Raw genomic sequence first — 135,817 nt, forward strand, 5'->3', positions numbered from 1 at the left:
CATTCGTCGTTCCACCGTCCATTCAAACCAAACCCCTGGGGAAAGGTGGCCTTTTTTGGGCAAACGTAGGTTTTTCGCTTGCACGATCACCACCATATCATTCTTCTCTCTCTCCATTCCTGGGGATGTTAAATTTGACGCCCTAAGGCCAAGGACCGCTGTCTTGAAGACCACGTCGAGGAAAAAAAGGATCGACGATCCTACGATCGTCACCATTCCTGCGTCAACCGTTCAACAAAACACAGCGGCACAAACAACCGATCTTTCTTATCAATCTTCCTGCCGTCCTGTCAGGCATGTTGACCCCGAAACAAAACTGCGACCGACATTAATCATCGCCCTAAGGGTGCGTATAATGCCTCGGAGCTGAGTCACTGCAGTACGATAGCGCAAAACCCTTCGAAAAAAGAGGGTGCCGGTGGGTTTTATCAGGAGGAAAAAACGCGACATTTCTTAATCGGGTCACAGGCCCTGTTGAAACATCCACCAAAATCACAGTAGTTTCAGCCTCCACAACCGCCGATTCTTGATGATCTCGTTTCGCCAACTCGCGATCACTTCCACGCGCGCGCGCGACGTGACGTCACCCGTTAGTGGACCAACCGAGCTCCATCCGGCAAGTTCATTATGCTGACGTCAGGGTGTCCGCGGTCGCGTCTTGCACCCCCCCCCCTCCCCACCCAACCACTCACCCAGCCCTCGTGGACACGAGGCCAAGGCGTGCAAAGCGCGCAACAACACCATCAACCGATCGACCGACGACGACGACGACTACTACACCACGGTAGCGCATAGCGTACAGAGAGCTTTGAATTTATGTGTGTGTTTTTTTTTCTCTTCCTTTAACTTCTTCCTATATCGCAGTTGTTCTTCTTGGCGTGTGATACGAAACCTCGACTTTTTGGGCGGGGGGTAAAAAAAAAATAGAAACACAAGCCAACCAACAACCTGCACATCACGCAACAAAATGCGCATCGTCAGTCTCACACACAACCGTACACCTACAGGGGGTGGGGGTTCTGGTTTGGGCGAGAACGGGACGAGGTCATTGACTTGTCGGTGTGTCCGCAAATTCCAATCGCATTCCAAGCACGGGGCGAACGAGGCAGGTGAAAATGGAGCTCCGTCGATCCGTCGCCGCCTTATCGTCGTGTGTGGGGTGAGTGGTTTGGGGTGAAGAGAGAGAAAAAAAACCACCCTCCGCCCACAGATAAGTAGGGGTGGGGGGGGGGTGTGGCGTCACCACCCCACATCGGTGGGCTCTCTTTTCGCATGTGAAATCGTACAAATACAGCCGCCGTCAGTGAAGGGTCCCCCCTTGCTGTTGTTGCTGTTTTGTGTGGGTTTTTGGACGAATAACTGTTCCAGAATTGGGGTGGAAAAGCTTGCTGAAGTAAAAAGCCACCGACGTCAGGATAAAGTGTTCCTGGTTCATGTGCACATTGAGCCTGATTTACGCGTCAAGTCGATGTGGACATTGGAACCTAATCAGAAGCAAGTACGCAGTGTTTTTGCTGTCGAAGATCGAGCATCGATTAGGAATTTCCACCCCTAAAGTGGCTTTCATTCTCGTGAGCAATTTTCATGGTAAAAACAGCGCCCAGTGAACAAATCGATGCGATCAAATTATGCTACAAAGTGAGACACCAAAAACTAAGGAACCGGTTGCATTTAGCCTCCCCCCAGAATGCATTTCTTATCAGCACCCAGTCACGCACACCACTGTGTAGAGATTACTCAGGGTGACGGTTGGAAGCTGCGACTCTCTTCTCCTCCTCTCTCTCGCTCTCTCTCTCTTCACCCATTCTACGGACCTCCGGAACTCGAAGAAAGAAACCAAGAAGACGTTTTCGCTTCCTTCACCCAAGCGATGTGTCCAACGCGAGGCCCACCCACGGGAAATCCGGGTTTCGCGAATTGGATTTGCACCAACTCACCCGCCCCCCCCCCCCCCCCCCCCCGAAAGCCAACGAGAGCAAATTCTCGAGATCGCTCGAACGATCGAGTGCGCGGTTGGGAAGCACGGAGAAGCAAAGAACATCGAAACCCGGGGCCAGCCAGCCGTACACAGCTGGTTAGCAAAACGCGCCAGCAACAGCAACTCTCTGACACGAGGATGTGTACCACGCGCGCGATTTTATGTTGCCAAGGCAACGCATCTCGCTCTGGCACCGTACTGACCCCCCGGGGGGGGGGGGGGGAAACCGTCGTCGTCGTTCTCGCTCTCTCTCTCTCTCTCTCTCTCTCGAGCGCACCAACCAATCGAGGACACACACAATGTGACGGGTTTTCTTCGAGCGATCGTCGTCGTATCAAAAAAACCCGCGAGACACCCGCGGCGGCCCGGGGAGTTTATTTAGTTTTATTTATTTTCTTTTCTTCAAGCGCTTGTTCTTTTCGCTTGGCCGCGAATACGCGCGTCAATGTGTGTGTGTGTGTTTGTGTGTGTGGTTTGCACGATCCACCATCAACGCAGCATGCCATGGGAAGTGAATTTTCGCAAGAGACCACCGCACCAGAGCGAATGGTTAAAAGTATGGGCGCTAAACGGATTTCCCGCTTTGCTCCACTTCCGCAAAGCGCGCACTTCCGGTTTTGGGTTTCACCCGCCACCAACTGTTTGAGTCCCTTCCGGTCCTTTTGGGTTGATTTTATTTTTCCTCTCTCAAGAAAGAACCGAAGATAAGCGAACATGGGTTGCATTTTTTACGGGCGACGTGTACGAGATGGGATGGGAAGAAAGAAAAACCCAAACACACACACACACACAAACAGACACCCTGCCCTTCAGAAGAAGGATAAAGATGGCAAGCGGGTGCACCCAGACGCGATCGCTCGCCGAGTTAATGGCTTAACAACTTAATTGTTTATTGAAAAAGGAAGCTAAATGTGCGTTTATGATCGAGTGCCCTTTTTTGGGGCGCAAAAGCGGCCTGTACAGCAGACGGCAATCAGCAGAAAGATTTCGAGTGTCTGAGCCGACCATCCGAGGGTTAGAGGACTCGTCGTCCTTGAGCCATATGCACTGCCGAGAGATTTATGAGCCGTTTGCTGAAACAACACCATCGCAGAGGAAGAGATCCTTTTGCGCTTCTGCAGAAAGGACGCAACCATAAAAGCTGTCTACTGTCTGGGGGTTGCAATTTGATCCCGACAGGACACTCCGGCTGGACCACCAAAAAACGGCTCTGACGTTGAAAGCGAAACCTGTTGCAAGGATTCCCTATACAAACAGGCATCAGCAGCACTCTTCGCATTATTATCCTGCCACAGATGATCGCCCTTCACGCGAGCCAACTCCGAGTAGGCGTCGAGCGTCATAAAACGCCTACAACCACCCCCTTTTGGCCGGCTCGCTCCTACCCCCGGCCACCTTTTTCCCCTACCACTTGTTAGCTCCGCGAAAACAGCGCTGCCCCGTCTGTTCGAGAATGTGCTTCGCTTATCCACGCGTACGTGTCGCCCGCCTCTCGTAGCTTCGTTGCTGCTGCTGACGCGCGCACGTTAAATGTGACCCATTTTGCCAGACCTCGGACCCTTCTCGCATCCCCCGTTCGCGGAGGGGCGCGATAATCACCAGCCGCCAGCGACGCCAAGCAACAGGCGGCTGCTTCGGGATGGTTCCACATTCCCAACACTCCCAAATTCCATACCGACACACACCGACACACACACGTTAGTGGGCACATTCCTCGCCGTATCGAGGACCGACGAGAACGATAAGCGCGCGCAGGACATGACGTAACACGGAGTGCTCTTATCGGAAAAGGAGGAGAAGAAGGAAAGCGAACCATATTAGAGGTCTTCCCAGCGTATACCGTGGTATTAGACGGCGTGTGTGTGTGTGTGTGTGTGCGGGTCTTTTTTTTTTTGCTCAACGATCTCAATTATCGTCTGGCCCCCCTTTGGCCCCAGCCTCTGTGACGATCTCCTCCCAGGAGAGTTCTCTGCTGTTCGAGAGAGAGAGAGAGAGAGAGAGAGAGAGAGAGATGGGTGGGAATGGGTAAAAATAGAAAAAAAGGGCCGCTGGTTGGCGCGATGGCCGCGGATGTTTCGTACGCAACCATCTCCCCCCCAGGCCGTTTGCCGATCTCATCCGTGCGCGCAAGCACGCACGCGTTCGCTTATCTTTAACCCTTGTTGCGTACTTGCGTGCGTCGATAAAGAGTGAGAGAGAGCGAACAAGCGAGAGAGAGAGAGTGCCAACCCTCGACGGTGGTTTTATCGACACAACCGGGGACAACAGCGACAAGCTGTGACGGAAAAAGGGGGTCCAACAAACAAAAAAAAAAAAAACCACCCCACAAAGTGATGCGCGAAAGTGTGCGCTACGATCGCGCAGCAACGCATGCGAAAGGGTGTGTGCGCAAGGCCCGGGGGGTTGGCTCCTTTTCACCGAAACAGCTCGAAAGCCTCGAAACACAACCACCCAAAAGGGACACGCAAGAAAAACGCTTCCGCATCGGCTGAAGGTGACCGATGACGCGCCCCGAAAAGGCGCAAGTCCCAGCACCAGCAAACTTGCGCGCACTTTATCAATTCACGCAAGAACCTCCACCGCAGAGCTTGGTCACGCAAATACGCACCAACCCAGCAGACGTTGCGCACACACACACACGCGCGCGCGAGGGTTGGGGCGTTGGCACAAGCGCGCGCAAAACCTCGGGTGAGCGAACAAAAAAAAAAAAAAAGCGCGAACAACCCCAACACCCAGACGTGGTGTGGATTAAGTTATGCTTGCTTATGGGGGGGGTTGATTTTTTTTTTTGCGCTTCTTTCGTCGCCCTGTGCCCGATGGGTGGGTTTATTTTTGGGTCCTGTCCGAACCCTCGAGAGTTGGGTGGATGTGGATATAAAATGTGTAAATGTCTGGTTAAATAATGGTAACGGGCAAAGAAAAGTGAGAGAGAAACAGCACTTACGCCGGTGAGGGGTGAAAGAGTTGGTTGGGAGGTAAAAAAAGGGCTCTGTTGAGGGGGGCGTCAAAGAATGTGAGACCCCAAAGGGACCTAAAGATCACGGTGGATCACCGGTGGCTGGTTTACTTTTCCCATCATACTTAAACGTGTCGCTTTGCGTGTCGAAAAATTGCCACGACGCGTTAACCTAATTAACCTTTTTGTTGGAGTGTACTTTTTTTTTTTTTTTGATCATCATGCCGCCCTCAACGACACCATTTGCAGGTGGGCCTGTATTGCGCCGGTCCTGATTTCTCTATCACTCTCTCGCTCGCTTTTATCGCACACCATTCACCTGTTGCTAATGCGCACTAAAATGTCGCGATTTTTTGCACCCCGTCTCGATGTTGCGATGATGATGATGCTGTTGCTGTTGCTGCTGATGATGATGATGATGTCGTCGCCGTGGGTCGCGGATCTCCGATGGCGTTGGAACCGAACAACGCGCGCTACTTCAGGTACCTGACTGTTAGCGAATGTACATCAAGTCCCGGTTCCTGCTTAGCGCGTGTCATTTGACGGCTCAGAAACAATCGCACGACCGCGGCGACGATCCTCGCGGGTCTCACTCTCTCTCTCTCTCTCTATCTCTCGCTGTTGCTTGGTGTTGTCACTTGGCTGCCACGTACTTACCTGTGGTAATCGCGAGCGCGTGCCTGCCAATACGCGACGAAAAACCCTCATGGCAACAACATGTGTGTGTGTGTGTGTGCGCGCAAATAAGGGAACCATCTCGAACTCTAACCGCCGATTTGTTATCCGCCTCAATTAGCCCCCAACAAACCCCTCTTCTGGTGGTGACAAAAAAAAACGCTTAAAAAGCTGAACAATACGCCGGCAGTGGGGTTGAACACAGAAAATAGATTAATCCCACAAGGATACCCCGAACCCCGGGCAGCCGTCGAAGGATGACGGGGCGCCTGTTGATGCTCTGTTGCTGCTGATGATGATGGCGATCATCATCATCATCATCATCATCATTAGTGAGACGGGCGAGATCGCGTCGGATGTTTCCGAGAATCGCGCACCCGTGGGCAGTGGGGATTTTGATAATGCACAACACCCTCACCCCCCAACGTACACACACACACACACGTACACCCACACACGCGCACACAAAGGGAGTGAAATGGCATCAGCAACAGCGGGCGGCACCATTATAATCTCTGGCTTCCTGTTAACAATGCGCGCATATTTAAATGTACCAAAATAGCTCTCACCGTTGACCGGAAAGAATGGACGGTGCAAGGGGGGACAGGGGGAGGATGGGGGTGGGATCCCGGGGAACTGCCCCCATCTCTCTCATCGTTTTTTTTTTTTTTGCTCGGCATTTTATTCGTTAGCACCCGACAACCCAGACGGCAACAACACAACGGGGGCGCCAACAAAACGATGAAAGATCACGTCCCGATCATGTTCGTGTGTGTGTGTGTGTTTGCAACCCACCCCCTGGTTTAACCCCTGTTTCGGGGAGAAAAAGGAAGCACACGAAAGGAAACATCGCTTTCCACAGCCATTTGGGGAGATGTTTCCATGTTCCAACGCGAGAAGATCCCGACCGCCGGTACGATCGATCGCGTCAAAGCAACGAGAAGCCGACGGGAGAAACAACAACCCCTGCAAAACCGGAAGCAAACCGCACTTCCATCCTGACGTGATCGCTTACGTGATCGTGTGTGCCGGGTCGACGATCCCTTTTCCCTCTTTTGCGGACCCTCCATGGATGCCCTTTCCCCAAAAAAAGAGAGAAAAAAAAACCGCAACAACCCTCAACCCCGACGCACACTTAAACTTCCGCTCCGGGGGAGCAACGACACTTGGCGGAAGCACTTGAAAGCGGATCACTAAACACACGAACGCTTGCACACGCACAAAGGGGTTGCACTATGGGGGGGTTCGAGACATTCGCCCGTGGACGAGGATGTGCAAATTTTTTTGTTTTCCACGAGTTTCGAGTTTTTCTCGCCGGTTCTGAAGCCGCTCGGTTCGTGTCCTTTTCCGGCCACCAGATGGGCCAGTCGTTGGTCCTTACTAAGCCCGTGAAAACCTGCCAACTTCGATAGATCATTTTCACCCGGCTCGTGTGCCTTGAGAAAGGGATTGTTCGGAACGCGCGACACTGAAAAGACCGCGCACTTCGTATGCCATTTGGTGCACTTGCGATTTGGTCCCGGGAAAACACACACGCGTGCACTTAAACACACACACACACACACTCTCGAGGAACGTCCAAAGTCCGGCGAAAGACTGCTATCTCTCCAAACGTCGGTTGTCACCGGATCGAAAGCTCCTGCTTTCCAACGAAGGATCGATGAACGATCGAAACCGTGAAAAGCGCGGAAAACTCTTCTCGCGAACCAGCTGTGTGTGTGTGTCTGTGTGTGTGGTGGTTGTTGGCTGACCAAACCTGAACGCTGAACGGACGGACGTGATCCAGCCGCCGGAGACGAGTGTACGAACCGGTGCGCTCTGGTCGGCGCTTGCGACAAGACTGATGAACGGGCGCCGCGTCGATCCGCGGTTGTGTGTTTCGCCGCGTTTTCTTCCGTGGCCTCGTCGGGTGGTGGCGTTGTGTGTGCGCTTGTGCGATGTCCCATCTCGCTCGCACTCACCGACGACGACGGGATGGTGCGTGTACATACGGCTCGAGGACGTATGCTAGCCCTTTTTTTTCTTTCTTTCTTCCTTTCTTTCGTTCTTTCGTTCTTTTGCGTCCAACACCGCCGGGTGACCCCGACGATCGGGGTCGTACAACACGGTTGCGCCCGCCGGAATCGGTCATTTAAATGAGACGTACCACGGTAATTCGACCGCCCGCGTGGGGTGGCCATTTTCCGAGCTCCGGTTGTGTGTGTGTGTGTGCCTTTTTTTTAATCAAACAAATGCATTTCGGTGCATTTGCAGAGTGCAAGTGACTCGACGCGTTGGTGACCATTTTCACGATATTTCCGCAACATTTCCGCAACATTCGCAACGCACTGTGGCAGACCGTGCTGTCGTTCACCCTCTCTCTCTCTCGTTTGCTCACTCTCTCTCTCTCGCTCACTCGCTCGCGCCATTCGCCAATCGTCGTCATGCATCCAAGGACTCATCGCCTTTCGGTTGCTGGCTGTATTCCGGTGTGTGTGTGTGTATGTGTTCGTTCGTGTACCCGTGTGTGTTGTCGCCGGTCACCGCCCTACCTACCCCCCCCCCCCTCCACCTAACTTCACCCCTTCCACCCATCCCTCACTCCCTCCCCCCGCCCCACTCCACCCTTTTGCTCTGTCTGCGCCCTGTCTCGCCGTCGCCGCACGCATCCCGCTTATGTGTCTGCGAACCCCCTCCACTGTGCTCTACCACCGTCGTCCTTGTCATCACGGACATGTCCTTCCACTGCGCTCATTTGCGGTCAACATTAGCATCGTGTTCTCTCTTTCGCTCTCTCTCTCTCTCATGTTCTTTCAACCCCACTACAAAAGGAGTTGAACCTGCTGTGTACGTGCGTGTGTGTGTGTGTATGTACGTCGCACTGTTGGTCCTTTCGCGAGTCGCGCAAAAAAGCATGGCCTCCTCTGCTCGTTCACTCTCGCTGCAGCAACGGACGATGCACCAGGGCGGCGTATTCTGTCCTCACGCGCGCGCACACACCACCCATAGTGCGTTGGCACCGGGGTGTTGGTAAATGGCTCCGTCGAATCATCATTACCCACCCGACCGGTGGACCGGCGCCCAACCCCCCATTCAACGGGTCGGGGTTTTTGGGGTGGAAAAACCGGCGGAGGGGGTTGCCACTTTTTTTTATTTCTATTTAATATACGGCCAGCAACCCCGAGTGCGAGAGCGTTTGGTTATGTACCACGGGGTTGGTTCTCTCTCTCTCTCGCTCTCTCTTTCTGGATGGTGCGCTGTCTCGCTCGCACACGATCAACCGCGTGAGTGGGGAGCCCACAGCCCTACTGAGTGAGAGAGAGAGAGAGCGATAGAAATGCACCCGCGGAATGAGAGAGAGAGAGAGAGCTAAAAAGGGCTGTACGATTTCGCGACAGGGCTACAGCACACCAACACAGACGTGTACGCGTGCGCCTTCGCTCCGACGGTCAGCCGGTGCCGTCCGACGGCAGTACATAATGTGGTTCGAGGTCGTCGGCGTCGCAGAGGGCCATATATTTTTTTTGTTTTTGGGCAAAAATAAGCCAGACAGATGGAGACGCACACACCAACACCGTCGGTACACCGTGGGACGCGCGTTTCGCGAATACATGACCTCCGTGGTGGGACGCGTTTCGCACGCACCAACCACACACACACTCACACGCACACACGCACGCATGAAGGGCTGGCTGGCGGCAGCAGAGTGCATCAACAACGGCCCACCACTACCACTGCAAGTGTTGCGCGGGGAGCATTGGCCGTCATCGAGACTGACACAAACGCACACACACGCACACACGACAACCCCTAGGGGCGTCAATGTGTAGCCGTCTCACTCGCGCGCATCCTTGCCAACCCAACCACCCCCCCCCCCTGGAGGATGGGGTGGCCGTTGACGCACGACAAAGAGATGCAGATGGGTGGGAAAGGAACGAAAAAGAAGAAAAGAGTCTCCGAGAACGCAGACGACACTCCGTTCACTGTGTGTTTGCCTTCGGAACGACTCCAACCACCCTTCCTGTGGCATTCCATCCGGTTCGTTCATCTTCCCCTAAAAGGGGGTGGGGGGGGGAGGTATGTTCGCATTCGCCCACACACACACCCTCCCTCCCACCCCCTGGGGAAGCTGAGCAGGGCGCGTGTGGAGCGAAAACCGGCGCGACGTCCTTGACGCGATGCTGCCGTTACCGTCGGAGTCGCGCTCGATTGTTCGCCCACCGTCGGGATGTATTGGGGGGGAGGTTGGGTGGGGGTGGTGGGTGTTGAGTGGAAAAACTTGTCTCCATCCCGGGTTTCGATCGTGGTGCATCGGGTGGAGTGCATTGGGCGATAAGTTAGCACTCAGTTTGAAGCGAAAAAAAAACGAGCACGCGAACGTCCTGTTTGGAAGGACTCGCGCTCTAATCGCAACCGGTTTTTGGGGGTGGGTGTCCCTTGAGGCCGACGTCTGGGAACTCGGTGTTTGGAAGGTGTTGACAATGGCAGGTGTTGGCGATTTCGCGCCTCCAAAAAAATATAGAGCCCCCTTGAGGGTCGAGTATTTTCGTTTGTTTTTTTTTTGTCCTGTTCCGGGAAGGAATCGAACAGCCCAAAAAAGGACACCAAGTGTTCGAAAGCCGCTCGTCCAAAATCAACCTACACAAGTGCCGAATGGGAGACCCATTCGATCGCTAATAAATCACTGGCTGGCTGTGTGTTTGATCGCGAGTTTCGACACCCTGCGAAGATCGAAGATCGCGAATCAGAAGAATCCGGTTCCCCCCGGCACGCACCGTCTTCGCTCCTCCCGGCCTCGGGGATCCCCCCGCCCCTTGATTGGGCTTCCAACGGGAGGGCTTTCAATCCGCGGCACACGGGGCCGATCGTCACGATCATCATCTTGATCAGGTGAAAAATTGATTGCAAATTTACGCCCAGCGGATCCAGGAGGCAGGAAGGCGCAAAGAAAGGCTCCTGATGGGCTGCCTTTTGGGGGGGGGGGGGGGGGTGGCGGGAGAGGATCGAGGAGAACCCCCTTTTGGGGGAGGCCCACCGAAGGGAGCCTTCGATCGCCCGTAAAGCATACAAATGCGCCCCAACCCCGTGCCCAAGGGGAGGATGATCGTACGGTTGTGTTGGTGCGCCGCTGGTCCGTGATTCACATGAAGAAGGTTGCGTGCGCCCACCACCCCTTTTGGTGGCGTGTTCTTCCCCACTTTGGGGGCATCACGAGTCACGTCCACCAAACATGAAATGCAGCATAGGTGCACATGAGAGAATGAGAGAGACAGAGAGAGAGAGAGATAATGTGCGAAAGGCGCCGCGAAACGGAGCAGGAAACAATAGGAAAACGCAAGGATCGGAAGGGATGTGTGGCCGAGCGACGCGCAGGTGTGTGAGCGAAACAACAAGAGAGAGAGAGAGAAACATGCGAACAAGATTCTTAGATGGATTCGCAAAATCCCTATGATGAGCAGGCCTTGGCTTTCGTGCGCAAATTCGCTTGCGCTTTTTAGCATTCGCGCGTCATCTCATGTGCTTTTTATCTCTCTTTCTCTCTCTCTCTCTCTTCTCTTCATTCGTTTTTCCTGCGACCCCTCTACGACGAAGGAAGCGCTTTAAATCTCTTACCATGCGTCTTCGTTGCCACTTCGCAATTGGCAGCAGCATATACACACACACACACACACGCGAAAGAACAAAACAGGGAAGAACGAAATGTTAAAACCATATAAAATCACTTCACCTTGAATCATTCATTCGTTCAATACACTCGTCGCTCCGCGCCCGAATACTGTCCTCACTGGGACACCCTCTCCCACCCTTCGCTGCCAAATCCATCCTTTTTCCTTCCTCCCCCGTTTTCTTTGCCATCGACGAGCCGCGTTTCGCAATCCATTTTCCTGGCCAGAGCATATGCGTTTGATTGGGCGAAGAGGGAGGGTTCCCTTCATCGGGGGGGGGGAGGGGGGGAGCTACCCCACTACACTCCACCCGTTGCTTCTATTACAACGCCGGAGAAGAAGCAAAAAAGCTTCGCTTGAGCTGCAATCGACACGCCGCGCAGCGTGTGCACACGAAATTGGCAACATAAACCCCCCTTCCAGGCGGCCATGGGGGAGGGGGGAGGGAGGGGGGTTGAACATGAGACCACGCGGTCGGGGGAAGGGGGGTGGATGAAGTGGGAAGAAAAAGAAAAGAAAGATCGAAACGTTTCGCGTGCGCGTGAGCAAAAAAAAAAAGAGGGAGAACCGGCAGGGAATTGGGGAAGAATAATTCGAGACACGCGAAAGGTGGTGCTAAAAGGAAGGTGGGAGGGGGTGGGGGGGGGGGGTGGTAGAATGGAAGGGAATCGGGTCAATGATTGGTCAATTCCCGGGAGCGGCTGGAGCTGCGAAGCGAAACGATGCGAAAGATGTTGAAAGCAGCGCGCAGCAAACGACGAAACGCGCAAAATCGCGAGCGAACGATCGCGTGGATGCACGTGGGAAGCGGAAAGGCACTCGTGCTTCCAGGGGAAGGTTCGGGGCGGGGGGGGGGGGTGGTGAGAAGGTTGAATGAGGATGGCCGTTGGCGTCATTCTTGGCGTGATGGAGGATGATGAAAGCCGCCGGGGATAAGACCGCGATCGACGAGCGTTTAGGATCAGGCGTTTGTGGAACCGCACGAAACCAGGCACGATCGGTACACGAATTGGTTGGGCTTTGAAGTACAAAGCCTGCTAGCAATAATAAGCACTGCAAATGAGATTTAACATCAATCAGAAAAAAAGGGGGTGGTTTATACTGTACGCTTCGCTTCTAGGCTAAGCGATATGCTGCAATTGTTTCATCTGACGGTGTCAAGATTGAGCGATTTGTACATACAATAGTTCTTAGCACACAAACGGCGTGGTTTTAATACATTGAAACATCAAAAGACTTGGTAACACGACACCTGCATATAGTCCTTCTAATAGGAACTAGAACAATGGAGGCGCCCAGTCGCGCCTTAAACCTTGATCACGTCCTCAGTGAAACGAGCGTAGATCAAGATTGTACGCGAACGGATGGTACAATATGGGGGGCAAAAACACACATTACACGCCATAAGGCATACTTGAAATAGCTTTAGAACGATGGGGCCACCAGGAAATGCCACCCAAAGCGGCCGGTGTTCGCAGCAAACGAACTAAAATACCTCCCGGCGGGCTCGGGGAATTTGTTTGACTTAATTTTGGCATCATCGCGACCCGGATAGCTGGCCGTGAAGAGGTTACGAACTGAGATTATACTTTGGGTAGCCGCTGCTAGCACATCTTGCTCGAGCCGCGATTAAATAAATCGTGGTTAAACGTGACACCTCTTTTTTTGTTGTTGCTATAAATAAAATTAACGCGAAGTAATAAATTAGCCAAAATGATTTGACATGTATGAGGTGGAATGAAACAAGTAGCCGGAAGCGTGAGGGATCAATGCATCTAGTAGCCACAGGAATTTGCAAATGGCCTACTAATACCGTGATGTATGAGTGAAACAAAACAAAAACTTCCGGCATGAGTGTGATCGTACAAACTAATTGTTGAACCATCTAAACGATCATTGCAAACCATCTATGCAAATATGCAACTTTAATGCTGCTGCCACCCAAAAACATTCGGGAACAATGTTGTGTTTCGATGGGAAAATAAATGTGACGCGAGCTAGCGCAGCTGCTGGCACAATTAACGCACCAATTTATCTGTACGGCTTTCAAAGCCACGCAGCAGCCGGTGGAAGCCAAGTAAAGTGGGAAGCAAATGCTTCCACGCCGAACCAGACCCATTCGCACCAGACCTACCAGAGAGAGAGAGAGAGGGAGAAAGAGCGAGTTCCAAATCAAACGAGAGCGAGTGTGACGGAGCGATAAAAGAATTTCGAAAGAAAAAAAAACAGCGTGTCAGCTAAGACCGTGAAGCTAAAATTAAATGCAAACGTAAGACCAACGCCACACAATACGCATACTGTACCGGTGGGGCAAAGTTATGCGTTCGATCATCCTGGATCGCGTTTGGTGGGGCTGGTTGGGTCGATTTATTACTTTAGTACCACAATAATGTAAACCTTTATTATGTTGTTTTGATAACAAACGTAAATCAAAGACACATGGCAAGGTCTGCGATGGAACGCTGAAGGGACTTGGACAGGGACGTTTAGAAAGGTATTTTTGCTTTCCGAATAGTGCTACTAAAATTGCATAAAATATGCTTTTTCTCTCCATATGTCGATAAATTGTTCGCGGTTATTTTTTCAGGTGCTTTCATATTCATCAAAACTTTGCCTACTCGTGATGGCATTGGATCTGTCTCTCGTTCTTAACTGGCATTGTTTGCTACTAAATACTCCCAAGGAATGTACAAAATAAAATTCCTTGTATAAAAACAAAAAAAGGTTTGCCCAAACGTTTTCCTCGCAAAACAAAAAAATGCAAAACAAAAACAAACCCGCAAAGCGCGAGCAAGCAGATGCACTAGAATCGGTCGGTGCGTGGAGGAAAGAAAAAACGGTATTAAAATCGACGAGAAGATCGCGCGCGCGCGCGCGAACGCGTGCGTGCGCGAGCCGAACCGTTGCGTGTGTTCTTGCGTATCGTAACTGTACCGAACGCGTAGACGCAGTCGGTTTGTTTCCCGGGGCGGCGCAACTGACAGGCGCAACTGTGTCTGAAACGCACCGACCCAGTCCAGACCGGCTTCCGTCTAATTTTCTTCATCTCTTTCGCGGCTTCACACGCACCGCGTCTGCCGGCGGTTGCGTCTTGCGTAGTCGCCGGTGCGTAGGCACGCGTGTACGCGAGCGCATCTTGCGCGATCGATGGAAGGAAAAATGATGCACGCATCGTCGGACAGCACTGCTAGTGTTCCTTTTTCGTTCCTTCTGCTTCCGGAGATGTACGTTTGGGTGCGTGCGTGCGTGCGTGTGTGTGTGTGTCTGTGTGATTGGGTGGTTGGTGTGGAGCTTGCGTAAAGTCTATAGGCGCGCAACGGCTACACGATCGGTTGATGCGATCGATCATGTAGTTTAATTTTTTCCTACTACACTGCTGCTCCAGAAGGCAACCGGGAGATGAAGATGGAGACCCGTAACATTCAACACCGCGCCCATAGCGTACACCTTTTCGTGCCGTGTCCGGGTCGCTCTCGGGAAAGCAATCGAAGGGCCCATTTCCCGGCGATGCGCGATATGTTTGAACGCTACAGCGTTCATCACAACCGATGGACCACGTAAACGATCGGTAAATCGATTTCTTTGTTTTTTTTCCCTCTTCGCTGTGTTTTCCTTCCGACTGTTTTAATTTCATTTCATCGATTTTTGCATCGTCTCGCGAGTTTTTACTCCCTTCGTTAGTCCCATTTCGTAGTTAGATCATCAAGTTTTAACCGTTTTTTATTTTCGTTCCGCTCAAGCGAAAGCTGATTCCAACGCGGCCCATAATGACTATCAAATGCGGCTAGAGATGTCGGCCGGTAGATTAGAATGGATTGTGAATCAACATTTAATCAAACGCAACCCTTTAACGTGTTTGGTCATCGGGTGTTGATGTGAGCCGTGTGATTCACGGTACTAAAGTGCGAGTAAGGGCAACTTGTTGGCAACTTTGACGAACACGTGACGGAGGGCACGTGAAACAGCGTTATTCCGATTAAGTGTGCCAGCTCGGAGTGACTTCATTACCGGGAAAGTGTCGTTCATGCACGCGTCACATCACATGACTCACGGTAGGCGCGGAAGTTCTAACGGGATGTCGCGACAACACCGGAACTCAGCCAATCAACTCGAAACCGGCCGGGTTTCGCTCGAATGAAACACTAACCGTTTAGCTGGAAAATTAGTCAACATTAGTCACATCGATCGGTCACCGTTCGTGACCGTTGTGTCTGAAGTGGGCCGGTTGCCGTAGCAGGGCTAGGAGAAAAAAAAATCCAAACAAAAAAACACCAGGGTACACGACAAAAATCGATAAATTTGCACAAACATCCTTGTGTTTGCGCGTGCGGGACATTTCGCAATAAAACCAAGCCTGACTAATGTTCGTGGGTTCATGGGAAGTTGCTCCACGCTGCACGTTGGTTTCGTGTTGCGACGATTCAAGCGAATCTCGCTGGGAGCCGTGGAAAAATGATCAAAATTCAAGTACCACACCGTTGAGTGTTCAAGTGTGCTTTAAGGGCACTGGAGAAAGAGCAATAAGCTAATCGAAACGGAAGTAGCATGGTTTCACGATAGCACTTAAGCTCGGTTACTCGCAGGCGGAAAAAAAGAGCTGTCAGCTCGAAGAGGTCCCAAACAGCGTTGAAAATGTACGGCTTAGTTGAAATAAAACAAACGAATGGTATTTTTCAAAAATAATGTAGACAATTACGGGCAAAAAACAAACCCCACCTTACGAGATGCAACTTTCTGCATCCAACCATCAACACGGTAATAAATGAAAAAGAAAAACCCAAAACCTTACCCCTTTTAGCTTAGCTCAGGATCGCTTTCTTCGAAGTAACAGCAAATATAAAGCATGCCCGCATTCGGCAGCACCATGGCGATCTGCAAATAGACATAAAAGTATTATATAGCATTATTATTGGTCCGACGCGTTTGGGTCGAATTTATCATTGAAGCGTTTCGCCACTTTCGTCCGTGCGTCGGAATTTAAGATCATTGAATTTAATGTAAGTGCGTAACGAACCGGAACGCTTTTCTGGCCAGCTTTTGCCCGAGCACGGGACGGATTGCTTTTTCTCTCGAGCACACACACACACGCGCGTACTGGCCGTTGGTGTTTGGTGTTTAGTTATCGTTGTTGTTTTTGTCCCGGTCCACCTCCTGCTAACCAGTTCCCGCGCGCCATCGCGTGCCTTGCCCTTTATTTTCCCTCCGGCGGGAAACAAATTATAGCGATCGTTTTCCAACACTTCCTATTATCTCGGCAGCGTCGAGGTTCACCGGGGGAGTTGGGTGGAAAATTTTCGTCTTCCGTTTCCACAGTTGCCCCCGTCCATCACCCAATATCCACCACAGAGTTTGCTCCAATTAATGTCTCTCCTCCAGCGGACCGCATTATTCGATGAAACGCACAGTAAACCTCATCCGACAGAAGCGAAAAAAAAACTCCCCATCCTATGCCATAAACGGTTAATAAACTACCACCGTACCGGTGCCGGGCGAATGGAGCCGTTCGGTATCATAAAATGCGAAACTTTATAGACGAACGTATCGTTTTTAATGCCCAAAGACGCCAACCAGCGCGGTCACCTGCCGACCCCGTGGTACACATGGGTAATTCGAACCGTAAGCGTATTGCGTTGGTGCGTGATTTCTGATCGCGCAAAGGCGCATGGTGCTGGCGTGATCGTACGCCCGAATTTTATTTCTATTAATTAACTGTTTAGCGCGTACGTCGATACATACGTCGGTCGGTGGACACGAGAAGGTTTTCCATAGGGAGAGAGAGAGAGACAGTGAGTGAAAAATCATTGGAAAAAACTTCACCAAGAACCTTAGCGGCCTGGGAATCGGAATCTCAATCAAGGACACCAGCATGAAAATCGCCACCCCCAAATCACGTCCTAGCAATCGTTGGCAAGCTAACAATTTTCCGGTTACCTTGGCCTGATCGACGGTAGAGGTGATCTTGACCGGTTGCATTCACACGTCACCTAGCACGCAGGGTCCGCATTCCTTCAACACGTCTCCGAACGCGCGCCAAATGGGTCAACCCCAGATCAGTTCCGGATAAATTGGCACGAAGGCCACCAATTTGCAAAAAACCCCCTCGGGGTGAATTCACGAAGACCACCCTCGTTTCGATGCAACGCTCTCATTCATAAAACACACCGGCGATCGATTCGCGGGAAGGGTTTTTCCCTTGATCACACCCCTTTTTTGCGGTCGCCTTGGCCGGGGGTGAATTGGGATCAATCGCGTGTTCGTATGTGTGTGTGTGTGTGTGCGGGAGGGAGACTGGGTGTTTGAGAAAACCAGGCCAACCAGGGTCAGAGACCGGACCGCAACCAGATGCCGACCGACCGATCTCTCCTGGCCAGGGTTCGATGTGGCGTTGAATTTATGAATGAATGGTTTAAAAATAGTACGCCAGAAACCGTCAGGTCGCACACCACCCTGGACGGGATTGGGACGAGATCGATCGTGAACACGCGCCACCCACATGTGGGTGGGAGGTTTTCAACCGCTGGTCGGTTTCGCCAGACCGTAATGAGCCGCCACCAGAAGCTGACGCGCCTGTGGTGCATGTCGGATCATTCGTCGCGATTGTCGACAACCCGCGCAGAAGTGAAAGGCCCTGCTGCAACGGGGAAAATCGTGAAAGATGCCAGAGAATGAGAGAGAGAGAGAGCGAGAGCCAGCAAAAGAAAAGTGAAGGGAAAAGAAACGTGTCGTTCTCGATCGCATGATCGACGATCCATTTTCGGCTGCCAACCAGCACCGCAACCGACGATGACGGGTTTGGGAAGGAAGAAATAAATTCTGTCACGACTCGCCGCTGTCCGGAACGTGCGCGGGAATGCAGCTTCTGCACCTTTTCTGGGTGGTGCACTGGGCGAGACTGGGCGTGAGCCAGGGTGCAACATAAATAAAACAAATAAATCACAGCTTCTTGGAAGCCGATGGCGTGGGATCTTGTTATCGGGGGGTTATTTTTTGTGTGTGTCAGTAACCGGATGACTAACTGCCAAACGAACGAAGGGAGGTTGTGTTTTTGTTTTCTTCAAACACCTACGCAGAACAACCGAATGCGCTCCGCATCTAAACCCCGGTGAGTGGACGGAAGCACGTGCTTTAAAGCAAATTTTGAGCTACACATAAAAGGAGACTTAAGAAATAGTTGCTTGAGTTTCCTTCAAAAAAAGCGTGAGGTTTTCAATGTTACCACAAAAAATTTGGGGGGAAAAAAAAGCAGTTCCGTCCAGCAAACCCCAACGGCCACAGGGTCAACTGGCCTGAACGCGGACCGAGACCGTTTATGGTGAGATGGCGACCGAGAAACCGACCACCATTGGCAACCGAAATCCCCTACACACATCCGGTGCACGGCATGACACGCGGATGACGCATCGACACCGTTCCGATTTCAAATGACGTAAGTGCCGCCAAAGCACCAACCAAGCGCCTACGTAACCGAACGGGAGCGGCAAGGCAGAAGGACTTAGCCGGACGGTGGTTTGCCCCGATTCACGCAATGGGACCTGCCATCACCCCGTTTGGAACGCCACGAGCCCGTACGCCTTCATACGCGACTCGCGTTTGCTTGCGCCAAACCTGTGTCACGATTCACTTGCGCGTACTGCTCGACTGGCTCGAAAGGTAAGGATAAGAACGGTGAGATAACGCACGCCATTGGGCCCGGTTAGTGAGTGAGTGAGTGAGAGAGGTTTCAATCGGCAAGGGAGAAGAAAATAAAAACACCCACCAGCAAAGAGTTGGGCTGGCGCCTCTTATCGGCAGGATGACGCCGCCATCATAATCCGGACCCCCTTTGGGCGGCTTGGTGGCGTCAACATCACAACGCCAACCGCACGCTTCCACCTTCGTCGGTTGTCGCCAGCTGAGACGGATGAGCTAGTCTGTGGAGCCGCAAATGGAGCGGAACGGAGTGAAATCGATACGGTGCCGGGTGTTTCTGGGCCGGCGTGAAAGAGAGAGAGCTCGGGTTCCACTTACGTCAGGGTCCGAGCTGAAGCCCTGAAGCTTCTGTCGTTCGTCGGGCAGTGTGTGGGAAAGTTCAGCCCGGGTGATGATACAGGCGAAGGTGTTACCTGTATCTGGAGGTGGACCTTACAAACGCACCCGTTCGATTTTCATCGATCGCGGAGACGATTTCCAAGGCAACATACATCTGTGAGTCTTATAGCCTTTCCATGGGGTTGGTATGAGTTTAAGCACAACTCAGGAAGGCTTAGAACTTCCAAAAAGCACCCCATTAGTACACCAGGAACTAGTCGGAATCTAAACACGGCAGGCGAACTTCCGGGGGGTGTGCTTTTGGACCTTGAAAAGTCACGCAAAGCCGGAACGCCTGGCGGCATGAGATCGGCCATCGATTGCGCATCGAAACGCGGCCCCGTAGTATATGAGCTGTTGCTAATTTTTGCGCAAAATTTTGCTCCACCGATTCGGCGCTAATTTGAGGGCGGAGCGGTTGGCAGGAAAAACGTCGAAACCACCCCATGGAGAAAAAAAAATGGCGGCAACACCGGGCTGCGGAAGATGCACGACGCCTTGCGGTAGGACAGGAGTGCGAAATGCTGAAAACAAGCAAAGACCATCAGTCATATAAATAATCATCAGATGCGCTTTCTAACGCATGGAAACGGCATCCACGGTTGAATGGTGTGCCCACGGGGCCGGGTTTTTCGAGCGTACAGATGAAAATCCAATCGAATCGGGCAATCCACCTGGTGAGCCTTCGCGGCTGTCGTCACGGGTGAGCAAACGGTATCTTTGCCGGAATTCATTAGATAAATGAAGGTAATTAGGCGTTCGTGGCCACGCCGTTAGGTTAGGCGTTTTTTTTCCTTCTTCCAACCGGCCAGCGTTGACGTAAACCGCCCGATCAAAGCCAGCGAGAGGTTGTGCTATGGAATTGAATCTAAAACGTGCGTCCTAGGCGTCCGCTTTTTGGGAAAGAAGAGTAGGCCGCCTCTAAAAGATCTTTATTGACACTGCAATTAACATATGTTCGAGGAGGTGATGATACGTTTCGTTGGGAAGACGATGTGCGTATCGTTGTTGGTGTGCGCGCTGGTAAGAGCAAAGCTTTTGTTTAGATATCGTACTGTGTTCTGGGTGCAAAAGTGCCGCCGAAAATGATTTTAATTGCTTGCACTTGTTCTTTGCAGCATTCGGATAAGTGTGTATCGAATGAGTAGCAATCGTACAGGTTGATGTTAAAAATTGATAAAATTTCAAAAAGCTGCGACACTTTAAGTTACAATTAACTAGCTACGAAACTCTGTACTGCGAAGAGCGCTGTGGTAATACTTACGTGGCATGGTTCAATGCTTCCGACGCTCGTGCAATCGCTCGTACAATCTGAAAAACAAAAAAGGAAAAGGTATTTTATTACCTTCCGGTTTGCCTTCAAGCGCTATGACAGCTACAGGGTGACATGATAGACGACGTGCTGGTAAGCATATTGTTTGATGCCAAAGAACACAGATTGATACAGCCATGAGATAGCTGTCGGCTTACCCATCATCGACCGATATAGCTATGATGTAATGCCTGGATATTACAACGCTTTATCGGTTAGCAAAAAAAAAATCTAAGCCACGCGAAGGCACGCTAAAGAAAAAAAGCTCAAGCAGTTGCTCATGCCCGTCTCCTCATGGCTGAGATTATCGGGCTCATCTATTCCGCACCCGTGCCGGGTATTGTTTCATCAGCTCACACGAGGCAAATGTCAGCCACATTCCAGCAGCCCGAGCTGTATGCATTCCACCGCAATGGCCGCACGCAAACATGGCCGCCAGGGAATACCGTTGCAAAAGCTCCGTACCAGCGCCCACGGTCACAGCGTTTGCAAATATCTGCCTCACCACCATCCGGCGGCAGGCTCAGTAAACCACAAGGGCCTACGTGACGAGAAACCCTCAGAAACCACCTCACACATCGATCAACCTGCCGGGGTATGTAGTGATCTGCTTGATCTAGCTTCTTTTTACGCTAGCGTTCTGAGCACTTTCTGGGCACTCACATGAAACACACCAAGCATCTTGCTGGCGAGGCATTCGTGCGCTAGCTTTTGGCTTGGGTTGGGAATTTCCGGGCGAAAATTGGCGAAAAGTTTACTGACCACTTGGCTTGGGAGTTGTGCGAATTTTCGCGAGCTTCGTTTGCTTGGCACACGCGAACCGCGCGGGGGAAATGTGAAATGTAGGGGGCCCGGGGGGTTTTGCGAATCCGGCTAACGGGATGACAGATTCGGTTCGGGGCCGGCGTTCCAACCGAGGCCATTGAACCCGGTGCTCAAACCCCTGAGAAAGATCATCCTTCCGCTCCGGAGCACTGCAGCGGAGCTGTGCTGGAGATGAATGGCTTAACGTTGCGATCGGTGCGGAAGAAAAGCGTTAAGAAGATCTCGCCCGGATCTCGGGAGGTGGATAAATAAAATACCGACCGGGTATGTGTGTGTGTGTGGTTGGGGGGGGAGGGATTAGGGCTTCTAACCGGTAATATCGGTTTGCAGAGAGTGACGGCGTAAGGGCTCGCGAAGGGCTATGTTCCCGCTCTGTAAAGGGGACTCCGATCGAGCGCGTTGTACCCACGACACTTTGCTGTTTCGTGAAACCAACGACAAAACCACCGGTACCACATGCTGGAGGGGGGTAAGATTGGGTTTTTCCACCCAATGTGGTGGAATTTCAGTTATGCATTACAGTTACTCACATGCAACGATGGGTTTTGGATTTTTTTGTTGTTGCTGAGTGATCCATAAAATTCCCGCGATCATGCACGGGATTGGGGCCATGATCGCACATCGATCGGTATGCGATCGTGTAGCCTTTTTTTCGTCCATTTTAGTACACGTTCAAGTGGGCGTCATCTTTCAAGATGGCGTTCGTGAAGCAAGCCATCCAACATCCTATAAAAGGATACATTTGATGATCGCATTTCGCACGGTTTTGTCGGTTTTTCGTGACAGACATCTTCAAAATAAAAAAAGCGCGTGATCGCGAGGTAAGAGGGCGCTTTCCAAACCCCCCCCCCCTGATGCTCCATTGCGTGCTCGCGTCAAGAAACGAACTCGGGCTCATACACGCCCCAAACCGATCGAACGGATCGAACGCTTGGCTTAGGTTGGAGCATGTTAGGTTAGGTTAGGCGCGTTTGGCGGTCCCACACCACCGACGGGCGGGCGGTGCAGCGGGCGGGACAGTGGCGGGGCAGCCAGCGCAAAAATCGCAAACGTTGCCCCACCGTCAGAATTTTAATTGACTCACTTTGCGCGTTCCGTCTTATCCTGTTTCCTCCCGTGTGCTCACGAAACAAATTGCGCGAGCCGCCATCTCGCTTTCGCACTCCATTAAACGCTTGCGCTCGGTTTACGCCTCGGTTCCGTGCCGGTCGGTGATCAGCATTTGGCGATGGCCCCGGGACCGGGTAGCTTCGAGGCTTCGAGGCTTGCGCGCTGCGCATTTGTTGCGCAAATTCGCAAAAAGCGCTAAAACGGGGAGCTGTGTGCTGTGGGGAAGGGGGGAAGGGGGGAGGGAGGAGAGGAGAGCAAAAAGCACACACACACACACACACACAATTGCCGACTCATACGTGCACATCAAATAAAACGCACCGAGAACACCGACCGACCTGAATCGAATGTGAACCGAGAGGAGCTGAACCGGCGCAGAATCAAACCATGGGGAAGCAACCAGTGGGCGGGCAAGAGGACATAAGGAGGAGAGAGGGAGAGCGATGGCAACCTGTTTCCGAGGCCCCGGAATCCGGCAGCGCGCATTTTCGGCAGCAAAAGGGCGTCCTGGGCGGACCGCAGCAATAAGTGCTGACCTTCACCTCGCGCTTGAAATGGGCAGAGAATTGCACGCGAATCGCGCGCCACCGTTCGGTCTGGTTTGCGTGGTCTTGGCCTATGGAGTGGGGGTGAACAGAAGAAGAAGAAGAGAGGGAGGAGAAGAAGAAGACGACGGAAGAGAAAAAAACGCCGAAACCCCCGAAAGGTAACGGCCAATCAGAACCGTCAAATTGTTTTGCGAAATGGGCTCGCAAAGCTTCCGAACGGCTTGGGCCGCTGGGGCGCTGGGAAACTTTCGCTAGGATGGAGTCGCTTTGGAGGGGGAGGGGAGGGAGACGCCTCGAAGGGGGGAGGGGGGGGGGGGAAGCCGCGGCACTCGGCGGAAGTCGTTGGCCGGGGCTAGCCTTGAACATTGGCGAATTTTACTACCCAGTGATTCATGTCGGTCATCAGTGATGGTGGAAGCGTGACGAGATAAAGGAAAATTGAAAACCCCCAAGGGTGCAAAAGGAAACCCGGGTTGGTGGGTGGTGGGTGGGAGCCACGTTGGCATGTTACCGCGTGGTGTTGCCTGGTCTTGCCGAAAAGGGGCTGCAAGTGGGTTGCGGTTTTTTGGTTTTTCGAAAGTCTCCAACGCCACGGAGCGTGCTCTAATTTAATTCAATAATCCAACAGCGAAAAATGCTACATTACGAAACAAAATTGTGACGGGATGCGATGCTCCAACTCCAAACGATTAATTGGTGACGGAAAGCTTTCGAGTCAAGATCGCGGCGTAGCAGGGCGACAGTGAATGAAGAAACTGGTCGTTTTTTTTTCATCTCCTTCTTTGGAACATGTAATGCGCTCGGTGGCTCATAAGGGCCTTTGACTCAACAGTGTTTAAACGAGCGTCACAAGAGTATATCGAGGAGAACAACCGTGTTCAAGAATTCCTCTTCCAAATCTACTTCCATAGCCTTTAAAAATGAAGACTTGGCTTAGGTCTGAAAACAAGCTTAAATTTGGCAAAAGCAAGCTTTTACTTCCGGGTTGAGCATTCACAAAAAAGCTCACATTTTCACCTCCAAAGACGCATAGACTAGTTTTCTCTCACTATCTCATATTACCAATTCTACGCTTCTTGATTTACTTTACGTAAATTTTCGTACAAAAATCTGGCAGTAAATAGTACAAATTGTAAAAGGCTTAAAGACGCCACATCTCCACAAAATGCTCGAACGCCGGCAAGCATATGCTCACGTTCGCCAACCACTTCTGCGCGTAGTAGCATCGGCTTGCAATAATCAATAGATCATAACTATAATTTGGGCAGCAACAGCCACTTGGTGCTTGCCCGTCTATAAATAGCTCTTACGATAAATAAGTGCGCATCGCTCGAAGGTCGCAAAATTGCAAAAATGGCACGTTGGGACGTGGCGGCGAATTGCGCAGCCTGCAGTTTCCCAGCGAGTCAAAATAAATAAACGAAAGAAGAAAAAAGAAAGAAAACGTACGCTTAACGCAGAAAACCACGCAGCCGTGGCAGCGGTTCGAAATTGGCGAACGGACGGCTAGACCTTGATCACAATGATTTCACCATTGGCAAATAGATCCGCTACCGATCCAATCCGCAGCCATCTCTGCACCAGCGCCACTTCCAGCGCACTCGGAAGGAATCGGCACAACCCCCTAAAAGCGAAGATCGGCGAAGATCGAGCCCAAGCGAAGATCGTTCACCCTGGGGGCCATCAAGCGCTCGGGGGTTTTTTTTTTTGGGCAAGCTTGGTGTGAGTCGGCGTTAGCCACCGCCCGAGCCACCGCGTGCAAACCGCGAGTGTTGCTTAAGTATAGTAATTAGATGTTGCTGATTTTTTTCTTCTTCTTCTTCTGGCGTTCACTCTGGTGTTCCCCATTGCCGCTGCTTTTAGCTCGTTCGCTTCGGATGTGCTTTTGGACGGTTTTTGCTGTTGCTGCTGCTGCTGCTGCTGCGCCAAACTGTTTCGCGATGGAGCTACCCACACGCGTACACACGCGAACAGCAACGCCACCGAGAGGCTGCTGTTGCGCGTGTGCCGATTTACCGGCAGCCTGGCGGGTTTTATGGCTCGCTAGGCTATCTGCCGTGCGCTTGTCTCGATCGCAACCTTACGTGGCGCGGATAAGCGCAGAAGATGAGATGCCAGCGCTCTCAGGCCTCGAAAGCTGCCTCCCAAGTCGCCAAATGGCGGCGCTTTTTTAGGCTTCGCTCTTCTTGCATTTTGGTTTTGTTTAATTGTCCTCAAGATTTATTTTTAGCTCGACCCGCTTTCAGCGCATTTTTGGAGAGCCTACCATATGAGGCAGCCGGTTTGTTGGCTTCATGGGCAAGGGTTCAAGCGTTGCCGGATGATATTGATTTGACTGATTTCGATAAACGGTTGCGGCACAGCGACAACTGTTCCTTGTGAAGCCCGAGAGTGCTCTTTGCGAGTGTAAATAGCACCGGAAACCACATTCAACCGCCGGTGGAACGAATAGAGTACCGAATTAGACCCTTATTGCGTCGTTGACGTCATGTACCCGGATGGACGCAGCCTGAGCTTGAGCTTTTCCGGAGCTTTTTCTCCGGTGGCTGTGTGTGCAAGCGACAGCAATCGCTCGATCACCCCACGCTACAAAGTAATCCGTTCGTCAGTTTGTCAGCGACGAGGACACTGACAAATGGGGCCACCCGAAAAGGGGGCGCAAAAGGACACATCACGGATAGCTTCGCTCGCCGGTGGCGCCATTAAACGTATTGATCTTCTGGCGCAGTCGGCCATGGTCAGCGGCCAGTTCGCAATGGTAGTGTGATGCCATTTACAGCACGCTGCATCGTACCGAGCACCGGCCACAGTGCAGTGCCATTGCTGCAACATCACAACGAAGGTGCAAACAAAAAAAAAGAACCACAACTAAACGACCACATATGGTAGCCGTGGGTCGTTGGGTGCGCTTGCAAGCTTACCGCTCCGGAGACTCGAATTGAGTTCAATAGGTCAGCCAGCTGTCGGGGTGCTGCACGGTGTTGCAATGACACAGCAATTGTTGCTGTGCATTGCGAAGGTACTTTTTAAGCGCAAAAGGCCCCCAAACCTCCCCAAAAATAAAAAAAAAAGAAGCCAGCCAGTGTGTAAGCTCACTCGACGCCGAAGGAACGGCACGGTGACTCCCACATGCGCCTTATAAGACCCGACGGCAGTGCCATTTTAGGGCGCGACATGTGCTGGTATGTGCTTAATCTTTCGATTTTTTTTTTGGGACCCATTTATGCACGGCCAAAAAGGAAAGCCACAGCCAATGATCTCACAATTTTGAGGCGGAATTCCCAGAATTTGCAGCATTGGTATTCCCTGTTGTGGGAGCCGGCGATGATCGACTAGCGATCGATGCATATCGAATATCATCTGGTAAGCAACAGGTAAGCCTCTTCAAACTAATCAACACACAAAGCGGAAGCACTGGCAGTGGCTGGTTGGGCATCACAGCCACAAAGAGAAAACGGCAGGAAATTGACGGTACCCTACCATGCACAGCAACATCCGTGCCACCTGCAGGTCGGCCTAGCTGCGCTTGGTTGCAGCTTGTTTCCCTTTCGCCACGTTTCCCAGATGCGCACGTACAGATTGTCGTGAGGGCCGTGTGCTGTAGCGGCACCGTTATGTAGTTGTGCCGTAACAAAGAGGCAATTACGGGTTATGATGCTGCTCTTGACACTATTCTCGGCTCGGCTCATATCCGCAGCTCATTTGGGCGCTCTGCTAGAGTTATTGGATATTGTGTACTATTTTTTTTTTACTGCTAGCGCACGGTTTCGTCACAAGAGCGTTCGGAGGCAAAACGAGTGCTTATTTATAGTGTTTTGCTCTCAGGCTTTTGTGGGCTTTGCTGCATGGTTTCGTCTTGTGCAACGAAGGCTGTTTTACTTCGTTGTCGAGGGATGATTCTATTAAATTCGTACGATTAAAACTCATGCTTTATTCTAGAGCAAGCTGAACAGGACATATGCGAGCTACAAACGAACCACGATAGTCGGCTCAAGGGATGTGCAATGGAAACAGCGCAGGTGTGAATTAATATTCAAGTTTATGCGATCGATGTCGATCGTAAACGTAGCACTTCTCGAGGCTCCTCACTTTTGGGGGAACCGATAGAAGAGCTTGAGCCGGTACCGGTACCATTCAAGCGCCCATGTTAGACAACTAGACACCGATCGTTCGAGCCACAAACAGGTTCGATCGAAAGAAAAAAAAAAAAAACGCCGCTGAAATATCGGGCACAAATAAATGGACGCGCGATGTGTTGCCTCCGGTCGGTTTGAACAAGTGTTAAGTTATAAACATGCCGGTAACAAATATTTCGACCAAACCCGACAGCCCGAACCCGCGTCGGCGAGGAACTGAACCCGGCGCACAGGAACTCGTTGGCGGTGGTACACAATGAAGAAAAAAGAAAAAAACAAAAGCAACCGAAACATCAAACTGACGCGTGCACTTCGAAACCGGTTCCACGGGCACCGGTGTGTAAGGTGTGTTATTTTCTTCTCCAATTCATGCAGATTGGAACGAAATCAGCGCCGAAAAAAAAGGGATAAAACAACAAACACAAACCGGGGCGCGATTGCTACTGGCACACGTTACTCTCGGGTTGGGTTGGGATTTTTTGTGCGTTGAGTTTCTTTTTTTTTTTGCTCCCGAGCCAACTCCCTTTCGAGCAGGTTCTGAAAAAGCCCTTCATTTTGGGATGGATGGGATGCAGCGTGTGGCCGCGAGAACAGGTGCGTTTTTCGTGGCGGGCTGATGGAATCGACGAGAATCGTGCGTCATTAGCATTCGGGCCATGTGCCAAGCGTAATCGATCGTGCTACGTTTTCGGACACTTTCATCGGCGCGAAAATGATCTCTCTTTTACATCTCGATCCGGTCACGCCATCTCGATCGGTTGGGCTTTAGCGCCGCGTTGGGCGCATTGTCCTTTACATGCCTGTTCCAAGTGACAGCGCAATCTTTTTAAATCTTAATTTATACTGCGTTAGTCACATCGGCAATGTGCCCATCATCCCGGTAGATCCGGAAACCGAAAACGATGGAAGGTGTTTGCGTTTGCCTCAGCAAGAACGGGGTGTGGTCCCGTTTTTATTACTTTCGGTAACAATTACCGGTGCGTTCGATTTTAAATGGAAATCAATTTGCGCCAGCTGCATCGCGGAGCTGGAAAAAAAAACAACACCAGCAAAAAACTCAAACACACCTTTTCATCCTGGACACCCTTCGGTGGATCGGATGCGACGAAGAGAGCGAGAACACGTTCGCCTGCCACTTCTTTGGAGCTGGCTTTTTTTCCCTTTAGAGTTCGCGAATGGGACGTGACGCGTTGGCAGCACGGTGGTGGTGGAATGCTTCGAGGCTAGCGCCCCACCTTGGAGATGTTGGTGGGCTCGTGGGTTGGCCACGTGACATGACCCACAGGCGTGCGGCCTCCCGGAGGCTGACAATCGATATTCAGCTGCCAGCGTTTCCGGTGGCCGCGTGACTTTCTAGGGTGCGCTTTTCGTCCACGTCCCGGGGATGACCATGAAACGTGTTCGCTTCCCTTTCTCGAAGCGGGTCTTTCTCTTCGGTGCGGCATGTGCTTCTTCGATCATTTTGCCGCCCATCACCGGTGACAGTCACGGTCAGGATAGGTCAGGGACTCTGCGCAAACCGGAGGCGGAGGCGCATAACAACGAGCTGACCTTTTCGCCGTGCGGACGAGCGAACGAACAAACAACTTGGGGAAAGTTCTTCGGCGGATTTCTTGGAACGCTGCTTGGGTGAATAGTTTGAGGCCGGAGAAACAAATGCCGCTGTTTAACGCACGGTTAGCTGCGGTGTGCTTTATAACGGTGGAATAATGCCATGCAGTTATCAAAGAAAAAATATCCTTCGCTCCGGCGCAGTTCTGGTAGTTGCTTTTCTTTTTCGTGCATCCATCGTGAGCGAAAGGACGGCTGGATGGATCGTGTGGTCAACACCAATCCGATGCTGTCGTCACCAGAAACCGCACAAAACGTCAACTGGGCAGAAGTAGTAGGCTGTGGAATTTAGGTTCGTGTCTCGGGCATTCCTTCATTCCAGCGATTTTCTCACAAAACACGGGTGGAAGGGTTTTTGCTCGTTCCAGATTGCAGACAAACGATGGAATGTTCAACCAGCAACAAACAAAAATTAACTAAAAAGAAAAAAATGCACCGCTAAATGCATCATTGATGCACGGCATTCAAGAAACGCATGCTGTCAAAAGAAACGCGAAACCAACGTGAAGGGAGTTGATTTCTTTGAATTTGTTCAATTTTGAATGTGCCAGGCTGATATCCTTCCCTAACTGTTCGATTTTCATTTGATCTTGGTTTTCGTGTTATTTTTGGATATTGCAGATTTACTTACATAGCGAAAATGGAATGAAAGTGAATAATTTGTGCAATGTTACCCATCAAAAAGGCGGTAGAAAACAAATTAACATTTGGGCTCGAATGGCTACGGACAAAAAAAAACAATCTGTTTTTGCCTTTTTGGCCACTCACGCTGAATGGATGGAAATTTAATTATCACTTACTTTCCAGCGGCACAACGGCACATACATGTGCGTTTCCCATCAGCCATTTAGGGGTGACCCAATTCGGGCAGGGTAGTTTACATCTTTCCCCAGAAACACAAACACACGGGCCCCAATCCATCATGTGCGTCATCTGTCGCCATCAAAGGGCCGACTCAATTTCCAGATGAACATTTCCTTTCAACGATATGAGGGAGGGGTCGCGCATATTTAGGGGTAATTTTATCTGATGATGATTTTTTAAAAGACTAAAACCGACCCAGCTGGTGTCGTAGTCGTTCATTAGTAATTTTTTTGAACTATTGAAGTTTTGATATCATTTTATATAAAAGCTCTTACACGATATCTTCCTCATTGTTCATTGGACTCAGCGCACTTGTATAGATAGTAATAAAAGAGATTTTGCGTATAACGTAAGAACTGTTAGATTTCCTGCGCAACAAATTAAGATGGTGCGAGTGTAAAGTTTGGAAATGGTGCCAAACGCAAATCAGGCAAACAAAATCGTCTGGAGTCGCGCAAAAGACGACAAAGTGGAGGTCGCGCAGTTTTGGCTACGTCCACGCGTTTGCTCCAATGCGCAAGGGACCCGCGGGTTTTGCGTACGCGGGCTCAACCGAAAGTCGTGTGATAATAAATTAACCTTATTTATGCATGCCAGTTGCAGCGCCTAAAGTCAAGGGCATTGACTGTCTGGCTGCGTGTTTGCTGAAGTCACCAAGCGCGCACGGCTTGTCTAGGCTTGGTGTGAAACTGTCGAAACCGCGACGTTCTCCTGCACTTGCACCGGGCGTCGTCTCGATTTAATTCGCTGGAACCATTTCGGAACACGGTTCTATTGACCGTTGGCAGACGGCGGCCGAACATGAGACAGGTAGAAGCGTTAGCGAACCAAACGGCTGCATGAAATGGGCGATCGTGCCCGGGACGTTGATGGAAGGTTAATATCTGGCGTTTATCATTTTAATGGCGGGAATTAGCGTTGGATGGGTTTTGCGGCCAAACAGTTTCGCTCATCATGTGTTTGTTTGGGGCTAATTGTAATTCATTGCGAGTTTTTGCATAAGCGAATGCAAGCCCGTTAAAAAGGTTTTTAGGATTTTTTGGCACAATTTTATTACTTCTTCATTCACTGTTAATTGAGATAAACTTATCGAGCTTTTTTAACATGGGTGTAAGCATTGCACGCATTAATCTTATATAATAAAACAAAGCATGAACAAGCAATGATAAGTCTCTTTGAAGAGTGTTTGAAGTGTTTCAATCGCTCCAAGCGAAACGAAAAAAGAGGAAAAACAATGTAGAGAAGCGTCCGAAATTAATCGAGATTTTGCAAACTTCGCACGATGCAACCGTCTGCACGGTGCACGGTCATTTGACGCCAGCTAGTTAGCGTAACCAGCGGGAAGTTGGGTTAAGCAGTGAAATTTAATCAAAGCAAATAAAACTCCGATTAAGGGTTAAACATTCACGCGGTCGTGGAACGGAGCGCGCAAGAGGTAAACGAGCTAGATGGGCGACAGAAAAAGATCAGCGAATGAGGGAATCACCGAACGATTAAAACAGCCACAAATGGAATTAATTGAAGGTGAAACAATAAACCACTAAGTTGGAGTGGAAAGCAAACGCCGAATAAGAACACCAAGGGCTAGCATACTAACTGCAAATTAGCGTTCTTCGGTTTAAATTGCAAAATACGAAACATGGTGCTGAATTTCGTCCACTTCTGCTTCTGGAAGATGAAAGTTAAAATAGCAAAGAAACGTAATAACTGTGAATGTTTAAATTGATTTTAGTAGGTGTAATATAAAAATTCCAGTAGAAAACCGAAAAAAGGAAAAACCACCGATATAATAAATCATTGCACACGCATCGAATTAAACTTGGATAAAACTCTAACTTTTGAACTTTTTTCCAAGTAGAATTAAAAAAAAACCAAGTCCCCTGGCAAAATGCAACAAGCGTAAATGGATGTGATTCTTCAACAGAACAGCGCATCGAAACGGCGCATAAATCATCACCGTTGCATAGCGAACAGTGACACGGTCAAGATTTTTTGCTTCTCCTTTTGCTGACTTTTACCACATTGGACTTAATTTATTTCGCTCTCTCGTCGCGGATTTAAAAGCTTCTCGGACGCGCGTTTCGCCCCGATACTGTCCCATGCTACGAAGCAGCGGCATACGAGAAATCATATAAAAATTAACGGAATGCATCGCGATACATACGTGGGATGTTCGTTTCCAAAAGGCAGCGCGAAACTTCTTCGCTCCATTTTTGGTGGTTTTTGGTTTTCTGCACGTATTGGGACAGACTTATGTGACAGTGGCGGGCGGTTCATTGTGCCGAAACTGAGCAACAAGATACGCCATAGAACCATTGTATCTGTTTCAGGAGCATATATCATGCGGCTCTGGAAACAGGTTATTTTTTTTTTAGTTCATAAAGACTCCGTGGCCTCCGCCCATAGTGGCGCCATATTAGTTCGTTGCGGATCTGGCAATTAGTTTGCTATGAATTATATTCGAAAGAACTCAGCGCATGAGCAACGGAAGTGGAGCACATTTCAAAGAAAATGTAAGCTTCCAAGAAGGCACTGTATTACAAAAGGTGCAATAATTCATTCAATTTATCGCAATTATCTGCGCGTGAAGTAGGATTGCGAAAGCCTTCGCAGCTAATAAGATGATGCATTGGTGTACTAACCTTGTTATGCGTAGACGCGTTCGTCTTGGGTGGAACATGTTATCTGAAATTAAAGAAATTGATATTAATAAATGAATTAAGTTTTAAAAAACGGTTTTTGGACCGTTGGTTTTTGTTCAAAACCAACAGGGATGCAACAGGGATAAACCTGCCAAGAAAAGTCTATTAAACTATACCATTTGCGAAATTATCTTCGTGAAAAGAAAATTGAAGTAAGAGAGCCGCGTATTTTTTAATCGAAAAGTGCCTAGTTATTGGTCCACGATGTTTAGCAATAATGGCAAAAATAACGAAACCAAACGATCGTTGAGGGAAAGAAACCTAATACAGCAGCGAAACGGATTATGAGGAGAACTTCAGACGTCAATTTCAAAATTGAGTTAATGCCACCAAGCTGTTGTGCTGCCGTTTGGCAATTTCTACACATCGCTTTTATGCATAGTTCTCCCCGGATTAAACCCAAACGATGCGCTACGCTGCATTCTCACAGCCAAATTGCAAGGCATTATCGCAATTTAATGAGTTCCAAGCAAAAGCCACATGTTGAGCGTAATGGAGTGGTTTTCCGTCCCTCGGTAACATATGCTACATGTTATGTGCCCTTTTTTTGTTGGCGACCGTTTGTCAGATGTTAACAATTGCGCACCTTTGCGAGAGAGATATTGCCCCGTGTCAGTTCCCTGCAAGGTGACCGCAATGCTCGACGCTCGAACAGACTCTGCCATTCCGCCAGCAAGCAATTGCAATTTCCAGCAGCAGATCTCTGACGTGCGCAGTGGAGAATCTGTGCCAAAATGCAAATAAAACACCGCAGCTCTCAAGTACGCGCTAACGGTGTGAGTAGGGCACACAAAATCAGGCAAACACCATATCACCATCATTATCCTTTCGTCTCGCACGAAGCTCAAGGTATTCTGCGCCGCTCGTAAACGGTTCCTAGCAACGCATTTCTTCCACCCAAAAAGGTTAAAAGTGACGGTAAGGGTTCATTTTCCTTCCCTCGAACAACTGTCTGACGAAATGCGCCCCATTTTCTCTATTGATCGAACGTAGCCGCGTCTGGTTGAAATTGCGCATCAACACTTCGGGTCGGGTGAAATGCAAGTTCGGTTCGGTGCATCGAAACAGCTCGACCAGGGCAACCAACGCTGAAGGACGTCTGCTTTCGTCCTCTGTTTGGCTCTGCTGCATCCCCATTTTCAGCCGAGTGGGACGCTATGGCGCCGTGCGCGAAGGAAAGCACCACATCTTCTACCTGTTTGCCGGCAGCACACCAGCGCAAAAATCGTATCACCGGAGCGTGATGACGAAATTCACCGCCGGCGCCGCCATCGGATGACGTCCGTGCGTGGGTGGCAGAGAAGCACTCGGGACGATTGGAGGGTGTCCTAGACAGCTCCACCTTCATGCACCACCCACCCACCCACCCGGTAATGGTGGCCGTCTGAGCCAGGCGAGAGAAAGAGTTGCCCAAAATGACCGTAACGGGTAAGCGAAAGAGAGAGAAAGAGAGAGAGAGAGTAAGAGCGAACCTTGTGCATCGAAGCCATTCGGTTCGATCTGTTCGGAAGCTCTCCTTTTTTTTTTCTTTCGTTGCTTTATTTTTTGCACGAGCGACTGATGACGGTGCGGTGCTTTTGTTGCAGCGTTATTACCCAAGATGGCGGTGTCTGCGATTGGAGCACTCGCTATTGGGGGTGGCGTGTGATTAACGGCGAAACGTTCGAGAACCTGTACCGAGCGGGCTGCGTTCTCTCCTATTTTCCGATACGTTCGATAAAATGGCGCCGATCGATGGCAGAATGTGGCCGTGTCAATGGAATGCCGTACGGGTGAGGTTAACAAAATCGAATTAGAGAGCGGTTCATAAGGGGATTTTCCCCCAAAAGAAAACCACTAAAAAAACCAGCCACAGCGCAACGGAAGTCCTGCTCTCATTCCTCCAGTCGCATGAGAGCGAAACGACATTGTCGTAGGTCATGTAATCGCTTGGCGTGACACTTGGACGGCAATTCGAGATGCGCAATATCGCGTTTTCGGGGCAAAAGGAGCTTTCTCGTGGGCGAAACCCGGGAAGAAATGGGCCCACCAGGGATTGTAGGCTTAACACACACACACTTCACAATAAGAAGGAATTGAATAGAAAATCTTACTCCACATCCCGACGTTGCGTAATCACTCACAAACGGATGGTACGGAAATGGCCGCCGCAAAAAGGACGAAAGCACGAAAGGATAGAATTCACTGAGAGCACATTGCAAGTACAGTTAGCCATAGCCAACAACTGTGATGCTTCTCTCACAGACCGCAGAAGGACACTAGCAGCCATCACGAAGCACCGAAGCCACTGGTCCAGCGATGGCACATCACTATCAAAACACTGCCGTCACCGGAATGGCCACGCTAGTGCATCCTTTTTCCTTATTTATACTCCAGAGCCCGCCGCACGCCGCAGCTTCCGACATCCGCCGAGCAGTTCCGGCGCCCTTTGCTGTCCCCGGGGGGGGCGGAAGTCCTCCCACGTCCCCGGCCGGTGGCTGAGTTCGCGCGATTCGACGCTGCTGGGCGCGCTGGGCTGGTCGGAAAATCCCGATCGCAAGGTCGATGACGTTTTCGCCGACGCCACGACGCAGAAACGCCATCCTTCCCGAGGATACGTGTGGCGTGTTTGTCCCAGCAGCCCACACCGGGACAAAGAACGACTGGCTAGATGAGGAAAAACTATCGAACTGCCGCCCGTTCGGTGGGTGGAAACTCGCCCGCTTGCGGCTCGGTCCTCTCGTTTCCTCATCACCACGAGGTTGTCGTAGGTTTCGTCGGGGTTCGTCCTTGTTTGGTTGGATTCGAAGGCGCGTGCACCGTCTGGTCGGGATGCATGCGTACTAGCGGCACTCGATGCACCCGAAAATGCACGAAAGCTTTCTGCCCGCCCGCCCGGGCCCCGCGTCGATCTCCGGTGCCCACGCTGGGAAGCTTCAGGAAAGCTAGCTGGACCTATGGCAACGGTTACACACACCCAGCCTCCTTTGTCTCGTGCTCGTGCACCATGGCTACTAACGTCGTTAGGACTGTTTCGCGTTACCGGGGCGACGGCACGGGGCAGACAGACAAATGCATTACGCCGTTGTTCTATGGAGTTTTCCAGAAAAGGCGTCTTTTTAGGAAGCTGGTTGAAATGCATGAGAAACTCAGGCTCAAATGCGCAATTTCTTGTCGTGTATTCTAAAGATGGTGCTTAGCTCTAAAGTCGTTCTAAGAATTACATTCCCTGATACACAATTTCACCGAAGGCGAGTTGCCTACTAATTTGCTTTGCTTCTGCTTTCAACAATGCAAATGCAACTACTTTCCTCTAAGGATTTGCATCAGATGGCCTCCACAAAATAAGCCCGCCACGTGTCTCTGCCTCACAAGGACACTCGAGCAGGACATTCTCGAAGAACCTATTACATCACCATCCCGGGTGCCTTCAAAAGGGCGAAAGAAACTGCGACATAGACTGCCCCATTTCTTGCTGCAACTCGTACTTTGTCGCCATCTCTCGCCTGCACCGAAGCGACGGTGCAACAACAACAACAGCATCAGCAGCAGCAGAAGAAAGAAAATCCATACAAATGAATGTCGGCGTCTGGTCTTTGTTTTTGTGACCCAGAAAGTAAAACACCAGCCCCCTTTCCTGGTCGTACCTGCGCTCACTCCCAGCATCCTCCTCCCAGCATCCGGTCCGATCCAGTCGGTGAAAAATCCACCGTCTGGCGCATGTGGCGCTCTTGTGTAAGGTCGCAAATTGCTTCCCTTCTTCCCAGAAATAGCACGCTTTTCTCCTACCACCGGACCAAAAATTGCATCGTAGAACACCACATCAACCACGGTCCGATGTGGGTGCATGGGGATGACTGAATGCAACCGAGTCCCGCGCATGTTTGCGGCCCTGTTCCGCGAAACGTCTCCAGCGCGCACATTAGCATCCGGATCCGGCCACCATGGCCACCCGGGCTGGCCATCAGTATGCCCCACCCGAGCGGTGATGCCAGAGGTGGCCTCATTTTTGCGTGCAACGCTAAAAGATTGTGAAATGTTTGGTGCATCATCTTCAAACACGCACACGAGCCGAGATGTGATGTTTGTTTATCGTCCGGGTTTTGCCGACGTTTGCCACCGAAAGCGATGCGAACGGAGGATGGAGATGGTGCACTCTTCGTCTTCGACGTGCTTTGTCCACGGTGTGCCCTTCGCGAATCGTCAAGATGAGACGAGTGTCTTTCCTTGAGGACCTGGGAGTGTGTCTGTTGCCTCGATCGGTGGGATTACGATGCTTGCTGCCGAGCTGCAAGTGCCCGGCTTTGGTATGTCTGGGCGTTGGTGCGAGCGAGACCGGCGCCATCTGACTCAAACCATCAAGAATGCAACACCCTTGGGCGGTGCTGAGTAATGCTGCACCTCGAATGAGCTAAAATCAATTGCAATAATACGGGTTTGCTGCGCGAATAGAACGCAACCGATGCATCGAACGGATATGGCGATGAATTTGTTAGCGGACGAGCGAATACAAGGATTTACAAATTGCATGATAACGAGCGCCAGTCTAGGTTGTAAATTGGGTTGAGTGAAAAACACGCGAAAAAAAAAAGGAAACCGCGATCCGTCTGATGCTGGATGGGAACCCTCCTTTCTCTTGCACTTGCAGCAAATGCAGCCGGCGCAAGCGCATCGTAGACGTTACCATTTTTGGAGATTTCTCAAGAACCATGTTTCGCGCTAGATCTCTGACACAAAGTCACCCCGAGTGGGGGTTGCTTTCTGCAGAAAGATTCCATGCTGGTATTGCCGGGAACGCGAGAAGAAGCCGCTAAAACCGGGCAACAAAGAGCAGATCTTCGCTAGACAACCAGACCGTTTCCTTTTCCATTGACTGGAGATGGAGTTTGTCTCGAGGAAAAAATAGAGGAAAAACGATTAGTCCACGAGTGAAGAAAATGCATTTTTTGTTGGCGTTGATTCTCATTGGATGAGTTTAATTGTTGGCACTCAAGGGAGGCTACCATTCAACCCATTCAAGATGTGGAAGGATATACTTCAAATCGGAATAAAATTTGATTCTTTGTTATCTTTCTAGGATTTATTTTCCTCTATGATCATCAAATGAGGCCATTTTTTAATAAGCTTACAAATTATTTTAAACAGTTCAACCTCTCAATGAAAACGGTTCTTTGTCTGAATCATTTGAAACAAAAAACCAGCAGACTGTAAGGAGATGTGCCGGTTCCTTGTCTTGAGCGAGAAATCAACAACGATTGCGCAGCAGTTTCGCGTGGTCTTTGTTTGGCTCGGAAATGAGGACAAGCGATCTCTTTGTGTGATAGCGATTGGTTTGGGTTGACATCATTGCACATTTGGTGGTGAAGAAATTTGAGGAACACCACGCCAGTGGCTGAGGTAAATTGCACCGGATGTGAAACCAATTAAAATGCAGTAAAATCCCGAAACACCGAAACGTGTTCCGCCTATTACAGGTACCCAAAAAAATGTATTTCAAAAGCACTAAAATTATAACCGATGCTCAACGAAAATGCGCTTTCGATGATAATGCCAAACTCATAACGACGGTCTCAAGGTGGAGTGCATAATTGTTGCAATGCGTTTAAATGCAAATAAATGCATCCTGTGCGGTGCCATAAATGTTTACAGTCGGAAGCAATGCGTTCACTCCCATTAACAGCCCTGTAGTCCGTGCCGGTAGAACGAAGACACGCAACCCAGTCACATATTCGAAAACGGGCCCCAAAGATGGCCCATAAATCTTGTCCCCTCTCGAGCTGTGTGAGGCGGATGCTTCTTTGTCCCTTTTTCCCGGGGAATTCCCTTCAAGAGCTCGCGGAAAGGCAAGCGACATTCCGCCACATCTTCTCGCTATTCGTCACTATCCGGTTGCTTGAAAGCGCTCAAGATCAAACCAGGATCTCGGACCGGTAGATCGTACCCCCGGGGGCTGGTCAAAACGAAGGATCTGCCCTGCCATGTTCCACACCGCGGCGAGAGCACACAAAAATGCGACCGCTTCTCGAGAACATGTTGATGGCACTTGAACCTGCATCTCATAACACGATCGTCTATCGTGGCCATAGCGATGAAGCATTTCACGGGCATCATGTTTTGCATCTGCGTTCGTTGGCGGAGGCATTTTAAGCGGCCGGGAACCAACGAATTGGTCGCCATATATTTTATTCTCCCCTCGAGCAAAGCTCGACACTTTTTACTTCATACATGATGATCTGCTCTCCAGCGGCTCTGGGCGGGCTCGGATAGTCCGGCTGAGTGTGAAGCTTCTTCTCCTTCCGAACGTCCCTGAAACAGTCGATCTTTCCAGACGAGCCGCAGCATCTCGAAGATGGTTAACAATTTTATTGCACACCGTAAAGACATTAAAAAAGCGAAACACGTCATTTTCCAACCAGCAAAAATCCGGACCGATCTCGCCGGAGGTCCAGACTGCCGGTAACATATTTTTATTCTTACGTGTGTCGGTGTCGAAGAGGAACCGATGTTTAAATCCGAAACCGTTTTATGTCTCCGCTCGGTTGCAGCTTCAGCATTATGCTGTTCGTACAAAACAACCATCGCCTGGAGATGTACAAGACCAGATTATCGTACCCCCTTCGTAGGGAGGTTGTAGATCATAACAGCAACAACAAGAAGAAGAAGAAAAAACACGCCAAATTAGCCACGAGCAATTCCAGGAGATCTACAGGAAGCGCTGCGAACAGAAAAATGCAATGCATTTGATACAGGTTCGTCAGGTCAGGTCAGGCAAAAGGTCTGCGATCATCCCTTAGCGTTAGAGTGCAATTGGATGCAAGCATACCCCACGGAGCACGGAATGGAATGCACTGGTGCATCGATTCAAACCCACCATAAACCCTTGCGTTGCATACAGACGAACCTAACCTACCCCACGGTCGCGACTCGCGGGCTGCATGTGTTGGTACGGGTTCGCATTTGCAAACCCCCCCCCCCCACCCTGAGATAGTGCACCTCCCTTCCAGTCGAACTCCAACAAGGAAGCCGGTGTCGGTGTCTCTAGCGCTCGAATGCGCATACGCGACTGCACCCGCCCGCTTTGTCTGGGTTCTGGCGTTGCCGCGTAACGACCCAATCCACCCGGTGGCCGGTTCGCTGTTTGGCGTCGGTTTGTTTGTTCATTTGTCTGTCTGCGGCCAGCTCTACTCGCTTTCGTATCCCGCTCCACACCGTCCTCATGGGGCCCTTTTTCCCGGGCGCACCTGCCGTAACGCTTGACGTTCGCCTGTTCGCCCGACGCTGTTGCGTTTGTTTGCGGCGCATCGGACCCTGCTACTGCACCCGGCTGCATGCCCGTTCTCGTTAGACCACCGCACACACACACGCACGCACACACACACATGTGGCCGTGCGCACGCTCGCCAACAGACAGAAACGCCTCACCGAAACCTATGCAATGCCGGGCAAAGGGTTACAAATGGGGTGGCCAGAGCGGATGCACCAGCGGAGTGTTGTGCACTTTCTTCGGCCAATTTCGCCACCACGGAGGATGCGCGCCGGATGCGGTGTGTGGGGGGGGGGGGGAGAAGGGGGGTAGAGAGGGTGGTAACTTACACCTTCATTTCCGTTCCATTTCGTCGCCATTCGAGAGGAACGGTGCCGTGGAAGGTGGAAGGATCGGGAAAAGAGAGCAAGAGAGAGAGAGAGACCGAGAGAGCGAGAAAAAAAGTCTTAATCTCGCACAAAGGAGGAAAAAGTGAAACGAAAAACTCCAAGAGAGAGAGAGAGAGAACGATAGAGCAAAAGTGAGAGAGTGAGATAGCACCGTTCTGCGTGACGTCGGCGTCAGTTAAACCAGCCGCATCCTGTGCATTCGAGCGACCTCCCGCCGGATGCGCATTGGCTTGGTCGGTGGAATTGGCGTACGCCTTCTTCCGAGAGGAAAAACGAGGCAGAACAAAAAAAAAGAGGTAAAACAAAAAAAGGTTGAGAATAATGGAACGAGCCTGGTCAAACCTGACCCAGCCAATACGTCAGGTGCACGTCAGGCGCGCGTTGGGTGTTCAAGGAGCACGCCATGATCGGTGGCGCTGCCGACGATGATGACGGTACTGACGATCATCACGCTTGTAGCCATCCCTCACAGGCCATCATGCGGGGCGTAATGGTATTATACGCTACAGCGCAAGAGAACGCCACAAAAAGGGCCTTCACGCAGGGCCCCCTGCCAGGCTACGGTCGGGCACGCAACAGCGCCATTGCCCGATCCCAGGCCAATCCGGAGCACTTTTGGGTCGGTCCGTGTAGTTCTGCCCTTGGGCGAAGCGGAAGCACCGAAAACCGCCCGTCCGTATCGTGGTGTCGATGCGAATGGCGCTTTCGTAACTCGCACCGCAAATCGTTACTATGGCTTCCCGAAAACCGTCTCAAAACCCCGAGCGTTGGGCGCGTTCGAGAGGCTATTCGAATAATGCATAATGTTTGTCCTTTGTGGCGGCGCTCTTGTGGTTGCAAGGTGCCGTTTTGGGGGTTCGTGACGGGTGTGTGTGTGTGTGTTGGAGCGATGGCCAGAATATTAAAGCAGGGAGTTTCTTTTTTCGTTTTGAGCGAAGCATGTAATCGTGGCTTTCAGTCGCGCAAAAGATCAATAAGCGTTACGGTTTGTGTGAAGGCCCGATAAACGCCACGAACGACGATGGTTCGATTCTCACTGGCATCCAATTACAGGTACATTCATTTTTCGATTGCTTAATTGCTCAATTTTCAACAAACAAAAAAACTTGGTTTAATAAAGCAAACGAAAATGTGAACGTTTCATAAGCTGGGACCGGAATCAAAGAAAGAGAAGCAGCTGGAGCGGAAAATCGATCAACTCACTGGGTTTGCGCATGTGTGCTGTTTTCAACAAATGCCAAAAGTCGACGTAAGTTTGTTTAACATTTTTGTTTCATTATTTAGTGCTTGAGAAAAAAGGTGCACTTATTTTCGACCCTTTTAGCATCTCTCACAAGGTATCCTGGTTTTGATAAAGTTAAACGTTTTCGTAATGGAGACGCCTAGTCTTTATACCCATGCTAATGACAAGTCACGATAATATGCTTTTTAATATTATTATAGCATCAAATAACATTTATTGACGTATCACAAGCTATCCACCGCTTGGTATTATTTTCAAAACCACTCATGTACGCAAGTACGATGGCAAGGAAAACATTGCTCCAAGCCAGTCATACATTCGTCCATAAAGGACCCCGAACAGGGACGGAATGCCTATAAATGGCATAAGGGGTGCTGGCACAACGGCAAGCTCGCGGCTATTTTCGCCGCTATCGAACGCGACAATCGTACTGCAAATTATTCAACGCACGTCTACGCGAGACTAATTCAAAAGTGCGCACCAGCGTCCTGTCTTCCGTCGGTTTAATTTTAGACCAACTGCGTCACGGCGCCCCCGCGAGATTTATGCAAAAGGATACAATCAATAATAAATAACGCAATAACAAACAGTCACCCCTCCTGGCCAGGGGGGTTGAGTGAAAATGGGGGTGGGAGTGGGCGCGTGAGCATGTACAACAATACGCAATATGGCGGCCGTTTGCTTGCTGGAGACAAATTCAATAAAAAAAACCGTTCCTTTCGCATCTTTTCGCGTTTGTTTAGCCAAGGCAGCGTTTCTAAAGGTTGTTTCTGTTTTTTTTTCTTTCTTTCGCAAGGCCTTTCGAAACAACCGGGGCTGGTTCGGTTTTAACGACGGCTTTTTTGAGCCGCACAGCTCGTGGTAATTATGTGGCACGTGTGGGTTCGCGTTCGATAGCAGTAGTTTGGAGCGGGGGTTTGTTTTATTTCGTAGTTTCTATGTCCCATAAAACGCCTCTCTCCCCCGTTCCCGATGGGCGACTTTCATCATGCGATGGGTTTGCTTTCCCGGACAACCTGAACCATTGCCAGGTTCGACCTTCTGCCGATAGTGTGCGATAGTTCGCATGAGGTGGATCGAGTTTGTTTACGCGCCGGTTCGCTGTTGCACTAATAACGAGTGAACAACTAGATCACCGGTGTAACGAATAATTGCCGGCGGAAATTCTACCCCCCGAGCCCCTTTTTTCGTCACCGCGAGAAACGAAGGCCTCGTTTTTCCCGTGCATGCACTTTTGCACTTAATTACCGGCTCGCGCACACCACAATTGTACCACCAGCGCTTTGACACGCTAATTTCCACTTTGATTCCGCTACAAAACGGTCCTCCCTGTGGTATGCAAAAAACCGACAATGACGACGACGACGACGGGAAAAATAACAAACGAAGGGGAGGAAACGTCGCGTAATTGCGTGGTTGCGCCTCTGCGCGTGTGTCTTTTGCGTGGCCTGGACCTTCTTTCCTCAAAAACCCTTGCGCGAGGCCTTTATCCGGGCTGGAGTTGCGCGTACGCACGTCCGGTGAACGCGTGCTTGCCAGCTTGGCGTGTGGAGAAGCGCGTCTGGTGACGCCTTCAACCTGTCGCTCATTTGTACGTTAAGCCTTCGCGCTCGAGATGGAGATGTGTGGCCGGTAATGATTGCTCGTGTTTTTACTATTATCTCTGACCCTATGCAGTACGTGCACGGGATCGCTGGTGGTTTTTTTTATCGCTCACCGTCCCACGATCGGATGTTGGCTTCGTTGTTGTTTTTTCGTTTTCCTCTCTCTCTCTCTCTCTCTCTCTTTTTGCTCACATGAAAATTATCTCCCGTTTTCCTGGCACCGTGGGCGCGGTGTTTGTGTCCCACCCACCCCCACGGTAAAACACGTTGGTCGGGTTCTAATGCATGACTTTTGGCTTAATTTCACGCTTTCCTCCGTTATTGCTATTCCGCTCGGTGCTGGCGTGCGATTACGACGGCATAACACGTGTGCCCGCGATGCGGCAGTTTATCGTTTCGTTAGTTGCTGCGCAATTTTTCGACACATTGCCGTTTTAGTTCATTGAACCTGTACGGGAGGCCGCGTGTGACGCGTGCGTGTCCGCGTGATGATGAGGGATGATGCGAATAACAATCCGTTGACCGGATCCGTAGTCCATGTCGTAGCCGCCCGGTTATAGCCAATGGTTGAAGGCTTACGATCGGTTTGTTGGTTAAAAATGCAAAACCAGCATTTTTAAAGCATCATTAACCGCAGGATTCCAAGCTGAATGGTTAACTCGACGCTCATCCGATCTTGGGGTCATGCTTGCCTTCCGACACCGATGGAAGGTTATTTACATTTTTCCAATAAAAAAAAACACCCCCACGCGTTTATGTCCTCCCGCGTTATTACGGTGGACGAGAAAATCAATAAATCAAACATCTCGCATGCATAAAAATGCGCCCATAAAGCATGCGAGCCGGGAAAATGGAACCGAGCGCATCGGAAAACACACAAAGTGCGTCCGTTTGGTTCCAGCGTGGCCAATGCGGTTGCAAGCGAAACGGTTGCGTCTTATCTTCTGCACCACGTGTGTGTGTGTGTGTGTGTGTGTGTGTCGCCGGAGGCCACGGTTAACCTAAATTACTGTTGCGAAAGCCGACGGGTGCGGGAAGAAAGCGAAAAAAAACCGAGCAATTGTGTTAGCGCTGGCCCTGGAGGGAAGGCCGGTTCGTCAGACGGCAAATGGTCTGCTTCTCGAGAGAGCAATAAATCACTCAAAAACCCGTGAATTCGTTAACCGCGCCGTGGGACCTCGGGACGGTAGTCCTTGGAGAAGACACGGCCAACTGCGACCAACTGCGAGACCAACTGTCAAACGCTCGACCTTGCGCGTTTTCGTTTGAACTGCATGCAGTCGCGTCTGTTGGAACTTTCTGAACGGGTTTTTTTTGGTCATAAAATAAGGTTACCCACGTAGGTGTTACGTGGGCATGTTACAAAATGAACGACCAAACAGAAGCCGCACACGCTTGGAAGGAGTGTGAACAAAATGCTTCCTTTGCAGTCGCTTGCCGTTTGCGCTTCCACCGGATGCCGAATATTGCAGCATTTCATGTGAAAGTAATCATTTTAATTCAATCGATACTTTACATTGCAATGCCGCCTACAAACGAGCGTCAATCGGGACGATATTTTTATCCCAGCTTTCCATGGGATATGCGCATTTTTCTTCAGATCATTACACCCCCGGTTGATGTCATTTCCATCGCACCGCCCACACGCACGTTTTGTGCGCGCCCCAAACCATGATAATAAAACAATCCAACGCGCGAAAGGAAGATCGCAATTTCGCACCCAGGGCCATCGAACACTATCGCTTGCGACAGTTGCCGCGCGTTTACATAACTCGCGTCACCTTCATTTATTACGCCTTCGTTTGACCTACATCGGGGAGCGGATTGACGTGTGTCTCGGAATGGTTGGTCTTCGTTTCTTTTTTTTTTTTTGGCCCCAGCCAATGGCGAATGGCGGTATCATCGGCTGCCGCCACCGTTGTCATGTGGCGAGACTCGCAGACCCATGCCAGCCAAATGTTTGCACTCGACTATGGGCACGATCGAGAGCATATTCGCGACGATATCAGTTCGATGCAGTCCATAGCCGGTACGCAGCCACGTAAACGGTATATGGGTTTATGGAAGGTTTGTAGAGAAGGCATCGCATGTGGTTCTAATATTTCTTCGAACTGCTTACTTGTAAGGTTTCTAACCGTGATTTTCAAATAGTTTAAAATAGTATATACCGTAAAATGTGTTTTTCCAATCAAGCAGTTGTTTGAATCAAGGGTAAATTCCGAGTCTAATTTATCCTACTATCCAAACCGACGATTTTCCCCAAAACCAGATTATTTGGAACGCTACCATTAAAAAACTCGATGCTAACATAACTGCAAAATAAAAACAAACATGAGCGGAGTATTAATTGGTTTGGCGAAGAAAGCGCCTCTTTCGCCCTTTTTCACCCCAAAAACCGCCTCAGCCCCATCACATACACCATCACCCAGCGACCGAATCCCTCTGAACCCTCCCCCTTGGGTGGAGAGGAAAGAAAGTTCTCTCCTTCCCGCACCACCCAAAGGGAAAGCGATTCGACGCGCAACGCGACACCGGCGTCACACCAGACCGGGTTTTTTTTCTTCTCTGATCTGCAATAACGACCATAACAAATTGTCTTGGGGCGTGGCTTCACCGAGGCTCGTGGAAAACCCCCACAACTGGGTGGGGGAGGGAGGGGAGGTCTACCCTGGGATGCAATTGGGGTGGCAGGAGGTATATTCATAACCGCAAAAATCCGAAAAATGGAACACACGGAAATGTGTTCTCCCTTCGTGGGTTCCCGTGCGGTTCCGTCGCGTTGCGATAGTTTGCGAACACCAGCTCGTGTGTATGTGTGTGAGCTGGTGTGCCGGGAAAGCGCCATACGGTGAGCGTGTTGGGTGCCCGAAAAAAAAGCAAACCCCGCCACGGAAGGCAAACCGACCGAGTTTCTGGGACAGACGCAAAAATAAAACAACAGTATACGATACCGAAAGCGAGAAGTCCGAACATCTGGAAGCACCCTGGAATGTAACGGTGCCCCGTTCGTAGGGCGATTGTGTGCTGGAAAGGGTGGATTTGATATTTGAAACCGGCCCCAAGAACCGACCTACGACCACGTTTGCCGGTTGAATCGCGCCGGTGCAGCAGGAACAAGCTTTTGGGTGCGCTAAGCGGAAAAGCTATCCGATGGCGGTGCAACGGACGAGTTGATTGATTTTTCCAATCAAATCTATAAATGGTTGAATCGAGGCATGACGAAATGCTGATCAAAGGATTGGAAGTGGATGCAGTCACATATTCGAATAGACTTGTTAAAAATAAATCACATTAGGGAAGTCTTTGCAGGAGCTTTCAAGTTCAAACTCGAAACGTCACAACGGAGTGCAGAAGTGTCAACATATCCTGCGTTTGAGTGAAGCTTCATGGACTACTTTGTTGCTTCGCACATTAACAAGCAATTGCTGGTTATTTTTATCCAACATTTCTACATTTCTGAATCGTTAGTATGAACAAGAATGCTGCCCAATTGGTAATTGATTGGCTTGCTTTGTGCGTCACGAAGCCAGAAATAGAACAGATGTTAATTTGATAAATCGCTTCACCGACAATCTCGAGGTGCATTGTAACACACACACACACACCCGGTTTTAACCCAGGTAGGATTTGTACACACCAGATTTATGACACAGAACCTGATCCAAACCCCCCACTTGCTTTGAAGCGAAATCGAACGAAATCGTGAATCCATGCTAAGTGCATCAGTTGTTCGAGAAGTGATCAATGACTCCGCTAGAGGCCGTTAAATCGACCCTATCAGAAGACCCCCATCAAAAAACATCCGCACGCGTACACGAACGCCTCCCAGGCGGATGCCCTCATAGAAGGAAACACGTCGCCCTGTCGTTATGGCGCATTTTTATGACGCGCCATCTGCCTGCCGCCAGCCAGCGCAGCTCGAAAGCGGAAGTTTTGATTTCGACCGAGGCCGGTTACAAGCGTCAGCGCGACGCAAAGTACAAGCGGATTAATGGACATTTCCTGTCGCGTACGCAACCAACGCCACACCACCGACGCCAGGCGCGCAAGACGCACAAAACTTGGGGCCTGCAGACAAACGGAGACGGCCCACGTGCGTGACGAGGTTTTTGCAGGCGTTATCAGCCATCGATTTAACGACGGAATCGGGCGTCTCGATGTCTCTCTAGGCGCGCAGCGCAGGCGAAGGAAATCCAAACCGTCGCCCCCATTCCGACGACCCTGGTGGTGAATGACCTTCAACTTTCGGTCGTTTACTGGAATCTTCTCGTGTGGTGGTGGTGCTGCTTCTCTTATGCTAGCCGGGCTTTCTTTTTTTTTTCTTTTCATTTTTGCTCGTTTTTCCACGCCGGTCAATATGGCTGGCACGAGACGCGGGAGCCAGGCAGACCAGCGTGCGAAACCACAAAACTGGCGTCAACCGTATGTTCTGTATCGATTCGAGGTCCTTCTCGTCGCCGTGCTCACTGCCTGCCTTTTTTTTTGTTTTCCATCCCCGAGCTTTCTCCCGGCGGGGAGAAGGCGTTAGGAATAAAATGAACCCACCACTACTCCCGCTCTCGAACCAAAGGCAAGGTTATGCTGGCGTGACGTCTTTATGAGCTGAAAGTTTAATCAACCGAAATGACGCTCGGGGCCCTTTTTTTGTGGGTGTTTGGTGGAAGCAGGCAGAAAGCGTCTCGAAACAACGCTGCTACTTCACGAACAACAGCTTTACATCAGCGGCACCTGCTTTAGACGCCCGTTGGATGATGAGTGCTGATAGGCATCGGGAAAGCGAGAGAGAGAGAGAGAGTGACAGAGAGAAGCCATTTGGGGGTGGGTGTGCAAGCAACAAACACCCACTCGCAAAGAAGGTCACTAAATGTCGGAAGGGGAACACACGCCTTCGACGAAAGTCCTCGAAGGTTCTTAAAGGACGTTTTTTTTTTTCGTTTGCCCTCTCTCGCTTTGATGTAGCAGTTGTGCTGAAGAGTATCAGCAGCAGCAGCAGAAAAAAAGAAGAAAAAAAAAAGCAAACAGCATGACGTATTGCTGGGCCAAAAGAGCCACCGAGGAAGGGAGATATAATGCGTCGAGACATGCTAATGTTGTATTGATTTCTCGTCCTTTTTTTGTTGGGAGGTATGTAATGGGTGGTTGGGTGGCCCACGCTGCGGCAGCATTGTGACGCCCGGTAACAGATCCGACGCTCGATCCTTGGAGCAGGGGAAGAAATTGGATACCACCACCACCACCACCAATGCGGCGGCGCTTGGTCACTCGCCAGACGTGCTTGGTCGTTCGGAGAAGCGCCCTCTCGCGGGCAGGTTTTCGCTAGACATGATGCGCAATCACCGCGGAGGTCATTCAACCCTTTTTGGCGCGCCTCGGGGTCAGAGTAGGAAGGAACCGTGACGCCAGACTGTCGCACTCCGGCAACAACAGCCTGGCTGGCGACAATCGAAACGCCTTGTCGGTGGTAGCTGGCATCTGGAGCCTTTTTTTTTTGGTTGGGCGTGTGGAATTTTGGAGGTGAACCTGGCCCATCGAAAGGAGGTGTCATTGATCGGGTGGTGTCGGTTTACTTGTGTGTTGGCATTATGAATTATTGAGCATTGCGTATCGAAATTTAAGCCTACCCGATTTCGGGAATTCCGAAAAAAAATGATATCGAAAAACATTTTAAAAATGTTTTTCCATTGATTGTCTTTCATTGAACTGCGTGTGTTTGCGATATGCTTATGATTGCACATGAAAATTTCATGGAAATTCATTACACATGTTGATCGGCATTGAACAGTACGAACGGTAATGAAAGGTCAAGAATTGTTTCCTTCGGTGTTAGATGGCGTCATAAGATAACTTTTGTTGTAACAATGTTGACCAAGGGCAGATAAGGTGAAGCGCCTACAAGATAAGATCACTAACAATGTTTCACGGCATGAACAACGCACTCAACCTTCGAGAAGCGCGAAATGACTTATACTTTTCTTCCTGCAGAATACGAGGTTCGGATGCGTTTGTTTGAGGTCGCGAAGTTAGCTAGATATAAATAGCTGTAAATAAAGGAGGGCTATAAATACTACGCATGCATCAGTGATTTACTGCTTAGCAGACAATTGTTTGTCAAAATTCGCTATATCTAATTTTGCGTATAAGCAGTTGAACATGTTTTCTTGCTTATGATCAATCATTGATCCTTCTTTGACCTCCGCTTGACTTCTAAGGAGTGTTTTGAATTTGAAGTTAATCAAAAGTATTTGATATAATGTGTGCACATATTGAATATAATACTGTCGCTTATTTTGGAAACAGTTTTTCTAACTATTTTGCATGTATACAATCGCATCCAAAACCAAGGCTTGCTAATCCTTTTAACCCCAACATAGCAACTTAGTAGACGCCGCTAGAGGCCAGACATGCAAATATGCGAAGAATGCAGCAGCATCTCAGAGAGCTTCTGCACCACAAAAAGAGCGGTAATGATCACCAGCCGTGTCGAGAGAAGGCAGACACTTATACCAGAGTGGTCTTTTGAGTGGTATCCTAATCCTATGGAAGGTATAGCGAATGGGACGTACAAGCTTGTACCGAAGTACAGTTTGATGCATTTGCCAATCCCACGATACATGATCTCATAAAGTAAAATAATTCATAATAATCTAAAACCTTACACTAATTGTTACTGGTTATAAGGGCATTATCTAATTGCACTTACGGTGTTTTGTCTCGCTGCATGGGTGAAAGTATCCTCAAAGGTCGCAGGGGTCACTGAACGCAGGTTCACCGGTCTGGCAGCCGCAGACGCTGGAGCTTGGTTTCGAGTTCTTTAATGTCTTAATGCTACCACACTCCCAACGCGTACAACCACGACAATACACACTGGCTTGTGTTCACACGCTTAATGTCACAGTTGCATTCGCGGGAAATCGCCCGGTCTTTGAGCACTCTAAACACTGGCACCTGTTCGTGTTGCCAACAGGCACTTTCACCCGGTAGTAGACGCTCCGATGTTCACAATGTTCTCTACAAACCACTCTCAACTACTTCACCAAAAGACAGGCTCTACTGTTGGGCTGTTGTGTGTTCTTTAGCTGCTTCGCTGGTCCGTTGCTGGCCGGAGCCCACCGGAATGTGCGACCAAACTTGGCTGTTGTCGGAATTGAAATAAAATTTCTAGCGACCACCAATTCCGACCTAGGACGATTTTTCGGACCATCCGTGCCGGCAACCGCCCTCCCGATGCCGTCCTTGCTTCCTTCCACAACGTACCACCAGCCCATCATCGATTACCGCCTGGCTAAACGAGCATATACTAGCAGCATATCTCAAGCAGCACCACCACTACTACTACTACTACCATCAAACGCAACCGTAGTACATGGGCTCGTGTATCTGTCTCGTAAGGATTGCCGCGACCAAGGACCTAGCTGCCACCGGGACCCACACACAAAACACGCACACATCGAGCGGACCGGAGGTCAGAGCCTTCTCGGGCGGGCGAGTGTAGTATACAAAACAAATTTTCCCACCACCACGGTGAGTGTCCCTTTCGCGACGATCCTCGCAGCCACAGCCACCTCGATAAACTCGAAGCGGGGGCCCTTTTTTGGTTCGGGTCGCCCGAAAGGCGCACACTCGTGCCGGGTTCGGTCGATTTGGGAAGCCCAACTCTCAGCGAGGCTTACGGGTGAGCCATGGATGAGGGACGAGAGAGAAAAAAAAAAAGGAATCCAGCCGTCAGTCGCCACGACGACTACTAGCGTAGTGATAGTAATGGCGGCTGCCGTATCCTTGCCGGTGGCTTATCAACTCGCGGCGGAGATGAATCTCTTTCGGATGGAGCGTGAAGCTTCGCAGTGCCGCAAACAGATGGCGTTGGTGTTTTTTGGAAAAACTCTCACCCCCACACGGTACGCACACAACCACAACCCATGGAGCCTTATTTTCGGCAGACAATAAAGGCAAACTTATCCTTGTTACGCCCGCATCCGGCAGCCGGTTGGTCGGGGTGAGTTCAATGGCTACGCAAAACGGCAGCGTACGCACGGCCGGTTCCGTCGTGTCCCATCCGGTACTGCCCGGGGGGCAACCAACCGTCGGCACAAAGTTTAACAATTCCCGTGCCATTGACGCCTCCAACGCCGGGCGGGTGTGTGTGTGTGTTTTTTTTTCTGTTATATTTCGTTTGTGCTTTATTCTTGATGGTCTTGCGAATCTTTTCTCCCCCGTCGAGCCAAAGTTGACTCAACTCGGCGATTAACGTAGGATTGGAAGTTATGAGGCGAATTATTTCTTTTCATTTTTGAGCACTTCCTAAATTGCATCCGCCAGTCCGGTCATGGGAAGCGGAGGGCTTTCGATCCATATAAGGATGATAGCGCGTGCTACCCGTACCAGGACGAACAGAACGATGGCAAAGTGAGTAAATTAAATGCAATATTTTCTGAGAGTGGCTCAAGTTACGGTGGGCAAAAATTAATATCATCTGTCTAAAGTGCCAAATGCATTCATTTCATTTTTTTTTCTGCAAAATGAACGTCTGAAAAGATGTGAGATAAGATCTGTTCGAACGGCAGGAATAAGGACGATTTGATATTAAAAGATCTCAAACATTTTGCTCTTTTTAGAGTAGCGTATGTCTGCAATTGCACAAATCGTGCAAGCAAAAAAGGTTTTTGAAAAAGCCTTTAAAATAAATCCTTCCGATGTTTGAATGATTTACGCTTAGAATCACAATTGCTAAATTACAGATTCGCTCTCCTAAACCATCTGTGAAAACACTTCATCCAAATACTAATTAAACCCCACTCAGCCCCAAGTTCCTGAGTTCCAAGTTTCTGAGGTTATTTTTTCTGCAACATTCGCACGCTCAACAACCTCAAAATGCACACGATCTGATGGACGGGACCTCCCGGCAAAGCCGATGCACTTTCGCCACGTGCCAACGCGTACACGTTGTGTACCGAGTGGCCATGCCCTCTCTTCACCACCTGTCTGCACCCCACCCACTCGAGGCACCCACCGCCAAGCTGCGGGACGCGTTACTTTTGATGAGATCCGGAATGTTTTTATGTTCATTTGATCGGCGCAATTTATTTCACGTTAATTCTGGTACCACTTCCCATCACCGGCGGCACCGGTATCTCTTCTCTATCTTGCCGCCGATAGCCGCCGTGCGCCCGTGGAAGTGCTTAATTGTTTATTTTTATGTTTCATTCGTTACTTCGCATCCCCGTGCCGGGCGCGGCCACCCAACCGCCCTTTTTCCCGGGGCCTGCTGTCATCTCGAGAGCGGAACGCCGGCGAGCAATCTTAATTTTTCGCCAATTGCCATCCTGCACCGGATGGAAGCTCCCAGCGCGTTCGTTCGTTCACTCTTGTGATCTCACTCCGTGTCTCTCGCTTTTCATGCTTGAAAGAAGCAAGGCAAAAAGGCGAGCTTTTGGCGGGCGGCTGCCGTGCTGATGACCACTGCACCGGAACAGCAGACAATTTCCTGTAGCCTTCGACTACGGGTCTCAAGCCGGCGATCGGCAGGAGTCCCAGGACCAGGAGTGCCCGCAAGCCCGTACATTGTTGCAACGAACGGGTGATGCGCATACCCACCGCCAGAGGGCGTGCCACCAGTTCAAGCGTCAGTGTTCGGGGCCGGGGCTTAATTGATTTTAAATTTACCTTCTTGCCTCGGTGCGTGGCTTTTGTCGGGTTTGGGTTGATGTGCAAACCCTCTCCTCGGTTGCATGTGGCTCGGTTTCAGCAGGGTGACATGTGAGAGCGCCAAAAATTGGCGCAAATCATGCTGAAGCAACTGGAGCATGCCGACGAAGCGTACGGAGTCGATGGCTTCACAGAACGCCCGTTAATGCCTGACCATGGGGAGCCCATTTCGATGAATGGGGCGCCGTGGCTTGGGCTTCTCCGGAACGGTGCTGCTCAATTAGAAGCAACAACCTGTAGGCACGCAGGCGGCTTCACCGGCGGCGCGCCTTTTTGCAGTTTTCGGTTAATGGTAACGATGGCGGGATTAAAGCCGGTAAGCCGCTTAATAGCAACTAAATGGTAATATTTGCGGAATTTAATCAATAAAGCCCCCACTCGTGGGCCGTGGCTCGTGGCCCGCCCGATCGTAAAGGCAGGTTGGTTTTGAGCGTTTTATCTGCGTTTTCTTACCACTTTTCCGGTGGCTTCCTTTTGCTGTACGGACTCTCGACGGAGATCGACCACCCGGGTTCGCGGACGAAAGGTGTTTCGCGGCAGTTGCGAGCGCGATTACGGAACCGTAAAGAAAGGATATTTGTCAGTTTTTGGCAGATTGCGAGCGGAAATGACTGCTCCATCGAGCGTGGATCGTGTTCCATTGGGCGATCGTAAGGACACCTTTTTGGTCCGGTCTTCAGGTTCGTTTCGGGCAGGGGAATAATCGCAACAGCAGAGTAATCGCAGGAGTTCTTTGAACGGAAGCCAATGAATATGTATTTTAAGAGCTGTTGGATACAAAAAAATTACTTTGTAGAACTGGTTCTTCAATCTCAACCATTTTTGCCTTTTATTTCAAAAATTTGATTAATTATGAAAACAAAAAACTTCAAGAGCACTTAACTTTGATCCTTTTGTTAAATAACCCCCATGACTATGTGAACACATTTTACCATCTAAAAAAATCGTTTTGATCATAATACATTGTCACAAAAAAAGGCTGCTTTTCAAACGATCGACGACAAAAACAAGCAAATGCAGCTTGATCGAAAAGTTAACCATTCACAGCGATTAATGTGCGCTTCACACTGATATTGATGATCAGTCGTAAACTCATCCACTAGCTGGTTCCGATTGTAAATTCGTTAATTAATGCCCCATCTCGGTGCGACGCACGAACGAACCAGCTTACAGTTTAATATAATCGTCAAATTAAGCAGTACGAACGAAGGCCAGCTGTCCGCCGATTCCCGCCGCAAAGCCCGGTGCATTTTCTCACCATTTTCCCTCTCCCAAGCAGTTCATGTTCCCTGCGGTTTCGATATCAAACGCAACCGGTTGCGCGAAAGGGTGGCCGCCGTCCTCCCACGGCCGCTCTCTGATTTCTCGTTCGTTCCCAGCCGGCCAGCAAGGGGCTTCTCCTCGGGGGCGGAAGCGAACCCGCCAATCCGATCCAGCTCCACGGCTAGTTCCTCCGTGAGAATGGGAACGCCCGGCGGGAATACTCCTCGGGCGAGATTAAGCAAAGCCCCGACGCAACGCAAAACGCGATACGCAGCCCACGGAACCGTCGCCCATTGCGGTGACGACGACCGACGGTGCATAATTTGCCGGCGCTTTTCTTTTCGTTTTTCCACCCGCCCGGTGCGCCTCGGTGGCCAGCTCGTGTGACTCGTGTGATCACGCTGCAGCAACGTGAGATTGGCCACCTCGGTTCGGGGCGGATGCACCATCGCGATCGGCCACGTGGAAGTAACGCAGACACAGACGCCAACCGGTAGGGCAACGTGTACCGAACACCCGAGCCAGGGATCGGCTCGATTACGCAAAAAAAAAACGGGCCACCTTGGGGAATGGCGAAATTTGGTACCTTCGCGAGCCACGCGTTCCGTGAGTTCAACACGTGAGCTGTTGACTCATCGGACTGGATAACAATACCGAGCGCCATTGGTTTGACCTCGCGGTGGTCCATTTCGTCCTTTTGTGTGCGCTCTGTCCGGCAGATGGAGCGCAGTTGCGTTGACGTTTTGTAATCGAATTATGCGCGTCTCGGAAGGAATTTGGCGCATCGTTCCTGCTTGGGGCTCAATGCAAGACCGCTTCCAGCAGCCTCTGATTCACGCTCGCATCGGCCTAGTAACTTAATTATGCTCGAACTGATCGAACCACCAACGATACGTAGATGAATTTACCCGCACACACAAAAAACAACCCCTGGACACCCCAGCCGAATGTCGTAAAGACGGGTCTTATGTCACCAATGGCGGGAAAAGCCGACGCATAAAATGTACGTGCTAGTTCGCCGTACGGCTCCGGTATCGATTTTCGAATAACCTTGAGCGATTCCCCGGATCGATAATCGAGCATGAAAGTATGCTGCGCGCAGCAAGTGCGGGATATATGAGCTGTGCAATGGCGGACGGTAAGTATGTAATTGATTTTATATGCAATTAACACTAGGTAGCTTTGTGTCCTTTTTTTCAACCACTCATCCGCATGCTGCCAGTTGCTTATCTCTATCCATTGAAGCTACATAAATTGTTCCAGAGTTCACGCAAGGGACAAATGGCGTTCGGTGTGTCATGTTTCAGAAACAACGAGCAAAAACACAAACAGAAAAAAAATAATAATTTTCTGTCTCGCTAAACGAATGTTTGTTTTCCCGAGAAATTAAAATTATTAATCATGCACGTTTTCATTGAAACGCAATCGATATCGCCATCGCGTTAACACGTTATGTTTCATGGGATTGAGTAAATTTCAATTATGCTTTACTACATTCAATTCGTCACCGGGCAATTTTGTTCTTCGTCTAGAAAATAAAAAATAAACATAAACGATCCAACTTAATCGAAGGGATGCAACGGGCACATAACGGGCACCACCACCAGGTGACGATCGCCGGGCCGCGAGCCGTTAATGTGATCCCGATGCACATTCCCGAGGGCACAGGTCCCGTCATCACCTGGCATTATCCTGCAACAGCCGATAATATGATAATTCACCACAATTTCGCATCGTCTGCCAGCCGGTCACTACGGCAAAACACCGAAAGATCCCGAAGCAGCGTCATATTCTCGATTAAGACCGCAGATCCTAACCCTCGCGCGATCGTCCAGAGGCGCGATCACCAGCTCCGAAGGGACACTGCAACGACCAGTGGCGCGGTATCTCGCAAAACCCATTATTAGGCGTACCTCGGCTGCTGCCAAACGCGTGCCGAAGAACCTTAAGTAAGCGCGAACGAACGTGGCCCCGAGCCCCCGAAAGATTCCGATTCGAAGCCCCTGAAATGGAGCATCCTGTTGAGCCGGTGTTTCGATGGGGTGCGCTTTACTTATCGGTCGTTTCAATTAAGCGAAAGCTCTTCGCGCTGCTAGCACCCAAAATGTGTCGCTCGCATACGCTTCTGTTTTGGCTCATGAATGCGAACATTCTTTACATCGCTCCGGGGACAGTTTTGCTGCAGTTTAACATTAACGACATGTAAGTCGATTGCGTATAATGATGGTTATTTGGCGAAATTGTGCCCAAAATGAAACCTGAAAGTCTTTAGTTGAATGATGCGACATGTTTCCGAGCGTTTCGTTCAACGCAGCGGATATGCGACATAAATCCATTAAATGCGTCATAGCTTGTAATAAATACTTAACATTAAACACAACCAGTGATAACATTTCAAACTGTAGCGTGAATCTTGTATGAAATATTTATAAAACATTTCAACATACATGAAAAAATTTTGTCATTATGTTCAACATTTATACCCTAATAGTGTTCATGAATTTCCATTATTTTTGGTTCTAAAACACAAAAAACATTCAATAAACTTCGTTAAGAAGCCAGAGTTTAGCAACGGAAATAACAGAAACGATCCTTAGACGATTATTCATCCCGAAAGGGATGGATGGGACCGTCCGATAAGAAGCTCTAGTGGGAGCCAAGAAAAGAGGCACATTTTTACACGTTCAAAAAAATGCTAAGGATTTCCACCGGGATGATTTTTTGTCCGGCTTTAGCGGAAAGCAGAAAAAAACGATAAGTAGAGATAAAGAAAAAAGAGAAAGAGAAGAGAAACAGCAACAACGAAAAAAAAAATGGCAAGATATAATTTACAATACCCCGTGCCAATCTCGAGCCTTGCATCGGAAATTCCCAACATAATGACGCATCCGGAAATGGATGGAATTTTTTCGCCAGCGGTGATTCATGCTTCGTCATTAAAAGTGCCTCGAATAATGACTGCTCTAACGCATCGAGGTTAGCATGCTTTGTTGAGCAGAAGGAAATGTTCTGGTACTGTGGGTTCTGCAGTTTCACTAAATCAATTTTAACTTCCTATAATTAGTGTTTGAACTCGGAACTAACCAAAGTTTTATGAACAAAATGTAAAACAATAGATTCAAGTTATTCAAAACAAAAAAATTGGTAATAATATATAGCCTGTTTCTTTCTGTATATTTTAACTATGCAAAATACTTTGTTACATACTATTTATTACACAAACGGCGAATGAGAAAGGACACTGAATATAAATTACACATTCATTTAAAACTCCATGAGCATTACTGCTACAGACACTAGTGAGACATTTTCGCTGTTAACTAAATTCTTTGTCACTGTCCGGTTCTGTCTTATTCACTACTATCAACTAATGGATAGACAATGATCTACTTTATGATAAACTTGTCAAATACTAGAATGCATGAGAAGTAAAATGTACTGTACATTTGCTGACGTTGCACATACCTTCACTTGTTTGCTATTTGAACTGAGATGATCGAAATATTTCTTAAATGCACTTGGATGTGGGAAAACAAAAACATTTTATTTATTTTATTGCGTGAATAATGTCAAAACTAAAACAAAACAGGCTTCCCTTTACCGCGAAGCATTTAAAACATTTGAGTCTCGATTCGGATGCTAACGTTCCTATTAAAATTCCTCTCGAAGCGCATACTTACGATCTAAAATACGCTGCGAAAATTGTTCTTCGTCAAACAGTGATTCGTCCCTACCGATCCCGGCTGCCCGGTGTTGTAGTAATGATTATGAACATTATTAGGCTGACGCTAGGATGATGGCGTAGACGGAGTCGGAGCGACAAACGGTGTCCATTTGAGGCACGACTGATCGATCTTCGGCATGTTGCCTCGACGCTTGACGCGCTCCTCGTACTCTTCTAGAACATCCTGAAACAAACGTTGCCAGAGAAATTAATTAGCGCATACCCACGACGGGATGGCGGAATCGAATTGCTACATAAATTTTCCGAAAGTAAAGCTGGAAGCAAGAAATTGCCATTCCTTTACACCCGCCCATGCCCTTTAGGAGGCCTTCAATCATGTGCCAGTGATGCAAAAAAAATCAACACAAGCTGCGCACGTCGGATCGCTAGGAGTCAAACGATCAAAGCGAATTCAGCGCACCTGAAATGCAGTTATCGACGTTTTATGTGCCATTAACAGACACTTTCGCGTGCACGAAATTGCATTCAACTACCAAGATAGCCGCGTTGCATTCGCACTACAAAATAAAACAACTTAAGCTAATTAAAGAGAATGCCATTAGCGCGCGCAAAGACGGCCGCTCGTACGGAGGCCCGGCAACACGTATCATTATTATTCGCTCGAACAAGGCCTGATAAGGATAAAGATTAAACATTTCGTGTTTCATCCAAGCGATTACTCGGCGCTTTAATTTGGCGTGCATGCATGTTGCAGTGTTGTTATCGATTTCATATTAGCCAAATTACGGATCTTCAAATTTATCTTAACAAGATACCACGCGTAACGATTTCCAAACCATAAAACAAAGGTTACTTTATCGGTCTGCAATTCAAGGCCAACAAAACCTATTAATCAAGACTCTCGCCATCTACGCGATTGAACTGTACGAGTAAAGGTGCAAATGGTTCAATTTAAAATGCACTCCAAATAATTGAGCCACGATAAAGAAAACTCGTGTACCTAAAGGGTCTGTAAAGCATTTTGGTAAAGCATTTTTGGAGGATACGACAGGTGAGTTATAATCATCCATCTATGAGAAAATTGAACGAACATCGTCTAAAATATTATACGACCGTAAAGACTAATTTTAAATGTGCCGAGTGTTCGAAAAGATTGCTGCTAATCATCATCGGACGAAAAACCAAACCCAAATATGTTTTAGAGAGCACCCCGAACATACCAAAGTTCATTCGGAGGAAAATAAAATTTCAAGCCAAAAAACACCACCGCAACGGTCCACTTGCACACGACACGACGTTAGCAAAGTGCACCTTGTCGCTTGTTAGTTAGTTCCAGCGTTTTTTTTTTTGTGTGTGTTGCTGTCCTGAAGCTAGCAAGCTTGGAGAAAGCCGAACAAGTGAGCCGCTAGGCACAAGCTCTCGACCAGCCAAATCGGCGAAAATTGTTGGCTGCTTCGCAAAGCCATATTTTTCGCAACAGGCGAAATCCCGGAAACGTCCATCAAAAGGGCAATTACACGCTAATTAGCGAGATACGGCCAAAAAGATCCGGGGCACATAATTTCCTCGCCGGAGTGAGCGAGCAAGGGAAAGAGAAATCGTGATAGAGAGAGAGAGAGAGAGAGAGAGAGAGAAAAAGAAAGACGAGGTTTGGGGGAAAAGCGCAGAAAAAAGAAAAAACGAACAGAGATAAACCAACGAGGTCATCTGCTCGGACTGCTTAAACTGCAGAGGTGGGATCTTCGCAAAAGAAGCCATTCACTTGTGGTTTTAGCCTTTCCAGGCGGTACATTTGGATGTGCTCTAGTGATCGTGATCGAAACTATTTGCTTATTGACAGCCGAGTACACTGGCAGCGCGCATCGGCATTGCGCAAAGGCCTTGTAACGCCCTGGCTCCACGTGCGTGACAGCACCCGGCCAGCTGATTGTTCGAGGATCATTTCATCAAACTGTCAAATTTGTTGAAGCGTGCCAATCAGGTACCGTTAGCTAGTGAGCTGTTCCGGTGCAAAGTAGCTGACGATATCTAACACAGATCGGTCGGGCGCATCGATTGTTCCTACAATTTGTAAACTAAAAGATGGAAAACGATACGGACGACTGGTAGCAGGAATCAGCAATTAATGCTTCCGCACTGGGGAGAAGCCTTGCTAATTTCCGTCATGAACTCTTATCGGGCGGTGGAAAATCTTACGCTGCGCCGCATATCTAAAATCAGGGAGGCAGTGAATTTGAATTTAAGCTAAGCCTCACAGGAACCGGTTTTTTAGGCGTATGATAATTTCATTTGGGATTTTGAGTATATCAATTAAAAAATTAACTTAATTTACTAAGTTATTAACAGTCGAAATGATTATAATTTTAGCTGACCAAAATAATTATATTCCATCCAAAGTCTACATGTGATTACTATTCTTTCGGAATGGGTTAATTTGTAAATTCAAAATGTAATGATATTATAACACATTGACCAATTTTACGTAATGGTTTTGGGGTTCCAAATAATATTAAATTAAACATGTTTAAGGAAAAACTTTATGCCGAATTTATATATATAATCAAGAGATGAGCTTGTGAAATAGTAAATTTTGAAAGAGATTTACTTTTCCATGCATTTAACAATGCGTTAAAGATGTGAAGATATTGTTCATATAAATCCCCACGAGAGCTTTAAACAAATGAAAAAAAAATGCTTTCCGGATGTTGAACACTGAATATAACGTCAGGGAGTTTAAAGTATGGTAATTTGCAATTTTAAAAATATCGCGCTGCTTACACCTGATATGTGTGAGCTGCATATTAAACTTTCACGAGCGATTCTCAAGAAAACAAATTAAACTCATCCCATTTCGCAGATGGGACAAATCTTTTCGTTGTTGATGCTGACGTTGGTAGCTGTTCTCCTTGATCATAAGACAAAACAAAGACTGCAACTGCACCAGCTGCATCGTAATTCCTTCCTGGTGTTGAAAGATAAGCTACCAAATCAAATATAATTTACTTAAAGTGCTCAACAGAGCCAGCTTCCTTTGCTGCTTTCAGCTGAAGACAGCTCATCGCTAAACGTTAGACCACCTTGCGTGTGTGGTACACCTGTGAATTCTTTGGAGGCAGGTCATTCCAGCAAATAAAACGCGGCGGTTAGTCACGAAAGGACTTCAACACTATTTAGCACATCCTGCAGTTGGTGGGCTACAGAGACACTTAAATCGAAATTTTGCGATATAATTGTACCTCTGTTTGACGCCTCTCTACAACGACCAAACATGTGGCCTCTGCGGCAACGAAAAGGCTGCGGAATCGATGGTGGAAAAGTGGGAGGACCATTGGCAACCGAACGGAGCTCGAGTTAATTTGAAATTGAGCTAAAAGCTTAAGGTGCAACACCACCGTCGGGGGGGTTGTTTATTTTTCCAGCTTGATAAGTATCTGCTGCTCATGATTCCCTGCCCGGAGGTTTCGAGATGGAGGATCCTTATCTTACCGAACGGCAGGCAGTGCCATGGTTTAATGCATTTTTTAAGGTTCGTTAGAAAAGAAAACAGATGCAATCGCATGCAATCCGGCCAAACAAGAGAGCCAGCTGCGAATATCATTAGTGTCAATTTATTTGCAATCAGGTAGAGCCTGTAAGCCGTCATGGCTTGCTTTGTCGCGTTCAGCAAACCGGCAGTTTCTCAACATTGCCGCTCAACGATCGCATCTACAGGCATTGTACAGTTGATTAACTACCGCGAAAATTAAGATTTTAAAATAACCACCAACGATACATTCAAAAATTCGTGGTAACTTGTAGTTTTTCATTAACTCATTGCCGATATTCTGAGGGATTTTGGCAAGGTGCTCCACCATACAACAGCCGGCCGAGGAATTGTAATTAACAGCATTAGCATCCCAAATGAATTCAATTTAATCAGCACCCATGTAGAATATTTACTGCAATCTACAGCTCTCTATACATTGTTGCCAATGGCATCCGATCTTTACACCCTGCGACGTCTTCAATCAATTTTCGCGCAAACTGCGCAAAGTGACTGGTTCACGAAATCGCGAGTCAATATGGATGCCTGGTGGCGTTTTTGCGTCATGGACCAGAGTCAACAGGCAAGGGCTGTAATTTGGACACATTGCCAATCGCCTGCCAGCACCAAAGGCTGTTCAAAAACGATGGTACACACAATCAATTCGATAAGGAACAGGACCCGCGGTTAATTTCGAGAGGATGTTTGATCGTCAGCAAACGGCCAAAGAAAAAAGAATAAAAAAAATGCAAAATGATAATAAACGAAATCGAGAACGAATTCTACTCTTGAAGAGTAATTTAAAATTTACAAAAAAAATGGATAAATAAATAAGAATGCTTATTCGAATATAAACAGGACGCTGTGCTTTCGTTACAAAGACATATCACACAAATATGATTGATTATCTCGCTGTAATTAACAATAATTTTGCAGACTAATAAAAAAGGTATTATAACTAACGTCAATAATACCTAAAACATCAATCAGTCTGTACTCAAACAGAGCAGTGTTGTGTAAAAAGTGTAACTCCAGGGAGTTTACTTTTGAAGTCAGTGTGAATATAAATTAAGAGCCATAACAATAAATTATAATGATCTCTAATGATACGATATGGTACGATGAATGCATAATTATTAACTTTCATCCCCTTTTGAAAGCATTGGACGTCCGATTTAAAACAAATATTACGCCAAAGCACAATTCAACTTCTAATTCAAGTTCGAATGTGTTTTAATTTTTTGCTTACAAAAAAACAACGAGAATGCCCGAAAGGCATCATTAATGATCCTATTTGAAATTGAGCGACATCTGTAGTTGATCCTGGCAACGTATGAAAGATTACCAAGCTCATTCGTCAGCTGTGATGATATCACAATCGTATATTGGATAATTACAGTTCATAGTGAAAAAAAAAGATTAGCCACTTACCTGTTTTTTCAGAATGATGTGTTTGCCTTTCCAGTATTTCATCATACCAAGCGCCTGCAGCGTGCTGACTATATCGTAGGAATTAATAGCCATTTCCTGAAATTATTAGTTTAAACATACATCGCAGTTTAGAATATGACAGTGGTCAATTTGTGACTTAACTATTCAAAGAGTTGAATCAGCAGTATTAATTATTCAAGAAATTTTTATATTTTTTCAATCATATGTGCTATTATTGCTTTTTTTAAACAACCGCCTACTTTGGAATCAATTATCGTTGATTTTAGTAAACGGCCATGAAAAACAAATGCAAAAATTGGATTGGTCACGAAAACGCATTCTTTGAATAATTCATGCCGTAAAGCGAAATAATAGCTGATATGTTGAACAATGGTACAAAATTGATTTCAAAGACATGTTGTGTTTCCTGCTCAATGAGATGAGCCACCAATTATTTGTTGAAGCACCGATAAACTTCGGCAGCTGCGTCACGATTTGATGCAATAAGTTTAACGCGCTAACGTGTTTCCCACTTTTGTGCACATTAGTTAATGCAAGCCACTGACCAAACTACTGGTCATTTTACCTGTCAATCATCAGCGCCATAATGCGATGGTAATCAAATTTAAGGTGTGAAACAACGCTTATCGTACCGCAAAGAACACTGATCCAGACGTGCCTGGAGAAAAATTACTTCATCACTTTCTCATCTTGTCGAGTAGAGTAAACTGTTGGGCAACTGCACCAATTACCGGACCGTTTGTCAGGATGATGCTTTCATAGTGCGTTAAAAAATGCAATAAATTCAAACGTGTTTGATTTTATCAGCCGCCTCGGGGATATAATATGTCTCATCAAATATTCAATGACAATTAAAGTCGATCGAGATCATGTGACCTGCGGATGTGGCGAAACACGGTTGAATGTAATTTAAAAATAAAAGGCAATTTTCACATTCATCCTTGATTGATGAGCTCACCAAAATCGCTAATTATACAAAATTGAAGAGTTTTGAAATGATGAGTTATGTAATTACGAAGGATAAAAAAATGTCCCAGAAGGATAATGATATACGAAATCGCTCTGGTAGCTGCACATGCCGTCATTTATCAGTTTATCATTTCATATTATCGGTTTATCATTCTTATATACTTAAAAAAAACATAACATACCTGCGATATATCCTTTATGCTGAGCGTGGTACCTGGCCGCGAGCACAAGTACGCCAGCAACACATCCTTCCAGTACGATCGATACGAAATCAATCCTAGATCGGAGAGGGGTTTTTCTGGTGATCCTATTTTTCCTTCAACTCGCGTCAATAGATAGCCTGTAACGAAATGCAACAAAAAGAAGCGCTTGCATTATAGATGCTGTTTGCATGAAAAATTATTTAATAACTACGAGCACCCCTACATAGTATTTTCCGCCTTAACGCTTTTACATTATTCTGTTACGTGTTTTATGTTTCATGTGCTGCAGTGATTTCCAACGAACTATATCATCACCGACAGCGCGCCGTCAGAGCAACAGTCTGGTAAACGAAATTAAAAAATCAAGAAATGCGACCGAATGCCATCCGGAGACAGAGGTCGTATTCCGATACACGTCGGTCGAAGGCATTCTTACATGCTACCACAACGCTAACCACAAACCGCCCATCCACTGCGTGTTTGCTTAATAGACCCATTAATAAAATTAAAATTATTTATACCGGAGCGACCCAAATGACAGAACAACCCCATGGACGTCTCCAATACACCTTGCTCAGTTCGCGAGTTGGTGCATAACAGTGGAAGACAAAATTTTCGTTCTAGCTTAAACTACTCGTCGGGTCGGATTTAGCAAATAATACATATTAAGTATATTACACATGCAGTGACATAAAAATGCTTGTTCGCTAGTGTTACAGGCTTGTCCGTGCGTGCGTCATGATTTCATAATTTTGCTTGCTCTCTTGGGAATCCAGCGGACCGTTCTATCGCTGGAACATTGCGTGACAGGAGCGAGAACAATTTTTTTTCCCAACAACCATTTTCTTCACCGTACAAACCCTGCAGGCCAAACGTTAGCCGGCCGGTGTTACGTGTCTTGAGAGGGAACAGGAATTAAATTGAACCGCCGCAAACTGAACCAGCTTTCGAGCCCATCGGACACGGGTCTTAAGCCGAATGAATACGATTGGGGCACCTTAAGCCGGTGTTCCGTTCGTGAGTGTTTCTGGGGGACGGCGAGACTGCTACCGATCTAACGGCGCACGAACCGGCCACAGCAGGTGATGTTCAGGATGGCAGAAACTGACAGGACTGCAGACACGGTGTTTGACTTGTTTTGGTCTACCATATTTTAGCGTACATGTCCCGGTAGTTTGCAACCCGCCTGAAACCGCTCCGGGGACTGGTTGCCAGGCGGGTTATCGCCATTTCAAGGTTACCGGCCGTATGGAGATCAATGACCAGCGAAGCGAAATCGTCTTCCACTTTGGACCAACCAAGTGACTTGAAACTTTGAGATTTTAACGACAAACTCTGGATGATGCCTGACGTGCTAACTCAGAGTTACTATTATAGAATTGATTTAAAGGAATCTTAGTTACTCCTTCCACTACTGCGGGGAGCCCGAAGCTCTTAACTTAAATTCGAAACAAAGGCATAAAATCTTTAAATAATTCCATCGAAAGGTGACAACAAAAGAGCTTAAGTTTCAAGCAACCATGAAATGATCATACGATTTTAAACAATCTCTTTCCAGTTTCAGGCCGGGTCAAGTACACCAAGCCCACACTTAAGGGTGTCCCTCCTGAACTCACCTCCGAGAGCAGGAAGAGATCGGCTGCGGGTCCAGTTCGATAGTAATGAGTGTCATAAATCTGATATTCGCACAACCCACGCCAGAATGCCGAGTTCGAGCTGGACGTGGTCGCAGCAGCACAACTGATGTGACCGGCAAGATGTTGCAATCTAGTTCACTCGGGAATCGGTACGAACGAGCAGGAAAGCGAATTCGATTCGAAAGCCGTAGAGATGTGGGCTGCAGCGACCCACGTTGGCGGTGCGGGATTTGCTTTCGGCAAAAGGCAGTTCCAAAACTCATTAATTGCGCTTTTGGATGACCTCTGCGCGTATGCTTCGTTCTGTGCAATATACGTTGCCCGCGTATGGGCAGCTTGTGCAAACGAAACGTATATGGCGACAGCCGATTAAATATCAGCAACAGTTAACGGGGTTCGAAAGAAATTAAACACCAAATGACCCAAAACCATTATCGACAACCACTTAAACCTTCATGCAAATCTACGATGGGAAGTGTTTGCCTTGGATAAATAAGCTTTTTCCCATATGTACACCCGTAGCGAATAATGAGGACTTAAATCTAAAAGTATAACGGTACAAAAGCGATCATTGAACAGATTGATATTATCTGGTAGTTTTTAATCATATTCTAGTAATGAGTTGAACGGCTACAGATTACTTATATGCATTTAATTACATATGCAATTCATGTTTCATCCATTGCGAGCGAAAGCAAAGCGGATGCTCTCTGATTGTGCACAAAGTACGGCGCAAATTTTCCCCATCGATCACACCAATAAAGCAAGGACAAATACATGTCGGGTTCGTGAAGTGCGCGCTTTCCATTGCGAAAGAAACTAAACGTGACGCTACCCACCGACGTCAGCGGAAGTCCCAGGCCGGAGAATGCGAATGCTTCCTTGTATCATATCCGCCCGCTTCCGCTGTGTATTGGTGTTAGGAATGGAAAATTTATTATATCATTTTACACCGAAGGCGTTCATTTTATGTACATCACACCAACAAAGCCAGCATGCGACTGACTTCGTGACGGCGGCCTTCTTTCACCACTCGGTTCTTCTGCTCGTATGTACTACAACTGTAAGCGCCACTGCCACCATCCCGAACGACGGTAAACCTCGAACGTACAGAAAAAAAACCCCTGTCTCCATGGAGGAGCCGAGATGATTCACAAGTTTTTTGAACCCATTCGCCGACAGATCTCCCCGGAGCCTTATCCTCCACTTGCAACGGTCAATTTTCCACCAAAAGGACAATGCCTGAGCCCCAAGAAATCGATCCAATTTCGCTCACAACGACGCCATAAGCGTCCGCGTAAGCCGACTCACGCATGGGAGCATCGAAAAAACCCGGAGATAAAGCACCGTGAACGAGCAGGAGCGACTAACGATGTGCATCTAGCGAGATGCCGAATTTTAGCGAAGCTTTCAATACATTTTACAATATCGCCCAACACACACCAAAACAAAAAAAAACAAAAATATCTGCATCGGATGCGAAATGCAGCGCAGTGGAGGTGAAAGTTCATTATTTCCTGTCGTGGAAATGCTTCCCCATCCCTGTACTGACTCGACGTGAAAACAGGAAACATATGAACCTACCTCACACCGGGTACGCGCAACACATCGTTTATGTACATGTAAGCGGGTTCTCGAACTGTGCGCGAAAACGCGTGGGTTTTTGGGTGGCTCGTTAGGTGCATACTTCCTCGTTCTCTCTCGCTCGTGGAGCCACAGGCCCGGCATATTCCACGAATATAATCGTACTATCCCAAACCTCCCCCCCCCCCACATCAGGGTGGCTCGCAAGGACTCGGGGTCGAATGGTGCACGGGACGTATGTTTGGTGCGGATAGCCAGACGATGTCCCGCACGGGGCTGAGGGTCATTGCCTTGCCAGTGTGTGCGTCTCAATACCAACGTGCCACCGACGAGACACCACCGGGCGCTTCCATATTTGGGGTAGTTCCTGGTTTTCCCTGCAACAAGGATAAATTACGCTCGCGCTCACGAACTGTAGATACGCCGTCACATCCGGAACCGGGTAAGTAACGCTCACCGACACATCCCCAACGGTTGGCTGCAAACGTGTCGGTATTAGTATCCCGTGCCACCGACCACACATTCAAAGAGGCGGCCGCGTAAGGCGCACTCATGTCCCCAAAATTTTCCTCCCATAAACGGAGCGTATATAGCCCCTACCAACACCAGCGCAGGTTGGAATGGAAAAAATAAACGCAACTCCCACGCGCGAATACAACGCCTACGCTGCCGCGCTAACGACGTAGTACGATCGCCTCCGCACGAGTGCAGCAAACACGACCCAAAAGCTCTACTCGCCGACGATTCTCCAGGCGCATGTGGCGTACACTGGATGAAACCCCGAACCGGGAAAAACGAAAATGGAAAGTGAGAGGTTGGGAAAACCAATAACCGCCAGTCAACGCGACAAAGGGCATCGTAGATAAAAAGCGAGCGGCAGATAGCGAGAGACAGAGAGAGAGAGAGATAGAGAGAGCGAGAGTGCGTGTTTGCGGGAGCGAGTGCGCGTGTGAGGAAAACGCGTGGTGGGAAAACCCCTGTGCAGCAGACAGGCAACGTACTAGGGCGCCACACCAAAGTTGCGCACTGTTGACGTAGGTTCGGGTCCGAGACTGTCTGGCCGTTTTTGCGTTTTTCTTCCCATTATCTCTCTCTCTTTCTCTTTCTCTCTTTTTCTCTCTCACTCGCGATTTGTCGCACCCGGTCTTGCGCTTTCCCAACGTTACCGTCTGACGTCGGGGTACCTTTTCTGGCCCTATCTCCTTGTGCTAAGTGAACGGAAGGATGATAGCGGCCATAGAACTGTCGAAGGTTTTACTAGACAGTCGGTAATTTTCTCGCGCTCAGCACACTCCAGCCCCTCTTATCTTGGGCTGCTATACCCTTACGCCTGCAGACGGAATTTTCCCATGCATGCACATCAGAACCAGAGATGCAGTTTTTATTCAACTCCAAAATTCTATAAGCTCATATACTTAACACATGTAGCCTTCCATTCTCCTGAAGACAATATAAATAAAAATAGATTTCAATTACGATAGCTATCATTAACAGACAGCTTCGAGAATGTCAATTGCCTGTTTTTATTGGTGAATGCAGGTCGACCTAAAAGCATTACCACACAACCTACGTCATACGATAAAAATAGGTGTACAGGCGCATTTCAAGGCTCTACCAAGCATCGAATAGTTCGTAGTTTGTGTAATATTTTAAGACTTTCGCAACGAACATACGTTGCGTCTTTACTAAATTGTATTGCTTTTCAAAACATCATCCTCTTGAAATACATCTTGAGAAATACTTGAAGAAACGAAAAAGGGATAATATGAATAAACAAATGAACTTTTTAAATTACAAATAAATAAACACAGCTATGAGTAATGAGTTTTTCGTTGATTTCATTACACGTTCGCTTACATTGAAATGATTTCACCGCCGATGCAATTCCTTGCAAATTATCATAAAACAAATAATCGTGTTATTGCAAAGGATCCTCGCGATGCAAACACTCATCAATTCTTAATGAAAACACGCGTCTTCTCGCGGAACCAGGTGTGCATCACGTTGCAATATGATAACTAAGAGGCACAGCTTGATTACCAGCTGTTGGTGAACGTGCAAAAACTGGAAAAACCTCCAAGCACGATCTTCAGCACAACCATACACGGATGCTTGCCTTCTCAAGCGTGCATTTATTAAAAAATAATTTTTTATTTTGGGATCGTTTACACCGAGAACTCACAGATGCTCCTGCAACATTGTTGTTGCCCTCCCCACCGATCGCAGTTTGGAATTATATGCCTGACTGAACGTAACCACAATCTATCATTGTGCGCTAACGCCACGATGCATCGCTATGCAGGTTTTTTTTTTCTTTTTGGGAACGTAACCTGTTTTCTCCGTTTTTCGTTACTTCAGAGCACCGGTTTTTGGCGCGGCAAAGCTCCCTCAATGCTTTTTTTTTCGTTCAATATTATGCTGATCATTTTTTGCGTTCACTTCACTCGATGCTCTGCACTTTTTTGTTGCATGGAATTAGTTGCCCGGAGATAATTAAATTACAGTTTAAGGTTCCCTTAGCTGCACTTCTGCGCCTGCTCTCCGGGGTCAGTTCAGGGGTGAATGAAAAAACGAAATAAAAAAAAACACGGGTCGAATCGTGAACGCGTTTTTTTTTCTCCCTCTGTTCTCTATCAAACTCCTTCTCCTGGGATGCCGACCGAGGGATCAGCAGGCCGTAATTGAGTAATCAATTAGTGCGATTTCAATCAACTTCTCCGGCAGGCCGTACTTTCTGCTTAACTCGCACACACACACACATACACCATCCGACATGCCCTCTGGCTCGGATCGCACTCCAAACCGCCAGCATTCCATTTGCATAACCGTGCAACCACTTACGGTTATGTGGATCACATTTCTCCTGGGAAACCGGCCCCGGAGCTTCGGGTGGGAGCAGGTTCGAAAAAATAACCGCTCACGGTTCCAATTATGACCTGAAGCTCCGGCCGGCGTGGAACTTCGGTGTCTTCATCGTCGACCATTCCACCGACCGGCCGGTCGTCGTCAGGTCTTCTTTGTCGTCGCGATCGGACGTGGCTTCTTTCTCGTCAGGCAATTCACTTTACACCGGCACCCGAGAGATCTGGGACGCACGGCCACAGATAGGTTTCCCAGAGGTCAGCTTTAAATCCCATAAAGGCTGCGTCTCACGAGAACCACCACTGGTCACAGGTGAGCCCTGATAGCTGACCTGCGCTAGGCAACTGCTTGTGCGTCCTCTGCCACTTTACTTTAACCCCGCCGTCGCTCTCTAGGGAATCTGATCCGATCTTTCGGAAAAAGAAACCCGCACACCTTCCCTCGCGCTTGATTTCCCACAGCCACGCGGGGAGCTTCGGGGTTTGGCTTACGAAGGCGTCCAAAAATTGATTCACATGCACTGTGAACGCTTCCGAGCCACCGGACCAAACCCGGAACTTACTTACATTCTTTCCTTTCTCTTTCGGCACTACCTTCCTGCCTTATGCTGCAGTAGCATTCCCATTCCGTTTTGGCTTTACGCCTCCCCGTTCTTAGCGTTTTACCTGGGAAATAGACACATTCGCAGAATTTATGAATACAATTTACATCCACTTCGCATTCACAGCGCCGGCCGCCGCCTGATCGTCCACGCAGCAGACACTGGACACGGCCGGAAAGCATCACGCTATTATGCGTGCCGGCAAGCCGGCCGGGTGGAGCAATTTGAATATAACAAATTATGTTCAGCGGCCATCTGCATTGACCGGTCGATTGTTTCGATGGCCGGGAGATTTAGGAGTCGTCGCGGCTTCGCGACGCGTTTCCCAACAGGCCGTACGATGGCGGAAACCGGACATCATCGGACCACCGAAAGCGATGCGAACGTTAGAACGAGACAGAGAAGCTCCCAGATCGCGGCCACACGCCCACAGCTGTTGGTTTCTTAAGCTAGCCGCCAAGTCGCAGATATTTCCTTCATTTCCTGTCTGCAACTTTTCACCGCGAGCAGCGCGCGTCTATCGCGGGGTTTCATCGGAAGAGAATTATGTGCAAATTTTTGAGAAAAAAATAAATTTGACAGGTCTTTGCGGTCGTCGTTGTTGTCCGCTTCGCGGTTCTCTGTTGTAGTCACGATCATTTTTTTCCGGCGGTATCATTTCCGGTCCCGGTGCGGTCATTAACATGAAATAAATTAAATGGAATGCACCGCGGAGGAAACGTTGGGCCATTTAGATGCACATTTGTATTAATTAGTGGTGGAGTTTGGAACTTTACCAAAGGAAGTCCGTTGAATTAACCTTTTAGTTACGAAATTATGTTACAGTAATAATCATTTTTAAGTTCAAATTGCTAAGTTAGTTTTTTCACTCATTACCCGTGAAACAGGAGTAAAATTTCAGTACACTAAAACAACTTTTTTAAAAAAAAAAAACAAGGCATAGAAAAAAAACAGACTTTTATCACAAAAAAATCAGACTCTAATGCATCCACCCACTGGTGCATTTTTCTCCGTCAAATAAAGCTTTCCGGTAAACGAATCATTTTCGGTTCGCTTCCATTCTGCAACTCATCGATTAAAATCTTCAACCTTTTTAGAGCACGATTTTTTGGTCGCCCGTGAGTCTACGCTGCCAAATCCCGTGCCCGGCCAAGTCGTACAATTTCTCGTTTTTCACTCGCCTCCAGCATTCTACACGGTGGGTGGATGTGGGAAGAGAAATACCGATCTTGGAATCCTTCGAATTTCATGGAATGGGACGCGCCACGAGAGCGCACGTAACGCAACAGCAAAAGTTCAATGAACGCAGCATACGAGCGCTAGTACGCCAGTCTACCTCTTCCCACTAGACGGGGCTCGTAGTACTACTGCGTCTGTCTGCTGTCTGGTCTAGCCGGGTCTAGACTTACTCATCCCGAGATCCTTTTTCACACTCATCATTTTCAGCGTCCATGCTCTCTCGCGCCAGACTCTGCCACGCGCTCCAGAATTTCTCTCATTTTCTCACTCTCTCTCTCACTATGGGTGAAAAAAAAAATAACCACCAAACTACTGCTCCGTGACGAGTCTGCAGACTGCCGCCGCGATGAGATTCTAGGATCTCCCTCATAAAACATCAGCTGGATACTAGAATGCCCCCTCCCAGGTGTGGTTTGATCCCAGACAATATTTACGCTCGTATTATGCCAGACGACCGGGGAAAGAGATGGACAGTGTGAGTTGCACGGGAAAATCGGCGAAGAGTGAGAGAGTGAGTTATGGTGTGAGACAGTACAGTGGTGCTTTTGCACCAGGCGTCCAGGACGAATGGAAAATGGTACACGCGAACATTAATATGACAAAACGTTACGCTACCGCTACCGAAAGCTGCAGCTCTAGATTTGACAATAAATGGCTCTCAATAATATCACAAAACTATCTTGCTACATTTTTTTTCTGCAAGTAAAAATGTACAGCTTTTGGTGGATGAACTTACCAAAAACTTTTGAGTTGGAAAAAAAAACCCTCAACTACATAGAAAATCAATTTTTTTACAACTCCTTCAAATACAACCTCCCAAGGCTTATGATACACATCTCACCCATCCTCTCCTGCTGGAAACATTCAATTTTCTTGCGAATAAAAGAACGTACAGACGGCGATAGAATATAATAGAATGAAACGAAGAAGGAAAAAAAGCACACCCCCCAAATCCAGACATCTTGATGACCACTTGAATGAGCAATAGTAATCCCATGTAGAGGGTTTATCTTGTTTCAAGATGCTAAAGAAAATTCAAAGCCCAAGCACCCCACCCCAGCAGTTCGGCCCAAATGGACGTCGAAACGACCGCACTACATGCTAACCCGATAATTTGAACACGATGTTAATTAGGCGGACAGCATTATTTATTCCACTCGCCGGTCTAGTCAAGGGTTCCTCCCTCTCCGGTCGCAAAAGAAGAATGGCTGTGAACTATTCTTCCGATGTTAACGAGATATGTTTGATAAATCGAAATCCACCCTTCAGAGACACATAATCTACGTTCCGGTTGGATGGGCCCCCGCGCACATAATTGTGGCGCGGTGGATGAATCCATCCCTCATTAACTTCGAGCCAACGAGCGTCGGCGAGTGTATGTGCGCGCTTTATCACTTAATTTTATTTTATTTTATTATTTTTCGTTTCATAATACAATGCGCACCAAATCTCTTACTTCCTTAATATTTCACTTCCACCCAGCCCGGGAGGGGCTTGGGCGGAATCCCGTGGCATGCAACAGCATAAGCAAAAAGCCTTGTTTTGATTCGGTCAATTAAGTTTGGAGAGCCTACTTATGCCGTGACCTCCGGTTAACCAGGCATGTGGCGGTGGGACGAACGCGACGACCAGCGTGGCCAACGCTTCACCACCCAGCTACTAATTAACGGAATGAATTTGCTCGTCCAAGTAGACAACATTAATTGACCAAAGCCAGGATGAGTCTCGCGTTTGCACTTATGTACGTTATTTAATAACGTTATGACAAATGCATAAATTAGCAACCGGCAAAGTTTAGGAACATGGAAACTCGATTTGACGCGTTCCGTTTCATGCAGAAATCCTCCTCGACACCAACAAGCTTTTGTTGCCTAATTATACGCTGAAAAGACACTTTCGGGCATTTTTTGTGCAGATATTTTGTGTTCTTCACATCGATCAATATACGCTAACATAAGAATCACTAGGGCAAAAACAAAAGCCATTACAATTTTTGCAGTAAAAAAAACCAATTTGTACGATACCACCATTACATTAGCATAACGTGCATTTTTCGAATGACGCATGAAAGAAAACGTCCGAAAAATGAACATAAAAAGTCTCGACATACGTAGATACGAAGAAAAAGTCAAGCAAATGGAATAGGTTAGGTACCAGAGATGGGATTGTTCGTGCCATTGCCTTCAGAAGCATGCGGTCGTAAAACGAACGTCGCCCTTGTAAAAGATATTCCAAATCTTTACTCTCTTTTTTACTGTTCGTTCTTACCACTTACAGCATGTCGATGCAACCATCAGGCAATCGTCTCAACCAAATAAACTGGGCGCTTGCGAAGATGTTGGGGGGAAAAAAAGTTACAAGAGTTATACGCCGCTGTCATACTAACGAGTGTTCTGATCACCTCTTATCGCAAAACCGTAACTCTTAAGGAAAACACAATTGTTGAGGAGTCATAACTCGATGGAATCAAACATATTGTTTTGTATTAACCAGAACGGCTCGCTACATGGAGTAAAATATAGTACGAAAAACTTAATAAGAAATGAAAAATAAATAAGATTAAAGATTAGGATTAAACAATGAAACCAACGATAAATAGAATCAAAACTGATTAGCCGATTGAAGCATGGAGCATAAAATTTAAAACCAATCTAATTTTCGGACTCATCTAGCTTTACTAGAGGTCCTACGATCAGACCGATAACTCGTAAAATTTTTGCAGGATTATTTTTATGAAAATCGTTTACAAAACATTCAAGCCAAACTGGAGAAAGAGAGAGAGCGAGAGACAGAGAGAACCACCAAGTGTACGTCGTACAATTACATGTTGTACCATAAAACTCCCATCAGAAGCATAAAACTTGCCGAAGGCGACAGGTTCGCAGGTTCTGCCATGATCAGACGACCTCATCCTATCGGCCTGTTCGCTAGTCACCCGCTTACATCCTCCCACCGTTAGCATCCCCAAAATTCATCCCATTTTCAACCCATCGCATTCGCTCGTGCGCCGTGGGTCCTTAGTTCGACCAGCGACTCTCTTCAGTTCCGTCGAACATCTGCACCAAACTACCCAAAAATATACTCACACTTGCGCGTCTGAAGCTGTCGAGACTAGATTACAGATCTACTCTGTCTAGACAGTTAAATTTATACCTCCCCCAGCATCGCGTCCAGTCCGCCAGTCGCACCAACCCCCCACCCCCGGGCAGGCTTGCCACACAGACGTCAACCACCAACCGACGGGGACAACCACAAGGGCCCCTTTCCAGGGGTTAAAGTATGCAATCGAATGGGGTTGGTCACCCTTTGCTGTTAGCGAGTTCTCGCGTTTACTGCCACCCGGTGAGGCCGGTGAGCAATTTTTCGGCTATTTTACGGAGACTTCTAAACTCGGCTCAGTGGCCCTCCGTGGGACGTATCGCTTCTTCGTCCTGCGTGATTCGCTCGAGAGGCCGCAGCCATGACACTGATTCAACAACCGATACACCCCTCTACAGCAAATCGAACCAAATGTACGGGGCAACGTTTTCCCTCGCAGCGAGCGGAACATCCTTTCGCCATTTTCGTCACAGTGTCAGCTCCAAAGGGATGCAGGTACATAGCGAAAATCCTCAAGGGACGAAAACCCCGCCAGCACAGGGTGGCTGCTGCATGGCATAAGATCGAATGCGATTAGGATAGATGTTCGCTAAAATAATCTTTTCTCGCTATCGCACATTCAACCCTTTCTAGAGCCGTTTGAATGCGAAAACAATAGCAATCACCCGTGTGGTGTATGCACAATAAGCCATCACTCATCGAAGGTATGCTCGCAAAGCATTACAACCACCGAGGTGAGGCGATGGTCAAATTTGCACAGCACCACCACGTCTCCGTCGGAAAACGTTTGCTCTACTCCTCCTGCCAGATCAGATTTCCGTGCTGCCCTCCACGGACGGAACATCTCTCTGTCATTTCACGTGATGAACGCGAGCGTGCATCGCAAGTACTTGTGTGTTTGTACTGTACTTGCATATCTGCGTTAAATAACATGATTGCTTGCTCTCTCGCCACGGTTCCTCTATCGGGGAAAAATCGGCACAGCTCTCAGCGCGACGCATCTCTCATGTTCCTTTTCTATTACTCTGCCACAGTTTGGACATGCCTCGGGATTGCACGGTGTCCTGTCCTGTGCCCCCTTGGCAGGAGTATACAGCATACGGTCATTGCACTATCGGTGAATTGCAATGGGGTATCGAACGATGCACACAAATACACACGCGTTTTCAATATGCCCTAAAGTCCGGCAGCATACCGCACCAGCAAACCAACAAGGATGCTTGCAAATCCCAGGGACCTTCGCTTTATGCGCCAAAAAGGTAAATAACATCAGCATCGTCGGGAGGCCGAATGTAGAAGGGAGCCGAGCAGTGCAGCCAACTGAATGATAAAGTAAATGCAGACGAAAGTTATGAATTATTATGATTATTAAATTGCACTTTCGGAGGCTCTTTGCCGAATTGCTCGACAAGCCGTAACCCTTTCGCGAAGCGTTTCCTCAATATTTGTATACATCCAAGTGCAGTAAGAACGAATTTCAAAATACGTACGAGCAGCAGTATTTCATTATTTTAGAGGAATTCAAATAACGATTCCAATTACTTAAAAACACGTGAATGAAGTGCATTCCCAATGTAAATTAATTGTGTAACAATGAAAAATGACAGCTTCAGGCAAGTTGTTGTAATATTTAATCCAAACAAATGTTTGAAAATAAATAAATCCCAAATTCTGCAACGAAAACAAGCACAAAAGTACGGATTTTGGCATCTTTGGAGTCACTCCAGCGGCGCTTGTTATATGCCTTCCAGGAAAATAATGCAGTAGATAAACTTATTTCCTTTCCTACATTAGATTACCATAAATTTGCCCCACAACCCGAGTGTGCTGCATCATCGCAAATCGCTCTGCCAGTTTGCGCGAACCACAAGCGCAAAGCACGTAAAACTATATCAATCGACGGGCAACCGTAGACACACTGACGTGCGCCTGTGCCCCAAAACCACGCCGCTAAGAACGCAGCTAAGGCTGCCTAAAGAATGTGCATAAAACCCTCCTCCGTAAACGGACGGAACCGGCCGCCCAGGTACGCGCCGCTCACACTCAAGACGAGCGCCTTGTTTGGCTTCATAAATCAAGCCTACCGTTGACGTCGTTTCCGAACGATTCCGCCACGGCGAGCGAAACGAGAAGAGGCTTCCGTCTTCTTCTGCTTCTTCTTCTTCTTCTTCAACCAGACACAATCAATTACAATAACTATGGAATGCTTTTAAAGTGCAATACACCCGACAAACCAGCCAGCCGGCCACGGTACGGCTGCAACGCGCTGCAACCACCGGGAAACAATAAAAACGGCCAGGCGCAAATGCATTTTCAGGCTTCTCCTTTTAACGAAACCGCGCGAAGGTGTGCAGCAGATAGCAAAAGTTGATGTCTAATTATGTACGATCGCATCATAAACAAGCACCGGTCAAGAGGTGGACGATCGTGCCTAATTAGACAGTTTTCTCAACGCTCGCCACCATGGGTGCTGTAATTAACTGGCGAGGTTTTATTTTTTGAAACGAAACCGACCGCTTTGTTATGCCAGAAATAAAATACTATTGTTACGGGTTAAGCTTTCGGTGAGCGTTACACGCTGGAACGCACTGTACACACAACTTCGATTTAAGATATATTTTTCCAATACAGCATCGTGTTTTGCAAGCATATAACTGCCACTAAAATTTCCAGCCAGTAGGAACATTTCCAACACGATGTGATCGTCGTTAAAACAGGTGCAGTGGCCTCAATGGTGCGGTCCGAAATTATATCATTTTTTACAAGACTCAGAGTGCTCAACCAGCACGGAGAACTTGACCCGCTTGATGAGCTGTTTATGATGTCATAAAATAGATATAATGGAGCTTCCGGTAATTTTTTTTTCGATCATTTCCAATTTTCATCAATTTCGATTATTTTTGTTGCTACTTCGACACCGCACGGGGACATGCTATCAAAGACCCTACCTTATGAATGTAAAAAAAAAACCCCGACCCGTATGAAAGAATTGAGGAAGCAAACTGAGACAATAAACCCTAAAAAACCGTTTCCGAATACAGGCTCGTTGACCATGAGGAAAAATGTTTTAGAAATATATATATATTATGTGTTGGCAATATCCTTTGAATCTTTGGTTTGAATGCTGCACCCCTGAAAGAGTAGCGCTGCCAACGTTGCATAACGCGCGAGAGTGTATCCGGGTCCCAGGATCACGGCTCAACATCACAGGCACCAGCATGATGATGAACGCGCGCGCGAGAAGCTCTATGCAACGAGCAGCCCGGTTAAATCGCAATAATGCAACGCCGGCCGGGACCAGTTTGCACCAAACATCCAACCACCCCAAGCGGGCTGTGTGTTTGTGTGTGTGTGTTTATGCTCATGTTCCAGGAGAGAGCCCACACCTAACCGTGTACGTGTGTGCGGCGGTGGCTGTATAGCAACCCAATAGTTTGCTCGCACCACCACCGGACAGTCTCGTTCCCGCCTGTTGCCCTGCTTGCCATCCATCTCCAGACACTCCAGGGCGCGGCGCTGTTCGCTCGCTTCCGTGGCCTCGGGTCGCAAATCCGAGGTCAACTGAGGTCACAGTCAGGACATCGCCCTCGAAAAGTTCTCGCATATGAGGGCGCGAGCGCGCTGCCAACTAGCCGGTACTACTACTGCCTGGCAGCCGCCCGAAGTGGATGCCCAGTGGATGTGGAGAAATAGGTGGGGTGAGTGAGCAAAAAAAAGTTAGTTCACCGGCGAAATGAGCGAGCGAGGAAAAAAGCACTATTTCCAAACTATGCGACATCCACCCAGACCGCCGCCCGGCGAAAATTCAACCACTTTTCTCCGCCTGCCGACGATCGATAATCGCCGTCTCGAGGCAATCTCCATCGCAAGAGGAGCCGTTTTTTTTTCGTTCGCCTTTTGGTGGTGCAAAAAGTTACGAAACATCAGGGGAGCTATTTATAGCGCAAACAGAAAAAAAAACTCGCTAAACAATATTTTTAAAGAAACAAAAAATAGTTGAGTAACATAATGCGAAATAAATCTGCATAGTTAAACCTGCCACAAAAGCGGACAAAACGCACGGGCCACAGAAAGGATCTTCCTTTGCTGCTCACATTCGTAACAGTGCAATTAAGAACGACTGAGCACCCCCTGGCTATAACCGTTCCCGCGTTCTTATCGATAAAGCCGGGAAAAAATGTACACCCCACCTGTGCTACAATCGCCTCTACACTCAACGCCCTTCTAGCATTAATTATGCTTTCGTTGCATAGCTCCACCATAAATCCCTTTGCCGTTTGCCTCCCATTGCCATTGGCGGTCTTGAAGAGGTCCTTCAGGCCTTCCCAGCAGCGGCAATTATTAGAAATGTGTTTACTTTGTCTAAAAACATTTCAACAGCGGGTGCATTGAAGTACCATTGCCTTTTGCTCTTTGCTCGGACGGGGTAGCTATTGGCGCCAGCAGCAGGAAGCCACCAATACGCGTGCCTCCCTCCCGGCGCTGATTGCTGCTCAGTTGAATGGACGAGACGTCGTAAATCAATGCGAACACTGGTGCATATCGGCACAGACAGGATACGCCAATGCAAACATTTCCCGTTAGCGTCTTCACAAACACATGCATGTGCATTCTATGCGCCGAGAGAAAGGACGAGAGAGCTAGCGAGAAAGAGAGACATCGCGGTCACACACAGGTGAAATTACCCTTTATCTATTTATTTGTATTGTACATATTCTTTGATCCTGCCGTCCGGTGGAAAGCTCGACCCGGGACATCCGTACATGTCGTTGTGTAGGATTCTACACCTGCGGTTCAGCCCGGGCAAATAAAGCAAAAAAAAAACAGGTGCGAAAGGGTAGGTATCGCATCTTCCGGTGCATCCCGATATCATAACGCGATTCAATTGGATTAGGAAACTATTTTAGATTGAGCAAAAGGATGCGTGGATTGCGTAGCGGATTGGGGAAATCAAACTATTGATTGAATCAATTGCAAAAGAAGGCCGCTATGTTGAGCTATCCTTTGTAAGCATTCATTTATCGATGGGTAATTTTATTAAAATTAAAACTATAGGCTTTTCACCGGAGAAAAAAACCTAGCCATAATAATTTCAACAGCATGTGTAAATTAACAGCACAATATAATTGCTTAACATGTGTTTTATTTGCTCAATTTTCTAACGAATCTTGAAAAAAAAAACATCCGATCGGCGATCTTCCGCCATAAAAGCACAACAGGTGGAATTTGCAACATGAAACGGTATAACATGGAATCGATAAGGTATACCGAAAATAGAAAGAAGGAATACGCGAAATTGCTATTTTTAGCTTATCTTTATACATTTAATTTCCAGTAACGGTATGATTCATATAGGAAAACGAGCGCAAGAAAAATAATAAGACGTATGTTCGGTTTGTTTGACTTCGCTTACCGAAGCAGCGAACCCATTGCTGCGGCTAAAAATAGCCATTTTTTAATCAATTAACAACACATTTTCTCACCTTTGCCGACCGTATTCACAAGCATTTTTGCATTGAGCGGAAAAAAGGTGCGATCCGTTACGAAACCGCTAACGGCATGCGGCGGAGGGAAAACGAGTGTTGGCAAGTTTCCTTCGTTTCGGCCCATATTTATACGCCAGAAACCGCAACCGACTACCACAGCAAATCAATTGGCCACATTCGAGGTGCGCTGCCGGCTATGCATTACCAGATAGCACACGAAGAATGTAAACATTAAGGGAGCCCATTTTTATTTTACTTTTCATTTCTCATGGCATTTAGAAGTTCAACGACCCAATTGATGACCATAAAATGCCTTCCTGTTTTTCCACTCGCGAATCAACCTCTGCCGATCGATTTCGATGCCATGTTTGGGGGCAGCGAATGGGAAACGATAAAAGTTGACTTCGTCAATTCATGTTTATGATTGTGCTGCAGAATATTAATTAGCCACGGTAATGATGACCTTCCGAATTTAATTCAAATTGCACCGGGGGACTCGTGTCATTAGTCAAACTCAAAGGGAAATTCATTCATAGCGGACGCAAACGCCTCGGGTTGTAACCGAAGTCAATGGCTTGTTGTGCACCACTTGGCATGCAATTTTTCGGTAAGTAGCTTCACAATCACGCCACTTTTGACCGCAATTGGTAATGTAAATCATAGCTATTTCGAACACGAAGCTGGAACTCGGAAGGGCTTCTCGTACTCCTTTAGCTTACAACGAAACAAACGAAACGTGTCACTAAATAACGACTTCAAGCGAGACTCATAACCACTCTAAACAAATAGATTAAGCTAACGATCTTATTAGTGCATTCTGCATCTCAGAGGCATGTTTCACGGTAGTCGTGAAGTTATGCATATGCAATCAAGCATCATTAACTATCCCTTCACGAAGCCCTGCCCACATGGATGCATTTTATTTCAGTGCATTATTCCGCAACCAGCGACAACAAAAGAGACAACATGGCCAGTGCGAGAGAATCAACTGCGCCTTCACAATGTCAGGCGCGGTTGCAGATGCACCAGCGGTACATTTCAATCTGCACCGCCATGTCGACCGCCACCGGGACGTCGTGAGGAAGCACCGAAGAAGCCAGAAGCGCAACATATTGTTGCTGGCGAACGGCGCGTGAATTGAGATTTCGCCACGGCTCGTCCTTGATCATCAAGGCTGCCGTTAGTCATGCCAGCTCGATAAGGCTGGTCACTCCCTTCATTTCCCATATCATCAATCATCATTTCTTCGTTCCCGAAACTCGCCGTCGCAAGCGAACGGCGGCGGATCGGTACACTCGCGGAAGCTTACAATTAGCAACGTTCTTCAAGTGCTTCGGCGCTGCAGCAACATTATTCTGGCTTTATTTTCGCGTTTCGCTTCCACTCGGGCGGTTTTTTTTTGCAATTATACACTCACTTGTAGGGAAAATTATTACATTGTCAGAAATGAACCGTTCGTCGATTAGCGCCCAACTAGCGCCAAAGGTATCCATCATTCGCACGTTGGGACCTTAGCCATCGGTAAACGCCACGCGAGAAGCGGAAAGAATTTAGCGGATGATAATAAATTATCGCTTCTGACAGCGGTCACTGCAGGGTTCAAAGAACGTACATGTTTTTTTTTTCATGATAAAACAAAGGTTAAGCGAGGATTGATGCAATTAGTCAAAGTCTCTTTAGATAATACTCCGGTGCTTATTGTTCGGATACTCTGCATTCCTTTTTTTACTAGATACATACTAACTCTTGACAGCTGTTTTTTTTTTGTACGACATTTGACCTTAATAGCAATTCCAAAAATGGACTGGATAATTTGACGCAAAAACGAGCAAATTTGGTGGATATCCAGTAATAGCTACACTGGCTTTTCACGTAGCCCATAAAGCGATAATGGTATGACATAAACAATGAATAAAATTAGCTTCATACCAAGAAAATCAGCTCACATAGTTCTCGATAATATCTAAAAGCGGATTATGAGTCCTTATTATAGAGCGGTTTGAAACATATCGTTTACAAACAGACTGGAGTGCTTTAATGTTCTGGAAAATGTTCTCTATTCAAACACAGGCACTCACAAACCTACATTAGCTTTATGAATGAATCAATCATTGAATTGAAATTAGTCATATTCCACTCAGACAGAGCAGAACCTGCCCTAACTCAGATACGATTATACCGAACAAACATCCTCCAAACAGCAACGGCGCTGATCAGTTTGATCTAAATCCAGCGAGCGTCTAACGATAATTATCATTTCTAGGAGCACCGACTCGGACCGTGCACAATCATCATGCTCTCTAACTGCAACAGCAAAGAAACTCCTGCTTGGGATGCATGCCCAGAAGTGCTGTTTTTCTTTACCATTTATGCTTTTCTGCCCGTTGAAGGGACATAACAGCCCATCCAGATGCCGTGCCACTCCTAACACCAACCAGCCCGTGCCATTGGCCAGCATCGGTATCGTGTGCTCAATGCGACATCAAACTGAAACAGGTGGAGAAGGCCCAGTTACCGGGGAACGGTGGAGTTAATGATGCAACAATGATAGTGATGATGGCGAACCGGGCAAAATTATCCTCCACGACAACCACAACGATGACGATGACGATGATGATGATGATGATGATGAGAGTGTAATTATTTCCGTTCCGTACGAGCGTCAGTTCCGCGAGGACGGATGTGTGCCTTCTTACGGCGCGCGACCGTGGCCATAAAACGCTCTGCGGTACTCGGTTTTAAACGCTGCCGTACGACGCCAAAGGCAATGTTTTGAGTGACACATTTTCCAGGGTGGAATTATGTCAACGAAAGTAATTTATCATTTGCTTCGAGAGCTCCGAGAGCTGCATCGGTCATCGAGTCCTGGGGCCATCAGTTGCGTTGCCTTTCGTCTCACCTTGGTGCACATTCGATTTGCAGCCGTTTTTCTGCCTGTCCTTAAAAACTATTTCATTTACACATTTTTAACCCTCCCATCTCTCAACCACCCCGTTCGGTCACCAGTCGCGACAAGCCGGCTAAGCCAGAACCAAGCAGAAGGTGCATGATCTTCTCTCTCTCTCTGATGCCGATCGGGTGTACTTTTGCTCCCGGCCCGTGCATAGTTTGACAGTGTCCTGACCTTCCCCAGGGCAGCCCATCAAACGGGTGGAATGAAGTCGATGTTCGCGCTGATGAGGATGAATGCAGAAGTGCATAATTTGACATTATTATCGCACACTGCATTGATGCACGGGCGCGCGGATCGCGAACGCTCTGGTCGAAGATTGCCCCGCGAAGACGATCGGTGATCATTAGAACAGGCGTTGTGTCAAGAATGAGATAAAATTAATGCAGTAGCATTTTTACGCTCGCACGAAGCAACGCCTGCCCGCGGGTGCTGCTGCACGCTGACCTATATTAGGGTGAAATTACTCGCCGGATTGCAATTGCTGCATTCCGCCGCGTCATGATGATACAATTTTCCACGTAATTACGTACTGATACACTGAAAAACGGCCCAAGTGGAATGTTGATTTGCGTCTCGCAGTCGGTTCTTCTTCTTCGGTTACGGTTGGGGATGCAATTTTTCAATTTTGTTTCAACAGCTAGCTAGGGTAACACTATTTGCAGTTGCAAGGTTGCATCGTTGGATCGAAAGTTAATGTGATAAAGTTAAGAATATAAACAAATACTCTTTACACGTTGCAGAAGCAATTTCAGATTATTTCTACCAACTTATCAGGTTTTAAAAATGTGTATAAACGTACATCAACCCACGATAGAAACACCATTGAACTAGTGTCTCTAGAAATTTCATAATAAAATCATCACTTCATAGTTCGATCATTTTAATTTTGTGGACAGAACAATACATCCTTGCACGCTACTTCAAAGCGTCTCAATAATGATCCCTTTTCACCACACCAAAACAATCCCGATCAAACCAAACGTCACGCATTTGGAGATATTTCCCCCGAGAATCAAACCCACCAACGCACGATATCAGCCAAATTAACCCTAAATAAAGTCAATTATCACATTACCGATGCATTACCGGTTCATGACCTACTCACACCCCGACTAGCGTTTCCGTAGATGCGCCGCAACCAATATCGGTTCCCATCGAACCATCGATCGATCCCATCGCGGTGTGCATCCGAACCGCGTGCTTCTCTTAGGGTAGGGCAGGATTTAATTCAATTTGCACCGCGCGCATGCTGCTAGCTTGCCTCCGGTGTTCATCCGACCAAGGAAACGCCACCCAAAAGGAGGGACACACCACGAACGAAAAGATCCATTTACCATCCACGATTTGAATCCACGGGAAGCACCAGGTGAATAACACCGATCCCAACCCCCACCCACTGGATCGGTCATCATCCCCACCATCTGTTTCTGAGCTTGTCACCGACATCCCAACGGGCAACGTAGCGGTTCTTCTTGGGGTTTGCGACAGGTCCTGCGACTTTACCGACCACACCGATTCGCCAGGGCGTTTCGGTGCATCATAAATGAGACGAAGTAGATAGCGGTGTGACAGCTGAAGACGGCAGACTGGGTGGACGGGTTGGAAGGAGGGTGGTGCACGTCATTGACCGGCACCTTTTCTTTTGTTTGTGGGGTGGGTTCTGTTTGACTTCTGCGGCGAGAAAACGGTGCAAATGCCCGGTTTATGGTTCTGTTTACATACGTCCATTTCGCGGTTATCGAACCTGGGAGCATGAAACGCAGTTCGAAGTCATGGAATCCGTGGAACCGGCATGGGGGGTGGGTTGTCCGCCCGCACCAACACCAACCGAAGAAGCACGCAAGTAGCGTCTTGGGAGACAAGACACTAGACGGGGACAGGATCGTCCTGTCGTTCTGTGCAGTCAGACTGATAAATCGCCAAGCATTTGGGGTACAATTAAGACGCGGCTTGGGAGCTAGGTGTTCAAGAAAAGAACTAAAAAAGTGGCACATTTTAATGCGGCACTCTTAAGGGCATCAACCTCCTGATGAGTTGTCCCCTTTTTTTTTTTGAAGCCACTCACAACCTTTTCGTGGTGACAAAAATGTGTTTATTCTCCACGAATAAGACGCGTTTATCAACATTTCAACAGGCCTGTTGGCCGAGGGTTCGTTGTATGGAAAAAAATCGAATCACTCATTTCCGAAGGCTCATTAGCACCTGGCAGCTAAGCATGAAAAAGAGCAAATTACAACTAAAAGCTCCCCGGTCAATTCCACAGCAGCATTGGCAATCTTCTGCAACGTAGCGGCCAGCATACCACAAAACCCATGAGCCCCCATCCGCTGCTGCCGAGCTGCAGCAAACGAACGGACTGCAATCGAGAGAACCGGCGTTACCGGTGAATCTCGGCGCGGACGGACAAAGAGCGTACACAGCCTATTTAGCTACAGTCTCGATTCAATGAGTTTACAATTATCCTAACTCTCCAAACACGGCAAATCGGTTCGGTTCGTTACTTGCGCCGTGTCCGCGGTGAAGTTGCGTGTAGTCGCTCCCGTGCCTTCTACTTCTTCGGGCCGGGATCTTCTATCCTGCTTCTGGCCCTGCCCCTCAAACGAGCAGATAAACATTCATGACGTCGGGAAAGGGGGCCTTCACCTGGGGGCCCTTTAAGAGCGCCGCCTCTGAAACCGCAGCCACTGATGAACCATTATCATCGGCCCGAACGGATACTGCACGCAATCAGGTGCATGCAAACGTAACTGGCCGCACAAGAGAACCAGCTTCCATCTCGGCACACGCAGAGAGAGGGGGTTCTGAGTCTTTTTTGACTGCTTTTAGAAATTGAACCGCAGGAAACAGGAAGCGAAGGTAACGCAGTTGATTGCGTTTTTCTCATTTCCAGCGGTTCCACATGCCTTAGCCTTTTTCTCGTGGCTGCGCCCGTGCCCTTCACCGCCCCCGGGGACCATGTTTTGCCTCTGGCGAGCAGAAAATGAACATTCAAGATGCAAACATACAGACACACACACACAGATGCGAACGCGCACGCAGGTCAATGGACTTTGTGCAAGGGAAACGATCGGTATCGGGGGTATGGATTTAAAATCGCAATCCGGCGCGTTTGGCGAATTTCGCTAGCTTCTCGCGCGTTTCGTTCACTTTTGCGTGGCTAACGGGGAGGCCTTTAAAAACCATCCATCCTCACCATGCGCTACAGAAAGAGGCGCTTTTCCAGTGCCCAATCCAATGAATGATGCCGTTCCGAAAGCCGAACGGTTCTCGAACGGGATGGAATCGAGCAAGGTGGGTTTCTGGCGGTCGTTTTCGAATCGATGAACTTTGACAGACGGAAGGAATGGTACAGTTGATTAGAGCAAACGTTTTCGTTGGTTGGTAAAACGTACAAAACATCATGCAGGTTAACGTGTACATTCTACCATCCTTTGATCATGAATTAATGCGGTAGGGTTTTTATTATTACAAATACAAAAGTTGAAATGATTTGTGACGGATATACAGAATACAAAAAGCAATAGTTTATGAAGACACGTTATGCATTATGTATCACAAAAGTACGAAGCTAATTATTTAATCAGCCCATCTATATACAACACCGGTATCAACACCGAAAGCCGGCTACCAAAAAGATGACTCACAGGACCTAATTGAGGCATGGGTGGCTTACGTGAGGCACACCGTTCGAAAGAATAGTGTACCGGCAGGAACTCTGCCAAACACATACACAAATACCAAACAATCCTTTTGGGGCCCCCACCCGATGAGGGGAAGAATCAGGAAGCCCATTTGCTAGTCCCTGTTTGGCATACATTTACATTTGCGTGATGTTGAGCGTTTGATAAGCGATATTACATGTGTAGTATGTGTACATTTCCAACCCCTTTTGCAAATAATTTTTGAGGTCATTCAACTCGTGCAAGGGGTACGACGGGCCCTGTTTTATTTTTTTGCGCGCACGTCAAGGGGGTCGATAGTAGTAACGGACGCACGTAAACTAAAAACTCGCACCACCCCCACGCCGTAGCTCCAACTGTTGCCACGCAGATGTATGTAGGACGCCACACAACCTACATCACAGCGCACAGGACAACCGTGATGACGATGTTGGAAAATATTTAATACCCCTCGCCAAGCGCTCGCTCGATCGACGGACGATAGTGCGATAATGTCGGGTTAATAATCATGATTATTTTTCGAAGGGAAAAAGTACACCAAAGACAATAAAACACAATAAATTAAATCGGCAGCGTCGTCATTAATTCTAATTCATCGCAAAAAAAACATTTGCATTGCAACCCTTTCGCGCGAAGGACACACTCGGGGGATATAGGTTGGGGTCGGGTTTTGTGGTTTGGCTTACTTGCGCCGGTAATCCGCACGTCGGTGGATCGTGGGGTGTACGGTTTTGTTTTTGCGGCGTCCCTTACACAAATTTCACCAAGGATATCTGAAATTTATAAGCGACCTGGTCCCCGGAGCAACCCCAAAAACATCATCAAGCCGCCCGTCAAAAAGGGTCAAATTCTGGCCAATTCTGGCCTGCGGTTCAACGGTCGTCCGAGCCTTATCGACCCTCGCTGATCGAAAAGTGTCGGCAAATGACGGCAATCGGTCAGCACCGAAGGACAGTATGGTTTTGCACGGCACCTTCTTCTGCCATAGCCGACCTGCCATGCCGCAAAAACGTACCCCCCACGGTGCGAAGTGTCCGAATTGCAAATGGCAAAAGTATGTAAATTGGCTGATTTCAGCAGGGCACCCGCCATGTGCGTCGCGAGATGGGGCTACACCCTCTCGCCTGGAAGACAACGGTTTCTAACCGAAAAAGGCACCCCCATGTCCTGCGGCCAGCTGGCAGGGTCGACGACCACCCTGAGGGGTGTGTGTGTATGTGCGATAGCAGCAAAAGAAAACTGTACTTACTGAAGTCGATTAGCAGGCGACCATAACCCTTCCTTTGATACGGTGGTAAGGTAAGGATGCACGATACGTTGTAGTTGAGGAACGAGTTTTTCTCCTGCAAAAAAAAAAAGAAATAGAGTTAATTCGAAAACAAAACAATTTAGCGATCGAACATAGAATAAAACCAAAAGCATATGATATTTTAAGAAGCAAATATGCCTTCGGAAAATTCTTCATTTTACAACATATAAATTAAAAATAACATATACTTATAGTGTTTTATCGTCCATTATTTGTTAATGACAAAATACGCTGACAGCTTGTTTGACTGCAAACCTTTCTGTTCATAACTAAAGTCTTGTCAAAAAAGATTTTTTAATAATTTATTAAAGCCTATGAATTGCAACACACACATCCAACTCCAACCCCCAACGTTGTACAATCAACGGTTGCAGAAAAAGACAACTTTATGCTGTAGCACCTCTCACGGGGTGTCAACCGAAACAACTTATGCTATATGCAGGCAGCCATTAATAGAACTCCCTCTTCGCAAGAGGCAAACCACTTCGTCGGGACATTATCGCGTCATAAAAAAAAAGCTGCGTTTTGTGCACCGTTAGCATCAACTGCCGCGACACACAAAAATTCTTCCGTGAGTACGTCAGGATCTAGTGCTTGTTGAATTAAGTACCCTTGTAAAGAAGCTCTTGATATGCGTCGCAAAAAAACACAGCAGCTCCTCTATATTGCCGAGAAGACTTGCTGTAAGTGTAATGTGTATAATTAATTATGCACAATAAACGCTTAAAACGCTGTACAAAGTATTATAAAAGTGAGATGCACTTAAAATTAATGAAAATCGGTCAAGAAAAAACCCTTCTTGTCAGTTATTTCATTGCTTTCAGGTGTGTGACTGTATGTTTCCATAAGTCACGGTGCTTCAGTTTAGCATTAAAATCGGAATCACTCGAACACCACCAAACACGCAAATCACATTAAACTCAACGCTCAACTCATCCTATGCATTCGTGAAAAAGGGAAAACCCTCCACAGCCTTATCTGCGTATCTGACGATCGGACATCCGATAGCTGCACATAATGTCGCACTAATGATATGGAAACACATGTTAAATGCAATTTTAAGCCAACAAAAAATGCATTACAAGCTATTAAATCCTTCTTATTAATGCACATTCGAGCGTTACTCGGATGGGCATGGTTGCAGGCAACACAAAAAGAGCAAAAAAATCCAAATTTTATGTTTAATTTATAAAAAAAAAGAGCACCAATTAATACGCCAAGGCACCGCTGCGGGAATGAAGTGCTTCCTTATCAACGCCATCATCATCGATAGTGATCTTACAAACAAGAGTGTAAACAAATAAACTAGCTGTTATAATTAGCCAAAAACTAAATATAACCAATACGCGCCCTTACCCTCGGTACGCCCGCAGCATAATGCCCTTATTAAAAGAGAGTGAAAAAAAATGAAAAATTCACCCGAGCTTTCAGGCGACTGCAGTGTGACCGGTTGCTTACCGGTGTCTTGTGGCGGATGTCATGCTCCGTCATATATTTCCCAGTGTGCCTCCTTTTTTTTGCAAAAAAAAATATCGTTTCCGAACTACCGCTCGTCGTTGGGTAGCTTGCAGCGACAACACCCTTCAATTTGCATCAAATTATGGTACACGCTGCCACCGTCGATGACGACCGGGTAGATGGCTAGCGGTTGGCACTTTTGCATGATTCGGCATCGAAGCTCCCCGTGTGTTCCCTGTTTTTTCTTTTGTCTCTCTCTCTCTCTCTCTCTCTCTCCTGTCGAGGCGGTTTTTCGTGGTGTCGCCGAGTTTAACCATCACTGGCCGTCCGTCAACAACGACAAAAATGCGACCCGTAAGATGTATTTACGGGCTACCGTGTCGTTTGTCGTTACCTCTCTCGGCAAACCGCGGCCAGAGAGCACAGACACACAAAAATAAAAGCCCACCAGAGCCTTATCTAAGCCATCTTCGCACAGTCCCACCAGCCCATGACCCAAGCAAAAGATCCCTTTACATCGCTGGCAGCGAAGAGATGGAGGATGATACTCATCTTTCCCTCCATCGCAGGCACCACCGTTGGAAATGTTAGCTCGTTGAGCCGAGCTCGGAAGCAGAAAATAAATAAATGTTAAGACAACAACAAAAAAACGAAACATCATCCAGCTTGTAGCGCAAAAAAAAATGCGCCCCACAACCAACCCCTAGCGGGCTGATGTCGCTTTCCAGTGCTTGCCTTTTATTGTCGCTAATATATCTGATTCAATATATTTTGTTAATTGCGTCTCATAAAACTTGCTCAACTGTGTGTGTGTATGTTTCAAAATTCGCCGTTCTTGGTGCGTCCGTTTCCGCTGGTGGAGCATAAATTTAAAAAAAAATGCCACTGCTCTCCTCGACGGACCGATCGTTGGTGCGCTGCATACTGAAGCGCACCGGAGCACAAGCACCTCGGGGTCAGCAATGGTTGCCCTCTACCACGTGAAAGCTGCCCCGGGTGAAGACGACCCGCGTGTCAATACGAGCGGACGAGTCCTAATGGTGTGCCGGATCCGTGCAATCTAGTCCCCACCCACCTACGGCAGCTGTAGGTGCCCCATCATCACCACGAAGCGATGGTGGCTCTGGCCCTGACGGTGATAATGATAATCGTAAGTGGATAGGGTCAATTGCCACCGGGGGTCAAACGTTCGCAACCGCCAACCGCACCCGGCCAATCGGCGGAGGAGTGTGTAAAGTGTGATGGTGTTAAAACAAAATTACCATTTTTTACCATGCTGTAAAACTTGCCAACACCGCTAGCGGTCATTTGGGAGCTGTTCTTTTTTTTGTTTTTTTGGCCTCAGGTCGAGAGAAAACTAACAGAGAGCAATAGAGCGTGTGGCAAGCGGAAAGGCCATAAGTGCTGAAGCTAAAGACGCAGAGAAGCGAGAGCTAACGGAAAACTGTTTCGAGTTTATGAAAGGAACGAAAAGACCAGTCCTCCCAAAGACCAGTAGCTGGCTCTGCCGGGCGAGTGAGTGTTTTTGGGCCAATGCAAGCCCGCCGGAACGAAGTGCAATGGAAATAAAATTAATGCATAAAGTGCGGGGCAAAACTTACGCCACCGAAAATGCTGCTCCGGAGAGCATTACTTGCGTTATCAGGCTGCTTCAGATGGAGCAAGTAGATAAGGCTTACGGCGAGGGATCACGCCAAAATAAACGAAAATAGTACACCGTTAGGTTGCGGAAAAATAAAATACAACCAGCTCACGCCAAGTAGCATAAAGCAGCCGAATGAGTAACACAGTAAATCAGTCGAAATTTGGTTTAACATATAACCCTCATTAGATCTCATTAAAGCAATCGAAAAGTCAAATACAAAAACATTTTTAATTGGAAAATACAGGACTCTGTGCAATGATGCTGAACAACGATTCGACTATCGCCTTGTTAGTGATAAATGATATTATTTGAACACCCATGAATAATAAACCACATGTGCTGGTACAAATCCCACCTCAAATAATCGATATGAATAATGACGAGCTGCAAACGCACAGAGATTAATGGATTATTCAATTCAAATCATACGGTATCGACAACAAAAAATATGGTACGCCCCAATCCACACTGCCAGGTGAATTAATTAATGACGTCACGTTGAACAATTTCTTCGCGCACATCGGAAGAACCACTGACCCTATCCGTGGAATGCCGCCCCAGCACCCAGGGTGGGGTGGAGGGGTTGATTATGAATCAAAACATGCCGGCCGTTTATGGAAACAAAATTGCTACCGAAACTGTGGTCACCATCCTAAATTGGGCCGTCATTAACGATGATGTTTTTTCAAAAACCCAACCTTAATCGAATCGCTTCCATCGGCGGCTGATTAAGTTGCAAGCGAACGGTCCCTAGCGTGTACACAATTTTTTTCCCCTCCCGCTTGTTTTTTTTTTATCGTATACTTTTTCCCATTTGAAAAATGCGTGCACAGGAACGCCACACCGCGTTAAAAACCAATACAGTACGTAGCAAGAAGCGCGAGCGCCATCAAATCATTAGCGCACCGGGGAAGCATCCCGACAACTTTCGGGGGCTTTTGCTTAAATTTTACGCTTCAGAATCGTCTCTCCAGTGCCACGGAACATTAAGTCCGGCAATATCCGGTGATACCGTCTTCCGGTTGTCTGCTTCCCGCGTCCCAGTCGCGCCCAAAGCACCATTCATTAAATGGCCGTAGTTTGACATGGACACACGGCTAGCAGATAAGCAACGCGAGGCTACCGGCCAATCTGGCGGGTGCTAAGTCAAGGTCTACGCCAATCCTCCCTTTGGGCTGCGCATCCGCAGAATGACAATAAACACCTGCACCGTGCTCTGGCGCCCATTTTCCGGCGTTCCCGGCGTTGGCGGGAACAATACACCAAGCGACCGCTGTCCACGAAAGACAAGATCAAAGAAAACAAAGCAGAAAAGAGCGAGAAAGCGAGAGAGGGCTAGCAAGCGAAAGGAAGACATTATGAAATAATGACGGCTAGATCGCTGGAATGGGGTTCTTCTATTATCCGGGACAAAATATGTGCTAATTTATGTACATTCATTTGGAACATTGTGCGGTTCCGAAACCGGCCAGCGATCAACCCGGGGCATCGCATGATAGCACCGGCCGGGTTCATGATCGAACGGATCTGGACACCTCCGCCGAAACATGCAACTTGTGGGCACTCTCTGGTGGAGGGAACAAAAAACTACCCCATGTGAAGCCTACACACGCTTTCCACGACCTAGCGAGTGGAAGAGGCGCGAAGATCGCGCATCGAAGCCATTAAAAAAAAGAAGATCTCCCACCCTTGATCGCTACTCACACACACACATACACAATTGTGCGAGTGCGGGACGAGAGTTTGGCTATTGCGGAGTCTAGCCGTTTTATGAATGAAACGAGCAAGCAGGCCCAAGAGTCTTTCTAGTGGTCTTTCGGAGCTTGCCAAAACAACCGGAAAACGCTAGGCGTTTGGGGAACAAATCGCCAACGGTTCGCGGGCCGGTGAATAATAGCTTTGTTCGCGAAATTTATTCTTCAAGATGCTCATCTACGAAACGGCTACGAAAGGTACGCTCGGTGTTGGGGAATCAACGGAGTAAAGGTACTGTGGTCGAAGCAAATGCGTACTCGGACCAATTTGGTTACTTTTAAAATTAACAAAAAATTTAAATGGCTGCCAAAGTGTGAGCAGTCGCCAAGGTAAGCCATCAACACTGCTACATTAATGTTTCATTATTCTATCAATTTACGAATGCGCATTGCGAGAAGCTTTTCTGGAAATAATACTGACTTCAATGAAAGTATGCATGACCTTTAGAACCATTTAGAGTAGCGTTTAAATCTTTAGAAAGTTAACGTGAACAACATTACATTTTAGTAGCAAAACGAACAAGGATAAATGAGACCCGGTTCACGGTAAAAAAGCAGAAATTTCACGCAACAATACAAAACCCCAATTGCACTCTTCCCGGCCTCGCCACCGTGAACGATAATTTGTATTCAATTCAACGGGATTCAACCACAGACCCGCTGAAAAGCGCCCAGAATTGCATGCATGAAATATGAGTTAAGCAAACAATCTCAAAAGCTGATTACATGCTGCAAATCGGCCCGCTCCAAGACGTTTTAAGCAAACAGTGCCGGAACCCCGTTAAGGGCACGTAAGGTTTCACGCGGGGGAGTGAAAAACCCGCACGAAAGGGTCACCCGTGGTGGCTTCCTCGCACAACGAACCCACGGCACAAAGGCCGAACGAACAACCGGGCCGGAGCTTAGGGCATCGCCTCGATCCCTGGTGGCGAAGGATTCCCTACCCACCACACCGACCAGGAGGTTGTCAGGTTAATTATGAGCTGAAAATTTATTTGCCCTTTTACCAGTGAGGAAGCGGGTTACTTTTGTGCAGCCAATTTTTCATCCTTGCATTTTTTTTTTGGTCCTCGAGCTCTCGAGTTTGGGGCTTAAAATCGCGCCCTCCTGCCTTTGGTGACAGAGAGCGCGATGTCGAGGATGCAATGGTGACCGAAACGACCCAGGTACCAGATTCTCGGAGGTGTAGGGCACGATTTTTATGGGCAGCTTTACTGCAAACAACGGGCGTGAAATTATCCATTAGCCTTCCGGCTCGATTGACCGTGAGTAGGTAGCTGACAAGGGCCAGACTAAGCGACAAATTGTGCGCCATAAATTTGCAAGCCGCGCGTATTTTTAGCACCCCGCGAGATGTTCTTATTATTATCACACGCCGGGAGGGCGCGCGAATGCAGAAGGAACAATATTCATATAAATAAATTTTTTTTGATGCTCAATCCGTTCATCCTGGACAAGCCAGCAAAGGCCCGCACCGTGCGGTCGATAATTTACGAGCGATCTTCGGACGTACCGATCCTCAGAGTGCACGTACAAAAAGGGCACGCCATAAATTATAACCGCAAAGTAAAAGGCACTCCAACGGAAGCTCCCACGCAACGCGTCCAAGCAAGCATTCAGTGGGCGCGTGTGGTTTTTCCTTTCGATCAGTCGCACTCACCGCTGGTGGCACGGGTGTAGGACCCACTGGTAAGGATATTTTTGAACAAATTTTCGCTTTAAGAAATTGCCATCCCTTTTCTAACTACGCGCTTGAACACGTCCAGCGCGTGCTACCGTTACATCGTAACCCGTTACCACACGGTGCGGTTTTGTTTCTCTGTTCAACCGCCGCCGAAAGCGGCTGATATTGGGCGTAGGTGTATTAGACAACTAGTCAAATTACTTCAGCGCTCGTGCACGTGCTCGGTTTGCGAACCAGCGCAGAAGTGTGCTCTAAATACGCCATCGAAACCATTGACGAGTTGGTTCACGGCAAGCCTTCGTCACTAAACACCGTTCAAAACTGCTAAACTCGCTGCAACCTGGTATCATCCGGCGCTGGAATCCGCACCGATTCCGGCGCGAGCCAGAACAAAGGACACCACTGCTTCAAAGGATCATTGCACGGTTGGGACCGAAAGAGAGAGAGAGAGAGCGAGAGAGATGCGACCAAAAATGCAGCCGAGACGCGAGGCTCAAAAACGCCTACCGACGGTGGATTAGGCGAAAAATCTCTTATCGAAATTAAATAGTACATCAGCGACAACCTCGGGGAGAGATGCGTTGGTGTGCGAATCCTGCGAGTCCTAAAATCCTTGCGTCCGATCGAATCGACCCGCAAAAGAGACGAACGACCGACGCGCTTCGTCAACTGGGAAAAGGACTTTCAACCCAGACGGCCGATGATTCCGACCCTCCCCCCGAATCCGCCAGCAAGCAGAAAGGACACAGACGCATCAGGCGTGGAAAAAGGGAAAGAGAACCAACAACAAAAAAACACGAACCACCCCCGCGAAGTACCCGCGAGCGGCGGGCATAAAACCCACAAGCACAATGCGTCCGCGTGTGACGAAAGAATCGGTGCGACATCAAATTTTATTATCCCGCTTCCTATTTGCGACGTTGCCCGCGCGCTCTTCTGCCCTGGCGCTCGCGGAAAGCCTGGCGAGTTCCGGTTTGGTTCCCGAGGAACAAAGGCTAATGCCTTTCAAACGCGCCCCTCATCCGCGTCTGGTGCGCTTATCCATCCACCCACGCGCCGCCGGCGGCATCGAGGGAAATGCTCCCCTCCACGAAAAACCCAACACACCCATCGGAGCATCCATTCGATGCGTTTCCGTTTCGCAATTCCTGCATCCTCGCGAACGCAAGCGCCATTTGTTCTGGCGGAGTGCGGAGTGCGTGTGTATTCCGCACCCGAGGGCCCCGGGTTTGAGTCCTACGCACAGACGAGACGTGGACACACATTCATCTTTTGTCGCATGCCACGGAACAAAGCGCCCTTCCGCCACCCACATCGCTCAGTTTTCCCGTTTCCCTAGCGGCTAGCGACAGCAGCAGCAGCATATTATCAAACCGTTTATTAAATATATACATATTAAACACTCCCCCCCCCTTCGGTCGGGTGGCTTGCTTTAGCCGTCAAAAATTTGTCCCACCCAACCCTCGGCCCGGTTTCTGTCACGGCGAGAACACGCCGGGAAATCTCGCTTTTCAATTCCACGCAAAACTGCATGCAAAACCCACCATCGGAGGTGGGAAGGTGTTTGGTTTCCGGAAAAACGCGTCGCCGCAGTATACTGGGGGTGGGGTGGAAGGGTGGTTTAGGACTGGCACCCTGCTCCCGGAGCCACCCCGGTCTGGTGAACTTCGCCCTCAGTGCCGGGACCCCGTCGCGACACCAGACGAGCCTCGGAGCCAACAACGAAAGGGCAATGACCGAATTTCAGTCCGCCAGCTCCCCCCCCCCCCCCCCCCCCGGGGCCAATGAAGCCCTCCCTGGCTTCCCCGGGCCGTGGGTGTGTGTGTGTGTGTCTGCCAGTCTCGTTGACCTTCCCCATGGTCGTTGGTGTCTTCGCAAAAAGGGAGATTCGCCCGCCACACCCAAGCATCCCGGTCGATCCTGGCAGCGTCGGAGTCTGCAGCGCCAACTCGTGGCGGTGGATGTTTTTTTTTTTTGCTCTCTCGCTCTCGCTCTGGTGGCTTTTCCACCCAACGGCCGGATGTAGTAGTTGTGTAGTAACGATAGACCCCTAGCGCTGTCTGGCGTATTCACACGCACGCGTACACCCAAAAACACGAGCCTGTAGTACTCGATTGTGAATGGAGAATTCTGAACGCTCCGTTGAGAACGCTTTCCACCCAAGAGGGGGGGGGGGAGGTCCTGGAACGGGGTGTCTACAACACCCGTCTGGAGGTACGACCAGTCGTCGATTTCCCACCACCACCAGCACCATTGATAACTACGGTATGGCCCTTAAAAGGGCACACCAATACACCAGTAACAGCGGATACTACGGGAAAATCGCCGGTACCTCCCGACGTGAAAGAGAGAGAGAGAGAGTGTGGCCCTTTCGAGAGCGAACCTGGTAGGGCCGGTTTTTCCAGCTACCAACACAACCACAGCCAGCGGTGGCCGTCAGGAGAAAAGCCGCCCTTATGTACGCCGAAGGACGCGTTTCGTCCTGTCGTAGAGCCGACGAGCGGCCGCTCACCCAGCTGTGCAACCGGATCTCGGAGATGCCCATCATCAGCCTCCCAGGATTTAGTCCGTTCTGGCTGTTGCGCGCTCTTTCACGCGTGCACGCTCCCGTTCAAGCGGCGGACACGCCAGCATAAACACGGCTCGCTCCCAACCGACGGCGAATACCAGCGACGCAGGACTCCGAACAAGCCGACAATATGCTCCCCGGTTGTGCCCGGGCTCTGAACCCGGGGAGCTGTCTGGGTAGCAGGCGAGAAGAGTGGGAGGTGATGGGAGTCCTTTTTTTTCGCAGCCCAACCACCCCAACTCACCCGACCACGTGTCTAGCCCGGCGCAAGCAAAAGAGAGCGCTCGTAGGAACTCGTCCTTCACCTTCACCCAGTCAGGCGGCATCAGACGGTGGGCTGCAAGGATGTGTGGGGAAGAGGAGTCCTTTTTTTTGCGTTTCTTTTATTTTGTATTTGCTCTCGCTCTCTCTCTCTCTCTCTCCCGTCGGGACCTCGTTATAGGTGGCTGTATACGCACAGTTTGCAATATCCTTTCGCATGCTACTGGCGTCTGGCTGTTGGCAGGAAAATAGCAGCAAATCCTTCTCTCTCTCTCGCTCTCTCACTCTCTCGCTATCTCTCTTTCTCTCTTGTTCTCCCTTCAACACGCACAAATCAACCGTGGGAAAGGGTGCCTACTTGAAGGAAGAATGAGGGATGCAAAAAAAAAGTATAAACGAGCGGGAGAAAAAAAATCCCAACAACGCACACAAACACACACACACACACACATACAGGATACGAGCGCGGCGGATAATAACAGACGAGCACGTCGGGAAGATGTGGCAAATCTGGCGGGAATCGGGTACGCAACGGCTATGTATACAATGCCCTCGACACACTTGCGCTCGTCGCTCGACAGCCGCAAGCCCGACCACCCTGGCAAGGATCTGGTGCTGTCTGCTCCCGAGTTCCCTTACCACCTCCCCCCCCTCCCCCCGTGTGACTCCCCTGTGGCCTGTCTACCGGCGATCACCCCAGCAGCACCCCAAAAAGTATTTTCGCATTTCAAACCTCTTCGTTATCCTGCGAGCGCAACACACGCGCGCGCGACTCCCGAGTTCCATCCCAGCCTCATTCATTCTCTCTCTCGCTCACTCTCTAGGACGTGCTTGAACCTTGCGCGTCCTTGCAGTCAAAACACCACACAGCCACACACACACACACACACACATCACACAGGGACAGAACCGGAACCGTAGCAACACGCGCTCCGGGCGAGGGCACGCTTTTCCGCGGCTCGCGTTACAAAACCCGAGCCACCACCCGAGGCGAACCGCCGCGGCCCGCCGTTTGGGGTCATTGAAATTTTGATTGCAACATCGTTTGCAACAGTCTGGCCGGGTTGGGTGGCCCACCTTCCATTCCTTCCTTCGGGCCTTATGCACCACCCTGCCCAAGAGGTACGCGGCTCAGTTCTCACTCGCGCTCTCGGTGAGCAATGGAAAACCGCCGCTTATGCTGGTGGCACAAAATCAACGCGAGACGCAAATGGTGCAAATACGGAAGGAGCGGAAGGAGAACCACGAAGAAAAAAAAAACAACAAGATAATAATAAAATCGATCGAACATTTTTGTTTGACGACATTCCGGCTTTATTTATGTCGCCGACATCATCCCCATCATCGATGTTCAGCCTCGCTGATTCGCCAGTAGCCCGCACCGATTCGTCCTTGCGCAAGAGTCCTTGCACAAGTCAAAGGACGGGAAGGACGGGAAGGACGGGAAGGAAACCCGTCACCACAACCCCCTGCTCCCGGTATGACCGTGCGCCTTGATGTGTGATTGTAAATTTCACCCGACGCACCTTTCCGGCCTTTTTCCCGGAAGTTTTCCGGCATTCCATCTCGGGCCCGGCGGCCTTCATCCGGCGTGTGGCTGCGGTTTTTTGGCAGGACAACGGTGGGCACCTTCCCGCGACTCTCGATCGAAATTGTTCCTTTTTCGGAGGTGGGCATGGGGGGAAGGAAGGCGTCTAGACGCTGCCAGAATCCGCATGATCGCTGGGGCGGAGAGTGAGTGCCGCTGTGCAAAAGTTAACCCCAGACGTCTGGTGCGGTCAACGATGGCGTTGCCACCAACGGGCAACCGGCGAGCGGGTGAGTAGTCTCATGGGTGGGGTGGGGTAGAAAAAAAAACACAACCCCCCCCACTCGATTCTTCCGTCAGCATCCATCCGCGCCCCCGCGGCCGAATGGGTCGGTTCCGCTCGTAACCGCTGTAACGGTACGACCCCACAAAAAGCCCGCCTTCCCACCCACCCGTGCTTCCCACACCGACGGAATGCCAACGAATCGCAAAGTTCATTGACCAAATCATTGCAATCGCTCGAGAACGATGCCCCGATGGTTTTGCACCGGTCTGGGTTTCATCCCGGGCAGGACGCCAAAAACCCGCAACATAGAGCCTCGTGCAGCCTCGCACGCACACCGACACACCACGGATGCACCAACTCCCCCCCCCCCACACACACACACGGGCGCCCGCGTACATTCTCACTTTGTTGCATCGGCTGCAGCCTCCCCTGGGTGGGCGGAAGCGAGAGCAAAGCGAGAGGGTAGACGTATCGGCCGATGCCGGTAATGGAGCGAAGACGAACGATCGGAAGTACGTGATGCCATGCACTTCCGGTGATTTGCCGCCGCGCCATTCCGTAATGTTTCGCACCCACACAATCGCAACGGGCGCCACCACATAAGGAAGGCCGGTTTTGGGCCGGTTTGCAGCGTCTCGGGCTACGGACGGGAACGAAAACATTGCACCTTCCCACCAGCGTCTGGGGCTCTGCGCGCGTGTGTGTGTGTGTGCATGTTAGGGGTGGCTTTTTTTTCGCTTCTTCTGCTTCTTCTTTTCTCGTCAAGGCTGCCTTCGCGGGAAATAAAAACCACCCCACAACACGGCTGGGAGCGCGAGTACGGCGAGCCTCGATGGAGGCGCCTGGTTGAATGTACGCCAGACAACCCCGTGCCGGGCCTTAGTTCAAATAAAGGTGTGTCCGGTCAAAGATCTGCCGGAACGTTGGGGCGTATAGTTACGATGGTACGAAAGCGCATTTTTATCAATTTTCCGCTATCAAAGCGGTGAACATGATGATGCATTTTCACGTGTTCCGAAGTATCTGATGTGATCGATATCGATATCGATTGATGGAAAACGATCGATCTTTCTGTCGCATTATACCCACGAAATATGAATTAATAATTTTAACACTTTCATTATTAAAAAGGTTGTTCTTTAATGAAATAAAATGCATGCCAAAAGATATACCATGTTGCTCATAGCCGCACAAAGTCGTAAGAGGCATGCTCAAATAGACGAGGTAAATTCCTGGCATTTTCCTTTATCTGGTTAAGAAAATATGCTACCAAAACTCACAGCCATTATCAGCCAGTAAATGCAATAATGTGATAAAATCACAAGCACCATCACCGGCACGGATGGTAAAAAGCACCCGAAAAGGATCATCGCACTCACAGCGAGTCCACTTACGGCAGACAAAAGGACCTTTTTGCAATTCAACTTTTGATGCACATCGACAGCTCTCGAGAGATGATTTTATTCCGCTGAATATGATAGAAAATTGGAAAATTTCAAACCCCTTCTAACGTCCGCCGCCCCCTGGCCGAGTGTCGTCCAAGTGCGCGGCCGAATGTCGCATCCCAGACGAACGAACGACGGAGTGTGCATACTCGTGGCGTGAAATAATTCTCGAAAGAATGGACCATCGGTCAACGGAGCGAAAACAAAGCCCCTCCCGTCCGGATTATGAGTGGAAGCAAAAACAAAAAAAAATGAAAAACCACCATCATCGGAACCCAGCATCAGTGCACGTTCACGGGGATTTGGTCACCGCTAAATGGGGATGCTCGTGATGCCCGGTTCGGTCTCTCGCGAAGCATCACTTCCCAACCAAAGCTGCCGGAATGCATCGTCTGGCAGTCCACATGCTCGTACATGCGATGGAAAAGGAACGCCCGCAGAAACGAATTGGCAAATAATGACGACTTTCAGAGTCTAACGTAAATTAATAAACTAAAACCAATACGACACGACTCGGGAGGAGCATTAAAATGTGTTATAAACGTTGAAGAAAACATTACAAAATTTTGATTGGAGAACTGGCAAAAAAAATAACCATTTGTTGTGAGAAAACCATTAATTTTCATCCGTCCGCGAAAAAGAGCACTCGAAAACTTTCAGACCACTGCATTCAACCGACACAAAAGGATGCAGTAAAGTAATTAAAATCCATACAGTTTGCTTCATCAACATGCACACCAGCTCTAGCCTCGAGCACCATCCGCCATCGTCTCCTGCCATGCCTTCACATAACGTGGTAACGTGAGGTCAAAAATACGCTCGGATCGATGAAAGGTCGGATAGATGAATGCGAATGTTCGATCTGATCGGTGGAACGGCCGGTGAGATGAAAACCAAGCCAACGTCACCAAAAAGCTTACCGGGGGAAGCGTGAAGGACCCAGTCGACGGGAGGCTTCACGGCGAGAAATGGTTTGACCAAACCAGGAAGCAAAAACCTTTACTTCCGCCACAGTTTACGCTCAAAACATTTCTATGTACGGTCACTTATACATACCAATGCACGTACATATATCTGGGCGAGCAAAGAACCGTAACAAAGTAGGATCGAAAGCATAGCACGGGATCAAACTGGCCGAGACGGGGTACGGCCAGATACAGCGTCCTGTATTCGGTGGTTTACATACTCTCCCGGTTTTCGTCTAGCATCGGTCATTGGCCTCGACAGACGGGCGTTTACCAGAGCCACCGGCAGCTTGCGACCCGAGAGCCACACGATTTGAATCATTCTCCAAGCTCTCGCAAGAAGCATTCGAGATACTGATTACGACCGCGTAGTCTCTGCTCATCATGATGATTGTAATTGAAACTATCACACATTTTGTTTTAAGCGCGATCTATGGTTATACTTTTACGATTTAACTGAAAGTATCACTTTTGGCAAATGTACGATAATGTTAATCTAATTTTAAAATACAGTGGACAAAAAACTGTCCTTTGCGATTTTATCGTGCAGTCAAAAGCAAAACAAACTCTTACATAACCATTTAAAATGCATTACAATAAAAGGGTGAGATTTGCCATTTTAAAAAGTAAAATACTAATTGAATAGTTCAGCCAATTTTGTAAAATAAGTAAATCAAACGATAATGAAGAAATCAATATCCTTTTTCGAATAAATTGTTGCTGAATGATAAAATTCTCAATTTCAACTTTGACTAGCTACCGCGAGAGGGCGCTACTGGAGCACCCGCTATCCGCGCTGTAAAAGCGCTCGAAAAACATCGCATGAATGGAATGTTTTAAAATTTCCACAGCGATCACGTGCGAGGTTTAATCTTCAGTTAAAAATTAGTGTAATGCAGTATTGCTCTGATTTAACGTAATTGCGCTTACCTTGCTGAAGTATCCTACGGTATGGCAACCATCACTATCCGCAAGCGTCATCACGTAAAACAGGAACGGCTCCACATCGTAGTACAGGGTTTTATGATCGAGAAAAAACTTCGCCAGCAAGCAGAGATGCTGACAATATTGTTTGTGCCTCTTCCCGTCGACCTGCCACACACCGAGTTTTCCTTTGCGGTATATCTGGAAGAAATCGAAAAAAATAGTTGCACGGTATTATCCTTCTTATCTGACGCGACTAATATCTTCAGTGGAATCAAACTTACCTCATCTCCCGGTGGATGTCTCCACACACACTTGGCCGCATGTCGTTTCATCCCGACCTCAGACTTTTGATACCGCAAACAAAACTCGCACAGATACAGTTTCGGAAGCCGCGTAGCGTCATCCGGATACGGGGACTGGTACCACACTTGCATGCAGTGTCGGCCCATTGAGATGTACTTGGTGCCCTTTCCCGTCACCATGTCGCCCAGTTCTTTTTCGATGCTTTCGCTTGCTAAAGCCTGAGCCTCACGGAACAACTGCAGGTCGTAATCCGGCACGATACCCTCCAGCTTGGGTTCGGGTTTGATTTTGTGCTCGTCCGAATTGTCTAACAACTTCGAGGTGTCAGCCGGTGTTGGTACCGGCGGACACGGTTTAAAACGTGCCCGTATGTCGCGGATTTTCTGAGCGTAGATTTTCTGTTCGGGTGTTTGAATCTTTTTCGAATTCTCGTACACCGGAATCGACCGTCGGCGTTCTTCTTCGCGCTGCCGGCGTTCTACCAACAGCTGCTTCGTTTGATCAATCGTCATGTTATGATACATCGGGCACGCCTCTAGGGTGAAATGTTTCTCCAGCTGCCCTCCCATGTGACCCAGAGAATCACATTTATCTAGCGGGCATCGCCGCTCAACCGGTGCTTCCTCGACGAATGGTTCTTTCACGACGGACTTATCGCTCATCCGTTTATTGGAAAGTGAGTTGACGATGTTATTTTTCGCCTTACCCTTCGACGGTACGATCGGAGGCTTCTTTACCGGGCTTTTCGAGGCGGAACGCTTTACGCTATCCGCATCGGAGTCGGTTTCGGAGGCGTTTTTACCTAGAAGGTGTTTCGATTTCCTTGTGCTTGCGGAACGCGTAAGCTTACGGGTTTGTTTCACAGTTTCCGGATCTGAGTCCGAACCTGCGCCTTCCTTGGTGTCGCTCTTTTGAGGAGTTTTTTCGTACAACCGGTGGTTGACGTTCATAACGTTGTTGGCCTTTTTGAACTGCTGCGTAACGTTAATCGATGGCGACGAATCATCGGACGATTCTGTCTCCGAATCCGACGTCCCACTAGAGGACGAGTCGCTCGAGCTGGACGTCGCAGAAGATAGAGCCCGAATGGGGGACTTGATCGTCTTGGGCGCTGGAGCAACGGATGGGCTGGCAGTCTTGGTGTTTGTAACCACTCCGCTTGTTTGTGGCTTTACATGCCCTACGGGTTTTTGCGCCAGATTGGCGCTTACCTGTGAAGCTTTCCGGGGCCTACCACGGCCACGTTGAGCGGCCGTACTGGATGCCGAGCTCCCTAGTCCGGAGGGTTTCTTATCCGACAAATCTGAACCGATTTCCGTCGTTACCGCCGACGCAGCATTCCCACAGGTTGAGCTAGAGCTTGACGTTCGCCTGTCTTGCAGATCTGGCTTTTCCGGCGTTTTTTCGAGCTCCGACTCTGACGAATTAACCGGTGAGAAAATACTTTTCTTTTTCGCCTTCGTGGCGGGGGTCGATTGGGATACGCTGGTGCCCGTTTTCTTCAGGCTCGGCCCCGCGCCCGTACCGTTGTTCGCTTTGTGCAGACTTTTCACCACAGTGCTTGCTTTTACGGCACCTTTCGTAGCGGGAGTAGGATTTTGATGATGCTGCTGATGTTGCTGCTTGATCACGGAAGGTGGGACTTTACCTCCCAATGATGGTGCAGGTCCGGGAGCCCTTTCTTTGCCCTGAACGGCTGCGACGGGTTTCTTCTTTACCGTGTCCACCATGGAGCCTTTTTTGCTACTCGTCTGAGCTTTGCTGGTGGTGGGCTCGGAATCATCATCATCGCTCGATGAAATAGAGCTTTTTGAAAGTTTCTGTTGCTTCAAGGCGAGCGGTTTATCTTTGGCCGCATCCGGTTTGTTACCGGCGCCTGCTTTATTTGCAGCACTGCCAATTTCCGAACTTCGCCGACGCACGATTTTGTCGTTTGTTTTTGAAAAAGTTCCTGAAATATTAAAGCGATATGTTAAAACACATATAGAACATTAGATGGTGGTTTATAAGGCGTTTTTTACCATTTCCTCCAGCAGCAGGGTTGATTGTTGCATTATTGCTATTCGAAGAACGGGGGGACGGTTCCTGCGAGCTGGACGAATCACTCTCGCTACTGCTACTTCCAGAATCGGAGCCACCTGAACTACCTGAATCCGACCCACTGGAGCTGGAATCCGAAGAACTGCCGCTACTGGACTCGGTGCTGGTAGACTGAAATTATCAACAAGACTTTAGTTCAGAACTGGACATCAACAAATCCGCGTAAAAGCTATGAATCCTTCACAATACCTTTTTGCGATTAGGCATTATCGACTAAACCGGAAGTCGATCGCGTACACTTAACACTACACTCGGAGATGATTTAAAAAAACTACACACGAAACAACAATGTGAATGATAAATTTTAGCACCCGGGCTGCTAATTCGCCAATTTTAATAAACTTTTCACCTTGTTTTCTATAAGTTTATTATGATTTTCTGAAACTTCAAACACTATGTGTTTGTAATCAACTTAGCAAGGTTGTGCTATAGCCTTTTTCAGGACTTCTATCACCTAGTGGTAAATGACGTTAGGAGCATGGAAATATTTCACGTGTTTCGGCTTGTTATGACTTACGTGCTACAAGCATGTACAAAAAAGAGCTACATTTTGTACAAATATACGTATTATATAGAAAAAATGGGAACATATATACAGAACAGAATAAATAAAATAGACATTTTGCCTTAAAATATCACGTTTTAGTAAAAAGTTCAATATAAAAAAGCATAATCTATAGCTGACCGGCAAGGTAGCATTTTGGTCAGTGACTGTGATTGTCAAAAATAATTTTGCGTTTAGTTGCGGCAGAAATTCTGAGGGCAAACAGTAGATCTAATAAACATCTCTACAACCGGAGTAAAGTCGTGCCCTTTTTTCTCCTCAAAATGATCAAAAAATAAGAGAGATTGCCATATTGTGCGCTTACTGGTTTCACTCATTTGAGGAACGGATATCTGTGAAACGTGCTAGCAAACGTTGTGGTGCATTCGTACGTAAACTTCCCCAGCAAAATGCATCCACTGTTGGAGTACCTCAAGAGTCCGGAGCTGGTAGTGAAAGTGCAGGAATATTTCGGTATTGAATATCGGCACCACAATTCCCCGGGCAAGAACACCAAATTAACAAACGCACAAAATGGCATAACCAAAACCAAAGCAGAAGCTACCACGAACGGGTTCGCCATGAATCACGCGGATGGGAAGAAGATGGATGGAAATGATAAACCTTATCGGGTGACGAATTACTTCTGGTACGTGCTATTCATCATTGGGACCGAGCTCGGCGATGAGTTATTCTACGCCACGTTTATCCCGTTCTGGTTTTGGAACATCGATAGTGCCGTGGGCCGGCGCGTCGTCATGGTATGGTCGGCGATTATGTACGTAGGTACGCGCGGCAGATAACAGCTCACGGAACCGATCCCCGTCGACCTGGGTCGTTCGCTATCTCGCTGAGCTCTGTCTCGATAAGAATGAAAAACGCTTATTAACGTTTCTATTGCAGGACAAAGTCTTAAGGATATTATTCGCTGGCCTCGCCCAACGTATCCCGTGGCTCGATTGCAAAAGAAATGGGGTCTCGAGTACGGCATGCCGTCAACTCACGCAATGGTCTCTGTAGCGATACCCTTTTCGGTGTTAATTTACACATATGAACGCTACATCTACTCTATGCCGGTTGGATTAGCCATTGCTATCGTGTGGTGTGCAGTGATCTGTACCAGCAGGGTGTATCTAGGCATGCACAGCGTGTTGGTCAGTACTGGCTCGTCATGGAGAAAGGAATGAAGATGCCCGATGTATTGTCTAACGTATTTCTTCTTTTAGGACATAATCGCGGGACTAATACTGGTCGTATCCTTGATGATTCCTTTGATCCCGATCGTTGACCGATTGGATCTTATAATCGTTACTTCCCGCTGGTCGCCAATATTCGTACTTTCCATATCGATTCTGTTGATCGTGTTTTATCCGGATTCGGGAAAATGGACACCAACCAGGTTTGAATGCGTTCTTCTCTAGACACGTGATCTTCCCTCACCTAGACAGTTTAAATCCTTCTTTTTTATTCCTTCCCGCAGAGGTGATACTGCGCTTACAGTAAGCGTTTGCGCTGGCATCGAAATCGGCGCCTGGTTGCATTATCATTTAGGAGAATTCCAACAGCCGATCCAACCACCACCGTACGAAATTATATGGCCATCCTACAGCATGTTCGGATTGCTGCTGTTGCGCACAGTACTCGGTCTGTGCTGCATCGTGGCGTCCCGTGCGTTTGCAAAATCGATCTCATACGCTTTCGTATGTTTCATCCTTGGACGGGACAAAAACGAACTTCGCCAGTCGGAAGATACGCTCGAAAACAAGAACAAAATTATTGTCGAACTGTCCTACAAGCTGTTCACATACGGTGTAATCGGGTTCAACACCCAGTACCTGCTGCCCAGTGTGTTCAAGCTGTTGAACATTGGCCGACCAGATTTCTACACGGAAATCTAATAACCGCACATCACCAAATGTTATACATCGACTTACGCGACAGGTGAAGATGTCGTAGCGTAAATCTCCGCACATTCCATCCAAAAAACCCCGAAGCAGTGAGCAAATTAGTATGTAGGCAAGCATGATCACCTCAAATCAATTCTTCCACAGAACGATACCAACAGGACGGTATCACACCTAGTTGTAGTATACACGTTCTCCACTATTTCTTAAACTTTCAATCTTCAACTACACACACTCACATTCTATCACACAAACAATTAGTGCTAGTATCCATTAAGAGAAAATAATCGCAAACGAATCTTCATTCGTAATTTATCTCCTTAAAATGCAACTTACTTGTACACGTGGATTACTATTTTTCATTTCCTGTCCCATTCAATGATTCAATTTTAAAGGGTTTTCTAAAACGAGAATGCTTATTAACCCATAGATAGCAGGTGGAAATTCTGCAAGCTACACATCAATTTAAATTTTCTCCAAGTGCTTCCCTCGCCCCCAGTTGGGAAGCAAATAGACTCTTCCTAGCAAACAGGATTAGGTATATCAGACTAGGTGCAATACGGAATAACTTAATTGCCGAGCTTAGGCATTTTTTTGCAATTCACAAACGGATATTCGTCCTGCCAGAACACACAATTGCGTGTCACACTAAATGACCAGCCCCAGGTGGTGTGTTCAGATTTAAAGTATTCTAGTCTAAGCAGCGATAGAGGAATGAAGAAACAATCACGACAGTGTCAGACATCACGTAAAGCCCTTGGAATCAGCCTTCAATTAACGCGTATGTTGCAGATGCACTGCAGCAGCTGTTAAAAACAAATATCACAATTGCGAGGGAGTGAACCGTGAAGAAGATGTAATAGAATCATTTGTAGCATTGATTTGATGAAGATAGATAATGAACTAGAAGCTTCCAGCTTTTTATCGCATTCAGCAGCTGGTCCACAAGTTGAAGTGGAAACATTTCAATAAATAAATGAATTATTTAAAAGCAACAAAAATTCTATAAAGAAGAAAGAAACGTATTATTTATTATTTTGGGAGTATTACGATTAGACATAATTCATATTTAAATCACCAATTCACTCTCAAAAGAACGATATCACTAAAATCAAGATCATTTGTAGCTACCTCGTGATGCAACATGTGTTCTGTTAGAATTACCCGGCGTTCGTGCTGAAAAGCTATAACAATGCATAGATTATCAATGTTCTCACATGTGCAAACACAAATTCAGGTTGCTTGAACGTTTTTTGCAGCTTTAATAGTTTCAAATTTCTCATCAATGTTTTTTTATAAATTCAAAATAATTTTGCTCGAAACCCGAATGGAAGCAATGCACTTTAAAGAAGTGTTTATTGTCTATCAAAATCAACGTATATAATCAACAATATAAGTTTTTTTATATTGCACAAGAATGTAGCCATTGTAGCGATATGTTCCACTCAGTAAAATTCTATAAAACATCGGTGTAAAGCGGATCGAAAATATGACTATCGTTAAGTAGTCATAAACAGTATGCGTTTTAAGTACGTGCAGGTATGGACACTGGGTTTTTTTTACAGAAAGCCAACTAAAATTCAGTCCTCCACTGTCACAATGGCACACGCAGATACTCTGCAACGAACACGCTGAATATTTTGATCAAGTTACGTACGGTCGGAACGTCGACAATGTCACCGTTATCCTCCAGCTTATGCCAAACGTCCGGGAATGGGCTCGGTATCACGTGTAGAATAGGTACTCCCCGCCGTAGGAAGGGAATGTGATCATCTTCAATGTGCGATAGGTAGGAATGTGGTTTGAAGTAAGCAATCGATTTCTGCGCCGGAGAAACACTGCTCGTGCTGTAGTTTTCTAGATGCCCCAGCTCATCCAAACGCCGCTCAGCCGAAATCAGCTGTAGGTACCAGTTTTCCGTTTCCGGGAAATAGCTGTAGAAGTTAGGCTCAGGCATCCCGAGCAAATCGAGCAGAACAAGCATGTCCATTTTCTTCAGACTATCCTCGCGTTCCATGCGTGCGGCAAGATGCCGGGCTCCGTATATCGAATCCTGGTCATTCCACTGCTGGAACGCTTCCTCTCCATCGAAGAATATAAACTGTAGGCTAAGATCCGTACGGTCTCTCACCGATTGTATGTGGGGACTGAGCAAAGCGGCGATCGCCAGTAGCATTGCGCAAGGGACAGATGAATCCGTAGCGCCGATGAAACGTTGGCCAGGAAAGTATTTGCTATCGTAATGGCAGGCTAAAACCAGGTTTCGGTTCGAGTTCGGATTGAGCGAGGCTACAATATTCGCGAAGCGAAGCTTCCCCAGAATGGGTACTGTTTCATCAAATTCATCCAAATCTACGGTGTAGCCAAGTCCTCTCATTTGTTCCACGATGTAGTTTTTCACGTTTTCATGACCCGCTGTTCCGACCACGCGCTCAACCAGCAAATTCTCCAAAGCCTTCGGTAACAGCGTCATGGGATCACCTGCAATCTGCTGAAGGCCGCTCGTTGAAAGCAAAGTCGGGGTGTGCTTTTGCTGCAAACAGATAATTGAACGCGAATGAAACGATCACTCATGGCCTTGCGCGTATATGGGTTGCGTTCGTTCGCGCGAATAAGAAGGGAAAAGGTTTTCGCAATCGTAACTTACCGCATTTTTCAAATTGTCATTCTGTGCACCAGAATTGAGGAATGTTATCACTAGCAAAAAGAGAAATGTATGTACTCGTGGCATTCCGATGCTACACCCTTTTGCCTGATTGATATGTACAATGTGTGATTAGATCCGCACACACTTTTTCGGGTATACGGTCCTTCTTATTTGTCTTGCAAAGTGAGATATGGCGTTCTGAGAATCGAAAAAAAATTGTTCGCACAAAATATCGTTGAAAGGATAGCTTTGTTAACTGTTACACTAGCCTAGAACTGTTTAGTCACCTGTATCTTATTCAATTCACACAGTTGATGTTACAGTCGATATAGTGCTGTGAGGCTCATAATTTTGGCTTCAGTTCCCCAGCGCTCGATGTGCTGTATCTAACAACTAGCCCCACAATGACCTGCCGGATAAGAATAAACGTGGGAATATTATTTTGCAAACAACGGCAGCGGAACAATCGCAATTGGATACAAAAAGCTTGAATAGAAAAACAATTTCAATTCGTCATTTGAATGGACTTCAAATGGAAATTGCTTGTTTGAAAATAGTGCAACTCATTATTTTTTTTATATGCTTTACTACGATTTATGGCAGAGGATAGAAAATGGTAAATTTTTGGATTAAATATATTTAAATACGTACAATCGTAAACTCTTGCGCTAAGACCGAACAAAACACGCAATGCACAACACACGCCTGGCTTTGACATTGAAGTAACGTCAAATATTCAACGTCAGGTTACATTCAACTGGCGGCAAAGGACAGGTTTATATCACGATTCAGTAAACGTTAGAACAAAATTTGTTTTTGATAAAGTTTGCTTAAGCATTAATGGGAAATTTTCGTAAGAATTCTATAAAACGGTTGGATTGCTTTTCAATTATCCCGACCTTAATCTTAAATGGATGCCATCACACCATCTCAATTTGGGCCAACCACGCTTCCTCTGACCACGTGGACGATTTTAACAAACATTTCGGACTAGTCCACATTTGGAAAATAACCGTATTATTTTCCATTTCGGAATGCTTTCTGATAGCTTCTAATCATTATGTTCTCGTTGTTGTATCCCGCTAAAGCATTGCTCGGTATTCGCAGTTATTTCTAAGATCATTATATCGGAATCAAAAACGTTTGTGTTAAAATAAATATTAATTATTTTATTGCACTGATTACACACACAACTCTAGAGGAAATGCGGCGTATCGCATCGAATTAGCACGTGGACCTTTTCGTAATTTCCCAGCAGCAATTCCTGATAGACATTCAGCATTTTTAAATACGGCACTACCAATGGATGGTTGCAACTATTCATTGCTATTTTCGCCTGTTCGTAATCTCCGATCAAAAAAGACACCACTGCGCGGTTGTATTGCATTACAGATTGTGCCGCATCGGGCGAATTGACATTCCAATGGGGTGATGCGCGCATTCCAAAATCATCTCCAGATAGGTCAGAGATGAACTTCGGCTCTAAGTATTGTATGGCTTCCAGGGGACGATTCATCATAATTAATGCTTCCGCCGAGTACATGTGCGAGAGTAATCTACGAAGAGCGAAAGTTTTATATGAAACAGGTAACAAATCAGCGTGCAAGGTTCATCCTATTTACTTACAAGTAGGATTGCGGTAGATCTTTAATCGTCAGCATTTGCTTGGCGTACTTGAACGCCAAACTATACTCCCCAAGAGTGTTCAGAACGAAACTGTATGCCGCTAATACTGCGCATTTTAGTTTATTGAACGATGCTAGTTTCATCGGCAAAGAAGGGTGGCAAGGAACACCTTCGTACACTTTATCCCATGGAACCGATTTATCGCTGCTTTCTGTGTGCCGAATTAGTTCTGGTTCATGAAACTCTAGCAAAGTAACGGCATTGCGCAAGCATAGCGCCCCGAATTCGAGTGTCGTGGCAGGAATAGCCAACGATTGCCCGTCGACGATGGCTGTTTTTGGCGTTGGGTTTAAGATATACTTTCGATGCACGCCGCTTCCTACTGCACCTTGTGAAATATTCGTGTTTTGTGCTTGTTTCTCTTGCCGATGTACCATTATGCAACATTCTGCCAGCCGCAGCCACAGCCGCGGATTATTATGGTTTGAGTTCAGCACTATCAGCATACACTCGAACGCCTCCTTTGGACGCTGAAGATGCAATAAAGCGAGACCATGGTTGTACAGTATCTCCGGTCGCTTGGTAGCACCGACACAATAGAGTGGCGATCCTTCCACCTTTTCTGTGGATGTATCCTCCGTAGCGGATTTGTCAAACAATAACGCCTGTTGGAAGAATCGAGCTGCGAGGGCGTAGTGTTTCACAGAAAAGTGAATTACTCCCATGTTGTTCGCCAAAATGGTGTTTTGGTCTTCTCCATGCTTATTCACGCTTACCGGCTCATTCGTGAACTGTTTCGATAGTTCTTTGGCCGCCATTTGGTAGTCGTTTCCGAGGAAGTACTGGTGTCCTTTGAGTATCGAGTACTCAGAAGTATCTTCTAGCGGAATCGACATATTCTTCTTTCCATTCAGCAAGTTCGATCGTATAAGTATCAAGCGAAACTCTTTGCGAAATTCCTCAAACTGCAGCTCGGAGATGTCTTTCCGGCTTTCATTATCGATCAGCGGTTCGTCTTCGTCAGAATCACTCAGAATAGCATACACCTGTATGCCTAGTCTATTTTGCAGCATTCCCAACAATCGGTTCGCTTTTTTGGGCTGGTTTGTGTCGAGCAGCAGATGAACGGTGAATATTCCCGCCCTTCGCAGGAGATAATCATCCAACCGATCAAAATGAGCCATTACCGCAAGCATAATCTTTAGAGCCGTCTGCGGTTGCTTAAAGTGGTACAGCACGATCGCTTGGTTCACGTACGCAGCACAAGACTCACGATCTCTAATCTCTATCACACGGATTTCACCCAACAACCCTGTAAGCTGTATCATAGCCGACCGGAACTGATCATAACGTCGAAGATCGCTGATGTAGAAGTCTACAACGGCTTTGTTGTGCAAAACTTTTGCGTTGGAGTCTTGTGTTTTCAGGAGCTTTTGCAACGATTGATGACATGACTGGTAGTCGGCTCTGAAACAGGTACATAACATTATTATCGTGATCATGTTGATCCATTTGACGGATTACTTTTGAAATTCAATGAAAGCTTGCTGCTCCAAATCCCGTTCCTGATCATTAAGGGCTGGTTTCTTTGCGGAACTTGTATCCACCATGGTTAAATTTGATCCAATTACAGGCGTTTAATATTCTCCTGTTTGGTGGGCGAATGATCCACGGAAGGGTAGAAATATTTACCACAAGGATAAAGGTTCTTGGCAATTATCAATCAAAAAACCAAAACAATCATTCAATTGCATCAAATTTTGCGTAGGTTTGGACACGCCTATTGTTTATGTAAAAAAATATTCCCATATCAATTATTGAACTTACAGATTCAACCAAAAAATATGTTATTAAACATAATATAACAATAGTTACCTTTATGATGGAATAATGTATTAATTTGTAAAATAATAAGAAAATATTTAGCCCAAATTTGCCCCGTTGTTGTTTACGTACTGCCTTGCATCACTATTGACAACTATTATTATGACGGTCAGCCACCGTTTGAAATATTTCAGAATATGTCCTCTAAATTGCTGAATAATACTGATTATATATTAACTAAGCGAATCAAGTTACTGATTACATTTTTACTTGTTTTCTAACTCTAATTCGATCGTAAATAAATTAAAAAATTGATTGAACATCGAGGCCTTTAAAAATTGCCACGATACATGCTGTCAACCCCTAATGTTACAAATTCAAAAATAAATGGTTAGCAATTCGTTATGATGTACATATCAGTAATTTGATAGATCATTTTAACAGCAGAATCATACCATTCGTACATTAAATAGCAGTTAATAGTACAAAAAAGGCGTTAATATATAAATGCAGTAACCAGACCAATTGGCAGAAAATATTTAACGCTTTCACATATGACAGACCATCAATCAAACTCGATTGCTGCCGTTTGTTGGTACCTTCATATATGTTGAGACGCGATTCGAACTTTCAAAACGCATAAAGCATAAAACCGGCTTTTCGCGAGTGTAATTCGGTGCAAATTTTGGCAAATCGGTACGTTTTGTTGTGTGTTTCGTTAAATTCAAGCAGTAGAGCGTGTGTGCTGAGTGCATTACTGCAGCAAAAGGTAGGTGAATACGCCACGCGTCCCTTGTTTCCGATATTTGCGATACTAAACCCCAAAATGGTGATAGAGAAATGCCGTAAACCCGGGATTCTACCGAGGCAAAGCTGGGTGGGATGCTTATCGCTTGAGTGCGGTAGAATGGGAGAAAAATCGGAAACGGCCAATTATCCTCGAAGAAGTTTCGCGCTTCAGGTTCAGTGATGGGTTTAATTGCCGAAAATTGGCCCCCGTATGTGTGCGAACGGGATTCGGGGTATAAAGCCCAGAATGAAACATTAAATCCCGCGTCAAGCGCCATTCTTGAATGGACGAAATTGACAGGGAATACAAAGCGTGGTAAAAAGATACAAAGAAGCCGAAATGGTAAAGAGAGACAGAGAGATAGCTTGAACGAAACTATCTCGTCGATTTCATTGCTTCAAGCGATGCACAAAAGTTCCTTCCAGCTTCTCGAAGGAACGATGGTGCTAAAAGTCAGAAAGGAAACTAAATTTGCCAATGGCATGTCAAATAAAGCCTATCAAGATGTCCATCTTGTATTAGAGGGTGGAGCATCGATTCGCTGCTGTTCCATGTTGCAGATGGGTGCCATATTTTACACAAATCATTTAGTCATATTATTTCTATAACTGATCAATTTTGTTACGGCACTGTCCGCATATGTTCTTATTCTTGTTGTACTTGATCACAATTTTGGATTTACCGCGATAAGCATGCCTTTCGTTTCCATGGGAACTTAGGAAGAAGCTAGCCTAACCAATCCAGCAGTACAACAATGCTACTTCGCTGGCTTAGCGCAATTAAATGTAGCCTTGAATTAAGCTTGTAGGCTCTCCACTCCGCCAAAATGCCATTAGACGAGCTGGCTAGCCGCGCCTAACCCCTTCGAGCCTGCGCGCATACACACTCACAAAGGAGCCTGACCGCCGCCGATGTAAGATGGCGAACGATCGCACGGAGGGCGGGGATTCAATGAGAAAATCACTCGGACACGCTAAATACGCCCGGAACTGGTTCAATAAAGCACGCCAACACCATCGAATCCCTCTCCCCCCCCCCCCTCTCTTCCCTCCCGAAATATCGGCCATGTGTGGATTCTCCTTCCGTTTCCCATGTCCACGGCATCATGCTCTGTCGGCAATGGCGGCCCGTTTTTTTTGTGGGCTTTTTCCGTCCAACCAAATTACGAGACCGAATGCTCGCAGCATATATGAGTGATGACCGCACCCCCGGGTCCGGTCAAGTGGAGTTCGTTTGGGCCACCGTATTGCCGTATGGAAAGCAGCGCGCACGGCCCCGAAAAGTCGCTGGGAACCCCGTTTTCGGGCAGCAACCGAAACGGGCGGGGGTCTGAGAGCGATCGTGAAATTTCGAGCCCGCAAAAGCGGCTAGGACCCCGCGATAGAGTCATAAAAAAATACACACACAAGTATGGGAAGTATGGCTATGAATAGCAGAAAATCATCTGCCCAAGTAAGACGCGCTGGATAAAGACGGAGCTATTGCCAGAATAAAGATGTTGCGCGTGTTTCTAGCTGTACCGTGTATTTTTCGCTCTATCCGTTTTCTCTCAATCTCTCTCTCTCTCTCTCTCGTTCTGCTTCTTCTCCGTACCGATGGAGAAGCCTCCAAACGGCTCCAAGGAAGGAAACGGCCAAGCCTCAGCCCAACATTCGATGGATCTCTAACCTTTTTGGGGCTTCACCATCGTTTCTGGCCTGGCTCGGTGCGATGGTGGCGATGCTCTTTATGCTCTCGTTTTGTCTCCCACCCTTCTCCTTCGGTGCGGGGGGGAGGGGCGAGTCCATCTCGCGGTTCCCATCCATCAAACGAACAAACAAAAAAATCCCCCAACACGGGCACGCGAATGTGGAAGATTTGTTACACGATCCAGGCGAACGGCCAATACGCGCGAGTATAATGGTGGCAGATGTTTCGTTATCTCTCGCAAGCTTTGGGTCTCGCTTTTCGAGGTCGCTTTCGTGTGGCCAACTGTAGGTGCCAACCGCCCGGAAAAGGGGCTCGCATTTTTGGGGTTCATATTTGTAAAATTTGTGCTCTCCGAAGGGCAGTAAGAAGCTGCCGTTTAGGGCACCTTTCTGCGCACCCGAACAAATGACACCTGGTGGTGCAAGTGGGAGCTTTTCTTCGACATCCGGAACGGTGGTTCCGTGTACCCGTGTGCTCGCAAAGAATCGCTCAATCGTGTCTTTAATCAAGATCTCCTCCAACGCGCGTCTATTGTTTTGCCCGTCGTCCGTTTTTGCTTCTTTCGCGGGGTGTTCGAGACAACAACACACACAAAAAAAAAGAATGTACAACTTTTCCGCTTTCCATTGCTCCCGCACAGGGGGCATAAAAAAACGCGCGTGAGCTCATTCGGTTTGCTGGAGAGCAACAGTATGCAATGCTTGTGTTGGGAGCCACCCTAGCCGCAACTGTGAGCATGTGTGAGCCCAAGTCTCAGTGGCCAGATTTGCCCCCTTTCATTCCAGAAGGGGGTCTCATCTGCCATCAGCGCCTTTATGCGCTCCATTTCGCGGGTTGCTCGCGGGACGCCTTTGTTTGCGCTCCCTTGAAGATAGGTCAATCGGTCACATCGGATTCAGCCGTCCCCTAGGCCATTCTACTGTTCATTTCCTTTTCCCTCGAAATTTTCTGCCTAAGCCTCCCGGGTCGCTTTCTCTCCCACATGGTGATGAAGGTGGCACGCCAGCACATCGTCAAGCCAGACCTTCGAAGGGTCGATTAATGGACATCAATCGAACGTGCAAGCAACCCGTGCCGTTACGATGATCGTGGAAGCATTAACAGCATCATCCCACCACCGTTTTCAACGGTTGAGGGTTTTTTTTTTGGTTTTTTCCCCCTTTCAACTCACTTCTTTGTCTCAACCTTCACTCTTGACCTTACGGGTGGCGAGTTACGAGAGTGTGAGCGTGCATTTATCGCCATTCTAGGATCGCTTTCACTTCGAACTGGTCTGGCGAATGGAGAAGGCAACTGCTCCTACCGTTGTACCAGCCTCCGGGGCTCATCTAATATGCAAAGGAGCGATCTGTCCGCCGGTCATTGGCTTCTTGACCCGAACGCAACGTGCGGGAAAAAAAACGATCACAAGGGTGCGTAAAGGGTGTGTGATCACCCTTTGTGAACCTGCTACCCGCGTGAGAGCATCACTTTTGTTAACCACAGTGTCGCTGGAATCAAACTACATGAAAATAGATAAAAGATTGATTGGACTAATTGAATCACGTTACCGAATCTCCCGGTGTTAAGTGCCCTCGTGTTACGCCAGCTAGTGGCACACGCAGAAACGCACGAAACTGTTTTTTGTCGATTTCGAATCGATAGGGAAACACAAGATGGTTATTGCTGGTGTTTTTATCGCTTTATCAATCGACACGGAGCTGAACCGAGCGTGATGCCATGAGAAGAAGGAGGCTCTATTTCATATCTGCTGATGGTGTTTGCGCTCCTTGATGCGTCTCCCGACAGCCTTTCCCTGGTCGAGATATGCTTGCGAACGAAGTTAGTGACGGTGATAGCGACCATATGCAAACTTCGCTCCATTCCCCGGGCACGACGCGTTAGATATTTAAACGGTCACGGGCAAAACCTCGCCACGATCAATGAACGAGGCGTGGAATGCGGCTCGGCTCAAGATGTTTCACATATGTATTTATGCGTTCGCTCGCGCTACTGCCACACTTTAACGATGGAATTTATGGGCAATTGATTGATGTTTTCTTCTCGTCTCCGAACTTTGGCTGAGTGGGAGCGTTCCTTCGGTTTCTGAATGGAAAGGAAAGCAAAGATCACGCAGCATCCCGATTGCGATGAGGATTATACAATCCAGAACGATCGGAGGGATGTCTGAAAGCTAGAAAAGTTGATAGTTCAAACTATAGTGGTGTTATTCTTCGAGCAACACCAGCCAACCAGCAAGCAATTGTCCTTTAGATCAGCCATGAGTTGTGATGAATTGTAGCAGCTAAAACTCACAACAGTTGCTGGATGGGAGCCACACGGCGCACGATGACACATAGAAACATTCTGTCGATGCTGAACAGTATGTGCGGCATGGAAAAAAAGGTCATTCCCTACAGCCAATTAATATATTGTCGCCATTCTGCCATATGCTGCCGAAAAGTGATGGTCACATTTTTTTTGTTAGCTCCTTCTTCGAGCAGCAGCCGCGGGTCCTGAATGTTATCCAATTAACCATTCGAATGGTGCCGTATCGCACACAAGACATGCTGGTTAAATACGTCTTTATCAGTGTATTTCTCGCTCAACAATGGAATTTATTCGCCCATTCAGTTCGTGTTGAAAAATGCTTTAGATCCAACAGCGCGAGCATATAAAAAGCGGTGAAAAGCGAACGTTGAAAAGAACGGATGCATTCTTTTTCAAGTGTGGTAATTTTCTTAAACACCCAGAGAACGTGGATATGACGCACAATTGGCCATTTTGAAAATTTGGGTCGCAGCGAGCCGTTGCGAGGGAGAAATAGAAGCTTTTGTGATATTGCCATGGGTGTGGCGGGTCGATCGCGAGCTGCCTTCCGATCGGTCGGTTCTGTCGTCGTGGTGCGGAATCGTTGAATCCCGAGATTAATCGAGCAAGTAATTGATTGAAGAGCGCCTTGGAAGTCGCCTGTCTATCTTCGTCAGTTGCTGCCGTGCTGGTTGCTGCATGGATAGCCGCTTCCTCTCCAGTGTTCGCATTCTTCGCGTGTTTAATCGAGCATAGGCGAAGTATTGAACAGCGATAGTGGCGATCCTGAGCAACCCACAGCACAACGGCATCGTTAATATTATCGATGTTAATCGCACCGCCCGGCCAAAGGGTAAAAGAACCTTTCGACCGTTGCGATAATGCGTCAGCGAGGCGTACACGTGACACATGCCGCCAGAACATGCTTGTTCCATTCGTCGTTGGTCGTGGCTTCACTTGAAAAAAAGCAGAGCGACATGCGAGCCTTCACGGGTGATATATGAAGCAACGATAGAATTCCAATCTTGCCACTAATTGTTCGATAATTTAGCTCAATTTAGGGATCTTATCCTCACAGGCGCGCTGGCACAGGCACTCGCCAGGGGTTGTGGGAAAAGAATGTCTGCAGTTAAGGATGTACATGCTGTGGTTTTGGTTCTGCTGATGCATTATTTCCCTCACCAAATCGCTTGTGGTGATGCTGGCCGTGTTGCCATTTGATCCGTGTTTGATCTGGTGTAATTTGAGCATGTGGGAATGCGGTGATGCTGCCTTGGAAGGCGTGATTCACTGATGTTAATTCATTATCCGGAGTGATGAGATCAATAATAACCTTAATTTAATTGAAAGCGTTATTGACGCTCAAGAGATAGATCATGATCTAGAGGGGTCGTGAAAGAACAATGCTACAGTATAATTGATTGTCCATCAATTGATTCCAACCAAATGTTCGTATCTGATTACTGTCGCTGTTCACCCGACGGACAACGTGCCGAATACTCTTCCTGTACCCTTTTTTATTTTGTGTGGAATTACTTGATTGAACGGTCATACAACGCCCTGTGCATGAATTCCCTCACGAAGGCGCACCGGCTCCACACTTGACACTGGCGGAAGCTCGGGCCGGATACTTTCATTTCCATTTCCGGTTCTCGGGCGTGGGGCGGATGACGAATTAGAGATATTAAAGAACGGTAATGGGCTGCCTGCCTGGTGGGTTCCCGGTCGGTCAGGAGTCTTGACGCCACACGATTGCACAATCCACGCCGTGGAGGAGAACCGTAGGAGCTTGAGTGCAAAACGGGCGTATGGAAACCCATAGAAAGCGTGTATTTATGCGCTATTACACCCCGCTGATGATTATATGCTGCCGTTTGCTCACTTGCCGCGCTCTCGAGGAAGTGCAATATGGGTGTGGGATGATATGGGACACACGGCTACTGCTTGGCGCCGATGGAAAATATACATTATCGCGTCGCGAAGATCGAAGGGAGAAATGCGCTACAATCGCGTAGGGAATTTGCTGCGGTTCGCGTGATGCTCAGCTTGAGGCGGCGTGGTCGATTCGTGCGCCAAACTGTCGACGATGGGCGACAATAACAGCGCCAACATGGAACAGCTCGTTCACACGCTAGTAGGAGTTAGTTAGGAGCGTTTTTCCAGAATCGTGGACCCGGAAAACGGCAGCTTTTGGTTCCCTTTATCCGGTGTGGTGTTGTTTCAGCAGGTCGAGCCAACTTGGGACGATTTCGTGATGGTTCTGCTTGCACGGGGTCATGTCTCGTGATCGTGCAAGGGTAGGTGCTAACATGCCCTTGGATAGCCGATGGTTTGGCGTAAAATTGCTGACGATGTGTGCCCATTATCTAGCACCTCAATTAAGGGTACGTCTTCTGCGCCATTTGATTGAAATGTTTTCTCAATCGCCATTTTACTCAAGCGAGGGGTATATGAGCATGAATTTTGCCTTAGAATACCGTCGTGGTTGGTTCGAAAAATATGATTCGGCCATGGGAAAATGAGATGAACGTTTTTCCAAATGCAATTTAAATTTACCGATCTGACAAGATATTGAGGATGACCTTTTTTATGATTAAGTTGTATCTTACTCATTTTAATTATGATCCTTGGTGGTGTTAAAATGTAATAAAGGTGCTGTGTGAACATTGTTTTAAAATAATTACCCTTTTTCTCATTTCAGAGCTGATTCGTTCCAAATTAAGGTATGTTTTGATAAAATTAAATTGTAACCTTTTTTTCCTGTCAAACATGCGCAGAGAATCACAAAGCTCCTCATCCCAACGTTAACGCACATTATAAAACACTCTACATTGATTGCTATGCTGTACGAATAATGCGGAATCTCAAGTGCAAAGACAATCCACTTGAAGCACTAATGAAAAAGGGGGTTTGTAATACAAATTTGCGAAAAATTTCCCTGTAAGCTAGTCTTTTGTCTGTTCACAAAAATCAAATATTGTCCTCCTCGTCCGACATGCAACATAAAGCAGGTTCGCTCGCACAGTCTCGCTATGTTCCACAACGTATAATGCCACCCTATCAACATAAGGTTCCTTGCGGGTTTTCCCCCATATGGGTACGGGGCGGCTTTACGACACCGAGCGACACTTTAGCCGTCCTACATCATTTAAATTGCATACAACGAGTTAAAATTGTGCCAAACCTTCCACTGACTACTCGCAAACAGCCGAAGCAGAAGGGTCCGGTTGTCGTGTTTTTTTTTTATTTTTTTGCTGGAATAATCCTGCCTATTTCGTGTGTGTGTGTGTTTGTGTCCCAAACCCCTGCAGCTTGATGTCTTTAGAATTACCCCCTAGATAGAAGCCGAAACCCCCGAAACGACGAGACACCCAGGCGATGGTGGGGCTGCGTGCAAATTTATGGGATAAAGTCGACCGAATGTACTACCACGCACACGCACAGGACGCTTCCCTTTCCCCGGAAGGCACAGGGACGAGAAAGGGAAACCTGCGGGGCACAGGGACGAACACGCGGTCGGGATGGAAAGTGAAACCGGGTTTGGTTTTACGTTTTCCAGCTCACGCCCGCCTGTCTCTTTTCATTGTGCGCGCTGGGTTTCTTTTTTTTCTTCTCTCTCTCTCTCTCTCTCTCTCTCTCCACTCAACTGCGCCAATGACACGCGTTCACTTGCTCCTGCGTTCGTGTTCCTATTTGTCCCCCTTTTTTTTTTTTTGGCACGTTTCGCCCCGTGGAAAACGGGACCCGTCATCGGGTTTGGGTCGCGCTCGAGCCGGATGCGAATTTGCCGAAGGGATCATGCCTCGGGCTTCGATGATTCAGACGCCGCGCCGGTGGATTGTTTTCCTATACACATCCTTTGATTCATTTATTGGATTTCGCGTGGGCTGGCAGAATTTCCATTTGTGTGCGTGTGTGTGTGTGTGTGTGCACACGCGCCCTCCATTTGGTCCTGGTTTTTTCTTCTTCGTTTTCTTCACCCCTTGCCTTTTAAAGTACTCCTCCCGGGGGCGCACCGTTCGAGCCAACCGTTCGGGGAAGGAGGGATACTGCCCTCGAGAAATAGTATTTCAACGAGGTTTGCGTTTTCCGCGTCTGGGGTGACGGCCCTGGAGGACATCGATACGGTCGAGCTGAAATGAAGAGGGCTTGGCGTTTAGCACACACCCAACCACCGTGTGTCCCGGTTTGGGGTTTGCCCACAAGGGTATATGCGTGTTTTGTGTGTGTGTGTCTCAACGTCTCGATGTTTCGGTGCGCTTTGTTCAACCCATTTTGAGCAGATTAACTTCCCGAAGGGCATTTGAGGGCGACGGATATTGCAGCTCGATTAGTACGTCCGCAAGCCTATCGTTAGCGATATTTCTGTTTATCAAAAACTCGAAAAGAACGATTAAACCAACGGCACGTGGTGGGAATATCCTTCGCGCCGCGATGAGTTGAAAAATGTATACAAAATTGAATTACTTTAAAGAAGAGCGTAAAATTAATTTTGTCCGGTACTCAATCGAACGTTCCCTTTTTCTGCCAACGCGCACTACTGCGATGGAAAACCTTGCAGTACCATCCGGTCGCCGCCTGCTTATTGCATGCCATCGATAGAATAATCTCTGCTCCAAACCGCCTTGAACCCGTCGATGCGATTCCCTGCGCTGAAAGACACGACAGATAGGTCTCGTTCCCGGGTGACGTGTTCGCGATTAAACATGTTGACTTTAAACAGGGAAACACTCTTTGTGTTCCCCGTCTGTGGACACACGCGTACGTTAGTCTTTAACTCCCGCGATTGGTTTTTACTTCGCTGTATGCAAGGAGGACGTTTAGTAACGAAAAGTTACAATAAAGTGGCAAAAGTCGTACGAAACTAATTAACGCTTATCGTGCAGATATTTTTTTAGCCGATCTGTTTCAAATAAATTAATAGTACAAGTTACTTTTCTCTTGCTGTAATTGGAATAAGCGATAGATTGCTAAAAAGAGGAACCTAGCAATTTAAAACCAAAACCGGCGGGCATCGCAAAGGTGGAACATCTTAAACACGGGCTTCAGCAAAACGTGATTACTATTTACCGCCTCGTTTCCGTGCTCGTTCTGAAACAACGTTCTAGAAAGGCCAAAGATTGACAACCAATAGCCGGTTCCCTGGTCGGTCTTGTTGGTGGGGAAAAACAAAAAAAAATAAAACAAAACATAAGCCCTAACCCGCCGCGTGCTCTCGCGATGGGAAGCCGACGCAGGGCCGCATGAATAAAATGACAAATGAGCAAAGATTGTTGCGTGACTTAAATTAATTAAATTCGGCGTCCGGATCGCGCGCGCTCCGATTCCAGGGAGAAATCAATGGGGCGAATATGTCCCACCACCACCACACCAGCAGGCGTCCCCCGTCCGTTGTCTTTTGTTCTAGGACCCCTAGACGAGCACAAAGACAAGGGCAGCGTAGCCGTACATGCACGCACGATGATGGGCCGGAATTTTCTTATGCCTTCTCGCCGCAGGGCACTTCCACGCCGGTGAAACGGAATGTCTATTATCCGCCCTTCTCGACGGTGGAGCGTGGTTTTAAAGGTCCAATATTCTAATGATTTCATTGCGAGGCTAAATGGTCAGCCTCACTGTATCGCGTCACCATCAAGGGTCGCTGGGAGTTTGTTTCGGTGTTATTTGGCGGCTTTCGTTTGGCATATGCCTCCAGCACACGCAGAGCTCTCTGGTGGGCTTTAGGTCGTTCTTGCGTGACATTGTTTAGTTACCAAAAAATGAAACAAAAATCTGTACCACAGCTTTAACCCTCTTCAGTTTTGCTCGCCGTACTCTCGACATATTTCCCTAATGTTGTGCTATAACGGTGATTTTTTTTAGATCGCCTATTGGGTGTAGTTTTTTGTGTGTGCTGCGTGTAATAGTATAAGCGAATACCACCTTCTTTCGTGCAGCACATGGCGCAACATTTTTTGTTTGTTTCATAGCTGCTTCCACCGTCCTCGCAACAGCGCGATTCGCATGGTATGGTTTTTGAATTTGTTTAAAGTCCATTCCCGTACGCATCCCAACCAACACACGCGCTGGCATAAAAGAGCATTGAGGAAGATAATGCTGGGGATTTTTTTGGTCGTGTGCGTGTGTGCTACCTCAATTTGATGCTGTTAATGCAACCCCGACGGTCCGGCCGGTGGGAAGCGTCGTTGAGTAAATTTACCTCTATTGTTATTCAGATATTACGAACCCTGCGCTGTCCTTCTGCGGCCACCCAAGGGTAGGAGTCGCTGTTCGTACGCGGCCATGTGCCGTGTGTCGCATATGTAACAGCTCTCCACGGTCGGGTAGGTCCTTGCGCAGAAAACCGCGGGCGATTTAATGCAATAACCCGAACGAACGTGTCCCTCGCGCGCGCCGGTGGTGCATTCTTTTATTTTGTTTCACTTTTTTTTTCGCCACTTCTCACTGTTCGCCCGCTCTTTCGCTTCCGATCATTTTATTCATCTGCTCCACGGGGACGGGGACGGAATTCTTCTCAATGGAACTAAATTAAACCGTGGGCAGTAGCGGTGGCAACATGGCTAATTGATGGGCACAATTTAGTGGCTAACTTGTTGCATTCTGAAGATGTGGTTAAAAGTGAGCCTTGCATCAAATTGTTCGTGGTAGTATAAACCGGAACACGAGCTACTCCATTTATGGACTTTTTTTCTGCTGCATCCAAATCATGCCAACTTCCTTTAGCCTAATAGCATTTAGCAGCAAATAAAGCAATTTCTATTGCTCAGATTCACTCGTGCCATAATCCACAAATAAGAACAAGCTGTGGAGAAGCAATTGCGCGAGAGTCTGTTAAACATCGGGTATGCAAGTTTTAAAATTCCAATTGCAATGTGTGGTATCACAACGATGGCAACGGCGTGGCTAAAAGTCGCCAGTAAATCGGCATAGCAGACAAGACCCAACCATATCTCTCGCCCGCTGCATTCCTGGCGTTCTGCCTCACGAGCCCACTCCGGTTGGTGGTTCGGCATGTTGGAAGCATTATCCTACTATCGCTTTTCCGGCCTTCCGTGTGGGCATCCTGTCTGTAATCCTGCCGATGGAGCAGTGTTGATTATTTTATGGACCAGCCCTGTACCGCTCGCTTGAAGAAATCAGTGATGCTTGCTGGTGTTAGAATTTCTGTTTGTTGATTATCCGTTCCGAGCGTGCTTCAAATATTTACGTGTATAGGACGGGGTTTCTCCTTCTAGCACTCCTTCGCTCGTGTTCACGCTCGCCCAAGGAAGGAAAGAAAGCAACGCAAGGGTCATAATTATTATCCTCACACAGCGGCGGGAAAGCAGGGCTCACTTCCGGGGTTTCCGATCCCAACTTGTTTCTGGAGCCGAAGCAACCGCATACCATCAGTGTAATGCAACTTCCGATTGCTTGGGCTTAAGCGCTTGGCCCAAAACGACGCCAAGGAATCCCGGGTGTTATCTGGACCGATTGTAAAGCAACTGTTATCAGCGGGCTTTCGGTAGTCGGGGAGAGCGATTTAGGCACTTATCGCAAACCGTGCCACCGGGAATGGTAAATACACTCTCTCGTGTGTCCTTTGGCAAGGCTCTAGTGTAAACAGCTTACTGCTTATCCTCCGTGGCAATGACGAGTGCTGGAGTTGGTCCAATGCTAAATTCCACTTCGATGTTGTTGGCTTGCACAGGATGTAGGACACCATTCCTTCGCGTCGCATCATTTGCGGCTGTTTCCTTCCTTCCGTGGGCGTTGTAAGACCGGACACAAATTGCATTTAGCATCATTCGTAAACATTTGTCTAAAACCTCGAGCGGAATGTGCTGATACATTATTCATGATCTGTTTTACAATAATGGGCTGCTGTTGCTTTGGTTTGCTCTTTATTTTTTCTGTCATAACCTGCCTGTTGGCTTTTCGAGAGTTTTAGGATCTATCGTCTTCATCTTCATCTAGAAAAATGTCTTAAAGGACGTTATCTATCATATCTGACCTATTTTCGATTTGTTTTGATTCATTATGGATTCTGGATTTACATATCCTGCGAATTCTGCTCGTTTTTATGTAATCGATGCTCAGTTTTTAATATTAGTAGCTCAGCTTTCCAAGGCTACTGATGGGGCCTTGAACGGATATAAATTGCAGTAAATTTAAACGTTTTAAAGCACCTTCCAGCACACGCCTTTAGCCCAACAATATTGCCAAAGGGCCCTTTTTTTCCTACATACATTTATATACCTACCCCACTAATCTGATCCGACTTACTGTCGACAGCGTATTAGGCCGCTCAATCACGCGGCTTGCGAGGAATTGGAACGCTCACCGGAATTGGTGGTGAAATCAAATGTATGCTACCGGAGCATAGGGAGCCCATGGGTCGTCGCCTTCGCCAACCGTCTTTGTCGTTGTGGTTGTCGCAAACGCGCTAGAGGTGGCTTTCGCGCATATGCTCGCAACCCGCAGGCTATGGCGCGGGCCTTTGTGTTACAGGCTCGGCTTTGGGCCATGGATATTTCGGTCGCACCCTGACCGCGAACGTACACACGGTCTTCTACGTACGTAAACCCATCGTAGCATATGCAAAACGCGCAGCTGTATGCGTGTGCTGATGCTGGAGTAAAATGCAAAGACAGCTGCAGCCGGCAGACTTAGGCGTTCATCCCTTAATTCGCGATTCACGCTCCTCGGTGGGGGCTCCGTTTAAGACCGTTTATTGCGTTGCGTTGGAACATGGTGTTGGGACGAAAACGCAAAGGAAGATCCAGCGTCCAGGAATTATGCTCTCGTCGAGGAGAACAAAATCATCCCCCCACCCACGACGGCGTTAGCAAAAGGGACCAGTCGTACAAACTCGAACGAACGCTGGAGAAGTTGGACTACGACCGCGCGAGATTATTCCCGAGGCCGCGATGCTGCGCCATCTTCTGTTCGTTCTTGTGCCACTTTCGCGACCCACAGTGCAGGGCACATCAGGCATGATATGCTGGCTGAGATGAAGTTTGCTGGTTGATCGTGTAGCAACCCTCGGCCCTGTCGATGGGGTGTTGTGGCTCGTCCCAAAACCCGACAAAACGAGCCGCCAATCAGTCCGCGGTCGAGCGATCTTCTATCTTTGACCGGCTTGCACTAACACGCCATCGCGGGCTGCAGGCTGTCCTACGCCCTTTCCACCCACCATCACGGCCGGTTCCTTGGAGCCCCGGCGGATGAGGCGCTCGAGATAAACGTACCGTTTATAACGGGGGTTTGTGGAAATTGGGAATTTTAAAGTCCGAGGTGCTCGCGGGCTCTCCGCTGATTGCTTTCTGGTGGTTTTGATTCGAAACCCCCCCATCTAGAAGTGTGTGTGTGTGTAGGGTGAGGGGGGAGGGGCGTTTGGAGCCTGGCTGAGGGTGGCTTTGACCTATCGTCGTGTGTGTGTGTTTGTTCCTGCAGAATGGCGTGTGCGAGAGTGCGCCGATGTCCACGTACCAGGCGGGCTCTAACGTCTCCTTGGGGAGGTTTAACAGCTGCAGAAACAGTTTGAGAGGTCTTAAAGTATCAACTATTGACGCTTTAGAACTGGATGGTTGGAACTATTAGATATTATTGCTGGGCAAAAGTTGCACGCAGGTTCGAGATTGAAGATTCAAGCTTTGCAAGAGCCTTCAGTGTGCCGTAATCAGCGTAAATGTTGGGTTCATATCCGGGTGATCAGGCCAAACGCGTACGTGCTTTATTGCACCGTCAAATGGTCGCATTTGTTTTAGTAGTAATTTGTTTTAAACGTTAATAAGCATCATTACAGCACAACACCTTGCAGTTTATTGCAGGGGCGATTAGATGCGAACATAACAAATCTACACGTGAGCTTTGGACCCCGAAAGGGAGGCTTAACGATGATTCATCTGCCAATTGTGGGAAGATTCATAGACTGTTTGGTGCATGTGTTTGAAACCAATCATGGTGTGCTGCGCGGTGTGTCATGTTCGCTTTCTCGTTGGAGGGAAATATGACTCACCAAAAGGCAACACTGCCGGGGTTTTGTTTTTGCCACAGCCCTACGATTCCATTGCGGAATATTTTCCACCGCACGAGCAAAGCGAGCCCATAGTGGACGCCTGATTTTCCCGGTTCTGCTCATGGCGGCTCTTTCTAACACGCTGGGAAAGGAACCCACCACAAAGCATCCCTTTCGCCCTTCGGTTGCACGGTGGCCCTTAGCAACATGGGTGTGTGCATGGTTGAGGTGCGTTTGTATGTGTGTGGACCGAACGCTAGCCTGCTTTTTCATTCGCACTCGCTAAATTTCCCGGCAGCGTTGTTTGCAGGTCGGTCAAACTCGTGGTTTTCTACCTATGTTAATGGCACTAAATGAGTATTTTCTTGCCCATCGGGAGCATGATTTTATGCTGATGCGAACGACAGGTACCTTTGCCTTTAATAGAGTGCATTTTTCACCCACAATTGCATATACGATGCTAGAGTTTGACAAGCCTGCCCAAGGGCTCGCGGGCAGATTTGCTTTCTCGCTCCATCCACCGCGCAGCATACGACCGATGCTCTCATGCTTTTTCGCTTCATGCTTTCATGTTTCATGCTGTCGGCGTACGTTGCTCGTTCAGTTGTGTAGCGTTCGTGCTGTGAAGAGGCTTCGAGTTCTCCCCGTGCGTTTTCGAGAAGGTTGGTGCTCCGTTTTCCTGAACCAAGGGATATGTGTGTTTGCAGCCCCCGAGATCAGCCATTTTCATCAACGCAGGCTGCAGTTCGAACCAGCGCGCGCTCACCGCTCCCTTTGTGTGTCCCATTGTGACGCGACGCGGTTTGGGCGACTTTTCTCGCGTGAAAGGTGCAGCCTCGGTGGATCTCTAGGTGTTTGAAATAACGGAAGAGCCAGTGGGCACACACTCTGGTGCACGCGGTGGTCCACGTCGGTGGCGTCGAAGGCTCTCGAGTTTCTAGCTCCGTGTGCCCGGTTGTTTCTGGTGGTGTGCCTTCTTTTAAAAGTGACTCATCTCATGACTGGTTCCTAGAAGTGAAGATTTCCGACCGCGATTCAACCGACGCAGCACGCGAAGGACGTTTAGGGCAGCGAAACGGAAGTGCACAAACGCTACTAGACAATGAAAAGCCGCGTTTTAAGTTAAAGATGGGCCGCACCTTGCTCGCCAGGGGAAGAAAGATGTTGATGAAGGTTGCTGCTGCTGCTGTTGCTGGGCCCATTCGGTGTTTGTCCCTGCTACCCAGGGGTCGCCTGTGCAGAAACCGAAGCGCTTTGTTCGCTCTCCGGCGCGTCGAAAACGCCCCCGCGCGCGCCTGCTTCTAATCGAAAAATTATCCCTGATCTTCTCAACAAGAAAACGCGACCCGGTTCTTCGAAACCTTCGCGCTCCGTCGACGGCCTCTCTCATTGCGCTCTCTCGGTGAATTTTCCACTGCGCTCGGGGGAAATGATCCCTAGCTCTCCAGTAGAAGGGGGGGGGGGGGAGCAAATGGATCCATCCAGGCGGTAGAGGATGAATGTGTGCTAGATTTTGGAGGCAGTTCCACCAGCAGAGCGCGATCCTCCCACTACCTAACCCGCCGTGTGGCCGTGGCCTGTGCCTTTTTCCCCCGTTTTTCCGTGTTCGTTTTCCTCCAACGAGGTCAGTGTTCAATTTGACCGTGGCTTCTTTGTGTGAGTGTGTGTTTTTTTTCCTTCCATGATAGCCCCACCACGAGCGGAGTTGGGCTGTCGATTTGAATTTTCTCCGCTCGATTTGGCGTGATGCTGTACATTCGAAGCGCTGATTTTTTTCCTCCTTTGGCACGTTGTTGGGTGCCTCTTTTCGTCTTCTCGGCCATCGTTAGTATTAGATGTATGTTTTTTTTTTCGTACCTTTTCGGTAAAAATGTTGCTTCCCCAAAAACACACCACACCGACCAACGGTAGGTGATCAAATTGCATGCAGCAATGGCCGAAACTGGCGAAAGGAGTCGAGATCGGTGGGGTGAACCCGTGAAGGTACATCCTGCCGGGAGTAAGTGTGTGTGTGTGCGCAGAAGCCCAACAACAACAAAAAAAAACCATCCACGTTGTTCTACATCCCTCGGGCCGATCGTATCGCCGGTGGTGCTACCTGTTCCCTGCTCTCATCGCCCAGCAAAGTAGCAGCAGGATTAATAATTTTTTGTTCCTTCGATCTTTGCCTTTTCCTTCTCGACCGTAAGCATAAGACGAGTTAATGCGTCTGGAACTAGTTTTGTACCCCCTCTCGGCGTGTTTCCGATGGAGTTTACCCACCGGGGGTAAATTGGCGAGCTATCCCTAGCCTCTTGCGCGTGTGAAGTACGAACACCCCTTCAGGGAAGTTGGCCGGTTTCCGTCATGACGTTAGGCTCCTTTTTGCCCTCTTCTCTAGGCTAGCTGTGGGTAGTCTTGCCCTTAAACTCGCGGCTTCGTTCGCGAACCGTCGATTTCTACCGGTCAAATCTTATCGCATCCACACGCACGGGCAAAGGAAAACGTGCCCTGACGTGTGCGTGTGTGTCTTCTTGCTTTTGTTGCGCGTTTCGTCCTGTTTCTCAAACCGTTGCCCTCTTCTCTCCATTTTCGTTCTACCTCCAGAATCGGAGTCGGTCGGTTGACGGTGCCTATCGATGATTCCCTTTTCTGCCCACGGTTGCGCGTTTTTCGCTGCTTCTTTCTGTTCTTGTGGTTGGTTTTCCCGGTGCGCTTGTATGCGTGCCGTCCCGTTGCGTGCATGGTGCGATGGTGTGTGGTACCTGTACATGCGCGCGCGTGCGTCTCCGCCACGTTCGATGCATCCGTGGAACCGTCGCACTGGGCTATCACTGGGCTTTGCGAAGGATGTTTTGGGACGCGCGCGAGCAGGACAGAAGAAGCCGCCATCGGGGTCCCCGATGACTATAGGGGTGAAAAAGATCAATTCAAGCGAACGACCGCTGGATTTGCGCTTCCTTCTCACCCTTGTGTACGGGGGCAAGCCAGGCTTGATTGTGCTGCTGCTGCTGCTGCTGCTGCTGCACCCTTCAATGGACGATGGCGAATTGTCAGTGCTCCAGACGTCGTAACACAGGCCCAGTGAGGGTTTTGTTGGCCAACGCACTGGACTTCTAACGAACGGAGAAGCCACGAAGGCGAAGATCATTGGAAGAAGCGATGAAATCACCGCGTCTTCTAAAGGTCTCGCGAATCGCGGGCATCGCTGCAGCAGCAATACGCTTTTTGCCATGCAAGCGGGGTTTCGCAGCGTGCACGTCTTTTCTGCTGCACTGCTGTCGTGGAGGATGTAGTCCTCGATTGCTCTGCAGGCATAGAGGAAACGGGGTTGGAATCAGGCACAAAATGTACGATGAAAATGTTGGCCAAAGTGGACGTGGAAGAAAGACACGGATCAACAAAACATTTGGAGCAGACCGAGAGAGAAAGAGAGCTTGAACGATGCCCAAAAAAGAAAGAGAGAGGGAGCGCGAACACATGCTGCAAAGAGCAGCGAAGAAATGCTTACCACGTTGTATACGAAATTTGAACACATGTCCGTGATCTGCGTTTCGTATCGTAGCATTTATGGGAAATTTGAAGCTTAAAATCGCTGACCCAAACCATCCAAAAAGCAAAAGGGCACACCCACCATCTTGTGATAAGACATTTCCCCCCCCCCCAAACAGTTTACATTCTTTGTTCTTTCCATCCACCGCAACAGCAGGTTCAAGCGAGAGAGGCAAGTGCTTATTTAAGTGTTTTTTAAAAACCTCCCCTGTGGTGTGTGTCATTGGTGGATCCCTTGAGACACCCTCTCGTGCGACGAGTGAACAGTGATCGAAAGTGTGATCGATTGCATACCCCCACAAACGACAGAGTGCAAACAAAAGGGCACAAAGAAAAGTCCCTCAGTGCGAGTGTCGTCTTAGATCGCTTGAGAAACACATCGTCTCATCTGGAATTCTTTGGCGGCTTTGGCTTCTTTTTTTGCTGCAGATATTAAAGCTTCCAGCACGTCGAACAAGTGCATGCACTAGGCGAGTGCGAGTGCGTGTGTAAGAAAATTGTACTTGTGATTCGAGAACAAGTGTGGGCGATTTCTGCAACAACGAGCAACCCTTCTATTGAAGCTGTTCATTTTTAAAAGTAAGTAAAAATATCCCTTTTTGGCTGATGCAATGTGCACTCTCTGACCGAGAGATTGAACACGAAATGGATCGCTTGAAGGCACAAACCGTCAGTTATTTTGGCGCAACAACGTCCACCCACCCATGCAGCGAACGAATGATGCATCCCTTGTGGAGCCTGCATCTTCGTATATAATAAGAATAAGAGAAAAAAAATGCATCGGAACTTTTCCGCCGTGGGTGTTGAGTAATGATAATGGTTGCTTTATTCTTCCTCAAATAGGTAGGCGTAATCTTGAGAGTTTTCAAATTAACAAAGGTTATTGAGAGTATTACTGAATTGATATAATTATAATCTTGATAACTGTATAAAATATTAATCTCTAATGGCTGTAAACGCTATGCCATTTTGCATGCGATTTTTACGAATGTGAATACGAGCCATATCCTGAAGACGGGCACTTTCAGAATATGGTCTGTTGGATCCGTGTCAGTGACTTGTCGTTTTGAAGGCAGGTCTCTCGTCTGTGAGTGGGGCAATAGCATGGCATACGAGAAGGAAACGCAGATCCGAAACACGGAAAGTGATATTCAACTTCTGCCAGGAGACTGGCTTTTCCGTTTGGCATGGCATGTCAAAACTTTCCAACATATCATCTTTCGCAGGCACACGATTCCTTGCACACGTACGTTCATTTGCTAGCTGCAACTTCTTCTGCCCATCACGGCTGTCACGGCGAGAATGAATGGAAGGTTGTTCGGGAAGCATGTGTCCAAAGCAAGGGAGACCCACATTAAGGCGGTGGACGGTGGGTTTTGTGGGTTGCGGCTGGCAAATATGAATCGTGCTCCGATTCCACCGACCAAGAGCTCCTATTCTGACAAATGGAGTCATGCTCAAGCTTGGTAATTATTAGTTAACAGGCCAAAAATGATCCGACCGAGTTTTGGGTTGAAACACTCACGACCGTTCCCGGATGGATCGTGAAATGAAACGCACAATTTCAGCCAACATAATTGGCTGAATTCGCCGAGCCGAGTGGGCAATGTTTTGTTTATGTCCTTTTTTTTTGCTTACTTTTACATTTCTCTAACGTATTTCATCGTCCAATATTCACGTTTATGTGAGCTTTTTTTTACTGTTCATAATAAGTTGATATTTTTTGCTATCGTACGCAGCTTCCAGTTCATTTTTGCGTTGTTACATCTTGTGGCAAGTCGCAGGAGACTCCGTTGAACAATATTTGTTCGCCATTATTCATTTCGGTGGGAATTTTGTTGTGAAAAAAATAACATACGATAAAAAAGTAAACATCGATCTGAAAAGTGTTCCAAGCTCTCGTACTGAACGCAACTATTCAGCTTTTTTGTGTGCTTTTTTCGCCACCCAACTCCAATCGCTTCGACAGGACAGCAGGCAGAGTACCTAAGACCCGTTGGCGTTGCTTTGTGGCGCCTCGTCTTCGTGTTTTGTTCTGCGTGACTATGCCTCCTAAGCGGTTTGCCCCACAGCGAGGGCTGAAAGTGGGTGGATAGTTGTTGAAGCAGCCGGTGGAATGGTGCGGTTGATAAACAAATGAATACCCCAACCGTAGAGAAAGGGGTGATGTACAACGGTTACGGTATGGTAAGCGATGTTAGCTGGTGGCAGCAAAAAAAAGGGAAGATCTGCGAAGAAACTGAACCACATTCACGAGGGCGTTGTACAGATGTTGCAGCTGGATGATTCGCTTTTCACGATCATGGGAAATTCCGAACCCTTTTTTATCTGCCTCGGCCCGTGTATCATTGAGGATACTACTTGGGAGAAAGTATGATTCGTTTTGCCTATCAGACAAAATGTTACATGCTGGTTGAATCAAAAGGGCGAAGCACCCGTAACTGTAATGCGAACCGTAGTTTCCAAATAGTGAAATCGATTTCGTTGGCCGCGCACCTGCACGTGTTTTCCGAGTAGGTAGATCCGAGGAGGCAAATAATTTGTAATAAATTTTACTCCGAATTGTTTGCTAGTTGGGCATCTTCTTACAAGCTTTCGTGGGTGGAAGGTGCGATATTCAACATCGAAGGTGCTGTTATTCAAAAGAGGAGGCACACATTAGCTTAATTATTTACATCAACAATCATTTCACACGTCGCACTTAATGAAATCGAAAGAATGCTTTTACCTTTTAAAGAAAAGAGCGATTTCCATGCAAGTACGTAAACTGCCCCAATTTTATGCTCATTGAACACCCAAGAACTGATCGGTCTTGAAAGATGCTCGCGATAAGTACGGTCGGTTCCGCAGGCGTGTTGCAGTTTTCTGCCCGCACATCGTTAACCCTTTTTCGCGCGCTGTCTCGCTCGTTCTCTGTTTTTCTTTCCAAAAACCCACTCCGTGGGCACAGCATTTCTCCTTGCGTGGGAAGAAATCTGCCATTCCGGCAGCTGCTGGAAAGAAAACAAGCGCTACTTTTCGATGGCCAACGGTAGCAAGCAAGTTATGATGGACTCACCCGGAACACACGCGACTACGACGACGATGATGATGATGATGAAAAGATAAACGTTTTTAACACTTACCCCGAGAGGAGGGTGGACGGTTGAGTGCAGCAACTTCAACATCATTATTGCTGTTAGCTGATGCTCTTAACATTGCCCCCGCGGGGCTCTCGGGAAAATGAAAGATAACTCCTTTTGTGAGCCCATCAGCGTCGTGCACGACGGTGCACTACTTAATTCAATTGTAACGGATGGAGAGCTCTTTTATGTCGCGTGCTTTTGCCTGTGGCTGTTGGTTGACGAACAGCAGCAGCAGAGATGGGCTACCCTATTTTGCCGGAAGCTGACTAATGTTGCGTTTTCGTGAAGCACTTCGCTGAGGGGTTGAAGTATTGCAAACATCCAGTGAAGAGGGTTCGAATACTCGACGTCACGATTTCCTCCTGGGTGCATTTCACCTGACGCTCAAATTGGGCCACAATCGGATGCATTCGTACCAGCCGAATCTTGACAAAACCAATCGATATGCATTCACGATGGAGTGTGAAAAAAAGAAACCTGTACCGGTATGAAGACGCAGTTGCAAGAAAGGTGTGTCACACACAATGACGCATAACTCGCAAAGTCGACACCAGACAAAGGATCGCACGAAGCGCCCGATGTCAAGGTTATCGATCGTCTACCCAAACCGGCTCTCCTGTCTCCAGTGCCACATTTAGGATCCGTTCAAGAGTGATCCTCGAGGTAATTTGCATAGTAAGCCGCGATACCGGCTCACAGATCGTATTACTCTGGCTCGATGGATCGTTCGCGCCTTCAATGTCAACCCACTGGGCGTTGACCATCATC

At 48.0% G+C, this 135,817-nt stretch overlaps 4 protein-coding genes across 4 annotated transcripts; 1 reads left to right on the forward strand and 3 right to left on the reverse strand.

Annotated features, from left to right (window-relative positions):
- Positions 1–57,661: 57,661 nt before the first annotated feature.
- LOC128723515 (histone acetyltransferase KAT7) lies at positions 57,662–105,287 on the reverse strand. Its single transcript, XM_053817269.1, has 8 exons — positions 105,270–105,287; positions 105,002–105,191; positions 102,959–104,931; positions 102,681–102,875; positions 88,096–88,189; positions 63,685–63,842; positions 62,513–62,608; positions 57,662–57,781 (listed from the first exon to the last, which is right to left on the reverse strand). Exons 1-8 carry the CDS (start codon positions 105,285–105,287, stop codon positions 57,662–57,664), a joined length of 2,844 nt encoding a protein of 947 aa, XP_053673244.1.
- A 747-nt stretch (positions 105,288–106,034) lies between these two features.
- Positions 106,035–108,512, forward strand: LOC128725380 (sphingosine-1-phosphate phosphatase 1-like). The gene is made up of 4 exons (XM_053819121.1): positions 106,035–106,410; positions 106,528–106,778; positions 106,851–107,023; positions 107,105–108,512. The coding sequence occupies exons 1-4, from the start codon at positions 106,035–106,037 to the stop codon at positions 107,520–107,522; spliced, it is 1,218 nt and encodes a 405-aa protein (XP_053675096.1). The 3' UTR covers positions 107,523–108,512.
- Positions 108,513–108,862: 350 nt separating this feature from the next.
- On the reverse strand, positions 108,863–110,475 carry LOC128727604 (glutaminyl-peptide cyclotransferase-like). The gene is made up of 3 exons (XM_053821533.1): positions 110,463–110,475; positions 110,176–110,373; positions 108,863–110,061 (listed from the first exon to the last, which is right to left on the reverse strand). The coding sequence occupies exons 2-3, from the start codon at positions 110,257–110,259 to the stop codon at positions 109,123–109,125; spliced, it is 1,023 nt and encodes a 340-aa protein (XP_053677508.1). The 5' UTR covers positions 110,260–110,373; positions 110,463–110,475; the 3' UTR covers positions 108,863–109,122.
- An 880-nt stretch (positions 110,476–111,355) lies between these two features.
- LOC128725719 (CCR4-NOT transcription complex subunit 10) lies at positions 111,356–113,411 on the reverse strand. Its single transcript, XM_053819485.1, has 3 exons — positions 113,326–113,411; positions 111,802–113,268; positions 111,356–111,731 (listed from the first exon to the last, which is right to left on the reverse strand). Exons 1-3 carry the CDS (start codon positions 113,409–113,411, stop codon positions 111,371–111,373), a joined length of 1,914 nt encoding a protein of 637 aa, XP_053675460.1. The 3' UTR covers positions 111,356–111,370.
- Between the last annotated feature and the right edge of the window lie 22,406 nt (positions 113,412–135,817).

This window comes from Anopheles nili, chromosome 3 (assembly GCF_943737925.1).
Source record: "Anopheles nili chromosome 3, idAnoNiliSN_F5_01, whole genome shotgun sequence".
Classification (NCBI taxonomy): Eukaryota; Metazoa; Arthropoda; class Insecta; order Diptera; family Culicidae; genus Anopheles; species Anopheles nili.

Coding starts and splice junctions, on each gene's coding strand:
- LOC128725719 (XM_053819485.1), bottom strand. CDS start 113,411: ATGGTGGATACAAGTTCCGCAAAGAAACCAGCCCTTAATGATCAGGAA. Junction 113,269..113,325: donor GCTTTCATTGAATTTCAAAA/GTAATCCGTCAA, acceptor TACCTGTTTCAG/AGCCGACTACCAGTCATGTC. Junction 111,732..111,801: donor GATCTACCGCAATCCTACTT/GTAAGTAAATAG, acceptor CGCTCTTCGTAG/ATTACTCTCGCACATGTACT.
- LOC128725380 (XM_053819121.1), top strand. CDS start 106,035: ATGCATCCACTGTTGGAGTACCTCAAGAGTCCGGAGCTGGTAGTGAAA. Junction 106,779..106,850: donor TAGGCATGCACAGCGTGTTG/GTCAGTACTGGC, acceptor TTCTTCTTTTAG/GACATAATCGCGGGACTAAT. Junction 107,024..107,104: donor GGAAAATGGACACCAACCAG/GTTTGAATGCGT, acceptor TCCTTCCCGCAG/AGGTGATACTGCGCTTACAG.
- LOC128723515 (XM_053817269.1), bottom strand. Junction 88,190..102,680: donor CCGTAGGATACTTCAGCAAG/GTAAGCGCAATT, acceptor TTTTTTTTGCAG/GAGAAAAACTCGTTCCTCAA. Junction 63,843..88,095: donor TCGCCTGCTAATCGACTTCA/GTAAGTACAGTT, acceptor ATTTCGTTACAG/GCTATCTATTGACGCGAGTT.
- LOC128727604 (XM_053821533.1), bottom strand. CDS start 110,259: ATGCCACGAGTACATACATTTCTCTTTTTGCTAGTGATAACATTCCTC. Junction 110,062..110,175: donor ATGACAATTTGAAAAATGCG/GTAAGTTACGAT, acceptor ATCTGTTTGCAG/CAAAAGCACACCCCGACTTT.